The 144,179-nt window shown below is 35.5% G+C and overlaps 5 protein-coding genes across 6 annotated transcripts; 1 reads left to right on the top strand and 4 right to left on the bottom strand.

The window, feature by feature from the left end:
• The first annotated feature begins 24,681 nt into the window (after positions 1-24,681).
• On the top strand, positions 24,682-77,603 carry LOC105054953 (agamous-like MADS-box protein MADS3). Of its 2 annotated transcripts, XM_010936616.4 has the most exons (8): positions 24,687-24,967; positions 52,526-52,604; positions 56,781-56,842; positions 57,021-57,120; positions 58,817-58,858; positions 76,209-76,250; positions 76,343-76,476; positions 76,665-77,603. In XM_010936616.4, exons 1-8 carry the CDS (start codon positions 24,786-24,788, stop codon positions 76,768-76,770), a joined length of 747 nt encoding a protein of 248 aa, XP_010934918.1. In that variant the 5' UTR covers positions 24,687-24,785; the 3' UTR covers positions 76,771-77,603. The 2 variants fall into 2 exon arrangements, with proteins under 2 accessions (XP_010934919.1, XP_010934918.1); XM_010936617.4 differs by lacking the exon at positions 58,817-58,858 and having other exon boundaries at positions 24,682-24,967.
• A 567-nt stretch (positions 77,604-78,170) lies between these two features.
• On the bottom strand, positions 78,171-78,914 carry LOC105054952 (brassinosteroid-responsive RING protein 1). The gene has a single exon (XM_010936614.3). It carries the CDS (start codon positions 78,785-78,787, stop codon positions 78,320-78,322), a length of 468 nt encoding a protein of 155 aa, XP_010934916.1. The 5' UTR covers positions 78,788-78,914; the 3' UTR covers positions 78,171-78,319.
• A 25,172-nt stretch (positions 78,915-104,086) lies between these two features.
• On the bottom strand, positions 104,087-117,377 carry LOC105054994 (tricetin 3',4',5'-O-trimethyltransferase-like). The gene is made up of 5 exons (XM_010936679.3): positions 116,926-117,377; positions 108,383-108,442; positions 107,870-108,180; positions 107,704-107,768; positions 104,087-104,457 (listed from the first exon to the last, which is right to left on the bottom strand). The coding sequence occupies exons 1-5, from the start codon at positions 117,360-117,362 to the stop codon at positions 104,161-104,163; spliced, it is 1,170 nt and encodes a 389-aa protein (XP_010934981.2). The 5' UTR covers positions 117,363-117,377; the 3' UTR covers positions 104,087-104,160.
• A 1,334-nt stretch (positions 117,378-118,711) lies between these two features.
• On the bottom strand, positions 118,712-124,270 carry LOC105054950 (tricetin 3',4',5'-O-trimethyltransferase). Its single transcript, XM_010936611.4, has 4 exons — positions 123,730-124,270; positions 122,637-122,947; positions 122,471-122,535; positions 118,712-119,186 (listed from the first exon to the last, which is right to left on the bottom strand). The coding sequence occupies exons 1-4, from the start codon at positions 124,158-124,160 to the stop codon at positions 118,890-118,892; spliced, it is 1,104 nt and encodes a 367-aa protein (XP_010934913.1). The 5' UTR covers positions 124,161-124,270; the 3' UTR covers positions 118,712-118,889.
• Positions 124,271-126,411: 2,141 nt separating this feature from the next.
• Positions 126,412-131,611, bottom strand: LOC105054951 (caffeic acid 3-O-methyltransferase). Its single transcript, XM_010936612.3, has 4 exons — positions 131,093-131,611; positions 129,387-129,697; positions 129,217-129,281; positions 126,412-126,888 (listed from the first exon to the last, which is right to left on the bottom strand). The coding sequence occupies exons 1-4, from the start codon at positions 131,521-131,523 to the stop codon at positions 126,592-126,594; spliced, it is 1,104 nt and encodes a 367-aa protein (XP_010934914.1). The 5' UTR covers positions 131,524-131,611; the 3' UTR covers positions 126,412-126,591.
• Between the last annotated feature and the right edge of the window lie 12,568 nt (positions 131,612-144,179).

Genomic DNA, 144,179 nt, shown 5'->3' with positions numbered 1-144,179 from the left:
ATGGCTTATCGGAAGATAGTCTTTCTTAAAATTCTCCATATTGAACCGTTTCAACATGATATCGATGTACGTGGATTGGGACAATCCAAGCAACCTTCTAAATCATTTCTATAGATCTTCATCCCTAGGATGTAGGATGCTTCTCCTAAATCTTTCATGGAGAATTATCATGAGAGCCACAGCTTTACACTTTGCAGATCTGGGATGTCATTTTCTATTAACAATATGACATCTACATATAGTATAAAGAAGATGACTACAGAATCATTAGTCCATTTGTAAATGCAAGGCTCTTCTCTGTTCCTAACGAAGCCATATATTTTGATCACCTTATCAAAATGCATGTTCCAACTCCTAGATGCCTGCTTCAGTCCATAAATAGACCTATTTAGTTTGTATACCTTAGATTCATCTATTGATATAAATCTTTCAAGTTGTATCATATATATCTCTTCTTCTAGCTCTCCATTTAAGAAAATAATTTTAACATCTATTTGTCAGATCTCATAATCTAAGTATGTTGCTATCGCAAGCATAATCGAATGGACTTGAGCATTGCCACAGGTGAGAACATCTCGTCATAGTCAATACCATAATATTGACGGTAATCTTTGGCAACTAGACGGGCTTTATAAGCCTCCACCTTTTCGTCCACTTCTCTTTTTCTTTTGAAAATCCACTTGCATCATATGGGTTTCATTCCTTCAGATGGATCAACTAGTGTCCATACACTATTGATCTTCATGGACTCCATCTCGAATTTCATGACCTCAAGCCACTTCTAAGAGTCGGATCTTTGCATGGCTTCCATAGAAGTGATCGGATCCTCATTGTTCTCATCTAGTTCGATAGGATCACCATCTCGGATCAAGAAAGCATAGTGTCTGTTCGGTTGACATGGTACTCTATCGGATCTTCTTAATGGTGCCTTTACAGACTCTGGATTCAATTTTCTCTGATCAAATCTGATTCGGTGGATGTCGATTCTTCTACCTCATGAACTTCACTAAGTTCAATTTTACTGGCATTAGTTTGTTCTTTAAGAAACTCTTTTTTCAAAAAAGCTGCTCTATTACTGACGAACATCTTTATTCTTTAGTGAGGTAAAAATAGTATCCTTTAATTTTCTTTGAGTATCCTACAAATAAGTATTTATCAAACTTTAATCCAAATTTATCTGTCTTTAAATACTTGTCATAAGCTGGATACCCCCAAATCTGAAGGTGTGAGAGCTCCGACCTACGTCATGTCCATATCTCATATGGAGTTTTATCGACAGACTTACTCAAAATCTTGTTAAAAATATAGTAGGCAGTTTCAAGAGTGTATCCTCATAAAGAGATTAGCAGATCAGCAAACCTCATCATGGACCGAACCATGTCTAACAGGGTTTGATTCTTTCTTTCAGACACCTCATTATATTGTGGTGTTCCAAGAGGGGCCCAATGAGAGAAAATTTCATTCTCCTCTAGATATGTCAAAAAATCACTGGTGAGGTATTTACTTCAGCCTGATCAAAGAGTTTTAATATTCTTTTCAGTCTGTTTTTCTACTTCACTACGAAATCGTTTAAGCATTTCAAATGATTTGGATTTGTACTTCATAATATAGATGTATCTATACATTGATAGATCGTCTGTAAATGTAATGAAGTAATAGTATCCTTCTCTAATAGCTATATTCATAGGTCCACATACATCACTATGTATTAGACCTAAAATATTACTAGCTCGTTCATCTTTTTTCTTAAAAGATGACTCGATCATCTTACCAAGTAGACAGAATTCACAGGTCAATAATGATTCATAATTATTAATTTCAAGGATATCCTCCTTAATTAACATGTCTATCCTGCTCTTATTCATATAACCTAGCCAACAATGCCAAAGATAGGAGAATCACTGATATTATCTATCCTAGGATGTTTGTTTGAAGTGTACATTACACCAACAAACTGTGATAATATATATATGCCATGTCTTAATTATCTACACATAATTGTAGTATCATTTACAATAAAATCAAAAAAATCATATTTTATTAAAAACTTAAATTAAAGTTTAGCCAAAAGACCTACAGAGATGATATTCATAAAAAAGAAAGGACAATAATGATACTCATCTAACATGATACTATTAAACTCGAAAATAAGCTGCATAGTTCCTAAAGCTAGAACTGGAACCAGACTTCCATCTTTAACATTCAGGAATCACTCACCTTCACTAAATTTTTTACTGATTTGCAATTCCTGCAACGAATTGTAAATATTAATCGAACTTTCGGTATCCAATACCCAAGTAGTAGTATCACAAACAAAGAAATTATAAGGAGTTATCATATAAGTACCTTGTAAAGTTACTGATTACTTATTTCTCTTATTCTTTGGCCTGTTTGGATCAAGGAAAGCTATATAAGCTGGATAATTCTTTTTTTTATGATCCAGCTTCTTACAAAATAAGCATTCTGTCTAGCTCTTGTCGACTTTTGACTTTTTTCTCTACTTTGGCTTGAGATTGGTGGCATGATTTTTTTGCATCTTCTTCTTTTTTCTTCTCTTAGATCGATGACCTACAAATGAACCTCCCACTATATGCACCGACTCCTTCTAAAGTCGATGGTTTTTCTCGAAATATCTACAGTAATCCTAGCAAATTATGGTAGTTCACTGCAAGCTCGATCATTCTATAATGACTCAAGAAGGATAGGTAGGATTTCGATAGCAAATTGAGGATGCATCCTTTCCTAACTGTTCATGGAATGGAAAGTCAAGTATGCTTAAACATTCAATTTGCTCGATCATGTATAATATATGATCAGTGACTGACGCCTTCTCTCACATACTGGTATTGAACACAGCGTAAGATTTTATGTCTCTCCGCATCCTCAGGAGTATCGAAGGACTTATTCAATATTTGAATCATATCCTCTGGTTGTGCATCCTCGAACTTACAGCTAAGTTCATCATTCATTGCTGCCCTCATAATGTAACGCACCGTCATGCGGTCACTAAGTTACTTCAAATAAGTATCTCTCGCAGTGCGGGGTGCATTGACAGCAGATTTTTCAGATGGTGGATCCATAAGCACATATAGGATCCTCTCGTGCTCCCAAATGATTTTCAACTTTCGATACCAACTATCAAAATTGGGTCCAATAAGCTTGTCGCTGTCCAACAGCAAACGGAGTGATAGTATGTTGGCCATAGCTGAAAAAGAAGAAATATAAATCTATAGTATATAAATTATTTTAATCCTAAAGATATTGACTTTAGTCTAAAGGTTCTCCCACTATTTTATATACATTGATAGCCTCTACTTCTAATTTGAAGAATTATATTAATTTCTTAGTGGATATTAGAATCCACATAGACTGCATTCAAGTTCGAATATGGCTCAGCCAACCCTAGTGCATCCATGGATAGGTTCATAACTAATTATTTCTCTAAACAACTTCTAGCAATTAAGGTTTGTCCCAGGCATCTCTTTAATAGGCATATGGCATCTTCACTAAAAATTCTGATTATGTCCAACCATTAACATAACTACACCAAGTGCATCCAACAAATGAATATCCATGTCTGAATATGGCTCGATCAATCTGAATATTGATCTGAAGGATACAACAAGATGGTCATATGATGAATGATAATTTTAATATCCAATAGACACCATACGTGTAGCGCCTCCAATACCTAGTTGAAATATTAGACTCATTATCATACACCTTAATAGGAGGCTATGAACAAGTTATCTCTATAACTGTATCATTTTAAGGACTTAATAATTTAAAAAATTTAATTTTATTGATTTAAAAATAAGAAAAAAAATTGATCTGCAAGTCATAAATCATTCCACTGACTTCACCAAGTCATATAGAAGATTAGACATAAGCTCGTCTAAAGACATCTAAATCAGTCATACTGATTTACTTTAATGATATGGGTCAGCTTGAATCAACTAGTGACCTAATCAAAACATAATCTAACATATTTGCCAGATAAGTGAGATCAATGGGAGGGATATGCCATTAACTTACCGTGGATGCCATCTAGGTGAGTAGCTTCTAATTAATAACCACTCGATCAATACTGTCAAATCTATCTTAGACACCAACTAGTTAATTAGTTTCGATTTGATCCATCAGAAGATTCGGGCTCAACCACTAAGCCATGATCATGGTCTATTTGGTAAGATCAAAAATATGGACTTGATCAAGCTTCAACTATTAAGGTTGATCTACAGAAATTCTGACCTAATCTAATTTAACTCTTGATTAGATTTAACCAATTTCTTAATTTAGTCCATATTTGTTTCTAATCCTAGGTCTAACTCAATAGAAGGATCTGATTCATGCTAACCCATTGTCCATCGATTTATGTGGTATCTTAATAATCTTTAATTCTCAAATCTAGATCATTTAAACTTAATTCTAAATTAAGTGTGTGAAACGTATGTATCAGTTTGTAGAACTATTCTACTAGGATTTCAAGTAAAGCATACCATATGTTTCATATCACGAAAATAAATTTTCATACATTTGTTTAACAATTAAACATGTATAAGTGTGATCTAAACTTTATATATACATCACATGTATCATGACTACTTTTAGATCACTACCAATTACATCTAATGTAATATACTTTTTAGATTTTAAAATAAGTTTTATATCTGAATCTATCTTATCATAAATCATTTTAGATCTAATTTAAACTTATTTATGATCAAAATAATTTACAACAATCTATTCGTTCTTCTTCATGAAACTAGATCATAATGATACCCCTATACGTCATAAGAAAACCCATCAAATGAAAAGAGAAAAAAGATTAATCTCTTCTATCTCTTATGATCGGACGGTCAGGTGATCTCATCAATTTGAGTATTGAGTTACTAAGATCAGAAATTTTATTTCAAATAGGATTACATTAACATACCATTTGACAAAATATTTTATGTCATGAATATCACTTTGATTTCACAACCATATTCTTCATCTAATTTAATCAGATTTGATGCATCATATACATCATATCAGACTTCAAAAATATCTTATATTGATTATAAAATATCAAATTCAGATCTAAAATTTTATAAAAAATTAATTAGATGCATATATGAACACATAAAGAATAATTTTCTAGTTAGATCTTGTTTTGACATTGTACAGAATTTTGTTAGAAATAAATCTGAAAATCTATCAAAATAGATTCAATTCAGATCTGAAATAAGTTTAACTTCATAACTGAAATAGCAACATTAAAATTCTGTTAAAACTGATTTAAAATAGATTGTTATTCTAACAAAATTTAGCAACAAGAAAAATTTTGTTATAACAAATTATAATAAACCTTAACCAACTATTGATTAAGTTTTTATAATCTAATCAAAATTAAATCATAAATTTTATTTAAATAGATCTAAATCAGATTTAATATCTAACATAAAATTTTAATTACATACAATATGTAAATAAATAAAAAAAATTAATTATATATCTATATATCAAAGTCTGGCTCTGATACCAATTAAAGGGAAAGAAATCTGTTTCTTTGGGTGAATGTGGTGGATAGCCAGGATGAATCTAAAAATTTTCTATAGCAACTTAATAAGTTTAGATTTTTATCTGATACGTAGCAGAATAGAGATCAAATCTCTAAAAATTCTGAATCCAAAGCCTCGCATAGATCTGAATCCATAAATTCTCTACTTCGTGTGCACGTCAAACTTCGCAAGAAAGTAGGATGAAGCCTCAGATTGAAGCACCTTTATAAGACAACAAGGGAGGAGAGAGAACATCTGATGTGACTTCTCACACCAGCAAGAGGAGATGCCCAATATGCCTCCATACCTTGGAGAAGATGGGATGTCTAAAAAGGAACACGCTAAGGGTGACGCCCCACTCCTTCTTCATGCCTCTTCTCTCTATCTTTGTCAACTTTGCACATAATCTAATTATTATACTATGATAGTTAGAGGTTCTCTCTATTTATAGATGATTTTTTATGACCCATAATACTAAAATTTTTAATTTAAATAAATTTTAAATTAATCCATAACTTATCAAAGGAGTCCTAACGGAGAAAAAATTGGCACCTAACTAGGTGCCCTCATGCACCCACGCCTACACCCAAGTGTGGGACAGCACCATGCAGCACCCACCATCTCTTGGTCAGCCATGAGGAGAGAGAGTTCTAGTAAAAGTGAACTCTAAAGATCTAATCTAAATATGAATCAATTCGAATCTAATTCAAACCTGATTCGAATCAATTTCGAATAGACTGTCAACCTCAAATTATTTAAGATTTAGGATCAAATCTAACTTAAATTTATGAATCTAATTAAGTCTAATTAAATCAGATCTCATCTAAAATTAGTTAGCACTTAAATCCAATCTCTCATGACTCCTTGGATCAAAGATCAAATCTTGATCATCCTTGAAATTGAACCTGAAACCTCATGTCTAGTGCTAGCTTGACATAGTCAACTGTTTAATCCCATATGACTCATAACTTAATTCTCAATCAAGTTAATCTATTTGTTTAAGCAAGTCATGTACTTCTAAATTGAACACATAGACTTAAGTCAATTCTTTCCTACGTCGCTTGACTTTGTGTGTGACTTTATAGATTCGAACACTAAGTCGGTAGCACAGAAATCATTTTCTGTACTAATCGAAGTTACCATCTAGCAATAATTTTTGATGTTCAGATAGATCGAATAATTGTAAGGCAAAATTAAAAAATCTATGAATATGGTTACTACATAATTCATCCCTTTCGATCCTGAATACTTTAGGATGGTCTAAGGATAAACTGTCAACCTTGAAAGATCATCCACATTGTATTCCAACCGTTCAAATCCATCACATGAATTATCCTGATCAAGATTTACTAAATTAAAATACAGTAATACATCAACTCTTATAATCTGGAGGGATCAATTCCATCTTGATCCACATAGATTTTGTAAATACTTGACTGTACCCAATAGCCTTTCGTCACTGTATTAGAAATGTCGATAGTCCGACACCAAAGCACAATGAATTTCTTACAAGTCACTATAGTGATCTCTGGTCTGAGGAATACTTATGTCCATATGCTTCGCGAGCTGCTCTTGACAGTAGAGCGCTCAGCAGGTGAGTCACTTGTTCAATGATGATATACTCCTATATTTCATCTGTTTGCCATATCAGTATTTTTGCACTCCTGGATTAAAAGGACAACCAACTTATATGGTACACAATGACCTTCACTCGATAAACATCATCATCTTTTAATGACACATCATTTGATCGCAAACATATTTAAGAACTATACGATAAATCTTTCTTTATCTATTACTTTATAATTCTAAAGATTTCATCATAACACAAGAGTTCTAGCAAGAAAGATGTAATTTTATGATTAGTAATGTCAAAATAACTTTTATTCATTGATTAATAATTCGTATACTTATTAAAAAATGAGCACAATCATTTATACGATTGGCCTTAGGATACATTTTCTAACACTAATATATTACTGAACTGGATCGATGGATTACACGGAGTATGTCGTTGCACGGAATGATGATGACCCATCCACCCAGTCCCTCCTTGACCTTAAGGGATGGCTTAGGGTCACCGGAGGGGTGAGTAGGAGCCAAGTCATAAGATTCGACCACAACTTCAACCCTCCAGCAGTTCGATACTCTTTAGCATCCTCACAGGCCTCAACATCCCAGTCTTGGAGCGATGCGCATGTGGAGGAGGTCGTGCAGAGACTTCTGAGCCAGTGACCTCAAAGCTTCTGGAATGCCATTCGCGATACGGTCATGGAGATTCTCCAAGATCTGCAGCTATGCGATCAGCTGGGCTAGTTGTTTCAGCCATCACATTAGATAATTTTATTAGTAAATTATTTTATTTATTTTAAATTTTTATATTTAGAAGCTTCACATATATAGATTTGAATCGAAGAAGAGGATTTAGGGATTAAAAATTCAATTTAACCATCTAATTGATAGACCGAAAATGTCTATAGCTCCATATCATCGAATAAAATATGTAGAAATAATCTGTTCGAGAGTCAGAAGAGTATATCGAAAGATATGCCTCCATATCGTAAGATACATCTCCATGTTAAAATTTATTAATAATATTTTATTTTTCTTTATTTCAGGATGTTGGGACATCCGACTCTCATCCATCAACTACTGGAGAGGAATAGGAGGATGAGGAGGAGGACGAGGAGGAGGATCTGACCTGATTTTTTTTTTTATTTTGATGTATTATTTTTTTAATATAAAATTATATAATTTATATTTTTAATATAATATAATTAGTTTTTTATGATTATCATATTATCTTTGAATTTTAATTATAACAGATGTTAGGAACCATACTTGATTATGATTAATTAAAATAGATTTAAAAAATATTATTATAATTTTTTTTAAAAAAATAAAATTAACTATCACCGATGGCATTAGTGACGGCTTAAGTGGTCGCTAATACTTATTAGTGACGACATTAATGATAAAATAGCCATTGCCAATTTTTTATTTTTTTAAAAATTTGATTTAAAAATAAAAAATAAATAGCGATGGAATTTGATCTTACCGTCACTAATAGCAGTGATTAGCAACGGTTAAAAAATCTATCGTTAATAGCAGCAATTAGCGATAAAAATTTTTCCAACCACCAATTAGCGATGGAACACCACTATTATCGATGGCAAAATTACTATTAATTATGGCAATTAACCATCGCTAATAGTAAAATCTTTTGTGATGATCCGATTTTGATGATCTTTTTTTTTTAAAAAAAAGATAATTTTTCAAGATTTATGATATAGTGCCACCCCCTTATCGGGATGGTGCTCCTAGTGATCAGATCAAAATATCTTTATATGGACCTCGAAATAGATAGGTCAATCCAAAATTTTTTCTATTGGACACTACAAAAAAATAGATTATTAGCGATGGCTAATTACCATCGCTAATAGCCCTTTAGCCATCGTTAATGCCATTAGCAATGGCACCCCTTCGTTAATTAAAATTTGATAGAAATAATCTCATTGCTAATTATCATTATTAGCGAGGTAACTCAGCCGTCGCTAATAAGATTAATTAGCGACGGTATTAACGATAAAAGCTATCGCTAATAATTTTAATTTTTTTAATTAAACTGTTGAAAAACTATTAGCAACAGTATTACCATCGCTACTACCATTGCTAATAATTTTTTAATTAAAATTTAAAAAATTATTGGTGACAGCAAGTACCGTCGCTAATGCTATTGCTAATAGTTTATAATTTTTTTAAAAAATTTATAATTAAATATTTTAAAATATATTTTAATCATATTAACAAGCAATAATATTTTTTAAAACCTATTATAAATGAAATAATAATTATTTGACACAATCATAAATATAAAATTAATTATATTATATTAAAAATATAAATTTATAAATTTATCCTACTTTATAAGTATCAAATTTACATACATATCAAAAAAAAATAGTTATGTAAGATCCTACTCATCATCCTCCTCATCCTCCTCTTGCTCCTGTATGTCCTCTCTAACAGCTGGTGGATGAGAACTGGATGTTTCAGTATTTTATAATTAAAAAAATAAAATATTATTAATAAATTTTGATACGAAGGCATATATATCGATACGAAGACGTATATTTTGATATACTACTCTGATTCTCGAATAGATTATTTTTATATATTTTATTTGATGATATGAAACTATAGAAACCTCCGACCCATCATTTGGATGGTTAGATTGAATTTTTATCTCCTAGATCTTCTTTCCAAACTCAAGCATAAATATGTGAAGCTTCTAAATATAAAAATTTAAAATAAAAAAATTATTAATAGACTTATCTATTGTGATGGCTGTGACAACGAGTCCAGCTGATCGTGCAGATGCGAGTCTTGAAGAATCTCAACAACTGTATCACGGACGACATCTCGAAAGTTTTGAGGTCGCTGGCTCAAAAGTCTCTATATGATCTCCTCCACATGTTCATCAACCTGCATCTGGGTCATCGAGCCTTGAGAGGAGGATGTTGATGAAGAGTTTTAAGCTGCTAGAGGGTCGAAGCTGTGGCCGAATCCTATGATTCGGCTCCTAATCATCCCTTCGGTGGCCCTGAGCCTTCCCTCGAGATCAAAAAGGGGCTGAGAGGATGAGTTCTTGCTATGTCGTGATACGAGATACTCCGCTGGTTGCAGAAGGCCTCCCATATGTCCATCCACATCCAGTGATTTATGTAAGATTTTCAGTCTGATGGTAACTTAGAACTGCAGTACTCTATGACGGACTGCCGAAGGTTATATAGTCCATCCTGAAACCTCTATGTGGCCATCTCCTCGAAGGTCCAATGACCAGCCTCCTCATCCTGAGGAGCTCGAAGCGATAATAGTTCTACAAATAGAAGCAACCGTGTATTAATAAATAGAATACAAACTTATCATAAATTTAAAAATTAAACATCTTTGACTTACCAAGAACATCTTTCAAGCTGCATCACATGCCCCTAATGCCCAACTAGAGAACTTATTCACCGACCTCAGCATCAATCGTCAAATAATCTTAGTAACCACACGAGACACCTCAGGCTCTGTAAACGTATTGCAAAATTGATTTTGAACAATAAATATTAGTCTCTAAAATATCTAAATTTTAAATATATTCAGTGATGATATAGTACTTACGAGTGGCTCTGAATGTGAATGAGCTCTCTATCCTCCGACTGAGTTGGAGGTGTTGCGAGCCAAATCGGTCCTCTACCACGTCGCTGACTTTGAGAGCTGGACTTACTCCATGTGAGTGTGGGGTTACTGATGACCCAACATTATCCGAATTTGAGAGTATCAAGATATCATAAATAATATTATATTAGATAATAAAAGATATAATAATATTAAAAAAAATCTAAAGTATCAGAGTTTACTATGTGGTATGTGTGCCATAGAACTATGTGAGCTGGCTGCATGAGAGCTCTCTCTTCGGCTGTGATGGCTCCAGCCTCGAAAAAGATACGATCTATAATCTCTAAAAATAAAAGTAAACAGATTCACAGATTAATTATATAATTATGGGTGACAATGTAAGATTTAAAATAATATATTTTGTTGGTAATAACCCAATAATCTGTAACTAAGTTAATTGAAACTGAAAAACTATTGTAATTGATACACCTCAAGCTTAAATGGACATGGAGAGATATATTTTAATATATGGCTTCGATTCTCAAATGGATTATTCCTACACGTTTTATTTAATGATATGGAACTATAGATACTCTCGATCCATCCATCGGATGGTTTGAATTTTGACTCTCTTGTATCCATCACTTCCACCTCAAGTCTAAATCGACATGAAGGACACTATAAGAAAAATGACTTTTAGTGACGATAATTTTGCCATTACTAATAATAGTTTTTACCAACCACCAATCATGACTAAAAAATAAGCCATCATAAAATAAATTATTTATTAAACTTATTAGTGATGGTGAAAAGAGTATTAGCAACAGCAAGTGCTGTCACTGATAATCATTAGTGACGGCACTATTAGCGACAGAATGAGCTGTCGTAAAAAAAAATATTTATTTAACTTATTAGCTATGGCAAAAATAGTATTAGCGATGGTACTATTAGCAATGGAATGAGCCATCTCAAAAAATTAAAAAAAAATTATTTATTAAACTTATTAGCGATAGTAAATATAGTATTAGCGACAGCATAAATACTCATTTTTCATCCCCCACCTTCGATTTTGGCTTCCTCGTTAAAATCCTCATTTTCTCTTTTTAATTTCCCCCACCCTCAATTTTTACCTCCCCCATCGGTGACTGATCAAACCCCTCCAACCCTCTCCCCCTCTCCCAGTTCCCCTACTCACATCATGCCGTTGGAGCTCGCAACCTCTTCTGCCTGGCCTCCATCGTCGCTCCTCCTTTCTCCCCCCTCACCCCCACCGCCGCTCCTGCAGCTCTGCCGACCCTACCCCCACCCCCGCCCCCACAGCTCCCTATGCCCTCTTAGGGCTCTGCTGGCTGTTGATCGTTGCGGTGCGTGATTCGACCTTGGATTTGCACCAAGATAGGTGAATCTTTTTTCGAATCCCCCCAATACTATTTTTTTCTTCCTTTTTTATTCTGTGGATAGATGGCATGTTTTTTTTTTTTGTCTTCCATCTTGAGTCGTCTGGAAGGTTCCCGCCATACTTTTCTGGCGGCCACCTCTATTGTTGTTTGCCATCGCCTTCATCTCCATCGTCACTAACATCGGCCTTATCCTCATCTCCCTCAAGTGCTTTCCTTCCCACATTCCCCCCCCCCCCCAATTTTTTTTGGTTTCAGACCTCTCCCAAACCCTCTCAAAGCTCCTCACTTCGTGCTCCCCTCCTTTCTCCCCCGTCGCTTCCCACCCGGGCCCTTCCTGCTGCCCCAACTCGCAGATTCACCGCCCCTCGCCCCCCATCATTGCTGCTCCTTTTTCCCCCTTCGTCTCTCGCTCCACCCCTTCCCACTATCCCAACCTACAGATCGGCCATCCCTCGCCCCCCACCGTCGCTCCTTCTTTCTCCCCCCTCGCCCCCCACCGCCGCTCCCGCAGCTTTGCTGACCCCTTTCCCACCCCTGCAGTTCCCCATACCCCTCGGAGCTCTGCCAACCGTTGATCATTGCAGTGCATGATCCGACCTTGGATTTGCACCAAAATAGGTGAATTTTAAAAAATATATATTTAATTATAATTTTTTTTAAAAAAATAAAAACTATTAGCGAATTAAAACAAGTTTTAAAATAGATTTTAAAAAATTTAATTATAATTTTTTTTAAAAAAAATTATAAACTATTAGCGATGGTATTAGCTATGAAAAATACCGTTGCTAATAGTTTATTTAATAAAATATAAAATAAAAAATTATTAACGATGGTATTAGCGATGGGAAATGCCATCGCTAATAGTTTTGTACCAAAAAAAATTTTTTTTTTCCTTTCCCCGCGTGCTCTCGCACCCTCATTTTCCCCCACCCCCTCTTTCACCCACCTTCGGTCCCCCCGCCATCCTCCTCTTTCCCCCGCCTTCGATCCTTCGGTCCCTATTTTCTCCCATCGCACCATCGGATCCGACATCCACGAGCACCCGATCGCCTCCCCGAGTACTCGATCGTCTTCCCAAGCATCCAACCGTCTCCCGCCTCTCCAAGCCCCCAACCGTCTCCCCAAGCCCCCACCGTCTCCCACCTCCTCAAGCCCTCGATCGCGAGTCCCCAACAGCCTCCCATCACCCCGAGCCCTCGACCACCTCCTGCCTCCCCGAGGCCCTGGCCGTGAGCCCAGCCACCTCCCGCCTCCACAAGCCCTTGGCCGCGAGCACCCGGCCACCTCCCCGAGCCTTCGACCACCTCCCATCTCTTCAAGCCCCCAGCCGCCTTCCACATCCTCGAGCTCCCGACCGTGAGCACCTGAGCGCCTCCCCGAGCCCCCGGCCACCTCCCACCTCCCTAAGCCCCCAACTACGAGCCTCCGACCGCCTCTCGCCTCTCTGAGCCTCTTGTCGAATCGGCCTCTCCACCACCTCCTCGTTCTCCCCCCCACCCTTCTCTTGCCGGATCGGACCCCTTGCCGCCTCCTCCTCCCCCTACCCATCCCCTTATCAGACCGAACCCGTGGTGGCCACCCCCTTCTCCTCATGCCCCTCTCCTTATCGGATCATACCGCCCACTGTCTCCCCCTTCTCCTCCCGCCCCTCTCCTTGTCGGACCAGACCTGCGGTCCCACCTCCCTCCTTCGGAGTGCACAACTATCGGAGCACCACACCATTGGATCTGTGCCGTCGCACTATGAGGATTAGCGACGGCGATAGTGCTAGCGCTATCGCTGTCACTAAAAGCCCTTTTATTTTAACATATTAATTAATTTAATTACATATTTAATTAATTAATTAGGTATTAGCTTGTTTAATTAATTAAGTATTTTTTTCTTTTTTTTTTCCTGGGTGTTGCCTTCAGGCTCATTTTGTTTTTTGCGTTCCACATTGATTGAGAATTTTAGATCTAATTTCATATTTCTCTAGTTTTGTCTATTTGGTTGATTCAAGAACATATTTCTGCTTTATTTTGAACATTTTGATTCAGTTTTGGGTTTTAATCATAGAAATTATGGTTGGGTTTTGGAATTTTGGTTTCCTTTTGGATCTATCGAGTGCTATACTGATTTGCCTGGCTTTTTTTGGGGAATGATTTTACTACAACGGTTCTCTAATTTTCTTTTATGTGGTTTCTGGTTAAATTTTGAGGCTGCTGTTGTGTTGGTCCAGGTGGGAATTCAATAGAATGGAAGGATTCGTTGTGAGAAGAGTCATACCCTCCGACAATAGCTGCCTATTCAATGCTGTAGGGTGGGTTTCTTTTTAGGATTATGGTGTCGTATTTTGGCAAGTGTGGGTGTGGATTGTTCGAGTAATTTATCTGCTGCTCTTTTGTTGTTCTTGTTGTTTATCTTTGTGCAGGTGTGTAATGGATCACGACAGGCACCGAGCTCCAGAGCTAAGACAGGTTTCTCATCTGTTTTGACAGAACTTCTCATTACAACCCAATTTCCTGTATTTTTGAACATCTGATCCTATCATTGCTAATAATATCAGTGCTGTTATGTTGGAATCAAACTTTTCTCTGAACACACATCAAGAATATATTATGTACTATCTATGTTTCCATCCTATATTAAACTTTCGATTTGGATGTTAAATGAGATCTACGTATTTCAGGGCAACCTAGGATTGACCAATTAATGACCATTCAGCTATTGATTGCAATTAGAATAGATGGCCGTGCGAAAATATTCTTATTTACTTGGACAATTGGTCTAAAATTTTACTAGATCTGCAACTAAGACATTTTGGTTAGATAAAATGCCTCTACTAAACTGCCTACATTAGATTTTACAATTTTCCTTTCTCATTACCATCAATAGATTTATATAAATGACACCCAGATCTTGAATATACCAATGGACCTTTTATTACCTTTTCAACCGGTCGAACCAAGTGTTTTGCAGAACAGGTACATGCCAATAGATATGTTTGTAAATGGAAAAGATTAGCCTTGGCAACTGGCCACATTGAAGGCCTATTGCCTTTGGAACTCATTAACTTCTCTCTAGGTAGCTTATGCACTTGTCATTGTTTCTGTATGCGTGTGTTGAACATTGGAGGCACATATCCTTTGGATGTTGCTTCCTTTCACACTACCCACCAGATTAATTTTTCTGATAATATTTTAGCGTGCTTTATCTGATCAAATGCTCATGCTTACAGATGCAGGATACAGATATAGATAAAGTGCACATACATGCACGTGCCTGTGTATGTATATCTGTATGAATTTGGTTTTCATGCATTTATATGTGAATTATTATTAAAGGTGGTTCCTGATTTGAATGTCATGCATTTTAGGACTGGAGCATAGATAAAAGCAAACGCGAACACAAGATATGCATGCATGCATAAATATAAACACACACCCAGACACATGTATTAATGTATGCATTTGTTTTTACAAACACACATTTGGACATGTCTGTTCATACATATATAACTGAACAAACAATGCCATTATACTATATTTCAGTTCTCTGCCTCATCTGATAAAGGCATGGCCATTCTAGTAGCCTCCTTACAGTGCTGCATTATACGATCAATTTGTACTTTGTGTATCCACCTGCTTTTCACTTTGCATGTTTTAATACATGCAATAAAATTTTTGTTTGCTGAAGGTTATAGCTGCAACAGTGGCTAGTGATCCAAGAAAACATAACCAAGCATTTCTTGGAAAATCAAATGAAGAATATTGTGGCTGGATTTTGAATCCTGAGAAGTGGGGAGGTGAGATCATTAAATTTATGATGTTGCTAACTGATTGGTAGTATTTTTTATTGTGTTGTAGCTATGAATGCTTGTAATTTTTAGGACGACAGTGAAATTTTGCAAAATTGAAATCCTTTTACTGCACATACTTTTCACAACTTTCAATTTTTTGCTGATTTGTTGTGGCACGGGTATGACTTATTCTGCTACTTCTGTCACATCAAGGAGTTTTTTAAATGCATAGCCGACAAGTGCTAATCTTTTCTGATCTTAAATGTGTATTGTCAAGCAGCTTGCTTGTAGTATCGAACTCTAGGTTTTCTGTTATAGTTGATATATCCTTCTATGACGGCTTCCATTGTTATTTATGAATTCATACACAATATGAACTTATGTTGTCCCTTGTTTGCCAAAGGAATCTGGCATAGATTGGATAATACATCTTGACACTGACGAGTTAATGCATCCTGCTAGTGCTCGAGAGTACTCTTTAAGGCGGTTGATGTTGGATGTCTCTAGTGATGTTGATATGGTTATTTTTCCGAATTATGTAAGTTGGACTATTGCCTATTACATTTAACAATGATTTATATGTGGCGTATATGGTAACCCTTTTTCTTTTCAGGAAAGTTGCGAGATGATATAAAGGATCCCTTCAGAGAGGTAAACGGTGTGCCATTCTTTCTTTATACTCTAAACTTTAACAATGATGGTTGCTGATATGATTATTATTTACTATATTTATTGAAGTCAATTGTAGTATCCTCACCATTAATCTCGGTTTTAGTTTGCCATAAAAAGAACTGTTTACCTGGTATTCCCTGCATGCATGTGATGCAGATGGGCAATCAGTTCTATTCGAGAATTAATTTTTCCTTTTTTGTCCCTATTACATTGGCTTTTGTCTAAAATTGGTCCTGATTCTTGATTATTACATTGATGCAAACTCTCACATAGTCAATTTGACATTGGCTTATATTGTTCTAATTTTTTAATTTTTTTTTTTTCATATTGTAGGTTGTTGAGAAGGAAATTGACTTGCATGGGAACTTTGTGGAAGCTTTATGGCTTTTATGATTAAAAAGAAAATTGACTTACATGGGAGCTGTGGAAGCTTTATGGCTTTGTGGTTGTTACTTAAGACTTGAGCATTTCATAACTATGTGGATGTTGTTTGAGACTTTTCATTTTATTTGTAAACTTTTGTTGTGAAGATGGTGCATGAAAAAACATGCAAGAATCTTTATATGACTATATATTTAAAGGATATTTGAATTATTATGAATAAATTAATTAATTTGAATTTCAGTATATTTTGCTTGTTTATTTGAAAAAAAAAAAATAAGTTATTTTTTATGATAACAAATTTTGTCACCAATGGCAGGTTAACTTTTTATGACAATAAATTTTGTCACTAAAAATTATATTTTAATAATAAGTTAATTTTTTGTGACAATAAATATTGTCAGTAATGACAGGTTAACTTTTCTGTAATAATATATTTTGTCACTAAAAAAGCTTTTTACTGGTATATTAACTTTTTATGACAATAAATTTTGTCACTAAAATTTATTTTTAACTTACAGATTAACTTTTTGTGATAAAATATTTTATCATTAAAACTACTTTTTTTGTGATAAAAATATTTCATCGTTTAAAATATGTATCCTATTTGACTCAAAAATCTATTGTGACAAAATATTTTGTTGCAAAGCAGAATTTTTAGTGACAAAATATTTTGTCACAAAGCTAGATTTTTAGTGACAAAAAATTTTTGTCACTTAATAATACATATGGAATAAAATCTTGATCCTTTTAGTGACGAAAATATTTTTTGTGACAAAATTTTGTATCTTTCTGTGACAAAATATTTGTCGCTAGATAAGACTTTTTTTTGGGACAAAATACTATTTGTTGCTAAAAATATATTTTTTTATAATCAAACAAGTTTTGTTGTAAAAAGTCAATCATAACTTATTGCGACGAAGCTTTAGAGACAATTCTGCAATAATTTTTTTTTTGTCGCAAAAAGTTTTAGCGATAAAAAATAGACCTTTTGTGACAAGCAATTTTTTTTTTTTTTTGTAGTGCCTCCATTCCATCCATCGAATAGGAAAAGTAACTTTTGACTCCTAGATGTCCTTCTTCCGACTCAAGCTTAACTATGTGAAGCTTCTAAATATAAAAATTTAAAGTGAGTAAAAAAAATTATTAATACTGCTTGACTTACTTGCTGTGATGGCTGTGATAACGAGCTTGACTAAATTAGTGATAAGTAACTAAAATGTTGATCTTTATATGCGAACGCCCTCAAGATAGGGAGCACAATATCCTAGATATTTGAATCTCTCTTATTTCTTAACTTGATTCTACTTTTTAAGTGTGCATCTCGAGTCCAAATATTATAGATTTCCTCATGATAAGTATACAAAAGAGTTTGGAATCATGATTAAAAATCAGCTTGCTGCAGTTGATGCCCAGATCTTGCCACCTCCAAAGATATGTTACACTTATATTCATCATATTTATCTGAAAGTAGTTTACCTGCAGTAATTTAAAATCACATCTTTTAAATATTTCAGCTAAAGTATCATGACTCTGGGAGGCTCGAGCCTGGATCGAACCCATTAAAATTTTTTTAATAAATAAAATAAAAATTTAAAAATGATACTTAAATCAGAGACCAACAAAGTAAACAAGAGAAAGAGGAAAAGAAAAAGGCTCAGATCTGTCATTGAAAAATAAGATATTGCAAGTTCCTCTGCACCTTTAACTATGAAGTGACTGCAAGCGGTTGTCTGCAATGTAACAGACTATCTAAGCTTGCTCTGTAACTATAACAATAAGAGTAGAAATGCATCACCTCCATCGATTTCTATCTAGACTCTCTAGGCGCATCTCACATAGGCAGTCATCATAGCCTCTCCAAGCCTTGGCTGCCTCCCCGAGCCCCGAACTCCTATCCGAGCTCAATCCAAAAAATTTTTTCAAGCTTCGAATCGGACTTAGGCCCGATGATTTTATAAAAAATCAGGCCCAGGCCCAAGCCTAGTTCGAACCCATTTGGGTGGGCCCGAACCATTAGATGGCTGCAAAGTAAGAAGACTGCAAACTAAGAATAATTTTTAAAAAAAAATAAAATAAAAACTTAAAAACAGTACTTAAATTAGAGACCAACAAAGTAAACAAGGAAAAGAGAAAAAGAAGAAGGCTTAAACCTATCATTGAAAAATAATGCATTGCAAGTTCCTCTGCACCTTTAACCACGAGGTGGCTGCAAGCGGTTGCCTACGATCACTATAAAAAAAATGAGTATTAGTGACAGCAGATCAACCATTGCTAACAAATATTTTTACCAATGATAATTAGCAACGGTGATTTCATCATCCTAATAAAAAATTTTTTTATTTTTTTAAGATTATTAGCGATGGATTCTTAATTATTAGCGATGATATTTTCTCATCACTAATAAAAAATATTTTTTTAACATTATTAGCTATCAAAAAAAAAATTATTATTTATTAAAATTATTAACGACGGTGAAAAAAATATTAGCAATGGCAAGTATCATCGCTAATAACCATTAGCGATGGCACTATTAGTGACGGTGTGGCCATCGTAAAAAATAAAAAAAAATATTTATATAATTATTAGTAGTGGCACGAAAAGTATTAGAGATGGCAAATACCATCGCTAATAATTATTAGTGACGGAACTATTAGTGATGGAACGTCTATCGTAAAAAGAAAAAAAATTATTTTTTATTTTTTTCTAAATATGGTATAATTTTGGAATGTAAAGTCCATCTTCATCATTTATTATCTAAATAATTATTGTTAGAGTATCGTCACAAAAGATTACCTCGATCTGATGGCACTAGATTTGTCGATCATTAAAATTTGATTTCTATGGTCACGAATGATCACATGATGATCTGATAGATAGAGACCACTGAAGTATCCAAAAATTTACAACAATGATCTCGATGATATTTATAGCACACTATCAAAATTTTACTTCAATCGGACATCATTATCATGGTTAATTTAGTACGGGATGATTGGACCGTTAAATAAAAATCGAGTGATCAAAAGGTCAAACAACATCTGATTATAACATAATTTTTTATATGAATGATCTTTGCTACTACTTTGATCATTTGTATGGTAGTGATCATAAAATTCAAACTGTGCATATATGAATGATCTAAAACTATATCTCTTGATACTCATTCTAAAAGTCCTTAAGTAATTATACTTATGCTTTTGTAGGATCTGCTTAACATGAATGGTTTATATATGCATGATTTAGATTTTATAATCATCATAATAAAAATGATTAAAATAATAGTAAAAATAATTTATATAAAAAATCATCTTGATCGGATGTCGTTTGGCTTTTTGATTTATTTAACGATTGAAATCATCCTGTATAAATTGATTATAATAATGATATCCGATTCAAGTAAAATTTTGATAGTATACTATAAATATTATCAAAATTATCGTTGTAAATTTTCAAATCGATCGGTGGTCTCTATCTATCATATCATCATATGATCGTTCATGACCGTCGAAATTAAATTTTATTAATCGATATAGCTAGGGCGGTCGAATCGAGATGATTTTTTGTGATGATATTTTAATGATAATTATTTACATAATGAACATAAAGATGGACTTTAAATTTCAAAATTATACTATATTCAGATAATTTTTTAGGAATGGAGTCATAATTATTAGCGACGGATTTTAGCGATGGCAAATATACCGTCGCTAATATCTTTATCGATGGCATTAATGATGGCATGTTTGCCATCGCTAATAAACATGTCGTCGTTAATAGTCCGTCATATAAACCACCACGAGAAAAAAAAAATTTGCTTGTTCGCTCATTCTCCCCCATTCCCACCCCTCATCCTCCTCTCGCCAGTGCCCTCCTCCCCCCAAACCCCCTTTCCTTCTATCTCTCCAGCATCCCACGGCTGCTCCAACACCGCCGGCCCCATCCCCATGCTAGCCTGACCTCGAGCCTACCCCATGCCCCATGCCCCGATCGGCCCCACAGGCCCTACCCCGTCCCAACCTCGAGACGATCCCGCCAGCCTTGCGGCCCTTGCCCCAGCCCCTGCCTGCCGCCCCCAGCCCGCTGCCCTACCCTGTCATCCTTCGAGCCCCCACCTCAGACCCGATGTCTCTAGCATGACCCCGCGGTCGCTTCGAGGCTCCATCCATCGGATCTCGAGCCCCTCAGCCATCTCCCACCTCTCTGAGCCCCAGCCACCTCCTAGAGCCCCCAGCCCACCTCCCCCCAACTACCTCCAATTCACTCTTCCCCCACCATCGGATTTGGCTTCCTCGAGCCATCAGTCGCCTCCCCACACCCTAAGCTCCCGGCCCGCCTCTCCTCGACCGCCTCTCTAAGCCCCGAGCCTCCAGTAACCTCCTCGAACCCCCGTCCATCGAATTCCGAGCCCCTCGACCACCTCCCGTCTTTTCGAGGCCCCGACCCACCTCATTTCGATCGGATCGTCGATTATCAATATGTGATGGTTTAATCTTTTGGATCTTTGTTTATGGTGGTTTCTTGATATTTTGTTTGATGGCTTATTGTTGTCCAGGTGTTAACATACATAGTGGAGAATTATAGTGATAATATGGTTGGATTGCAGTCTAAGAAGTTATTAGGTAATTTCATATTGCCTATTTATGTATCATGATTCTGAACATTTGATGTAGTATTTTATTTTTAAACTTTCATTATTCACATGTGTATGCTTTAATATATTTTTTTTATCCATTAGCTAGTTTCACGTGCACACTATCTTCCTTACGTTATCAGACCTTGTTTTGTATTCAAGGGCTTAGATTAATGTTTGCTTGTCCATGATTTTGAAAATAGTTATCATACTTGTAGATTAACCAAGTTGAGTACATGCATTCAAGGGCCTGATCATAAAGCAAATCAGATATATTATTATATTATACTAGCTCTATTTTCTTAGTATTTAAGAATATGAATTACATTTGTTGGTCTGATGCTGCAGCAGAACTTATATCCTTTTATGAATAAGTTAGTATCAAGATTTTGATTCATCCTACTTGATCATAGATTAATATTGTTAAACAGTAAATTTTTACTTGTTATATATTGATGTCTTCTACTTTCCAAGTCTAAATGCCTTGATATTAGTTTTTGCATGTCTAGTTTGATTGATTCACTAATATCAATTAATGTCAGTTGCACCTTGGATTGCTTATCATATATGATAACCAGAATAAGAAACAATCTTGGATTGCTTGAAATAATTTGTGAATGCAAGGATGAATATTCTTGTATAATCAAAGTTTTGAAGGAGAATTTTTATATTTTCAAAGAAACTTTACTTTTATAGGGTTTATTTTTTGACAATGAGCCTACAATTTTATTTGATATTTTCTTGCTTTGACCTCAGATAACTTAAATGAAAAAAAAAATGAAGAAATATAGTAAGTCAAGAATATGTTGTATCTATCTTGCCAAATTAGATATATTTTAGAGCTTTTCTTAATAAAGAATGATAGTTTTGATCATTTGAAATAAGAAAAGATATTAAAGAATTTTCTCAGCCATTGCCACCATATGCATGCTTTCTTATTAACTTTAAGCAAGCAGTGCCCTCATTTAATGGCTGGCTTCTGCCTGTTCATTCTAATACTTAGGTAATTTTCACATCTTGATAATGATCTAAGTTTTTGTCCAGCATAATTTATGGAGCAAATCAACTCACTACAATTCAGTGAATAAAGTAATGGAATGCACTGTGAAATCAAAGTATAAAAGTACTATCGATCGTCTTAAAATATTTAAAAAATCCTATATGCTTCATTTTTTCTTTAACTCTTGCTTATTTACGCCCCTTCCTCTTGGCTATCCTTATGATCTTTCAGTTATTTCACTTCAATATAAATATGGAGAATAATTTATTTTGATCTATTTTACATTTCAATGACTTAACAAATATCCATCATTATAAATAAAATAATAGTTATTTAACATAATTATAAATAAAAATTAATTATATTAAGCTATACTCAAGTTGTGTTGGGCTAGCCAGGTCAGGTTAGGTTAGTAAGGTAGAGTTGGGTTATGGCATGTAAATTGAGTTTACTTAATTAAAAAGAACATTCAATGTGGGAGAAAGGTTTGGGTTATCCTTATTGGATTAATGTTTGTTAAACTGAGATCTTGATCATTCATGAATTTTGATGGTAGATTTTGTGCAAGTTGCACCCTAATTTTTTTAATTAACAATCACTATTTCCAAGAAAGGAAATGTTTCGCAACTCTTAAAACAATATTTTAGTTAAATCATTTAGATTTCATACCGATAAACCAAAATAATGATTCTCTACCAAACTTTCAATCGCTTTTGATGAGTCAATTAACAATCACTTTTTCCGCAAAGACCCGACAAACCAGAGAATATTGGGCCCATTTTTCCATGACCAGCACGTGATCAACCAGCTGTCACCATCCCCACTTTTTCCATAATTGTTGGATGAGGATCCAATAAAAACTGAGATGAATATCCAAAATTTTTGGTCCATCCAAATATTCCGCATCATTACTATTTCCGCCAATCAAATAAAATCTTTCAAACGTGTGAACCTTAGTGAAAGCCATAACTTACTTCAACCTTAGCTTTATTCAAAATTAAAATAAAACAAAAACCCTCCTCAACCACTCCAATTTTAAGTCCTGCTACCATATGCTTGCAAAAGATAACCAAACCTTGCACAGCCTGTAACTTGAAAAAGAAAGCTTAAATGTCCAAGCTAGCTAGCCATGATACTCAGATGTACCATCAAATATTCAAATTATTTTTTCGTATAAAAAAATGATTCATCTTTTTTCATGTCGACCGTTGGACCGTATATTATACAAATCTCAAAAGAATGATCCATCTTTTTTTCATGTCGACCGTTGGACAGTATATTATATAATTCGCAAAGCAATCTGAAGTAGGTACAGATCTCAAAGCGATGCTGCGTGATCCAACGGTGGATAAGGGCGAAGGAAGGAGAATCCTCCTCCGGGCGAAAGACAAAATCTGTCCTCGTACAGATGCCTCAAAGCTCTCGTCTGAGTTGCTCAGGGATTCGCGCCCCCGGTACGTCACTTCGTTCCACAAAGCAAGGAAAGTAGAAGAGAGAGAGAGAGAGAGCGATAAAAAAAAAAAAAAATCTCAGAGGCGACGGGCGGGAACTTGCAGGACACGCCGGTTATTTCTGCGAGTGGCGAGGACCGAGTCGGTCAATATCGATATCGCTGGTTAAGGTTTTTCCCGCGACAGCGAATAGACTTCTTGAGGTACGCAGCTGGATGGAAAGAGAAAACGCTCTATTAAATAGACGGACAAATCCTCGTGGGACCCACCGTTTTTAATGAGTTAAAAATGAACGCGTGGAGAGACGGCAGGGAATCCTGGATCTCGTGTAAGAAGAAGCGAGATATGGCACGGTTCAGAGGGCCAACCGTGGTACGTTGGTCGACACGTAGCGTGTCAGTCTGCAACTCCATTAGTTCTAAAGGTTCGTGGGGTCCCAGAAAAAAAAAAAAAAAAAAAAATAGAGGGAGAAAGTGCCGGAGTGTAGGATAGGGGGTGGGGAGAAGGAGGAAAGAGAGAGAGAGAGAGAGAGAGACGTGGTGGGGGACAAAGACCATTGGAATGACATAGACACTCACATGTTCCTATTTTATCGCTAGGTTTCATTGCATGGAGAGTAGAAAATTTTAATGAACGAAAAGGACTTACCCCATCCGTCATATGTATTCTGTCTCAGCTGGTCTCTTTGCTCTCCTTATTAATAGCATCCTATCCTCGAAGGTGAAGCAATAAAGAAAGAGAGGCAAAGAAGAAATAAAATAATGGGGAGGGGGAAAGTGGAGCTGAAGAGGATTGAGAACAAGATCAACCGCCAGGTGACCTTCTCCAAGAGAAGAAATGGGCTCCTAAAGAAGGCTTATGAGTTGTCGATTCTTTGCGATGCCGAGGTCGCCCTCATCATCTTCTCCGGTCGTGGAAAGCTCTATGAGTTCGGCAGCGTCGGGTAATACCTTTATAATTTTTACAGTCCTCTAATAACCTTAGATCGACAGTGTTTCGTACGAATTTATTGTTTAGGGTATGGAGATTAGTCTGCTTGCTTCCTTTTGGATAGGTTTTTTTGTGCAATATTTGGTATGGAAATCTATCGAAATTGAGGAAGTTGTAGGTAGGTCACACTGCTATTTTGATGCAAGAAATGATACCTTAATGGGTTATAAGTCTTTGCCCTTTGTCTTTTTTTTTTATCTCTTTTACTAGATTTATCATATACTATGGCTTAGAGAGTAGAACTGTTTATGGATTTTTCTCAAATTGTTCTCTCTTTTCCGCCTAAGAGAAGGAGGAGAGAGGATAGAAGAGATTAGAAGCGAAGAGGTCGCAGGCTAACCGAGCCAATATTTTGGCGACACACTATGGTTTAATCTTTGGTTTCCTTTTAAGATTTTTTCTCCTTGGGTTCTTCTCTCAACCATTAAATCCTAGGTGCCGTTCTTTTTGATTCTCTCGCTCCTTCATAGAGTGTAGGCATAGGGGTGGAGTACGTAGTTTGAGCTGAAAACGCGGAACAATCTCGGAAAAGATTGAAAGAAAGGTTAGTTATTTTTAACTCCATCTCTTCTTTTCTAAACATCTCCCTGGATGCACCAAGTTATTTATGTTGTGGTTATTTCCTTGGTATGCTCCTAAGTTTTGATAAGAAAGTACTTTTTTTCCTAGCTAGCTATACTGTCTTCAGTAAATGCTATCAAAAAAAAAAAAAAAAAGATTCTAAAAGAAAAGTGGATTTAATAGCAAAGAAGAAGGCCAAAGAAAACCAAAATTATTAACAAACAGAACTATAAGTCATGATACTAGGGTACCCAAGGAAAAAAAAACATTATTTTTGATGATGCCTATGTTTTCGTATAACATTAGTGATTATAAGATAGTAGTCTAATTTGGAAAAAGATAGAAGATAAGGGTTTCTCCATTGGTTTTACATTCTTAATTTCTATTGTAGGGAAAAAGATGTCTAAAAAGATATTGTTTGATCAATTTCAGCGGATATATTTTTGATGCAGATGAAACCTTAAGTAGAGGGGATGAACAACAATCGTTCTTTGTTGAAGGTGCTTATAATTCTGAAGAGCAAGATACCCCACCTGAAGTCAGGAAGAATATTTGTAACATCGTTGGAAAGTTCTTGATTTAGGCTAAGAATCTTTAGATTTCTATTTTTTAAGTACAATAAATTTGCAAAAAAAGTCTTCATCGTGTATAGCAGTCAATCCGAAGCGAGAACTTACTATCTACAATAGTTTTTGGGTTTTAGGGTCATTTAGGGTGCTGTAGTTGTCCAGGATGATTTCTTGAACTAGCATTAGTTTTGGAACTACACATTAGATACATTAGGACATTAAGTTTATGTAAATTGACCCAAATGATTATAATACATGTAATATGAATAACAAATAATTCTCTAGGTCACCTTTCTTGAAAACTAGAAAAAGATGGTGACATTTGCACAACCTTCTTTTTTAATGGATCAAGGAGTCTGTTTATGGGTTTTAAGCTACTTTCTATTGCAAAGAAGATGATGTGCCTTCTGCTTTTGCTACCTAGTCTTAGAGTAGATCTTAGAGCCACCTAGTCTGACCATTCAAGGGACATAACTTCAGCTGGTGAAATCATACTTTTACTAGACGTTTAATCCATTAAAAATGAAAAGTTTCCATCTTTATATATTTACCTTTTTTTGTTGATGATATATGATGTGATTATATGGGCAAGCGAATGGGGGAAATTAATTTCATTTTGCAAAAACCATAAATTGATTAGGTATAGTTAGGCCGCTTACACCTCTTAGTTCTTTAAATTCGTCCAATGAACTAGGATTTGTCTCAGTGGTTATGCCTCTTTGCCTAGCAACTAGAAGTCTTGGTTTGAATCTTGTGTGATGCATCCCCAAGTATTAGGACCTAGGTAATTATGCAAACGTGGATGAGACTCCCTCCCTCCCTCTCTCCCTCTCTCATGAAAAATTGTAAATGATTTTGTCAAGTTTTATTACTAGTCCAGTTAATTAACCAGAGGCGATGCCCAAAATTGGGAAAGTGCTCAAAAGTTATTACTTGGAAGAAGGAATCTAAGCATCCTTTCACTCCATAGCATGTAAAATAGGAAATTAAGGTTTTGTTGCTGGCTGTTTATAAAAAATTAATGAAGAATTAGCTATATATACGTGCTGCAACAGTAGATCATCAATTGACACTAGTTTGCTTCTAAAGAATGTATGCCTTTTTTTGTTATCCAATAAATAAATAAATAAATAAAGAATGTATGCTTTTAACATTGAAAAATCTAGGTTAAGCGAAAAAGCAAGGTAGATTTACATCTATTAAAGAAAAAATCAGCGGCATGTTTTGCTCACAATGCCCTTTATATTAAAAAAATATATTATTGAAGCCTTCCCAAGGGTCATACTGCTCCTTGTAGCAACCGGAGGTTCTTCATTGGAGTCTTCGATGTTGTACCTCCAAGAATCTGGGCTTGGGTAATTATAATAAGGGTGCTTCTGCCTCCCTTTCCATTAAAAAATACACACCAATACTAACTACAACTAGCAAAGAATATATATATATATATATATATATATATATATATATATATATATATATATATATTACTTTCAAAAAATAGCTTCCAGCTTAATTCGGATGCTTACAAAATAATGGTTTGTCTAAAAGATATCCGCAGACCCCATAGAGGGATACAATTTTAGGAAATGTTGGAAAAAACGTAATGCAAAAACAAAGAAGTTGCTCCTGGCAGAAGCTTAGGTTCCTAGAATGATTGTGCAATATGGTTTGATTGTTTCAGAATCTTATTGAGGGTGGCTCTATTGCTGTGCATCCCTTTGAGATACCATAGAGAAGGGAAGGTCAATGATCAACTTAAGACCATGGAAATAAGCTTGCTACATCTTCAGATATAAAATGCAAGTGCTTCCTTTATTACACATGAAAGAAAGATAATATAGAATATCATAATAACTTTAGTTATCTTCTAGAAAGATGTATGTTAAGGCACTGTCAGCGAACAGTCCAAGTCTCATAATGAGAAGCTTGGAAAGGCTTCACTGCAATAATTAGTTATATTTTTTATGAAAGATCATAACTTGGGGAACATAATCATATAACTTATAACCCAGATTGATGTTATTAAGAAAGCTGTGTTAAATTTGTAGCTTGGCTCTGAACTATAACATCAGTAGCAACTATCAGAAAGATATTTCTCATGGAGTGGGATAAATGCCTTCTCAATCTGCCATTTGAAGGGCGTTATGAAGGTCATAGTAGGACATCTTATCAAAATATTAAGATATGAGGAAATGGTTATCCAAGTGAATGTAATCCATTATCAAGTCTATACCAGAAATATAATTTCTGCACGTTTACTTTAGGAAGGCAGATCCATATGTATGTTATCAACCATCTTTTCTGGCCACTTTGATAAAATTAGTAGGACATCCTAATGTCAGTTATGGCATGAATCAATTCTTAAGCCAGTTTCACATGATATTCTATATTTTTTAGTCACTACAGTCAACAACTCTGGTGAAACCAATATAGCACAGAAAGCTCCAGCCTTGCCTTTGAGCTGAAGTCTTAAATAGGATTATGCAATACCGATTAAGATTGATAGTCATACAGTCAAATTTTTCATGCAGATATCTTCCTTTTAAATTAATTAACCTTTTTTTGTTGTGCTCATGAACAATTTTGTAGTAGAAAAAAAGAGAAGGCATATTTGTTCAATACATGGTAATTATCATATAAGATATAGAAGAAGAAATTTCACTACCAGAAATCAGTCTTTCAGCATGAGACAAAATCCCTTGGTGATAAGATCCACCGAGAGATTTTCAAGAGAAATCCATTCCTTGGAATATGTGATGTTGGTAAAAGTCTCCCTTAGAAATCCCTTGATAATTACCAAGGGATCAAAAAATTTCAGTGAGAAAATTTCTCTTGATGAAACTGAAGGCCATTTGTCAAGAACCGACCATTTTTCAAAGGATTCACTAACCAAAATATACTTAGAAATTCCTTGATAATTGTCAAGAGATTCATCGAGGAAATATCCCTCACTAAAAATTGACAAGTTAAATAATTTGTGAGGAAGTCACCCCTCACAAATCCCTCAGTAATAACCTTCAACAGTCTTTTGATGATGGTTTAAGGTTTATTAAAAAGTCCCTTGACGATCCTTTGGTAAAATTTCCATCTAGCATTCTATTTTCCTTGCAAATCCCTTAGCAAAGCTTCCACTTAGAAAACTACTTTTATAAATATAGTAACAGACCTGTATATATCCTAATTCTCAATATATCAGCCATAATCTAATATTTTATAGCACAAAACAACACAGCAACATATTTGAGCAAACACATTTCGATAAAACTTTCACAAAATATAAGTTGAGCATCCATCAGGATTTCAATCCATAAGCAAATGCAACACATCAAAACATTGAAGAATTCAACTTCAATTAGTATCCAGTATCAAATATAAGACTAGACCTAATAAATTTATAATCAAACATCAATCACGTGGAGGATTGATTGAAGGGATATCTAACTCGATTTCCTCTTGTGGAGGAGATAACTGCTCAGATGATATAAAATCATAACTAGAAATAGAAAATTACAATTTCTCTTTATGTTGAGGGTTCATTAAAATCGCTATAATATACTCCTACATCATCTCCATAGCCACTTGGGCAATAGAATAGGCGTTGGACGCACTCCATTCAGGCTGTCTGACTGAGAAGTAGAGCATGATGTAGGAGTCTCTGCGAGTACACTGTATGAATGTGCATGCAACCCAAATCCATATATCTTATTTTTAGAAATACCTCTTGCGGCTTCCACCCTCACCATAGCATCGAATGAAGATTGTGGATCAATCTTTGAGCCATACTTTTCTATAACAACAGCTTTATATGTATCCTACAACCATATATTAAAAAGGTTCCAGACTTTAAAAAAATTAAATATTTCATCTATTTCATGGACGATGCACAAAAATAAGACAAATTGAACAATAATAATTTATCTATTAATGTAATATCCAAATTTTACAAACCTGAATATCTAAAATCTATTAGATATTTCTCAAAAATTCGATAGAGTTTATCTTAAAACTATGACTTTCCAAAATAGCAAATACACAACCTGTTAATAAGTCGAACCAACAATTCAATTTAACACCCAACCATTCAATACTTATAAATATACTTATGGATATACATATGTTAATATATATCAATGTATAGATATACTTAGATATAAAATTGAGTACCTACGCTAATTTTCTTGAATTTGGCATCCACGAACTCCCCTGTCCCTTTTTTCTTATAGGTGCCATCAAAAAGCATTGCAATAGTAGGTTCCATACTATTCTCTTATGTCTACAATAAATTATTATATCATAAATATATGACTAAATATAAACATCAATAACAATAGAGAAATACTTAATGAGTACATGATATGTGGAGGAGCTAATGTAAACTTAGAACATACCTATAAGTAGTTTTGAATATCAAGAATCAGCTCTATCATCTCAAACCCCTATATCAATATGTCAGTATGCACCAGTTAACCCACGTTCAAAAATAATCATCTCGAAAGAGAAATAGCCAAACTCAAAGTTTTCAATTATGCTCATTTGATTGGAAAAAATGTAAAAGCATATTCCATAGACCGTGGTCATATCATTACAATTTGCACACGTCCAAATAAACAGGGCAGCTAGATCTAACATATATACCCGCAAGATGCACCAACTTGTGCAGATTAGAAATTCCTAGAAAAAAAAAAATTTAATGAACTTGAATAGGGGCAAAGTCATGGTCTATTCAAAACCAGTTCAGAAAAAATTTGGGCAAAATCAAAAATTATTTATTGACTAATAAACCCTTCATTCTAAGCATTGGAAAATAATATAACACGAGATTTACTGAATGTAATTTTTTACAGTATTATAGTTAAAAATCTTTTTAAAACAAAACTTACAGCAGAAGCATACTCCACAAGTATCTTGGCAAGACTATGATTATAAATGGCTGCAATCCTCATGCTTGATCCCATGTTCTGTCATCAAGAAAGTATGAAGGTCAAACAGGCCATATCGATTCAAAAAAATATAGCTAAAGAAATGAGACTACCCACATGCTAACTGCAAATACGATAATGTAAAAATGGATTTTACAACTATTATTGAGAAAGACATCCATTAATACAACAGTAAAAAGAAAAATAGAGCTTCATTGTTAATTAAGATTCACTAGTTCAGAATAATAAGGTTTCTTGTTATAGTTGCTTAAAATGAAAGCCCAATGCTATGTTATGCATAGAATAGCTGCAACAAGCCAAGATTATGCAATTTATGAAAACCAGTTTATAGTAAATTGAGAAATAGTTTTAGAAATTATTGAAAAACTTTCTTCAAACTAATCTAATAAGTAATTAAACATCAAAAGCGAATCCTAAAATTTTTGAGCATTTATAGTCACCTGCATGTAAGTATAATGATTTTTTTATGAAAATCATGAACTGGGGTTTTGAAGTGTTTCAGACAATATGATGTTAAACATAAGTAACACAATCTTAAAACAGCATTAAAAAAATGAAGGATGGATATTGTAGTGAATTTCTTTTCTTTGTTTCTCATCAACTTATAATAAAACCAAGATATCTATTTTCATTTTACATTTCTTCTATATTATTTTTGCATTCTTCACTTTCTTTTTTAGTCCATCATATCCAATCCAAATCAATACAAATACAAAAGGAGTACACATAACATATTGATATCCCTTCCTTTTTTTTAAAACATCTTATAATGAATAATAGACCAGAATCATTTAATTAGGATATAAAAACTAACAAGCAATTTAATTTGCCAATGCCAGACAAGATGATATTAAGCTATCAACATGGAGGGAGGCTAAAAACCATCATGAATGTATCTCCCAGGAGATACCTAAAACTTTTGGAACATTTTCACAATCAAAACCAAGCATCATAGTAAGTCGGTTCTCACGAATAATTACAAGAATCACTCCCAAAGGAGCATCTCACTACATGAGTCTTTCTTTTAGCTGAATTTTCTATTTTCAGATCTCCACCATTTCATTTGCATTCTCTTAGAATACTAGGGGGGAAATAAAAGAGTAGGAGTACCCTCACAGTAGCAAAACAAATTAACAATATGCTTTCAATGCTCATGATGTGTGTGGAAACCACTTCAAAGCAGCATAAAATGCAAAAATAACATATACTACCATCCTCAAAATCGAATCTTGATCAAGGAAAACATGTGAAAATGACCTCTCCCTTCCGAAACTAAAAGTAAGAAGATCAAAGCCACCACCTTTAGCCATCGCCAACATTTCATTACCTATAAAAATTCAATACCTATAAGAAATTAGAACATAGCTAAAAATTTGTATATATTGCAAGAACTACAGTTATAGAATCCACTAAATTTTTAGTAGTAGAATAGGACCAAAAATCTGGGTTAAATTAGTTGAAAGGTAGGGCAAATTTGATGGGGTTTCTTCAGAAGTACCTTCCAGAAGACAAAAACAGCTCCTTAGTCTCCTTAATTATTGAATTAATAGAAAGCAAGAAGGGGAGAGAGTAGGAGGCAAGAGAACGCCCAAGACTTAATGAGCCAACAAAGGAAGTAGAGGAGGGGCAGTGAGGGATCCGACCTTGGGGTCCACATGACATGTGGACAGACGAGGCACCGATGCCCTTGACCATAGTAAGCATGGCGAAGATGGAATGCCCATTGAAAATTTTGTAGCCACAGAAGAATCTTTTCGATCAAAAATCCTCAAACTCTACAAAATATCATGCTTCTACCAAGATTAAGCTCTCGAAACCTCAAGGAACCAACTCACACCGCCACAACTCCCACAAAATCCCATGTACTTGAGAAAAAAACTCAATCAGAACCTAAAAACCCCTTTAATCTCTCTCAAGTGCTCTCCTTTCCCACAAATCTCTGACAAAGACAATGAAATGAAAAGAAAAAGAAACAAAAAAGAAAAAAAAATGATCATTTATGTGGGGAAAGGTCTTATCCTAAATTTTTTTTTTGTCTTTCCTTCATTTTTGTTGACTTTTCCTATGTTTTCTCTCATTTTTCCTCCATGTTTTCCATCCTCAGGAGTCCCAACCAAGTGGAAGGCTTGGAGCGGCTGCATAGGGAAGCTTAGACGATGGCTGGGGTTTGGTGCTAGGATGAGGGGAGAAATTTCGTATTTCAGGATTTTTTTTTTTGATCGAGATGGTTCTTTTTTTGAGCGGATTGGCTAGGCGGCAAGCAAAATTTTAGATTTGAAATCTATGTCTAATCCATCTTGGCTACTGCTAAGATAAATTGACAATCAGATTGAGTCGGATTAGATATGGATTCAATCAAAAATTTATCAATCCTAACTCAATCTATTTAGATTAATAAAAATAAAAATTTTGACTTGAAACTAATTGGTTCATTAAACAGATAATCTAATCCGATCCATATAATCTATTTATTAAATAGATCAAATTAGGATACACATGTTAAACATGTTAAAAGATTTTAAACAGGTTTAATGGATTTAAACATGTTAAGCAGGTCGGCTTAAATATGATAGAAATAGATTAAGCATATTTCAAATAGATTTATGATCCAAAAGGATTATCATACTCAATATGGACCATTTTGGCCATTATAGATTAATGATATAGAAAGATCATTGAACTTAGTGAAGTTGTTGGCTTGAAAATTGGAGAAATAGTACAACTCAATCCATTGGATCGTTGATTCATCGATGTTATAAAGCATATTATTTCAAATCCGACAGATATTACAGGAGCTGAAGTGGCTGCTATCACTTACCAAGATCGATGGGGCTGCCAATTGACTCACCTCGAGAAGCACTTCAATGAGCTCGTTGTCGATGGTATCCCACCTTGCTCCTTATTTGGCCAATGCAAATTTCTCTCTCTCGATTTCTTGTTCCACATTCTTTTAAAGCTAGCCCAAACGGGTTTGGGCTAGGCCCAAGCCTGGATTTATAAATTGGCAATCTCATACTTCTTAATCAATTATTTCATATTCTAATATTGCAAGTAATGTTGGAGTTTATAAGTTTTAGGCTCAATGAGGTATCATACAAGCCATCGATCAAGATATAACTTCAGACTTTGCAGGTGCTATTCTCCCAAAGTGTGAGCATAGAAGGCTAACCATAGCATGACACCAAAAGTAGCAGAAAGCTTCAAGAACTCCCAGAGCCCAACAAATGCATCCATGGAGAATCTATGCCAAGAGTAATACATTTCTAATCTCTTGGAATAGATTGATTTCTTTTATGGGTAGAATATGCCAGCAGAAAGGTTCTCCCTTCCTCCTCCAAGGAGATAGAGAAGATCTTACGATGGAGACCGATGATGGTGATTATGAAGAGCCAAAGTGAGAGAGAGTGAACCAAAGGTGTCTCGAAGAGTGGCAATGGAGACCGCCCTTCGCCTTCGACAACACCGCCCTTCATCTTCGATGATGAACCCTAGGTCCCTAACCCTCCACTCGATGCGGCGACTGAACAAGAAAGCTTAGTCAATGGATAAGGATTTTGAGTTGGATTTATATGTAAGGATTTAAATGGTAATATTTTGTCAATCATGATATAAATAAAACTTGGCTAGGCTCTAGTGGCTAAGGTAGTAATGGACTATCCAAGGATTTGTAATTTAAATCTTCCCATCCACCTATTATAAATTATTTTTTTCAAACTTGTAATGCCAATTTTTGATGGATTATCTATCACAAAATCTATTTCTATTTGTTAAAATATTTTTGACCACTTTCTGTCAGAACAACTATTCCAATAATTTAAAAATTATTGAAGTTATGCCTTTTCAAACTTGTAATGCCAATTTTTGATAGATTATCTATCACAAAATCTATTTCTATTTATTAAAATATTTCTGACCACCTTTCCATCAGAACAACTATTCCAATAATTCAAAAATTATTGAAGTTATGCTTCTAATGAAAATTTCTGTCAAAAATATTACTGATAAATAATTTATCACTAAATTGATCATAAATATTTATAATATTTTTTCAAAATTCTTTTTTAAAAAAATATTTTTAATGGATTTTTTGATGAAATTATTTCTGACAAATAATCCATCAAAAATTTATCAAAGATTTTGAGACATGTTAATTTTATTTTGTTGTTCCTTTTTTGATGATGATCTATCAATGATCCATCAAAAATTTTTGATGGACCATGTTTATTAGAAAATTCTGTCAGTGAAGCCCATATTTCTAGTAGTGATTCTTATTCTTATTTGCTAATGCTGCATCAATATATCTCCTAATCTAAAAAGAATCAAATGGAGTGATGAAGGCAAATTTCATATAGAAGTTGAAATCTATTATTTATAAAATTTTAATTTTTATAAGTTTATTTCTACTAGTCATATCTATTTTAAAAAAATTAGCCATATTAAAATTGGGAAGATGAATCCGACCAAGCTTGAGTAAGGACATATCTTATCCTTATAAATATAATTATGTAACTCAATTTTAAATAAATAATGAAATTAAAGAGGATGTAAAAATTTTGCTTTTATCAATTTTTGTACCTTTTCCTCTCTTCCTAATCGGATCATTGGATTTCTTTAGCAAAGGGTTAAATGCCTCATTTAATCTATGTCTTATATGAATCCATATTATGATAGTGGATTAAATGCCTCAATTTTTTATGTCATCACTATTATATTGCCACTAATACTCTTAATTCTTATAGTATTGGTACTAGATTTCAATATCACTAAAAGATTTCTAAGAAAAAATCCCTCTCTAATATAATTTTTTTGTTTTCAAAAATATCTTATTAGCACCTAGGGATTCATCCCTTGATAAATCTCCGATGGACAAAACTTTCCTTACAAATCCCTCAGTAAAAATTAATGAAGTAATCACTCGCTGATCCCTTACAGATTATCGAGGGATTTTCAAGGAATTTATTGAGGGCAGTAAATTTCTCATAAATCACTTAATGATTACTCAGTGAAACTAAGTTTTGAATGCAACTTAACATCTCTTGAAAATCTCTTTCTAATCCCTTAGTAATTTTTTGAGGGATAGATCCCTTAGCGATATTCCTTAGTGAAAGGCTAATTTTTGGTAGAGTTCAAAAGAAGGCAAAAGATAAGAAAAAAAGAATGAGAGATTGAGATGTCGGAAATATGTCCATGAAATAATTACATGTCTGTGTCCAGCTAATATTAATATGGCCAGTCTGTTGTGGGTGCTTCACATTACACAAAAGGTCTAGTTCCTTAACGCTCTCAAGAACAATGAGGCATATACATTTCCTTGGTAGCTTCACAAAGCTGCATGATATAGAAAATTGAAGTCACAAAATTGCATGTGCCTATCTTTTGATGATTTGAAAGTAGTCGAAGATTTTAAAGGATAACCTTTACCTCAGCTGATTGGTACCTTCTTCTCCAACTAAGAGGTCTCAATTATCAACTTGAGTGGTGGTGAATAACCACCATGTTCTCAAAAAAGTAAAAAAGTCACCACATTATATATTTGATAGAAGTATCAAGCAAAAATTGAGAGGTAAGTGTAGTGGAAGGAAGTCTTGAGTTCATAAATGTTTCTATAAATAGAGGGGATTACAACCATGCATGGCATGCATTGCAATCAAGAAAAAGCCCAATGAACCTTATCTCTTGCATCTCCCTCATAAGTTCCTGTAAATATCCTTATAAATATACTTATAATAGAACATGTTAAACTTTCATCAAATGTACACTTCCATGCTAATAAAGTTTATCTATTTTGCATGTTGCCTCTTGTGTTTCTTTTGCAAACGAGATTAATGGTGGCATCAAAGATATTCCCCATCCCTATCACCTTTTACCCTAGGTCTCTCAGATTTTCTCTTTTTTTTTTTTGTGTCCACTTGTTTCTTAATCTCCCAACTAGTCCTAGATTTACATAAAATTGCTCTATGGACACAAAGACTAGCAACAATATCAATTATTTTCAAAATTTAACTCCTAGATTTGATTGGGAGAGCCATAATTTTTAGAACATTCAGATGAGGAAGAAATGAAGAATTATCAAATTAAGAAGTGCTAGCAACATGGACTCAAGCATTGCAAAGTAAAAGAAATAGAAAGAGAGAGGCACAACAACACTATTTCTCATGCAAGGGGCAATTAGAAGTGTTTTTTTCTAAATTACTAGATGTGACTAAATCAAAAGATGCAAGGAAAATTTTGCATAAGGGGTTTTAAGGCTTTTTTGATGAGGAAATTTCCAACGAGCTACAAATTTTAAGGAGTGCATTTGGTAATTTGGCAATGAAAGAGAGAGTCAATTTAGGATTTTTTTCCTCCATAGTCACTTTGTCAATCAAGGATGAAGATATAGAGATAATTTCCAATTTTAGAAAAGAAAATTCTACTTGCTATTTGATGCTGCAATTAAAGAGTTGACGATTTGTTTAGACTAGCATTGTTTGAGCAAATGGGGCTATTTAAAATTAATGAACAACACATATTCTAGTCCAAGATCAATATTGAGAAAACAATCAATAAAAATGGAAGGGACCCATCTCTAAGAAAGGAACAACAAAGAAGAGTAAGATGAGAGTAGGACATCTTGAAGCTTAGCATAAAAAAGGAAGAAGAGGACAATCCAACCAAAGAAGTGCTAATTTTAATTTTCAATACCTTATTTTGAAGAAAAAAACATACTAATCTACAAATTGTCATTATAAATGCATTGAATATAGATTTCTGTATTATCTTAGAAGAGATTGTTGGCATAAAGATGAAAAGAAAAAAATGATGCAAACTTTAGACAAAGAAGATGATGCCTATTAACAATTTTATTCCTAAATGAATATGAAACAAGAATCAAAAAACACTTGGCATTTGGACTATGGATGTTGCAACCTTGTATAGGAAATCGAAAACATTTTGTTTGGCTAAATGAAGTGTTTCTCTTCAAGTGAAGCTTGGAGAGATGGAAAGTTGTAGTAAGTTGCTCAAAAATGGGTCATAAGCATCCATAAAAGGTAGGATGAAAAAGATTTGTTTATGATGTTCTTTATCACCCTACATTATCTCAAATCTTTGTTTAAGTTTATAGGTACTAAAAAATGTATAATTGGTGAACTATGATGATAATGAATGCAAAATTTTTGACAAAAAAAAAAGAATCGAAAAGTTAAAAATCATACTGATTAAAAAAAAATCCTTCTTGATATGTCTTTAAATCAAATTCTTCCCTTCAAGAAGGAAGAAAAAAATTGATAAGTCATGCCAATTTCACTTAAGATATGACCACTTAAATACTAAAAATGTTAAAAAAGGATAATACACTTATTGAGTGATCAATAAAAAAAAAGCAAATATATGAGGGCTATATTAGAATGGTATGGACAACTTGATCTGCATAATTAGAATTTAATATATGTTGATACCAATCTCATTTTTTATTCAAAAAAAAAAATTTCTTCTCTTTATTAATGATTATATCAAAAATGTTGAGGGATTACTTAAGAAAATGATACAAACCTTTGCTATTGTCTTGCAATTCAAGGCATGTATATTGAAAGACAAAACAGACACTAAATGAAGATTCCAATAACTAGTTGAGGCATATTTGCCTCCGCATCATTTTTTGAATTATTGCAAAGAGAAGGATATCAAGAGATATCTGATGATTTGCCACAACCATTCTCAAAATAGTATAGTGAAATACAGAATGATACTATAGTAGAGATGGCTCAAACTATACTAACTTTCTAACAGATGTTCGACAATCTTTAAAGTTACAGTTTTCATCTTGAAGCAATCTCCTACAAAGATGGTACAATTCAACTTCATTTAAAAAATGATACAAAAATAAATCTTAAATAAATCTTTCAATGCATAGTTTATGTGCTATTCTATCACAAAATAGAGAGAAATTGATGAAAAAATAGAAAACACATCTTTATTAAATAGCTAATGAATCGGAAGATTATTGTCTTCTTAAACCAGAAGTAAATGAACTTTTGATTTCCAAAAAAGGTTATTATTGATGAATTGGTAATATAGAATTCGAAAGATAGTTTTTCAAATATGTCAAAAGTATATGATATCATTAAGCCATCCAAGAACACTGGGATTCTTCTTTAGTGAAATCTAAAAATCTTAGCTTGCATTGTTTACATATGAATATAGAAACTTCAAGAATCAATTAAGAAACGATATATGGCTAAAGGCACTAAATGAACAAATGATAACAATTGATAAGAATCAACTTGGAGCTCAAGGAGTTGCCAAAAGGAAAGGATGTGATCAAGATTTACAAAATTGAGTACACAGATAGCTCCATCAAAATGCACAAAGGCTTGCTTACTTGCAAAAGGCTTCTTAGCAATAGGATAAACTTCAATATAACATTTGAACTAGTTGTTGTCATGTAGATAAAAGATAGTAGTCTTGTTCTAGATACTAAATTGGAATTGCAAACCTTCAAATTAGATGTAAAAGTAGCATTCCTAATCGATGAAGTAGAAGAGAGAGTTTATGTTGAACAACCAAAAGTTCATGTCATAAACCAAAAAGAGGACAAAATATCAATGCGATAAGGCATTATTTGGCTTGAAGCAAGCTCCTCATGAATAGATTGGTGAGATTCTTAAATATTTCTACCAAAATTGTATAAAAGAAGCTTAAGCAAGTAATTATTGCATCCAATCATTTTCTCAAATGTTGATGATCTTCTCTTTAGTAATACTAATTTAGTTATGGCACAGAAATTCATGAAGATTATGATATAAGAACATTATATAATTGATCTTGGTCGCATGAGACACTTCTTATATATATATAGCTACGAAACTTTGTTATTAATGATATAGCTTCTGAAAGTGTTCTTTTAGCCATCTAACCTCATACACACTGAGCACTGATGTACCATACTCCACCTATAGGAGGCCATAATATCTTGCTGTTTGTGGTTCCAAATGAAAGCTATGGGTCCAATATCAAAAACATAGGCAATGATGGATGGAGAAAGATTGTAAGCATAGTGGAAAGATGCAATCCTAAAATCACAAATGATTTGAGCATATAAGAAAAGCTTATCATTTCAAAGATAACCATTTTTTGAAGAAAAATGACAACCACACTTGTAATGTCACGTCATATGGAAGGAAAGTTAACAATATGTGATATTGAAAGCAATCACAACATCACATGACTAGAGATGATAGAAAATATTGATATATCAATTAAATTAGATGTTAAAATAGAGAATGATGCATTACTAGAGACAAAAGGTAAAAGAATGATAAATCAAGAAAAAAATGATGTATCAATTATGTTCCTCTGATTTTCAAACTCAAGTAAAACTACTCTAACAGAGATTACAGGGCCTTGTGTAAGCTTTAAAGTTATCAGCAAAAGGCTAAGCAAGTCATACAAAAGAAATAAAACTTAAGACTATAATTTGAAAGTAATTGTTAGTTTGAAAACTAAAGATAGAGATTTTGGTGACAAACTAAATTAGAGAAAAGGGATCGCTAGTAACTTCTTGTTTTGCTAGCAAGAGGGTCTCATTATCACCAAGGGCTCTTCCAATTAATACCTTCAAGATTCACCATGATTAATGACTTCATCAACTACCACAATGCCATTCCTCAGAATCTATCAAGATCATATAGAATCTTCCATGCATAAAGAGAACAAAACTGCACCTACTAAAAGTGAAGCTTTATTATTTTTTCAATGATCAAAATTGAGTACATGATGAATATGTATAGGGATGATTTCTTAAGACTCATATATGTCTTGGAAGTGGTTTGACCTTCAAATTCGATTTATAATAATTATGATACTGCTATCTTTGTGACTAACATGCATTAGACTGCATCTTAACTTATTATTGACTCATTTGCAAAGCTTATGCTTATTGGACACTTGAGTCAAGCATCATCTTATGCTTTTCCCTTATTAAACCTTTGAGAGGTTTAGAGACTGCATGGATGACTTGTCGCAATAAAGAGTGCACTAGCCTTTGAACTTATTCTAATGTAATTTTCTATGCATCTATGATATTCTTTCTAATTTTTCATAATGTCTAGTCGTGTTAACTGATCCCTTAACACCTTTAATCATAATACTTATTGTGTAAGAGGGTCCAAGATCAAATAACTATAAAACTAAGCATTTTATCTTGCATCAACTTAATTGAGGGGTCTCATGATGATATAAAATAGATATTCTATTAGTATATACTTTTATGTCTTTCTCAAACTATATATGACCAAAATAGTTAGAGTCAATAAAACACCAGCCACAATGGGATACACACAAAAATAAAAAGAGATTTTAAAGAGAGAGAGAATACAAGAATACTATGATCAATGATAAAATAAGACTGCCAAACATATTTCCTCCAAAGATGAGTAGAACAAATCCTATTGATACTTAGAGCGGATGGAAGCCCTCAAAAAGCTTAAAGTCATGGGTTCTATACTCAATAAAAAAAAAGGCATAAGCTAATAGAGAAGATAGAGATGCATCTTCATGTGCTATAGCACATAGACTAAAAAATATATAATCTAAATCACTATGTCAATTAATTGTTGACTATGATCTGCATGTGGTACCTATAAATCAACCTAGTATTTTCCTTTTTGTAATTCTTTAGTAGCTCCAATTCTTAGTAGGCCAATTGCACGAACAATATGGTAGTAGGAATAAGGACTATAACCCTATGTTTATGCTCTAATTGATATGGCTTAGAGTGTGAATGTTTTGCAGTAATTTCAAATGGTATAATCAAGTAGGTACATATGTATGTATCTATTTACTTCAATATGCTATGATACTTTAGTTTCTAACCTAAAAAAGGTAAGCATATTTTGGTAAACTCATGCATACTCATGAGAGCAACTTGGTTGGGAAGGAAGACGAAATGATAAAATGCAAATACAAAAGTGAACTTAAAATTGCATGCATCCTATGTGTCGTCTCAATGATGAATGATATTGATCAAATGTAACATAAGCAAATATTGCATGACATGGTTGTGCTAAAGCTAATAGAGCTTTTACATTTCATGAAGTTTGAGAGAAAGGAGATGAAAATGATAAAGCATACCATGTGTTCTCTCCTTGATAAATGACATTAGTGGTGCACAGAAAGAGAGAGAGATAGAGAGTGCTCAAATTTTCTTCCATCCATATGGAAAGCTAAAATTTAGTTGACGATATCCATAAAAGAAAAAATTTTGTTACTCTTTCTCTTTAATTACAAAACTAATAGAACAGTTTCATGTAGTCATCTCATAGCTATCAAGGGTGCTGCTTAATTTGCTAGGATCATGGAATACTCAGTAATAGGATAGGCTAAAGAACTAGAAGACCTATGGGATATGGAAGAAAAAAATTATATGAGTGTATTCTATCTTATTACCAATCTTTTCATATTGACAAGTAGAGAGAGGACAAAAAGAAAAATAAAAGATGAGATAGAAAAGGATCATGTAAACCTAGACTGGAAGTACTACTACTAGGTTATAGAAAGTAATAGTAGTTTTTTACTGACCTTTGTAAATTGATAATTCAGAATTTATGTTCATGCATGATGATCTATATGCAGCATTTTTTTTTTAGTAGAAGTATATAGCAAGGCTTTAACAATCTCAAATTAACCAAATGACTTGATGCCACAAACTTGTCATTTATTGTTAGAAGTTCTTTAGAGCCCTATAGATGGAGCTGTGCTGAATTCCAAAAATGATGCAACTTGAATTGCTTGTAGCTCTATTTATAAAGATCTATCTTCTATTTGCATAGAGATGATAGGAAGTAGTAGAGGGAGGAAGAAGTGTAGGATGAGAAGGTGAAATGGAAGAGGGAAGGAGAGATGTAGAGGGAAGGATGGGGTGAGGAAGGAGAGGTTAAAGAGAACCATAGTATGGCAGACACTTGACATCTAGCATTAGTGTGGAGGGTGTATGGGTGTTGGGGGAGGTAGAAGAGATTTTGGGAAATAAAGAAATTGATAGATTTAAGTTTTCCATTTAAGCTCATCCTTATTGGATCAAACAATCGTTGTCATTCTGTTGTGGGACTGTGCTAGAACTTTAAGGATAGTGGGAGAAAGGATTAACATTGCATGACATTTTGAAATATAATATAAGCAAATATTACATTTTAGATAGAAGCAAATTGTCATGTCATACAATATTTACTTATATTATATCTTAAATTCTAAAAAATGGATACTTTGAGATTAATCTCATGGTCTAATTAGAATTTTTGTTGCTGTTCTCGTCGATAGCTACCTTTAATGATCATAAAATAACAAACAAAACAATCGAAGGTTTTGCAAAAATAGTCTTGCGTATGTGAAACTTACATAGATTCTTGCCAGTCCGATATAGAAAGCTTACTTCTCATAGTAACTTCTTTATCAGTTTTTACTATGGCTTCATTAGTATTAGAGGTTTAGTTTGTTTGTCTCATAAAGTCATCTGAAATTCACTAATATTGGAGAAAGTGAAAGATTTTCTTTGGTTAGCTCTATAGAACAAACTACATACATGTAAAATTCTTGCAAAGAAAGGATGGCAAGTGAGTTTTGGATGTGTACTTTATGGTGCATGGGTGGAGTCCATTAATCACATTCTTATTAGATGCCCTTACATGAGAAACATATGGTCTGATATTAAAAAGCAGCTTGGGATTAGATGTTGGCCTAATAATTTGCACAATCTATGGATAAATTGGAGGAAGTCAGGATTTTAACTTGCTGCTGGACACCAAACAGATCAGCTTATGATAGCCATATACTGAGAGGTATGGCAAGAAAGAAATGCTAGGATCTTTTCGAAAAGGAAGTGCCCCACCTCAATTATTTTGCAAATAATTTTTTAATGCTTTCAATTTTAGGAACATATTCACGTCGAAAAAAATTATTGATAATCATTCAAGTTTTTGGGACATGCTAGTGCCTTTGGCATGATGCTTATCCTATGTATCACATTGCTCAATTTACAAATCCTCTTGAAGCTGAAGGAATGCTACATTTTGAATATATCTATTGTATGAAGTCTCACGTTATTTATTTTTTTGATAAAAATTCTCTTCTTTCATTAATCTTAGCTGTTTTTGAATATCATTATTTAGAGATCCCCTTTTACCATTTTATAAAGATCCTACTTGGATCAGTGCTTAGTTGTTTCAGTCCTTTAAGTATAAGGATTAAACTATAGTTGTTTGTTTTTTACTTTGCTTTCCTTGTTGTACTTAATTAGCAACTTAAATTCTCAATTTCACTTGTAAATGTCTCTAGGTAAATATTCTACTCAATAAAATTATTCGATGCTTCCTTTTCTTCAAAAAATGATCATAAAAGAACAAAAATAAAAAAAAAATCATGGGGTTCTTTTATATTGCTAGCTTGTCCTTACAAGTATGGCGATATTTTTAGTAGTTGGCTAGATAGATAAATTTGTTGACTAATATTTTGATGCTCGGTATCCCGCTTCTCTTCTCCTTTACCAATCGATTTGGGAAAGGAGAATATAAGATGGGTATGGAAGGCTATGGGGAGATCTAGAGGCATGGATGAGGGAGATCTAGTCAAATAGAGAGAGATTGGGGAAGGTCCGATAGAGCATGGCTAGGAAAATCTAATAGGAGGTAAAGTTAACATGGGCATTAGAGAGGAGGGAGATGATTACATAAGGTATGGTGCTAAGGCTTTTATTGAGATGGATAGAAGAAAAATTATTTTTTTAAATTAAGATATTTCAGTTGTTGCAACTTGTTTTCTGATCATTTTGAACATCAAGTTGATTTACCATAAGATAACCCTAAGTTGCAGCCTAATAAAACTAAGGTTTGATATTTCTAAATGATAATATTTGAAATTTTTAAACTAATACTCTTGTTTATTTGGGACTAGCAGATAATATTTAAGTTTAATTATAGTTAGTAATATTATGTCCATGATTATGTTATTTGTGTTATACATAAACCAAATTAATATTAAATTAGGAAGATGTATGAAAAGGTGTACACTATTTGCAAATATTATATTAGTAGTTGATTTATCAAAGAAAGAATAGATATAGTATTGATTGATGAGGGAAATTTGATTTTGTGTAACAATTTTTTTTTAAAAAAAATGAGAGCTTGGAAATAAGCAAAATAAGAGCAACATATGAAATGTAATTTTAATGAATTACAAGAAAAAAAATCTAATCAGAATTGATGAGAAAAAGATACTTGAAATTGGATCAATTTCATTATTTAATAAAAATATATATTATATAATAATGAAAGAATGATCAAGACATATGCAATAGCCTTCAAGTCAAGGATGAACATCCATTATAGGGTCAAAGAGGTTGCTTTGTCCCTATATGTATGTAAGCATACATAAATATTTATATGCATTTTAGAGCTTTTAGGGCTTAGGGGATTATCTGCTTTGCTTTGTCCTTTTAGTAGTAGTAATATTAATTAAAGAATTGATATCCGTATTTCTTTTCACTTCTGTACTCTTTCACATTTAGTTCGACTTCTTTCGATCATCTTGGTATAAGTCCCAAGTCCAGAGGTACCAAAAGCAGAGAAAGCAGTTAGTCCAGAAGAGGAATTAATAAATCTAATTAGTTTAGAGCAGACAGAAGTGAAATCATTGGTTTGCTTGCTCCAGACGAGATTGGTCCAGGTAGAGATGCCGAGGGGCCCTATTGATGTTGGCTATAAGCAGGATCACTTGAATTACTATCCTTTTGTATTCTCTCTTTACTTTGCTCTCCTAGATCTAAATTCTTGTCACGACATCACATGTCTAGCCAACCAACTTATCTATTGGTAGACCTTGTTAATTAGCATTATTGCATTTCATGTACACCACCGCCACTATCATTTGCATTCATAGTTCATTGTACTATCATTAACTTAAAGGTTCTCATCCCCATTTGCATATTAATGCCAGTTTGTGCCCTAATATGCCTTGCCTACTTATCATGGATATTGTACTTTTTAGCTAATAAATTTGTCTTTACATCCTCAAGAATCTCCTTATCTCATTTTTAAAGCCTCCTTGATTGCACATGCAAACAATATTACCACCACTATATTTTTTTTAAAGAGATTTATTGTTTCTTCAAATGGTTACTCTATCAAAACCTTACTTTAAGTAGGGATGATAGCGGTAAACAAAATAATTGCTTATTATATATTGTGAAAAAATCATGTATGGTTAGTTAGCTATTTTAAAAAATTCTTTTGGTAATAGATTGTATCCTTAGAATTAATTCTATATAGCTAAGGTTCATATTCTGTTAGGGTGTCTCATAAATCATGGGATCTGATTTAATAATCCTATTTTGTTAGGATGTCCCATAAATCATGGGATCTGATTTAGTAATTTATATTTTTGGATGCTATGGTTGTTGTATATATTCTGCTATAATATTCCAATTGAAATACAATTTTTCTTTTCAAATTTCGACATGGTATCAGAGCTTTAGGCTCTTTTCTAAGATTCTTTGTTTTTTGGCCTTAATTATCAAGTATCTTGTGAAGCTTTGTGGCCTTCATTGCCAATCAATCGCTTCTGTTTTCTTTCTACCGCAGTCATCACCATCATTTCTATTTTCGATCGACATCATCATTGACTCACTATCGTTCAAGATGTCAGAAATCGGAGAGACTACTATTACAGCCCAATCCGAAGAGGTAATCTGACTTCAACAACCAGGAGAATTGCAAAGTATTCAAGCCTCCTACAGGTTAGATGGAAAGAACTACCTTAAGTGGTCTCAACTCATTCGTACAGTGTTGAAAGGAAAGAAAAAAATTAGTTATCTCACGGGTACAGGTTCTAAATCAGGAGATCCTAAGTTTGAAGCATGGGATGAAGAAGACTCTATGATCATGGCATGGTTGTGAAATTTCATGATTCCAGAAATAAGTAACACATGCATGTTTTTGGCTACTGCCAAGGACATATGAGATGCGATTCAGCAGACCTATTCCAAAGCTAGAGATACGACTCAAGTGTATAAGGTCAAGGTGAAAACTATGGCTGCAAAATAAAGGAATAAAATGGTCACTAAATATGCGAATCAACTGAAATCTTTGTGGCAGAAATTGGATCACTACCGGGTGATAAAAACAAAATGCCCCGATGATGCAGCAGTTCTAAAGGACTTCATTGAACAAGATAGAGTCTATGATTTTCTGGTTGGACTTAATCCAGAATTTGATCAAGTAAGGACATAGATTCTTGGGAAGCCAGAGGTTCCATGCTTTAACGAAGTAGTAGCTCTAATCCGAAGTGAAAAAAGTAAATAGTTCCACTATGGTGGCTAGTGGTAACAACAAATCAGCCACAAACATGGAGAGAGGAACAACATTTGAAGAAAAAAAAGGTGGCCAGCTAAAAACACAAAACCGTGATGGGTTATGATGCACTTACTACAAGAAATCTCGCCACACCCGTGAAAAATGCTGAAAACTTCATGGAAAGCCTCCAAGCCGAGAATGGAGCCAGAAAGGAGGTCAACTGCAGAACAATGGACAAGTCCACATTGCTGCAGGACCATAAGGTGGATCGGCACCATAGGAGTTGAGTAGTCTCAACCAAGAAGAGATCGAGAGGGTGAGATCATTGATCAACAGTCTTGGAAAACCTGAAGGATCTTTAGGTACTTGTTCTTTAGCATATTCAGGTGAACTTCCATCTTTCATTGGATTAAATATCTCAGGTACAACCTTCACCAACTCCTGGATCATGGACTCAAGAGCAACCAATCATATGACCCATTCATCTAATATTTTTTCAGCCTATACTCCATGTCCAAGCGGTAGGAAAATAGCCACAGCCGATGGATCTTTGACCACTGTAGCAGATTTTGGGAATGTCAAAATAAGCTCATCAGTAACTTTGAAAAATATCCTTCACGTTTATAAATTGTCCACAAACTTAGTCTCTATACAAAAACTCACTCTAGATTTATGTTGTAATGTGATGTTTCATAGTAGTTATTGTATATTTTAGGACAAGGACTCAAGGAAGATGATTGGACGTGCTATAGAAAGGAATGGCCTCTACTATCTTGAAGCACTAGGCCAGTTGAACATGACCAAGGGCAAATTACCCTCTTCCTTCATATCAGAGTTTGCCTTATCTAATAAAGAAAAAATTTTACTTCACCATTGCCGACCTGAACATCCATCGTTTAGGGTTATTAAAATTCTGTTTCCTTCTTTGTGTAAGGATTTAGATGTTAAAAAATTTTAGTATGAGGTGTGTGAACTTGCTAAACACAAGCGTGTCCCTTTTTTAATTAGTTATAAAAGAAGCTCTGTTCCTTTCTATCTTATTCACAGTGATATCTGGGGTCCATCTACTATTTCTAATGCTTCTGGAGCAAGATAGTTTATTTCGTTCATTGATGATTGCACTCATATTATCTAGATTTTTCTGCTTAAACATAAGTCTGATGTTAGTACTATGTTCTCGAATTTTTGTTCCATGATCAAAAATCAATTCGGGATCCATATCAAACAATTTAGGTCAGATAATGCTAGGGACTATTTTAATCAAATTCTTACCCTATATTTTTAAAAAGAAAAAATAGTACATGAGTCATCTTGTGTCAATACCCCATAGCAAAATAGGATAGCAGAGAGAAAAAATGGTGATCTCCTTGAAAAAATCAGAGCCTTGTTGTTTCAAAAAAATGTGTTTAAGATTTTTTGGGGGGAAGCAATTCTTACAGTCACTCATCTGATAAACCATTTGCCTTCAAGAGTTTTGGGTTTTAAGAGTCCTATGAACATACTTTCAATATTTTATCCAGACCTAAACACTACCAACAACCTTGTCCCTAGGATTTTTGGGTATGTGTCATTTGTCCATATTCACAGTCAAAATAGAAGGAAATTAGATCCAAGGGCTCTAAAATGTATCTTTGTAGGCTATTCTTCGACTCAAAAAGGGTATAAGTGTTACCACCTTCCGTCAAAAAAATTCTATGTTTCGGTGGATATTACATTCAATGAACAAGAGTCTTATTTCACTAATCTTTATCTTCAGGGGGAGAATTTAACTAGGAAAGATAAGAAAGATTTTTTGCTTGATTTATCATCAATTCTTATGTCTAAAATCTCGGATCATGTACCTCTACCTCCTTATTCATCCTGTTCCAACCATGTGCCTAGGAGTCCTTCTGAACCTGTGCCTGAACCCATGCCTGACCCACACAGAGACTTGGACCCGTGCTTCAAACACCAAATGAACCATAAGAAAAAATTGATTCTGCTCCTGAAAATGTGAGATTTGGCAAGGTGTTCATAAGAAGAAAGATGACTGCTCCTGAACCTGTGCAGGTCCAAGAATTCAACTCGAATTCTTCGAATGAGGTAATAATTTCTAACCATCTATTGCAAGATGAAACTGAGTCTCATATTGATAATGATGATTAGGACCTTCCAATTGCTATTAGAAAAGGAACTAGGAGATGCACAAAGCAATCATTATACCCTCTTGTATATTTTTTGTCATTTAAGAATTTTTCACTATCTCATAGGGCCTTTCTTGTAAGCCTAAATACCATCACCATTCCTACCACCTTATTTGAGGCTTTGTCCAATCAAAAATGGAAACAAGCTATGAATGTGGGATGGAGGTGTTAGAAAAGAACAAGACTTGAGAGTTGATGAAGTTACCGGTAGGAAAGAAACTGATAGGCTGTAAGTGGGTGTATATGGTGAAGTATAGGGCAGACGGATCGATTGAAAGATACAAGACACAATTAGTAGCCAAAGGGTATACTAAAACCTATGGAATTGATTATTTAGAGACCTTTGCTCCTGTTGCAATGATGAACACAGTCAGAGTATTGTTATCACTAACAGCTAATTATGATCCAGAGTTGTAGCAATTTGATATCAAGAATGCTTTTCTACATAGAGAACTAGAGGAAGAAATTTATATGGAGGTTCCACCAGGATATGGGAAGAATTTGACTGCTCATACTGTGTGTAAATTGAAAAAAGCATTGTATAGCCTTAAGCAATCACCACGGGCATGGTTTGGGAGATTTACAAGAGTTATGTTGGCTATGGGATACAAACAAAGTCAAGGGGATCACACATTGTTCATTAAACACTCTCCTTCATGGGGAGTTACAGCCCTACTTGTGCATGTAGATGATGTAATAGTGACAGGAGATGATGTTAAGGAGAAACAGGTCTTGAGTCAATATTTGGCTAAGGAGTTTGAGATTAAATCGTTAGGAAGACTGAAGTATTTTTTGGGGATTGAGGTCGCTCATTCTAGACAGAAAATTTTAATCTCTCAATAGAAGTATGTCATAGATCTTCTCAAGAAAACTGGCAAGACAGCATGCAAACCAGCAAGTACTCCCATGGATCCTAATCTTAAACTTGAAAAAGCAGAGGAAGATGTCGCAGTAGACAGAGAAATGTATCAATGCCTAGTAGGAAGACTTATTTATTTGTCTCACACACGGCTAGATATAGCATACGCAGTAAGTGTGATTAGTCGTTTATGCATAACCCAAAAGAAGTTCATCTACAAGTAGCTCATAGAGTACTACAGTATCTCAAGGGAACATCAGGAAAAGGTATCTTGTTCAGAAGAAATGGAGGATTGATACTTAAGGCATACACTGATGCCGATTATGCTGGATCAATTATTGATAAAAGAATAACCTCAGGATATTGCACCTTCCTCGGTGGGAATCTTGTGACGTGGAGAAGTAAAAAATAAAGTGTGGTAGCTCGGTCAAGTACAGAGGTTGAATTTCGGGCAATGGCTTAAGGTGTGTGTGAACTACTTTGGTTGAAGATCATCCTTGAAGACCTGAAGATTAAGTGGAATGGTCCTATGAGACTCTATTGTGACAACAAATCTGCAATCAGCATAACTCACAACCCAGTACAACATGATTGGACGTAGTACATTGAAGTCGACAAACACTTTATCAAAGAAAAATTGGAGGTGGGTTGATTTGTACATCTTATATGTCTACACATAGTCAACTTGCTAATGTTCTTACCAAAGGGTTGAGTAGCTCAATTTTTCAGACTATTGTATCCAAGCTGGAGATGGAGACTACCTATTCACCAGCTGGAGGGGGGGTGTGAAAAAATCGTGTATGGTTAGTTAGCTATTTTAGAAAATTCTTTTGGTAACAGATTGTATCCTTAGAAGTAATCCTATATAGCTAAGGTTCCTTTCTATTAGGATGTCCCGTAAATCATAGAATCTGATTTAATAATCTTATTTTGTTAGGGTATCCCATAAAACATGGGATCTGATTTAGTAATTTATGTTTATGGATACTATGGTTATTGTATATATTCTGCTGTAATATTCAGATTGAAATATAATTCCTCTTTTCAAATTTTGACATATATATATATCCTAAAATTTTCATATTTAACATGCTAGCCATGGTGAATTTCTTAATTTATTTTTTTCTGTCTATAACCATTTCTATATTTACATTATACAAAATCTAAATATGTGCCCTTTCAATGGTAGCTTAGGTTCCTTTGCTTTGTAGCTTTTATAACTCTCTCTCACTGTGGAAGAAAAGGAATATGCTATGAAGGGATGTAATTTGATTTAAAAAGTTTGCTTTCCTATTGCTATATAATTTTTTAGGTTATCTCATTAAGTTGCATCTTATACTATGTTCATTTACCTTGAGTGCTAGGTTTTCATACAACATGTATAAGCAAGGTCTTTGTTAAGTGATAAACTTGAATTATTTTCTTAGATATGATTTCATCATCATCGTCTAAGATCATATGTGATTCTAATTTTAGGCAAGTGTTATGACACCTCTTCTCACTTCTTTAGCAATTGTTATTTAGATAGGAAAAAGAAAACATCATTATTTATAATATTATCTACTTACATATGAAACTCTTTAAAGATACCCTTTACCAATTAAAATGTTTGAATATTTGTTCAAATTAGTGATTGTTACATGACCATATCATCTTATATATGAAATCAAAAGAAAGAGTAAAATATCATAATTTATTACATCTTGCAATTCTATCATAGTGCAAATTACTCTAATTCTCTAAGACTTCATCTTAGGTGCTTGCCCCTTTGTTTGTTCAAGAGTAGTGCCACCTAGCTATTTGATGCTTTATATATACCTTCTTCTTAAATTAACATGAACCCCAATTAGTTAAGTTCTTGTTTAGTGGAGAGAATAGTGAAAATGCATTTTCCTAGTGAGAGATCATGGCCACCACTACTTCTACTCCATGTCATAGCCACTATTCTTTTCATCATATATTGCATGTGCCTTATGCTAATAACTTAGAACAAACATGGAGGTTACATTTTGTTGATTTTAACATTCAACATTAGTATCATTTCATCTATTGAAACATATTAACTTTCTTTTATTAGGATAAGCAAAACTATCGAGCGATATCAAAGTTGCCATTATGCTTCTCAAGATGATACTATAGATGAACATGGGACACAGGTTTGCCTTTTTTCTTTTTTTGAACATAATATTTAGTCATGTAGTTATTTCTAAATGTCCTACATCTTTTCATTTATATATCAAAAGTATTTATGTCTAAAACTTTTTATGTACAAGAAATTACAATTGTCAATATTAATTTTAGAACAAACTCAAGTATAAAAAATAAAAAAATCTGTATTGACAAACATGATGTCAATCTGTTAATATTTACTTAAATTTAAGTCAGAATGCATAAGAGAAGAATTATCAAAATAGTCTTGTGCAGACTTTAAGGTTTATAACATTTGTAAACTATCATAAAATTTACTTTAACTATCAAAATTTGATAAATAAAAATTAGATAGGGTGTGTATTTATGCATGTGCAACTTGCAGAATTGTTCCTGTTCTTAAGGTTGAGCTAGAAGGATTTTGTCTTTATGTATAAACAAAAGAAAATAGGAAACTAATGATTTAATAAAAGCAAAGACCCAGTATCCATTGTCTATAAATCAATGCAAACTCTTCACCAAGAAAAATACCAATACTATCCCATTTCTAGTAATGTTGATGTTAGGATTGAGACAAATGAATATTTAAAGGATAAAAAGGAGTTTTGCAATTTCTCTCTTGTTTTTTTCTTTCTTCTAAGAATAAGGATAAGTCCATCCAAAATAAGGATGATGGTGAGATTCAAATCTAGATTTAGTATTGCATACATAATGAACACATTGAGCTGGCATCTTTAAATGTACACCATTTCTCCTACAAGATTCATTATAATAAATTGTCTAAATTGGATATGAATACTTCTTATCATTTGTTACATCCAAACCTACTACTTAGGTTGGCACATGACATGGCTACATATTTTATAGGATATAATTATAGAAAATATTCAACACCATCTTATAAATAAAATCTTAACAATACAATCATTATCCAAGAATATGATAAAATTGTTCTAATATTATTAGATAACAAAAATAGTCCAACTATAATTTCTGACATCGATATTAGAGGCATTCAAATTCCTTGCCATCTCTTAATAATCAACCTTAAACCTCTTTCTAATACTAAACATCATGCAGCCATGAAAAGAAGGACAAAAAGTGGCATGAGCTGACTGCTTATCAAGAATTCACCCCTACACACACCCCAACATAAATAAATAAGTAAATGATAGTTAACAACAAAATTTATTTAATAAATAAATCTATTGAAATAATATTAAAATAATTTTATCATGAAATGCACATGTTAATTAAGTAGAGTTTGAATTTCATTTCTACTATATAACATGCTAGAATATCTCAACACATCACTTATAATCAAATGATAATTCCTTCCAACAATGGTTCAATATGAATAACTTATAAACATTTTATAACCTTTGTTATGGCCTAAATTAGGCAAACATCGTAGGAGTTTCATAAGAAATTTAGGCTATTTTGTCTTTCAACTAGCCATGGTCATGTTTTCCACCCATAAAAGAGTAATCGATAGCATCATATTTCTTTCCAATAATATGACAATCGATGATATCATGATTCTTGCCCATGATAGGGCAATTGATAGTGTCAAGTTCCAATCTATGTTCAGCAAATGAAGAAATCTAAAGACTAGATTTATTTTTTTAGTATATTTTTTTTTTACTATACCCTACTCCATTAGCAATTGATCCAGAAATCTAAGAAATAGATCTCTACCACTAGTAGAACCACCAGACTTGCTGTAGATAAATCTCTAGAAGAAGAAAGAAAAATCCAATCTTTCTAAGTTTTTCCTCCCACCTCCATCTCCTTTGCCACTAGCACCATCAGTCATGGAGGACAAAATTGTTGGAGGAGGAAAGGAGGCATAAAGAGAAGGAAAGTAGCACCGATAATATTCTACCTTAACTTGACACCTCAATCTTGATAAGCTGAACTCCCTTATTAAGAGAAGCAATCAATAATAACAACAAGAGGAGAAAATCACTATGGCAGGAGGGATTTAGATGATTACATCATTGCAAGTTGGGCATCACCTAGCCACCTTAGTGAACTCAACCATTTTCGTGGCTTGGAGGTCATAATTTGCATAGAAGGCATCCTTATTTTTCAGGAATGATATTCTAAGAAAATTCATGAAAAAATCAATATGATGAATTTCAAGTCCATGGCTACCATATGGAGCAAAATTTGAATTGAAGCAAATGAACTCAAGGATGTTTATGCTTATCCAATGCTTCTTGGAAGTTTAATTTATTTGACTATTACTAGATTGAGTAACTCTCATATGATGGATATAGTTAGTCAATTTATGCAAAAGCCTTGAAAGCTTTATCTTGATGCAACAAAGAGGAATTTTCGATATCTAAATTATACCATCACACATGGCTTGTTGTATAAAAAGGATGAACATATCTTTTTAAATAGTTTTCACTAGCGCACATTGGGTGGAAGACCCTTCTACAAGACAATCAATACTAAGATATCTTTCGTATTAGATTAGCAGCAATATCTTGATGTCGCAAGAAGTAACCACCCATGGCATTGTTAAGCATTAAGGCCAAGTACAATGTTACAATACTTGCTCTATAAGTATGATCTTTTTAGTTAGGAAAGCTCATTGGAGATATTTTTCATCTTCTAGATGAACCAGTGAAGATTGGTCATGACAACCTTGGCACCATTTGATTAGCTTCCAATACTATGTTTCATGCTCTGATGAAATACATAGAAGTTCACTATCTCTTCATATAAGAAAGGTACTAAAAGAAGTTATTGATCCCATCAAGGTGGACACCAATGTCCAAGTGGTAGATGTTCCAAAAGGCTCTCTCTGAAAGAAAATTTGAACATTTTAGAAGAAGTTTTGTATAGATTCTTATTTTAGGCTTTTAGCACCAAGGAGAGTGTTGAAATTGTTGTGTTAACATGGTTCTTAGTCCTCTACATTATTACTATGTACATGAGCACATGTAGATATTTCATAGAAGAATATGTAGTATACCAGACTAGTGTCAAAAGGGAAGATGAGGAGTAGCATTAGAAGATGGAAAGTTGGATAGGAAGATGAAAGGTACAGAAAATCTTGAAAATTCAGTTGTCACTCCAAACAAACTACTCAAGTTGGTGCAACACGACTACACATTCCCCAAAATATAACCCTATAAAATATGCATGACCTACTAAATAAACAAAACATCAACAATGTAGTTCACTATTTTCAAGAATAAAATAAGATACTCTATAATTTTTAGAAAGTAGAAATAGTGCAACCACAATGTCCAATTAGTAGTATCAGAAATGTTTGTATTTCTCTCCACCTCCATTTCCGCTGAATGCTAAGCATCATGTGGCTCTGAAAAGAAAGTAAGTGGCATGAACTAACAGCTCCATAAGAATAGCTATACAAATGCCCACACCAGAAATATTGTTATTCCACCACAAGTGGGAAAGGTGTTTGCGTTTAATCCAAAGCTGGAAAAACATTACTTATGGAGTACTTCTATGAGTATTTGTCGAATTTAATCCCTTCCATATATTATGAAACAATCATAAATTTTTGATAATGAACCACCATCGGTGGGGATTATCATTTGGATCATACGTGATGCATTGAGATATATGCTATGGTCTGTTGACTAGTGGATATGCACATTTTTTGATAGTTGGTAATATATCACTCACACAAGCTTCTAAATTGCTTCTCCTTGAAGTCTAGACATGGCTGATAGTTTTCCCATTCACTTGGACATGGAGCATGCCCATTGTACTTGTTGAGTTCTAGGTGTTTTACCATTTCTTATGCTGCTCTTCTGTTCCATGAGCCATCATCTTCCTAATACGAAAATAATTCACATTGGATTGATAATGGGTCACTTTCAAAAGTCCAGGCCATAGTCATGCCAACTGACCTGATTGATAAACAAGTCAAGCATCTAAACCCAAACCTGACAATTTTAACAAAGGAGAGTGTTAGGGCAACCCATCTAGGAATAAAACCTGATGATATCCACTTGAAACCTACTAGCTTCTTTTTAGTTGGGTGGGTCAGGTAAGGAATTGCCTCCGTCACCTTCAATTTTCTAACAAAACATTATTGGTTGCAGCTGAAGTTTTAACTTTTCTTTGCATCAAATATCGAAGCCCATAATTCTGAGTGGAAAGTCTAACCAAATCATTTGGATTTTTGTATCAAAATACAGAACTGGTACCATGAATTCTCAAAGCTGAAGGCAAAATATGAGTCCCTGCAGCGCAGACAAAGGTTAATTTTCTCCTGAAGACAATTATCTAATTCTTATATAGCAGCTTAGCTTTCTAAACATATTTCTGAAGCTACCTATTTGTAACATGCTATAATGGAATTAGTCTGACTGCACATAAATGAAGACAACATATTCTGGTCGTGGTGTGGAAGAATCTAATTGCTAGTTGTTGTTTAGGCATCTGCTAGGAGAAGATCTTGGGACCTTGAGTGTGAAAGAATTGCAGCAACTAGAACGGCAACTTGAATCAGCTCTGTCACGAACTCGGCAAAGGAGGGTAGTGGCTGATGTACCTTCTCTCTTGTTTTTCTTGATTAGTCTTGTTTATAGTCAAGCAGGTTACTGAAAATCCTGAAATTAGCTTAAGTTTTTATTTTGTTATGACTCTTTTATGTTGCTATTTATGATCATGTTACTTGACCGATCCATTTGTCATTCGTATTAGAAAAATTCTTGACAATAGAAAGGATGAAACTCATAAATTGCAATCAAATCAACTGAGAAAGGACCTCAGACTTTATGGGAAGGTCTGGTAAAATGAAAAGGAATCAGGTGGCATGTTCTCCTAGAGAAGGAAAGAAGTTTTGTTTTGTTTTTCATGGGAAAGGTTTTGGTGCATTATATTAGAAAAGATTCTGCTTCTCTTTCTAAAAGGTAGAGTTGTCTCTTCTTGGTTTAAAAAAAAAAAAAAAAAGGAGGTAAAGAATTTTTCTAACACGAAGAACGGATATGAAAGTTACAAAAAAAAGGAAATTTATGTCTTCTTCCAAAAAGAAGGGCTTCCTTGTTGGTCGAGATGCATAACTATTTTTTTGTCGAGGGGCAGGGCTTTCTTTGATGAACATGGCAAGGGATTTCTCCTTCATTAAATGAAAAAAAATAAAATAAAATATATATATATATATATATATTAAAATGGCAGGTGGAAAAGTAGAAAAATAGAGGAAGAGTGAAAGGTTAACTTCTTCACCTCTGCTTCCAACAACTTTTCTCACCAAGTGGAAGATGGTATAATTTAGGAAAGGTTAACTTCTTTCATTATTTTAAGAAGGGAGACCTCAAGTTTGTGCATGGGCAGTTACTTACCAATCTCGCAATAAACATGGGAAGAGATCAAGAGATATACCTGCTTTCCCGTTTCTGCTTTATATTTTAATTTTTTGAAACAACTGCTTTATATTTTATGTTATGTTCAGCAAATCAAGCTGACTAGAAAAGGGATCAGAACTACACATTTAACTTATGAAAACCAGTGATCTTAATGGTGTACATGAGCAACCAGTCTTTCTACGGCCTGCCTCTTTTCTTTTTATTTTTTCTCCTTTCACGCACTGTTTCCTTAATTTTCTTTCCTTCTCTCTTCTTCTCTTGTTCTCTCTCGCTTGTGTTTCTTTCCTTCTTCTAAGGTCTAGTTGTACCTTTGAAGTAGCCCTTTCCTCAAAGTTCAATTATTTCATTGGCGATTACTGTTAAAAATTAGCGGTATCAAGTTATTCATTTCTAACAACCATTTTTCTGGCCATCCGGCAACCTACCGGCCTCATTAAAACTGGTCTATGCTGTCAAAATTATTGAAAAGAAACAATCCCTGATTTAATGATTAAATTCACCACAGCTACATGGACTACAAAGCATCTTTGAGCTTGTTCTTTCATTGTCACTTAGGCATTTGGGACTTGTTCCAAAGTATGAAGATATCCAAAGTGTTTGATACTTCAGAATCTTTTTTGATTACTTTATCTTGGTAGACAGACTAATTGTCTCAGATGGATAGATTATCTTTTATACAGTTATCTATGATTGTTATTTTGGCTAATCTTATGTTTATTAGCTTTGGTGACAAGCTATGGTATGTCAACTTCTAATAAAGGTTATTCTGTATATGCTATCTTGTCTTCTTATTCTTAAACTCTCTAGTATTGGAGGAGAGGTTGTTACTAGATGACAAGTACTTATTTACTCCTTTAGTGCAGACACAGATAATGCTGGACCAGATGGAAGAACTTCGGAAAAAAGTAAGGAAATTAATATAAACCTATATTTAGAACATAAGGTTAAAAAATGAGATCTATTGGAATATCTTATTCTTTTTCAGCATATATCAAATATTGCGTGTTAGAATTTTTTCTTTCTTTGATATTTTTTTTCCTTTTTAGAAAGCCTTCTTTTTATATATTGATTGCTACATATCTTTGGGCAGTCTTGACCTCCCCTTCAATCCAAAAAAAAAAAGGAAAAGAAAAGAAAAGATTACCATATTTTTCTGAACTTTTGTGTAGTATCTAGTGGACATGAATTTCTAAACCTCGTGATCTTTGTCCTTGGCATATCTTGATCAACTTTTTTCAGAAACAGTCGATTAACTTGGGAAACTAGGTGTCCTATAGAATATTTTCTTGTAATCACTTTGTTATGGCATTTTTATACTTGAAAGATCTGAAAGGAAAAAGTTTGGGGAAAGCCAGTTCCTCTTCCTCTCTGTCACCGTTAACTAGCATTCCAAATTATGAATTCATACTGGTTCGTCAAAACATTTGAAAGTTTTGATAAGGGTGACTATTTTCCTTCTTGATAAAGGTATGTTCCTTAATCATCGTTTTCCTCTCTTAATCAATGGGAAAATTCCTGGGAACATCCATGATGAGCACGGACTTCAACTGGGACATCTGATATTTCCCTGTGATTTCATTGTGGTGAAGGGGTGGTTCTCACAAGTGCTCCATAAAACTAGAAACAGGAAGCTGAAAGAAGCAAGGTGTTTGTAATGGTAGTAGAAGCCAGCGAAGTCGCCTGTTTATTTATTTCGAGGACCATCTAGTGGTTTTTAATGCTTAACTGGAACAACATCAAAAAATCAAAGCTATAATTGATTTTAATATGTTTGATTTGTGACTGAAATTAGAATCAGAATGGATTGGAATGGGGATCGGAATGGTCATTATCCCCTAATGCATTTGGTTTGTGCCAGAATTAGAATGGGATTTGAATATTGGAGGAGAGTTGAGATTGAATTTTAGAGTATTGAGCTATTCCCATTCTAATTTAATTAGGATGGGAATATGACTCCCCCAACCAAACAGCTGGTATATGCATTACTCTTTCTCGTTTCAATAGGAGTCCAACTCCTCCCAATCAAATACTCCCTGAGTGTCTGAATCAAACGAGTTGATGTGAATTCTCTCCAACACTTCAACCATTGACTCTTGAAGATAATTAAAGATTTATTAATGTCATATATGGAATTGCGCTGAAGTCCCAGAGCAAGTGAGAGGCTAAGAGCCGGTGGCTTCTATGCCCCTTGGAAGCAGAGTTCTGAAGAATAACAGTATAATGGAAAGCATGGGGATCTTTTAGAGGACGCTAGGATAAGCATCTCTTCCTCAGACCTTTTAATATATGCAATGGAAGCAACCCAGGTTGCAAGGAAAGTCAGAAATGAGGTAGAGAAATTGCTGAAAGATTTTTTTTTTTTCCTTTTCCTTTTCTTTTTTAGTGGAATAGAGGTGGGTGCAACGGCCAAACTTAGCTGGGATAATCTAAGTGATCCTTGAGATATGAATAATTTAGGAATTATTTACCTCTCTAAATTTTAAGTGGCATTTTGCTAAAGAGGTAGCATATGTTCTAAATTATAAGGAAATTTTCTAGACTTGTATAAATTGAACTAAATGTAAACCGAATGATGTAATTCTGGTAGGAAATACAAAGAGTCTCGTTTCTGTTTTTTGGAAGAGCTCATGCAAAGCTTCTGGTGTGGAAAATCTACCTTTAACATGGTGTCCATGCTTGGGGGAAAGGATTAACACTGAAAAAAATACATGGATTTTGGATTAATGCTACAAGCAGGTAAACTTGAGATTGTGTTTGGAGAATGTCCTTCTTTAGGTCCCTAGGTAGAGGAATTTGGAGTCGATGGCTGATAAAAGCAAAACTTGGAGAGAGGTGACTCGGAAAATGTCTGAACTGAACTGGCTGAAGTTAAAACTGTTGGTTGTATATGTTTCAGATGAAGGAGCTGGTTCTGTGTCTGTGTTGAGAGATGATATGGCAAGATCTTTATGGTCTTTAGCTGAATAGTGCCAAGCCATAGGTAGTGGAGTTGTCAAGCCCGTTGCTATGACAGATGAATATTTATTCATCATCACAGGTGTGGATTTGGATAATTTAGATGAAACATGATCAACATGCATTGTTTACTACTTGGATTCTTGTCTAAAAGCTTTCTCAGTCAAGTTTGGGATAATGAAGGCAACTGCGGACTTCACAGCAGGATGGGCTATTATAAGCAGCAGTTTCTTTTCCTTTTCTTTGTCTACTCTAAATGGATATTAGACAAGTTAATTTGATATATAAATAGGTTGGATCAGCTGCGAAGTTGAACATTTCTTTTCTATTTTTTTTCCTTTTTTAGAGTGAGTTGTGCAGTGGACCTACCTTTTTTTCCCGGGCCCCTGAATCATTTTAGACTATCCTCAATGAGTAGTTATCTTGCTTCCACATGGAGTTGCCAGGCTCCAAGCAGATTGCGATCAAATTGCAATTGACCTCTAAAAGACCATAAAGCAAAATTCGTTGTGTTGCAATTTCCATAATTGAGGCATAATCTCCGCAATTGTATATCATGATATCTTGCAATATCTGAGTAGAATTCGCACATGGTTACCTTGACATCATTTGCAAGCTTTCACATGACTTGGGATCAAACTTATGGCCTACACTTTCTCGCATATACTTCTACTAATATTAATTTCTATTGTCTGCTATGCAATATTTTGCAATGCCTAAGTACAATCTTCTTGTGGAAATTCTCAGCAGGCCAACCTGTTGCATATTTAGACTTTTGTTATAACAACCAAGGAATTTACCCAAAAAGGCTGTTCAGAATATATTTTTTAGGTTTCTTGCATCTGTACAAGTATTCAGGATATTTCCAGTATATAATCGATATGAGACTAACATATGCTGGTAGGTGTCCTCACACATTACTTTGATTTAAGCATTAGCATTATTACTAGACTAAAGATCCAAATCCAATAAAACTCAATTACAATTATCATAATCAACCTATGGGTTACAATAACCTTTAGTCTATATGGGTTATGCGTTGGGTTTACTCTATTATTAATTATAACAATATAAAATCTCATCCAAAAAAAACTAGCTGGAAAGGTTTATTTGGATTCTTTGGCTCTATACAAATATTCAAGATCATTCTAGTGCACAACAATGTGTGACTAAATGCATGCCCATGCAAATCCATGTGTTTAGTATAATCTGTAATTTCTTTCTTTTAGTGAAGCACTTCACAAGAAAATAATATATTAATAGCACCTAGTAAATTGACACTTCATCAAAGTTTATCTTAGCTTAGGGTAAGATGTGCATCCACAAACGTGGTTCAAGAGAGTAAAAACGATCTGCTTGTACTTTTTCAGTTTTAACGTTTTACACATGTAATCCCTCCTATTATAGACTAACTGCATATAAGATCCTTTTTGCCAGATATTGTGGATTATGACCTTCCTTATCTCAGAAATTGTGCAGTGGGGACCAACTTGGCTTTCTTTTAGCCATATGAAATATCTCCTGTGTTTCTTCCCACCTCTCCTCCCACCTGGCCCCTTGAAGCTTCCAAGTACAGGAAATACGGTGCTTCTTGAGACCATCATTTCCGAGTTCAAGTTAGCAGTCAGCCCATGTACAATGTTGACCATGCTGAGGAGCACAAGTGGCTCATTAACAAAAAGCTTGAAATGGAAAAATGAAAGAAAAATGGGAAAAAGATGCAGTCGTCTGTAAACGTATAAAGGAAAGATCTTTATATCCAATTAATCTATAATGCAAGGATTATATGCAAAGCAAGGAAAGACCCTTAAAGGCCTATTTGGATATTTCTATAGGATTTGATTGAAAATCCTATAAGATCGTAGATTGAGCCATCTATTTAAGCATAGCCCTATATATGATGACCAATCAACACAAATGAAAAGAAAGAAAGAAAGAAATCAAGTGTGATTTCTTTCACTCCTCGGCTATTTTGGCCGGTAGAATCATGATAAGGAAGTGAAGAAAAATTGTGATGGCCTGGATGATTTGGTCAGATCACAATAAAGAAAAAATAAATAAATAAAAAAAAAAATAAGTGCAATTTTTTTCTCTTCTCGATTGTTTTGGCTTGCAGAATCATGATAAGGAAAGAAAGAAAAACTACAATAGATTAGGTGATTCGGCCGAATCGCAATAAATATGGAAAAAAATAAAAATAAAAAAGGAAGAAAGAAAGAAAAAAGAAAATGATTCCTTGGCCATGTGATTTGGCTGGTGGGATCGCGATCAAGAAAGAAAGGAAAAAATTGGGGAAAGAGAGACCATGAACATCGTGAGCCTTGTCTCCCCATTTCTTTTTCGGTGATTCTCTACTTGCTAGCACCAATTTTCTGTCACCCATTTTTGAAAGATGGATGTGAGAAGATCGACAAAAATTGTCAATCTCCTCCTATTTATTCTCCTTCCGCCAGTTTCTTTGGATATAAATCTTCTTCTCCTCTTCCCTTCTCTATATCTCCCTCCTTATCTCCACTTCTTTGTTAGGTTTGTTGTGCCCTGTTTTGACCACTAGATCCATGATTGAAGTTCTCGTCGGAGCCTAGGTAAGACCTCAATCTCTTCCCTTGTGCTTTCCTTCACTTGATCCTCCTTTTTGTAGTTGAAATCCAATAAAGGATTGTTGAAAAATAACCTTGAAACCACTTCCTTATTCTTCTCTTTTTTGGCCTTGTTTCCCTCCATAGTACCTATGTTCATGTCACCATGCTCTTGTGGTTGACACGCTCATCGGACATGACCATAGTCAAGCCACTGCCCATCCCCCTTTCTCCTGTTCTAGTAAAGGGTGGGCTCATGCCCCTCCATTTTGCTAGAAAGAAGAGAGAGAGAGAGAGAACAAAAAGAAATTGATCTCATCTATCAATTGATCTTCCCCTCCACCTGATCTACAGATCTCACTTGAAGATCTTATTCTTCTCAATGTACCCTCGAGTGAACCTTAATTGAGGATGCTAGATTGGTATTATGGAGACTGCTTGGATTGATCTTTTCTTTCTCCTTCTTCGATTTCTATTTAAAACCAAATCAAGTCTATTATGGGTCCCTTAGAACTTCTTATTTCATAATTAGATTTCTAGATAGTGCATATGGATTAATCTATCTTTTAAAATAATCTTTGATAGATGAAGCTAATTTGCCCATTTGACCTAGCCATATCTGGGCAAATCGAGGTAAGAGAGCTTGATACGAATCTTACTGATTTTGAATTGTTAGTCAATTTTAATAAAGTATGGAAATATAAAATTAAATTAGAGTAAATTACCCTAACCCCTCTGAAGGTTTAAGGTAATTACATGATCCACCCAACGCTTTAGAAATACACACACAACCTCCTAATCAAATATAAAGATTTAAAATTTAAAGAATAAAAAAATTATAAGATATTTTAAGACTCAAATAAATTAGATAGTGATGATATTAGTAAAAATTATCAAATAGATTGGTAGTTTATTTAACAAAAAAATATTCGTAGAGAATTATGTGTCATGTACATAGCAAAAGTTAGGCAATAAAATATATATTTCCAAAACATTGGGCGAAAAATTGTAATTATCTTAAACCTTGAGGGAGGTCATTGTAATTTACTCTTTGAATTGTATTGATATTATTAGCTCTATATTTTTCTAGAAAATTTATAATCAAGCATTATTATTGTCAAATGATCCATGTTTTTATAGTTTTGTCTTATAATACTCATGTGTGAATAATTTCTCAATCATAAAAAGTGTATTTTGGTACTAAAATGATATATATGATCCAACTATGAATTATAAGTTTTATAAAAATAGTTGAATTGCTCTAAATTCATATATTATTTAAGAAATTATGTTTTAAAAAATTATGACTTAAGAAAATATGATTGAAAAAATAAGATTATAAGATCTCAAATAGCTATGACAACCTCTATTAGGATAAATCGACATCTCGGAGCTAGCATCCAATAAAAATGACCCTCTACCAATAGATTAAAGTTGGTAAAGAAGATGAATAATGAAATCTTGTTGATTATGAAAGTGACCATGTACAAGTTATAGTGACCATAACACGAGAAATCTGTGAGGATCATTATTACTTAAAAAAATAATATGACTAAATGATAAGTACTTGATGACAATGATTTTTTTTTATATTATACTTGAATACATTTTTTTGTAGACCTGCATGATTGATGTGTACATGATTAGATTATTACATGTAGTTTGTTATATTACTATGTCTATGAAATGCTTCATTTTATAGTAAAATTTGTTTTCAAATGATGAAGTTGTGCTTGATCCAGTAAGATCATGCATGGTTACTCACTAAGCTTTGTAGCTTATCCTCTTCTTTTTCTTTTTCTCATGAATAAGGCTATTAGGAGTGGGAAAGGATATATTAAGTAACTTCAAGATAATAAAAGTAAATAACTGGCTAATAAATAGTTTATGACTATGAAATAATGAACCTGTAGCTTTAAAGATTTATGTTAGATGCTCTGTACCCGAACTTATTTTCTTAATAAATAGAAATAAATTTTGCATCACATTTATTATTGTATAATCATTCATAAAGATTATCTTTTTGGGCTTCGCACCCATGATAGAATAGCCACATCATGTTCCGAATTTAGGGCATGACACGATGGTATTAGAGCCATCCCAATCCATAGCTTGTGGATTAGAGAATACTGTAATATGAATTCATTGGGACTGATCATGAGTCAATCATGATATTTATGAATGGATATATGGATTTGGATCTATAGCTTGGTTAGGACATTAGGGCTTAAATGAGGAGAGTATATGAAGATTCATGCAGGTATATATTTAGTCCCATATCGGTTATTCACTGGAAAGATCTTGAATACTTATACAGAGTTAAAGAATCCAAATAATATCTTCCGACTAACCTTTTTGGATGAGATCCTAGATTATTATAAATGATATCAGAGCATGAGTTTAATCATGGGTAGAAGTTAAAGCTTAGTAATGGGAAGATAGATCTCACCTAAATAGATCTTTTTTAATTTTTTGTTAAATAAGAAATAGATGAATTTTTTTAAATCTATTTTTGTTCTTGATTATTATTTGTACTTATGATAAGCAAAAAAAAAAATGAGCTTCGGAGAGGAGGAAGTCTTAGCCAATGATGCAATCAGGAAAAAAGGAGTAAAAGTAGCTACAAGGGGAGATGCTGACCAACTGATTGAGCAGGCTTTTAGCACTCAGCTACTTAAGTTGACATTATTGGAGTATGCCAGGTAGTAGTTTGACTGCTCCAGTAGCAATAGTAGGTTCAGATGGCTCCCAGACTCCTCATCCTCCTGAATCCTACTATGAAAGATTTTGGAAGCTCAATTCATCTTTTTTCGAGGGTGGAGCTGGACCATTGGCAATTGAGGCATGGATTTGAAAGATAGAGACGATGTTTTATGCACTTCAATTTTTTGAAGATATTAAAGTAGGAGTTTGTGATAACCTGGTCTGTTGGGCCTAAAGCCCATTAAGCCCACCCAGAAAAAAAAAACAGGGGAAGAAGACTCCCGATCGGAGTCTTCTCCTTCCTCGATTTCGATTGAAAATCAGAGTCCTAGGGCCATTAAAGGACCCTAGGATGAGCCCTATAAGAACCCCCCTCCTCTTCTTTGTAAGAGGACATAGCAATCACCGATGATCATCGGTGTTTCCTCTCCGATTTCTCCGATTGAAGTTGCAGCCCCTCGATTTGTACTCGCCGCGATTTCTTGTCAGTGGGGTCACCGGAGGCTGAGGTAAGCCCTTCTTCCTCTTTCTCTCTCCTCTCTCTCTTTTCTCGTGCCTCTGTGCACAACTATCGATGACGGATGTCATCGAAGAAGGGACCTCCTATTTGGTCACTTCTTCTCTTTGATTTTTCGACACTGACGATCACTGCCGACCGCCGGTCTTGGTCTCTCTGAACTCGAGAAGGTTGCCCCCTGCCATCGGCCTTCGTCGTGCCGGCTGCGGCCTGGACGGTCGGTCAAAGGGAGGGGATGTGTCGATCCCCTGTTTCGGCCAGGGAAGACCACGGGAAGAAAAGAAAAGAAAAAAGAAGGAAAAAGAAAAAGAAAAGAAAAAAAGAAAAGAAAAAGAAAAAAATAGAAAGAAAAATAGAAAAAAAGAGAGAATTTTTTTTCTCTTTTCTCTCTCCTCTCTTTGCTTTCTCTCTCCAATTTCTCTCTCTAAATTTTCTCTTTATTTTCTCTCTAGACCTTTTATCTCTTTTTATGGATTTTGTCTCTCTAGGGTCATTCTCTCTCTAATTGCATCACAGACCCTAAGATAAACTTGAGATGAAAATATGATAACTTGAGATTGTTTCGAAATTCATGCAGTAGATTGGATCTCGGTCTGATTCTTATTCGAAATTGATAACATCGATCATGATTAATCTATATTAAGTCATCCTAATATGACCTCTGATGATCTCAATCATGCTTGCTACTTTTGAAGGATATGAAGATTCTCTCTCCATTTTCTCTCTCTACTTTCTCTCTCATGATCAATTTTTTCTCTTTAAGAAGGTCTATAAATCCTATATCGAGATATGCCTTCATCTTTTAGGAGCTTATATTGGCTCTAATAAGATGATCCGAAGCCACTTTGATATCCGTGCTGTATGTCAACCTCATTTGGCCATATCAGGTATTTTTCAAACCTATTATTAAAAAATTCTATTGATAAATCTTGACCTTAATTTAATCTGTGCTTCACGATTTTTTGATCAAGTCATTTAAATCTGACCCCCAGCTTAGAGACTCTGAATTGTTCTGGTGTCTGTATGGTCTGACACATCCGATCAATAGTCCTCTTTTCTTATGATTTAATCTTATTATATTCATGAAATCAAAATTGATGATGATTTGATATTTTAAATAGGATTAGCTAATTCTTCTAATAAAGACTGAAGATCTAATAAGATGAATGAGGTAAGTGGATCTTATGCTCCTTATTTATTTTTAAATAATTATATTTTTTATGTAAAAATTATTGTTGATGAAATCATATTTTTCATAAAATAAGGATCAGCATGTGTGATATGAAAAAGTATGTTTTATTATGAGCATTGATTTCATGAATATGTCTTATGAAAATAGCATGATTATGAAGCATGAATTTTATTATTTTTTCATCTATGTATATGTATATTTTAAGAAAAAAAAAATAAGGATTTCAAAGACTCTCAGATGACTATGAATGAATTCCTTCGAGAAGGTCGACATCCGGAGCTAGCATCCACACGAAACATGACTCTGCCAGCGGGTATAAAGTTGGCACATAAATTAAGAACTCTGTCGATTAAGAAATATGACCTTATCACGGATATAATAGTGACCTTAGCATGAATATCTGAGAGCAATATTTTGAAACATAACACGAATACATGACAAGAATGATTTATTATTTATGTTTATGAAATATTCATAATTTATGCATTCATGATTGATTTATGACTTATTTTATTATATATTCTATGAAATACTTTATTTTATATTATCTGTTATTTTTTAAATATTGCATTATCATGAAAAAATTTATGCTTGATCCAATAAGGAAATGCAAGTACTACTTACTGGGCTAGTGCAGCTCATATTTTTTTTATTTTTCTTTTCTTATATAGAGATATAAGGCTAGGACCGATGAAGAAAATCCAGGCTTTGAAGATCTATGTAGCAAGCTTGAAAATTTGGTAGCAGAAGTTAGTTTATTTTATGATCACGGATTTGTAGTTAATTATGAATGTTGGGATTCGGGTTGGTACTTATTTTTGAATTTAGATGCTCTGAACCAATATTGATTTAATTATTTGATGAATAAAAAAATTGAATCTTTTATTTGATGGATTTTAGATGATTATGATGGATTGACTTCGTGTTATTGTGGGCTCCATCTCTCAATAGCATGACCGTGTTATGTCCCGGATTTGGGGTGTGATATTTTATAGTATCAGAACTTAGGTTATGATCAAATGGGATTATGATATAAGTGATTAGGATATGATAGGATAATAACAGAGCTTAGGTTTAAGATCACTGAGATTATGAAGTGATATCAAAACTTTATATATCATCAATAGGATGTGACAGAGTAAAGTATAATGGATAATATCAAAGCTTAAGATTATGATCATTAAAGACGTGATAGAATGATATAAAGTTTAGGTTATGATCACTAGAGAATATGACTTAAGTGGTATTTGAGCTTAAGGTTATCATTATTCGAGATTGTGACTTTAGTGATATTTGAATTTGAGGCTAAGATCATGAGGAACATGATAGATATAAAAGAAAGGATTCAATAATTTGATTTCGAATCAATAGGTATTATAATAAAATTTATGCATAAGTAGCATATGATGTCTATAATAGAATTGATGAGTTATATCTTGGATTTCAATTAGTAGGATTGACCTAAGTACGAGAAGTGTTGACCCTAAAACAAAGTGGGAGGTATTAATATGTTATGTTAGATATATTTAATGACATTAGAATGCTAAACTTATATGGATAAAGGACATGATAACTTTACTGATTTTGATGTTAATTTTTTTTACAAAGAAAGGTTGGTTTGGAAGTTATCTAAATGATTGTAAGATAAATCGAAGGTTAACTCAAATTAATTCCAGACATATTGGATTCTTGAGGAGTGGTGAAGCTTATGTAATAAGTTTAAATATAGAAGGTGGATGAAGATTTAATTTTGATGTGCTATGCCTAAGAGATAGTAATGACAAGGAAATCTTAAATTTTATCCTAAATTTTATATGAAATCTGAAAGTTAGATCTATCTTTGATTGATTTAACATACAAAGATATTTTTATTTTTGATAGACTTAGATAATTTGGTAAGTTGAGATCAAAGTACGCAGCAAAAGCGTGGTGGTCTGAATTGATTAGAAATATTAATCTTTTAAATTAAAAGATATTATGAAATACGTTAGTTGTAAATAAGGAAAAATTTTACTGATAATAAAAGGATGCTAGAGAGAAAATCTATCTGATCAAGAAAAAACTCAAGGCAGCACAGGATAAACAGAAGAGTTGGGTAGATAAAAAAAGAAGAGAATTAAAATTTCAGATCGGTGATCATATTTTTCTAAAAGTATCGCCTACAAAAAGTGTCATGAGGTTTGAGAGATATGGCAAGCTGAGTCCGCGATATATTGGATCTTTTGAAATATTGAGCCGAGTAGGAGATGTTGCTTACGAACTTTTCTTACCATCAGATTTATCTAAAGTGAACAATGTCTTTCATGTTTCACTATTGAGAAAATTTATCTCTGATCCAAATAATGTGGTAAAGTATGAGCCATTGCAAGTTCATGAAGATTTAACTTATGAAGAGTTTTCCCTCTGAATTGTTGATCGAAAAGAGCAAGTGCTAAGATGACGCATCATTCCATATGTGAAGATTCATTGGAGTAATCATGAGGAGAGAGAGGCCACTTGAGAGCTTGAAGATGATATGAAGACGAGATATTCACACTTATTTAAAAATGAAGGTATATTAAATTTTGAGGACGAAATTTTTTTAAGGGGGGTAGAATGTGATAACCTGGCCCGTTGGGCCTAAAGCCCATTAAGCCCACCTAGAAAAAAAAAAATAGAGAAAGAAGACTCCCGATCGGAGTCTTCTCCTTTTTCGGTTCCGATTGAAAATCAGAGTCCTAGGGCCATTGAAGGACACTAGGATGAGCCCTATAAGAACCCCCCTCCTCTCCTTTGTGAGAGGACATAGCAATCACCGATGATCATCAATTTTTCCTCTCCGATTTCTTCGATTGAAGCCGTGGCCCCTTGATTCGTGCTCGCTGCAAATTCTCGCCGGCGAGGTCACCGGAGGCTGAGATAAGCCCTTCTTCCTCTTCCTCTTTCCTCTCCTTTTTTTTCGTACGTCTGTGCATAACTGTCAGCGACGGGTGTCATCGAATTTCATCGGAGAAGGGACCCCCTGTTTGGTCTCTTCTTCTCTTTGATTTTTCAGCACCGACGATCACTGCCGATCGACTTTGGCCTCTCTAAACTCGAGAGGGTTGCCCCCCTATCGTCGGCCTTCATCGTACCGATTGCAGCCTAGACGGTCAATCAAAGAGAGGGGATGTGTCGGTCCCCTATTTTGGCCAGGGAAGACCACGGGAAGAAAAGAAAAGAAAAAGAAAGGAAAAAGAAAAAGAAAAAGAAAAAAAGAAAGAAAAATAGAAAAAAAAAAGAATTTTCTCTCTCTTTCCTCTCTCCTCTCTTTACCTTCTCTCTAGTTTCTCTCTCTAAATTTTCTCTATTTTCTCTCTTTAGATCTTTTATCTCTTTTTATGGATTTTGTCTCTCTAGGGTCATTCTCTCTCTGATTGCATCACAGATCCTAAGATAAATTTGAGATGAAAATATGATGATCTGAGATTGCTCTGAAATTCGTGCAGTAGATTGGATCCCTATCCGATCTTTATTCAAAATTGATAACATCGATCATGGTTAATCCATATTAAGTCATCCTGATATTACCTCCGATGATCTCAATCATGATTGCTACTTTTGAAGGATACGAAGATTCTCTCTCCACTTTTTTTCTCTACTTTCTCTCTCATGATCGACTTTCTCTCTCTAAAAAGGTCTATAAATCCTATACCGAGTCATGCCTTCATCTTTTAGGGACTTATATTGGCTCTAATAAGATGATCCGAAGCCGCTTTGATATTCGTGCTATATGTCAACCTCATTTGGCCATATCAAGTATTTTTTAAATCCATTATTAAAAAATTCTATTGATAGATCTTGACCTTAATTTAATCTGTGCTTCATGATTCCTTGATCAAGTCATTTAAATCTGACCCCAGCTTGGAGACTCTGAATTATTCTGGTGTCTGGATGGTCTGACACATCCGGTCAACCATCCTGTTTCCTTATGATTTAATTTTATTATATTCATGGAATAGAAATTTATGATGATTTGATATTTTCAATAGGATTAGCTGATTCTTCTAACGAAGACTGAAGATCTAAGATGAATGAGGTAAGTGGATCTTATGCTCCTTATTTATTTTTAGATAATCATATTTTTTATGCAAAAAACTATTGTTGATGAAATCATATTTTTCATAAAGTAAGGATCAGCATGTGTGATGTGAAAAAGTATATTTTATTATGAGCATTGATTTCATGAATATGTCTTATGAAAATAGCATGATTATGAAGCATGAATTTTATTATTTTTTTTATCTATGTATATGTATGTTTTAAAAAAATATATATATAAGGATTTCAAAGACTCTCAGATGGCTATGGATGAATCCCTTAAGAAAGGTCGACATCCGGAGCTAGCATCCACACGAAACATGGCCCTGCCAGCGTGTATAAAGTTGGCACATGAATTAAGAACTCTGTCGATTAAGAAATATGATCCTATCACGGATATAATAGTGATCTTAGCACGAATATCTGAGAGCAATATTTTGAAACATGATACGAATATATGACAAGAATGATTTATGATTTATGTTTATGAAATATTCATGATTTATGCATGCATGATTAGTTTATGACTTATTTTATTATATATTCTATGAAATATTTTATTTTGTATTATCTGTTATTTTTTAAATATTATATTATCATGAAAAAATTTATGCTTGATCCAATAAGGAAGCGCAAGTTCTACTTACTGGGCTAGTGCAGCTCATATTCTTTTTATTTTTCTTTTCTTATACAGAGATATAAGGCTAGGATCGATGAAGAAGATCCAAGCTTTGAAGATCTGCGTGCAAGCTTAAAAATTTGGTAGCGAAAGTTAGTTTATTTTATGATCACGGATTTGTAGTTAATTATGAATGTTGAGATTCGAGTTGGTACTTGCTTTTGGATTTAGATGCTCTGAATCAATATTGGTTTAATTATCTGATGAATAAAGAAATTGAATCTTTTATTTGATGAATTTTAGATGATTATGATAGATTGGCTTCATGTTATCGTGGGCTCCATCCCTCGATAGCATGGCCGTGTTATGTTCAAGATTTGGAGCGTGACAGAGTTGCTATTCTAATGTTCAAAAAAAATGCTGAATTTTAGTGGACTAGTACCAAGACTACTTATGGAGATGCTTCAAGTCAGCTTTCTTGAAAATAATTTAAAAAAATATTTTATGATTAATATTTTTTTATTTTAGTTAGAAAAAGAGAATGAGTTTCTAACTCTAAGACAGATAGAGAATATATCAGTTGTAGAATATACCAATAAGTTTAATGAGCTGGGATGATTTTGCCCTTAGATTATTAAGTTTGAGAGAGAAAAAGTGAACAGATTTGAGCATAATCTAAGATATGCAGTTTGGCCATGTTTATCCTCCCATATTTTCCTCAACTACAAAGATGTGCAGGAATGAGTCTTGAAGATTGAATCAGACTTAAAGAGATCATAGAAGGAGAGGGGTGACAAGAAGAGGCCCAAACTGACAGGAAATTAGAATGGCCAATCAAAGAATTTAGGGAGCAATCCAAACAAGAAGGAAAAATTTAAGGCTTGTGCTTGTTGTGGCAAGTTTCACAGTGGGTCTCGTTTGAAGATGGGAGCTTGCTTTGCTTATGGTCAATTGGGACATTTGGCATAGGACTACCCCAACAAAAATAATAACTTTAAATCTATAAATCACACAATAGGAGTGCACGAGTATTCGCTCTAATACAGTAGGATGCTGGTACTAATAAAATAGTGGCAAGTATAATTTCTATCAACTTAATAGATACTTTTGTATTGTTTGATTCAGACTCCATTCTCTTTTGTATCATCTAAGTTCTCTGCATCTTTGAACTTCATATCTAAAAAACTAGATGAGCCATTACATGTTGCTACTTCACTTAAGAAAATAGTTGTTGTTGATACTATATTTAAGAATTGCATTACCTGGATAGGAGAAAGAGAATTAATAATAGATTGGTATAGTTAGATATGCATGGCTTTGATATCATTCTTGGGATGGATTGGTTGTCTAAACACCATGTCTATGAACTGCTTTGGAAAAAGGGTATTGTTCCAGGTTCCGAATGAGTTAGAATTCTCTTATTTGGACAGTGCACCCATATGAAGCCCATACAATGTAAACCCTCTCTACACATCATTTCTGCTATAAGTGCAAGAAAGGTGCTAAGAAAGAGATAGCAGGCCTACGCAGCCTATATAGTGGACACTCAAAAAGAAATGAAGATCCATGATATCTCCATTGTTAGAGCATTTTCTGATATTTTTTCTAATGAGCAACCTGGCTACCTTCTGATTGAGTGATTGATTTTGAAATTTATATCATGCTGCAAACTGGACCAATCTCTAAGCCACATTATAGGATGGCTCCTGCAGAATTGCGAGAATTGAAGGTCCAACTTTAAAAATTTTTGGAGAAGAAATTCATTCACCCAAGCATATCTCCAATGGGAGCTAGAGGATAAAATACAAATGATGCACCCTCAGTTCTTTGAAGGTTCAAATATGCAAATTTCAAGAATGAATTTTTTTTAGAAAGAAAGAATATGATGACCAGTCAACACAAATGAAAAAGAAAGAAAGAAATCATGTGTGATTTCTTCTCTTTTCCAACCTTGCTGCCCTCCATGATAGCTATCTTCACGTCACCATGCTCTTGTGACCAGCATGCTCACCAGACATGACCATAGTCGGGCCATTGTGCCTTTCTATCTCTTCCCTTATTCTAGTAAAGGATGGGTTCATGCCCCCCTATTTTGCTAGAAAGAAGAACAAAAAAGATAGAGGGAGAAGAAAAAAAAAATAGAAATTGATCCCATCTACCGATTGATCTTCCCCCTCCATCTAACCTATAAATCTCACTTGAAGACCTTATTCTTCTCAGTGTACCCTCAAATAGACCCTAATTGAAAATCCTAGACCGGCATTATGGATACTGCTTGGATTGATCTTTTCCTTCTCCTTCCCCGATTTACATCTAAAACCAAGTCGAGTCTATTATGGATCTCCTAAAACTTATTTCATAATTAAATTTCTAAATAGTGCATATAGATTAATCTGTTTTTTAAAATAACATTCGATTGGTGAAGCTGATTTGCCCATTTGATCTAGCAATACCTGGATAGTCTTTTCGGATAAGATCCTAGATTGTTATGCTATATCAACCAATCACCACTCAGCCTAAATCCTTTTTTTTCAAGTCCTATAACCCATAGGCTAGGATCTCTGCTGAGTTTGTTCAGGTCATAGAAAATGAAAGCTAGATGGGTCAGTAAACTTGATTCCATGTTCTAATTCTCAAATATTGGACTAGAATAATAAGCTAAGCCTAGTAGATATATAGTGGATGCTTGAGAGAGAGGTCAAGCAAAACTATCCAATCTTGCTAATAACTTAGTAATCTATGACTTATACAGTCACATCATCTGAATCTAGACAAATAATCAAGTTTACAACTAGTGTTTCACTATCTAGTCGTATTCAGCATGGTTATCTTATCTAGTCGTAATCTATGACCTATACAGTCACCTCGTATGAATGTAGACAAACAATCAAGTTTAAAGAGTCTTTCACATCTAGTCGTATTCAGCATTGTTGTCTTATCTAAACTATAATTAGATCTGGTTTGAGGTCAGGGTTTTCTAACGTACCTTGAATTTGAGCCAACTACATCCTGTTTGAATTTAAACCATTCTAACCTCTATTTACCGACCTGCTTAAAATCATTGGGTTTGAGTAAAGGTTTTCCATAATTGGTTGGGTTCTGGTTACAATTCCATTGTAGTTGGCTTAGGATTGAGTTTTCCTTACCAAGCCATTGCTGAAGAACTCTTAGAGCTCTAACGAGGATGGAGACTTCATATTTGGGTTTCAAAATCCATCTGAGGTAGAACTTCAAATAGGGGCGAGGGAAGCGTTTATTTTTGGAACCAAGACTTTGAATTGTGTTGATCGTTGACTGGTCCGGTTCGATATACCCAGAACTAGTCGGATTAGCACAGTACGGCTAATATTGATCTAAAACTATAATGGACTATAACCTAGTGTCCGCCCAAATAACCATGGGGAAGCAAATATGGTCATTCTGATCAACTTATAGAATAATCAAAGAATTGATGTTCCTTGAGCTTTCTTTTGCTTAATTAAGGTTATTGATTGTAATTAAATTACTCATCATTATAATGATAATTAACATGTAGATATTTAAAATGGTCATGTTATTTTCATGCGTTATTTTGATCATTTTGACCTTGCTATGCTATGAATACCTTTTAAATTATTTGTTGAACTGCCAGGAGCGTCATTTGGAAGACATCAACAGGCAGCTCAAAAATAAGGTTTTGTTTTAATCAGACAGAGCACTTGCAATATAGTTCCTGCACTGCCATTTGTATACCATGTAAATATATTTTTATTCTTATTTTCTCAGCTTGAGGTTGGAGGATACTCCTTCAGAGCCATTCAAGGATCTTTGGAATCTAATGCCATGATTGCAGGCAATCCATTCCCTTTGCATCATTCTCAGTCCAACACGATGGTCTGCGAACCTGCTCTACAAACAGGGTATAATTCCTTTTTCTGTCACATTTTGTTGGTGGTGAGATCAGGAATTCATTTGCTATAAATGATGGAGCCTCCCACGAGCTGAATCACTTAATCATTTGGGTCAATCTTCGATGTTTGAAATTACTTTCTAGTATACTTTATTTTCCACACATATCTCTGTTCTTACCAGAGTAATTGTTCTACAGGTATCACCACTTTTTCCCTCCTGAAACAGCTATCTCAAGTAACAGTGCTGCGGAGAATAATTTCATGCAGGGATGGCTCTTTGAACTGAATGGACATGATCCCTGATGTTAGACATAAGGTATCAAGACCAGTATTTAAAGACTGAGATGCTTTCCTGATGAAAATAATGATTTAAATTTTTAATCAGTTGTTTGTTTGCTAAAGCTAGACTTCAGTATTGTGTTGTGTCCGTCATAAATCTTTAAGCAATTGTTTATTTGCTTAATCTGAACTTCAGTATTGTGTTGTATCTTCATAAGTATATCAAATTTGTGTAGTTATATGCACATGCTCACTGTATAAATGTTGGCTTTGTAATAATTTTCTTGCGAAGAGGTGATGTAGTAATTAAACCATAAAAGCATGATTGAAGGATTGTTGATGCATCGGTGCAAAAGTTCATGCCGAAAATCGTGTAAACCAAAATTTAACCAATTAATATGCACTATGAAAATCTAGTTCCTTTATTTCTTGTTTTATTAACTCATAATATTTTGATGGCATTGAAGCAGAATCTTCCTGTAATAAATATATGGATGGTCTTACTGCGAATGTTTGAGATAAATAGTTATCATCTCCAAGTTAAGAGTGAACTTCTCATCTGACTACGTTCTCTGAGGCTGGGTGGTTGCTTTCACAAAGGCTGTAATAGAGGAGGCACTAGAAGTAGAAAGACCAGGAGAGTGACAATCCTGCAGGCGTATGATATCAATTCTTCAGCGTTCGAACTTAATGAGAATTGATCCATCATCCACCTAGCCTGAGCTCTCTTCTTGAGTGAGTCTCAAGAGCCAGGATTTTAATAGGCTTACCAACTTTCTGGAATATTTATTGCAAAGATCCTGCTTACCAACTTTCTGGAATATTTATTGCAAAGCTCCTGCTTTCTGATGCATGTATGTATCATTTGCAAGTCATTCAGATCTATCAGCTCCCTTTCAAAAGCGGTGCAGCACGAGGATTTTTGGTAGGTTACATGGCCTGATACTACTTTTACCTAAGGCAAATTTTACTCTGAATTTCCCATGGTTTACCCATCGTGGTGCTAAAGCATGCTTGAATTTGGATTGTGATTAGAACCAATGCTTTAATATCTGGATGGTAATCTGGTCATCTACTTCATTTGCTAACAAAGAACAAAGGGCACAGAATCTTGATCATAGGTTTGCTCTGTACGGTAATCCGGACATATTGCTTGAGCCCATGAATTAGGTTGGCTTTTTGAAAGTGCTGCAGAGCAATTTGTTTATTGCCATCAAGCTGTGTGCATTGGGAACCGGCAATGCAATCCATTATTACATCTCTCAAATGGGAGCACATCTACCCATCATCTTTTTTTTTCTGTTTCTGAAACCAATGGCACCAGCATTTATTTATTTTACTTTGGAAGTGGAACTCATCATACAATACTACTTAACCTTCTGTAGGAATGAATAAAGAAACACTTGGTCTCCCTAGCATCAGTGTAGAAGGAAATGCACCATCAATTAGAACTGTGCACATGATTCAGCTTTCCAGAGGAAAAAAAAGAAGGGTACAAGATCACTCTTACCCCTTTCACCTCCCATCTAACAATTTCCTGACAAACATAATCATCATGATCATCTCAAAAGCTTTACATCAAGCGAATGGCTATCTCTTTGTCATCCCTTCCCCAGGGCAACAACTGGGCTCTACACAGTGGACAAGTGACCTGACCCATGTCCACCCACTTATCTATGCACCCCTTGTGGAACACATGACAGCAGTTGCCCAGCTCCCTAACCTCATGCCTTGCCTCCAGTTCTCCCAAGCAAACAGCACAGATGGACTCCTCTCCTTGAGCTGAAGCACTCGTGCCAAAGCTCGAGAATTTCACCACCGGAATCCTACTTTTGATCGCCGAAGGGGTGTTCGGAAGAGACGATAGGACCGAGAAGTCGGTCCCCGAGAGAGGATAGCCGGCATAATCTTCAGGCAATGAGGTAAAGCCAAGATAGTAGAGGGTCATTGCAAAGGCGAGCTTTAGGAGGTCCAGGAGGTGGACTAGAAGGATTAGAGGCTTTGGAAGGATAACACAATAGCAAACAGAAGGGAAGCCCATGATGGAGTTGGAGTAGAGTAGTTTTCTTTCTTTTAGTTGGAAGGAATAGGAGAAGGAAAGAATAGGTGGTGGTGGGGCTGGTGACAAGGGAACAAAGGTTGCGGGTGGTGATAAGGAGAGAATGGAGAAGGGGGTGAATGGTGGGGTCTATAAATAAGAAGGTGGTAGTGAGGTTGTAAGGTAGAACAGGTGGTTGACAAGCCACGTGCTATATCTGTTACTATGGCGTACGAAAAAACCAGAGGGCTCCACAAATGCTGCCATCAACCTTTGGCTCTTCTAACACAGATTTTTCGGGCTATTGATTGATGGGACCTCATGTGGGTTAAAGAAATAATAATGATATGATAGCATATAATTTGCCAAATATCATCATCAAATCCAACACCCGCATGCATGCGATTTATGTGCCTAATATTTTTTTTTTTTTTGAGAAGGAATATTGCAGGATTTCTTTTTTGTTAAATTAGTAGATGGGAAAGGCCCAGATGTTCTATAACATAAAATCTTTTTGTGAGGATGGCAATAGATCCTAGTGTTCTAGCAATGCTCGAATGTTATAGGGTTATATTGAACTTTTTTTTTCCTTTTGTTTGTGATAAAAGAGATAGGGACGTTTAACCTCCATATTAATTAAAGAGATATAGGAGTACATGGAGTAGCGAAGAAGAATGAAGTTAGGAGGAGGAAAGGCATTGGAAAGAACAAACCTAACTTCTTGAATATTTTTACTGATTTACCATGGCCTTCTTCAATTATTTAACCGATGTACGATAGCAGCTATGATGGTCCACTACGGCAGCATATGATAGCTGGATCTACATCCTTCTCCATAAGGTCTCCATAAATAATATGATTTCACCTTAACATAAAATATATAAATAAATAGTAATCCATAAATAACTAATATATTTCTTATATGTATAACATTAATTCTTGCAGACTGTTATATTTTTTTTTTCAAGCTGTCATAATCTTAAAATTTACTAAGGTCACAAGGTAATAGTAATATTCAAATTTAATGATGACCTAGAGTAATATTCCTACCATTTTTCCTTTGGGGTTAGGGGGATGGGTCTCAAATTTATTAACTTCTTATATAAAGACAATCAATAGTATTAGCATTTACAAGATAAGATAGGAGCAACTAAAGTCTCCTATAGTAACGGTGACATTTCATGAGCAATTAAATAGCGAGCTTTTAATCTAGATGATAATAGTAGCAGTCTCATCCTCAAGGATGACAATAGTAAATCCTATCAAAAAAACAATCAACAGTTAGAAACGTATAGTACTGAATCTTAATTATGCTTCAATGGTTGGTCCATTGTTGGTTCTTTCGAGTTTAAAAAGTTAATTTCCTCTAGATTCTTTGGGAAGCACAACAGCAAAGCTTTGATTATAATTTTAGTAGCAGGAAGGGGCAGCTGTCTCTATTTATAAATTGAAAATAATACTGTATTAGAAAAGACAGACGGTGCACACATTGTTTACTTCATTAACCTTGGATTCATTAACTTAAAGACAATACATTATTTTTTTACCAAAAAAAAAAAGACAGTACATTATTTATATAATTAAACAGTCGAAAGCTCACCGACTGTGTCCGACAATGGATCATGGACGGACCTGCCAAACCATGTAAAATTCCTCTAGGTTCAAGTGTTCAAAGGTCGACTAATTAGCAAATCTTAGCATCATTTTAACCTTGAAAACATTATTTAAGAAATGGGAGCATTTGTTAGGTCTTCTTATGTTTAATTAAATAGAGGATGTGACTATGGACATTGTTGATGATGTAAGCCTTGTGGTTGGTGCACATAAGGAGGGTCATGGTGTAATGATGGCTTTTAATCTTTTGGACGAAAAGGAGATGCGGCTGTCGGTAGAGGAGTTGTAGCTACAGCTTTTAGTACAATTTAGTGCTACCAAGTTAAGAAATATATATATATATATATATAGCGGGTTATTTATTGTGTGCATCCTTTAGCTAGTTGACGTCTAATAATTAGAGTGAAAAGAACAAACGTGAGAAGTGGGGGACACCTACTCGTGGACAAGACTCGGGAAGGCCCAGACTGGGCCTGCGTGGGTGGGACCCACATGGGCAGGCGTGGGAACGGTGACCCAGCAAGGAGAGGGTCCTAACTTGTTAAAAAATATTGGATGTTCTAGTAACCTTTTTATTATTATTATTATTATTATTACTATTTCAAAATAATTTTTTTTTATAATAATTATTTTTTACAAAATCCTAAAATATACGCAACAACTAACATCAGCCATCATAATATCTTGGAAGCATCAGCGCAATGCAAAAGAAATCTTTCGTGGTACACTGCCGCTAGAGTTGGCTACATAAGCAGCAACACAATCAACAGTGCTATCTGTGTCTATAGATTACTAGCCTCCGAATATTTTTTTTTCACCTTTATACTGATCCATAAGCCAACCATTCTAGAGTCCTTTTTCAAGATTATGTTGTTAGCTCATAAGATAGATAAATGACTGCACCATAAGTCTCAAATGCAACTCTTTTAGTCTTTCGGTACGTTGTTAGTTAACATGTTAGAACTCTACATAACGCCCTCTGAACTACCATGCATTGAATAGATGTAAATAGTTTTTCCCTTCCCTGCCTCTTTTCCCTTGACGATACAGATCTTTTTTACTTCCTTTGTTAACTCTATATGGGCCATCCTTCCATTGTCTTGGAGGGCAACTAGGATTCTCTATAATATGCAGGCTGCATGGTAGAATATTGTACAATAATCAACGGCTATCATTAAAAAGAGATGAATACCCATCAAATAATACATATCATGTATAATATAATATATACTTGTCAACTATTTTGTTTGATGGCCGTCTATCTCTTAATGATCTATATGCTCTTTATAGTGAGGTAGAAGGAGTGAGGCTTTGTATAGCAGTGATTAGGATAATGAAAAGTTAGGAATCAATCACCTTTTTAGATGCTAGACGATGACAATTGCAAGCCTTGAACTTTCAAGTTTGAGAAATCATATTTCCTTGCTCTAACATTACCACCTGAATAAGTTTATCCATCTATGCACCTCTCATTTGGCAAATCACATACATGCTCTAACTGAAAACACTGCTTTCCAATGGTTCCAATTCTAATTGCTAACTCCGAGTAGCCCCGGGATAAGGCTTATCACTCCAAAAGGCTTAATTAAATAGTTTTTATATATTAGAGATGAGTATCCCTACCATAAAATGATTGCTCATAATCCCCTACGATTTCTTAATTTGCTTGTTTTGGTTTAGGATTGTGGTGAAATTGTGATGGTTTGAAAATATTGGCGTGAATTCTCTTCGTAGAATCTTATTTAGAAATTATGAATTTAGTACTTAAAAAAAAAAAATCTAAAAAAATTGAGGTATCCCAGCTATTTCGAGAGAATTTTGACTAAAAAATTTGAGTGCTGAATTCCTTTATGGAACTTAAATCCGAAAAACTTTAAGAATACATGGTCTTAAATTTATCATGCAATGATTAAATATTTTTTTCCTTAATTGCTATTCATCACCCATTTTTGAACCACAAGACCTTTGCTTATTTGGAGAGGAATGCCCATCAATTATGTCCAATTCGCAATATCACTGTCTACTGAAATCATAAAATCATTCGTGTTCAACAATGTAATTGTTCACGAAACATACTAATCTTTAATTTATTTGGGTAGAAATAACAACATATTGACAAGAATAAGGCATGACATCTTTATGTAATATCACAATCACAATCATCTAGTCTTCTATATCCCTGGTCACCTTTTATATCGGATCATCTTTGATAACACGGACGCCCTATCATTCAACATTGTGCTAAATTGGGACACATTCATAGTCATAAGCATATTTCTACGACTGGTTGTCAATCCAACATCAACCCTCCACACTTTGCTCGTTCGAGTTTGGAGCCCGGATGATGTTCTTCCATCTTTGAATGTTATATAAATAAATCTGGTGTCTTGGCAATCTAGAAAAAACTATAAACGTCCTCGGCATCTCTTCATATATAATATTAATGTTTCTAGATCACACCTAGATAAACACAATTATGAAACCGACATTTAAAACTCTCTTGTTTTGTTGTATTATCTTTTTCATGCATAGTGTCTGATAATGGCGACAGGTGCTTGGAAAATGTGGGGGTCCAGTCACAAGAACACAGCCTGCGAGTTGGCCTACACTTTAGGACTGGGCTTCCCTACTTACCCAAAATAACTGTGATAATTTCTCCTCTCTTTTTTTTTTTTTTTTTCTATCTTTCAATATTTCTTTCTTTTCCTTTTTTTTTTTTTTTTTTGGATAACAAGTTTCTCTTCCATTTACTTTCTCGACTTGTATGTTCTAATGCAGGGTTGCTACTTGTTGATAGTTCTGAAATTAATAGCAAAATTTTATTTTGTTTGCTTCCCATGATAATGTACCTTCAAATTCCAATTTAAACTGATGATGTCTTTTACCATGTCATGCAAGACAAGCTATAGATAACTCCTTGGCTAAAAAATAACAATTAGAGATTTTTTTTTTTGGGGGGTACATGATTAGAGGTGTCTATTTATTAGCATGGTGGAGACATGTGATGCGGTACTGAATTGCATTTGCTTGAAGCCGCTAATAGTAGGTGAACTGAAAATTAGTTCACTGAGGTCACACCCCTCATCCAAATGAAGGAAGAGCTGGGACAAAAATTTAAAACTCTTTTGAAAATTTGTTTTTAATAGTGGGAAGGATTAATCTTCACCAGCCACCATATGTCTATCCCACCGTAATTATATTGCAACCCGAGCTGCATAGACCGCATCTCGGGCCTGAACTATATTCATTTATATTCGGGCTTCTGGCCAGTTCTATTTAAATTTTCTTATTTTTTATGCCCAAACATGATCCATGATCAGCTCTAATTGGAGCCTGGCCCCTAAGCAAATCGCACCAAAAATGAGGCTTTTGGATCCAAAGAAGGGTCGATACCATTTAAATAGAACTAGAAGGGAGGAGTCCATCTCCTCCCAGGCTTCAATTTCTACAGGAAATCAGGAGGATGACGACAGCCCGCTGCTTTAAAAATCGTGCAGAGATCGTTTTGGGGCTTGATCCAAGTCTCTGGGCCTGTCATATGGATCAGACCCAGTGCTCAATAGGCTGGGATATTACAATATAAGTAAAATCTGATGTCTTGGCAATCAAGACAAAACTATAAACCTCGTCAGCATCTCTTCATATATCATATTAATGTTTTTAAATCACACCTAGAAAAACACAATTATGAAATAGACATTTAAAACTTCCTTGCTTTGTTGTGTTCGTACGCTGGTATCTTTTTCATGTACAGTATCTGAGAACATGGGTCCAGTCACGAGCACACAGCCTGCGAGTTGGCCTGCGGAGCCCGGCCAGCAACATCTGGCCTACCCCATCGCACTGCAGCTTCCCTACATTCTATAAAATTGAAGCTCTTGTTGGCCGAGTAGCAAGTGGTGATATCATCCAAACAAAAGTTTGGTAATACTGGTTCAAAAATTGGGAGGTGTTCTTTTAGCTTCTTGGACCCAGCAATAGTGGCTGAGGCAGTATGAGTTATTATATCAAAAGTTATGGTAAAATAGAGTTTTTAACATGTTTAAGGTGCAAAAGGACCTTAATTACTTTTTTTTTTTTTTAAGGATGTTATTTGTAAAATAATGCTAAGAAAGTGAGTGCTTCTTATCTGAAACTAAGGTCTCACGTTAAAATTAATCAAAATGAGTGCTTCTCCATTGCTCATCATGCTTTCCTTTCTTTGCGAGCTACAAAGCATCAAAGTCGTACATGTATAAAATGAATTAAAAGAAAAAAAAATCACCTGAACACTAACAAGATTAATGTAATCAACCATAAAATGCAATGATGTGTTCATGCTACCAGCTTTGTTATTGTCACGTCCCGTACCCAACACTCGGATCGGATATGTGATGGCAGCACACTCCTTAGAGCAAGCCCTAAAGAATATACAAGGCCAAAAAATATTTCATTACAACCTCAACATCCATAATATCTAATTTCAACAATAACTAGTAAAATTTGCATAATTACAAATTAAATTCCTTCAATCTTCTGATCAGGTATCATGACACTCTATCTATACATCTGCTCACCCGCAAATCCATACCACAGCCAATCATGAACATCCTGTAACTTTGAGAAGAAAAAGAAAGATGAAGGGGTGTGAGCTTTACAGCCCGATAAGAATTTTCATATCACACCGATATAATAATATAATCTAAAAATAAGAGTAAGCAATAAAACATAAAATTTCATGTTCCATATCCGGAATAATACAAATATCTATAAATTATTTGTCTTGTCAAAAGAAATGCATCATCATATGTTAACAGATGAAATACTTTTGTTCAACAATTATTTCATATCTTATTTTTTATTTCTTTTTTTATAATCACATAATTTTTAATATTTTTTTTCTGGCTCTGGACTAACCAAGTCTATACCTCAGTCATCATCCGAATCAATTTCTACTTAAAAGCCTTTCAAGACTGTCCCAAGATGAGCTCCTGGCCGTCTGTCACACGTACAAAAATTCGTGAGAGGTTGTTTCAAACATAAGCTCCTGACGGACTGTCCCAGACATGAGCTCCTGACCGGCTGATCCACCTATAAGTCAATGGGGGCTGTCCCAGGCATAAGCTCCTGGCGGACTGTCCCAGACATAAGCTCCTGGCCGGCTGATCCATATGACAAGGCTAGTCCATACCATATCTCTCTTTTTCATTGAATCATTATATATTGATTTCATCAAATTAATTCCAACTTACATTATGTTCAATTTAGATATGTCATACTCATATAATCATGCCATCAATCTCTGATACATATATATTGACATAACATACTCATGCTCAAAATCATATAAGCAAATAATGATGTCTCGGATATAGTAAATTCATCAATCTCAAATCCAACGATGCAAAACCAATGATGCAAGATCAACGGTAAAATAGCATATATAATAGTGATCATGTACAGAAATTCTTACCTTTACTGGTGACTGATCCAAGCATAAAAATCAATGTTCTTCTTTGACTTATAAATTTTGAAAATAAGATATTTCACTCGACATCTTATGCAGATAATCATATCTCTTTATGATCCTGATCAAATATAAAAATCATATATGAAAAAATTATCGATAATCGATCCTAATAACATAAATCCAAGACCTCTCCTAAGATTAACCAAAATTGGAATTTGTCTAAGTATCTAGACCCTCTATTAGTCCACAAGACTTCTAGAGAGAGAAAATTCATAAAAAAAGAGAAAATCTTAGAGAGAGAAAGTAAAGAAAAAAAGTGAAGAGAAAATCTTTATATCTTTCAGATGAGGCAATCATGATCGAGATTATCAGAGGTCATATCAGGATGACTCAATATGGATTAACTATAATCAGATGTTATAAATTTCGAATAAGAATCGGACTATGATCTAATCTACTATACGAATTTCAGAGCAATCTCAGATCATTATATTTTTATTTCAAATTTATCCTAGGGTCCATGATACAGTTAGAGAGAGAAAGAGAGAGTCAAAAGACCCTAGAGAGAGAAATTCTAGAGAAAAAATAGATAGAGAATCTAGAGAGAGAAATTAGAGAGAGAAAGATAGAGAGAAGAGAGAGGAAAGAGAGAGAAAGGAGAGAGAGGAAAAAGAAAAAAATTTTTCTTTTTGTTTTTCATTTTCTTCTTTCTTTTCTTTTCTTCTTTTTCTTCTTTCCTTTCTGTTTTCTTCTTTCTTTCCTCTTCCTTGGCCGAATAGGGGAGGACCAGAGGGAGGCTCGATGGCTTGGCTCCGATAAAGGCGGCAGCACGGTCGGAGGTCTGATAGTCGCAGCTGATAGTAGAGAGCAAGAGAGTGGCCGACGGCAAGGTTCGGCTGACGAAGGAAAAATTTGAAAAATAGGGACCCGCCCTTTTTCCTCTTATTTTTTAATCATTGGCCAGTCACCGGAGCCAAAGCTTTTCGAGGACGACAGGTAGAGAGATGAGGGTCCTATCCTAGGGGTGAGACACTGCAAACGATGGCACCAGTGATCGAAAAAGTGAGGAAAATAGCTCGTCTGAATAGAGCAAAACAGGGTCATGTTGTTTTATGGATTTTCCAACGATCCCGACAGCCGACGAGGGTGCACCGTACCGTGGAAAGGAGGAGAAGGAAGAGGGGAAAGAGGAAAAGGGATTACCTCAAGCTTCAGCAGCGTCGTCAGCTCCAATTTCTGATGAGCATGAGTATGAGAGGTCATGGCTTCAACGGAAGAAATCAAGAGGAAAGGAGAGGGAGGAAAGCCGGTGGAGGGTCATGAGGGAGAGGGAAGTTTTATTTATAGAGGGCCCTAGAGCTCTAAGGGTCCTAGAATTCTTCTCCATCCGAGATTCATCGGAGAAGAAGACTCCCATCGGGAGTCTTCTTCCCATTCCCTTTTTTTTTGTATGGGCTTGCTTTTATATGGGTCTGATCCAAGGCCCAAATGGGCCGGGTGTTACATTCTCTTCCCCTTCAAATAATTTCATCCTCAAAATTAAGTTATGTCGTTTAAGATACATATTTCAAAGTATATATTCTTCATGTCATTCTTAAGCTTTTAATAGTCTACCTTACATAATACTTGTTTCACAAGATTTTAATATAATAAAATTATGTGAGGTCTCAAATTCATTCTCTTCATACTGATTTTTTTTTTTGAAGAACAGTAATATTTTAGACTTGTATTAACATACCACAGTTATTTGTTCTAATACATTCCACTCGAAATTCATAATTATCTCAAACTACCTATGATAGAAAAATAAAGGAAGGTCTTCACAATCATCGATTTCTTTCTTCTCTTGACCTTCTAATTAATTTAATAGATAGATTTTTATCTTAAGAAAACCTCAATCTTCTATATCAGTTCGAGTAATAATATTAAATTTGAAAAAATATGAGATCTATGTCAAGACATTCTAGATTTGAACTAATAACAGAACTATCAAGCTGTTAATAATAAACTTGAGATATTTAGGATTTCTTGATATCATCTACAATGAAGCAACCTACTGACAAAAATTATTCGGCTATGATCAGATTTGGTCAAAATCTATAGCATCCTTTCATTATCAACAAAATCATTCCTTATTTGCAACTAATGTATTCCATTATAATATCTTTTAAATCAAAAAATTAATATTTCTAATTAATTTAAACCATCATGCTTTTGCTACGCACTTTGATCTTAACTTATCAAATTATATATAGATTTATCAAAAGATAAGAATATCTTTGTATGTTAGATCAATCAAAGATCCAAACTTCAAATTTTATATAAAATTTAGGATAAAATTTTAAGTTTCTTTGTCTTTATTGCTCCTTGGGCATTGCACATCAAAATTAAATATTGATCCACTTCTTATATTTGAAATCATTACATAAGCTTCATCATTCCTCAAGAATCCAAGATGTCTAGAATTAATTTGAGTTAACCTTTGATTTATCTTTCAATCATTTAGATAATTTTCAAATCAATCTTTCTTTTTAAAAGAATTAATTCCAACTCGAACAAACTAAAAGAACTCAAGCCAACATCCTTGTAAGTAGAATCAACTTGATTATTTCTTGTAGAGCTTTCTTTATCACAACCCTTCATATTAATCGATAAATCTATACAAAATCTTATTCCTCGTATAAGTCATTCAAAATTTAACACTAGCAAGATATCTTAGTTCAATTCAGAAATCCAAACTTTGATTTGAATAATTAATATACTTCACCATCTTCAACAATCACAAAAAAAATTAAAAAAATTTAATCCAAAGATGATAATTTGAATTATTAAAGATTTTATCATAACGTATATATCATATTCTAATAAAACTAATTCTTCATATTTAATTTAACAATAATATCAAAATATCCTAGATCCACTTAGAAAAGTAACCTTTGACTTTGCAAATTAAATCTAAATATGATATTTTTGAATAATCCAAAATTTTATCAGGATGTGTATCTCATTTTCTTTATAATAAAATCCAAGCATTTTTTTTAATCTAAATTTGAGTTTCATATATGATCTTCTTACAGATTTAATACTCAAAAATATTTCTCTCTCATATGATATAATTTCTTCTTACACCATACCCTAATTAATTTTATTTTGATAAGTCCAAAATTTATAATGCTCAGATAATTATCATCAAAATTAAGAAAGTTGTCATGATCTTCACCCATATAAGTTTCGCGTTCAAAAATCATCGAGTGTACTCAATACAATACATCAATATCTCTCTCTTCATTCTAAGGTCAACACTTCTCATACTTAGATCAATCCTACTAATTGGAATCTAAGATATAACTCGTCAATTCTATTATAGACATCATATGTCACTTATACATAAATTTCATCATCGTATCTATTGATTCAAAATCTAAATACTGATTCCTTTCTTTTATGTCCATCATGTTAAGTTCAGATATCACTAAAGTTATAATTTTGAATAATTATAATCTTAAACTCAAATACCACTTAAATCATATTTTTTAGTAATCATAACCTAAACTCTAATATCATTCTATCATACTCTTAACAATCATAATCCTAGACTCTGATATTATCTATCATACTCTATTGATTATAATCCTAGAAATGTCACAGTCCCTCATAATCTTAAAGTTTTAATACTACTTCAGTCATATTTTCTGATATCACTCTGTCACATCCTATTGATTATACATAAAATTTTGATATCACTTCATAATCTCTAGTGATCTTAAACCTAAGCTCTGATATTATTCTATCATATCCTAATCACTTATATCATAATCATCAATGATCATAACCTAAGCTCTGATACCATTCTGTCACATCCTAATCACTTATATCATAATCTCCAATGATCATAACCTAAGCTCTGATACCATTCTATTACGCCTCGAACCCAACACCCAGATCGGATACGTAATGGCCGCACACTCCTTAGAGCAAGCTCTAAAGAATATGCAAGGCCAAAAAAATATTCTATTACAACCTTAACATTCATAATATCTAATTTCAATAATAACTAGTAAAATTTGTATAATTATAAATTAAATTCTTTCAATCCTCTGATCATGCATCATGACACTCTATCTATACATCTGCTCACCCGCAAATCCATACCACAACCAATCATGTGCATCCTGTAACTCTGAGAAGAAAAGGAAAGATGAAGGGGTGTGAGCTTTACAGTCCAATAAGAATTTTAATATCACACCGATATAATAATATAATCTGAAAATAAGAGTAAGCAATAAAACATAAAATCTCATATTTAATTTTTGAAATAATATAAATATCTATAAATTATTTATCTTGTCAAAAGAAATACATCATCATATGTTAACAGGTGAAACACTTTTGTTCAACAATTGTTTCATGTCTTATCTTTCATTTCTCTTTATATAATCACATGATTTTTAATCTTTTCTTTCAGGCTCTGGACTAACCAAGTCTATACCTCAGTCATCATCTGAATCGATTTTCATTTAAAAACTTTTCAAGACTGTCCCAGGATGAGCTCCTGGCCGGCTGTCCCACATACAAAAGTCCGTGAAAGGCTGTCCCAGGCATGAGCTCCTGACCGATTGATCCACCTATAAGTCAGTGGGGGCTGTCTCAGGCATAAGCTCCTGACCGATTGATCCAAATGATAAGGCTAGTCCATACCATACCTCTCTTTTTTATTTAATCATTATGTGTTGATTTCATCAAATCAATTTCGACTTACATTATGATCAATTTAGATACGTCATACCCATATAATCATGCCATCAATCTCTGATATATATATATATTGACATAACATACTTATGCTCAAAATCATATAAGCAAATAATAGTATCTCGGATATAGCAAATTCATCGATTTCAAATCCAACGATGCAAAATCAATGATATAAGATCAACGGTAAAATAGCATATATAATAGTGATCATGTATAGGGATTCTTACTTTTACCAGTGACTGATCCAAGCATAAAAATCAATGTTCTTCTTCGATTTATGAATTTTGAAAATAAGATATTCCACTCGACATCTTATGCAGATAATCATATCTCTTTATGATCTTGATCAAATATAAAAATCATATATGAAAAAATTATCGATAATTGATCCTAATAACATAAATCTAGGACCTCTTCTAGGATTAATCAAAATTGAGATTTATCTAAGTATCTGGACCCTCTATTGGTCCACAAGACTTTTAGGGAGAGAAAATTCATGAAGAGAGAGAAAATATTAGAGAGAGAAAGTAGAGAAAGAAAGTGGAGAGAGAATCTTCGTATCTTTCAGATGAGGCAATCATGATCGAGATTATCAGAGGTCATATCAGGGTGACTCAATATGGATTAACTATAATCAGATGCTATAAATTTTGAATAAGAACCGGATCAAGATCCAATCTACAACATGAATTTCGGAGCAATCTCATCTCATCATATTTTTATTTCAAGTTTATCCTAGGGTCCATGATGTAGTTAGAGAGAGAAAAAGGGAGAGTAAAAAGATCTTAGAGAGAGAAATTCTAGAGAGAAAGTAGAGAGAGAATCTAAAGAGAGAAATTGGAGAGAGAAAGGTAGAGAGAGGAGAGAGGAAAGAGAAAAGAGAGAGAAAGGAGAGAGAGGAAAGAGAGAAAATTCTCTCTCTCTTTTTCCTTTTCTTTTTCTTTTTTTTCTTTCTCTTCTTCCCTTCCCATTTTTTTCTTTCTTTCCTCTTCCTTGGCCGAACAGGGAGGACCAGAGGGAGGCTCGATGGCTCGGTTCCGGCGAAGGCAGCAGCATGGTCGAAGGTCCAATAGTGGCGGCTGACAGCAGAGAGCAAGAGAGTGGCTGACAGCAAGGTTCGACCGACGAAGAAAAAATTCAAAAAATAGAGACCCACCTTTTTTCCTTTTGTTTTCCAATCATTAGCCAATCGCCGGCGGCCAAGGCTTCCCGAGGACGACAGGTAGAGAGGTGAGGGTCCTATCCTAAAGGTGAGACACCGCAAACGGTGGCGCCGGTGGCCGAAAAAGTGAGGAAGATGGCTCATCCGAACAGAGCAAAACAGGGTCATGATGTTTTGTGGATTTTCCGACGATCCCGACGGCCGGTGAGAGTGCACCGTGCCGTGGAAAGGAGAGGAAGGAAGAGGGGAAAGAGGAGAAGGGCTTACCTCAAGCTTCAGCAGCATCGTCGGCTTCAATTTTCGGCGAGCACAAGTACGAGAGGTTACGGCTTCAACGGAAGAAATCAAGAGGAAAGGAGAGGGAGGAAGGCCGGTGGAGGGTCATGAGGGAGAGAGGGAGTCTTATTTATAGAGGATCCTAGAGCTCTAAGGGTCCTAAAATTCTTCTCCGTTCGGGATTCATCAAAGAAGAAGACTTCCATTGGGAGTCTTCTTTTCGTTCTTTTTTTTTGGTATGAGCTTGCTTTTATATGGGTCTGGTCCAAGGGTCAAATGGGCCGGGTGTTACAGTTATAAGTCAATATATGATTCTAACCAGTGAGGCTTAGCAGGATCGAAGTACAGACATGAAGCATTACTTCAAAACATGTATGAGCGCAACCAATGATGCTTTCATACCTTGCCTTTCATAGTTGTCAGGATTGGTGTGATAACAGGGATAGATGGGCGACGAATGAGATTAAGAATTAGATTTCGATGGCGGCCTAGATAACCATGTATTTTGTCCATTCAGATTCTGACGCCACCATCATCCATCATTTTAATGACTCAATATAAAATTTACAAAACAAATTGATGATGCATTTTATATTTTAATAATATTAGGAGGGGTTAATCAGTGCAGTTAGGAAAGTTGTTGTGTTTGGTATGAATAACCAGGGTTTGAGTCATGCTATTCTTTAAACTTTAAACCAAAATTTCACCCATTCTAGTGCTCAAAGAAAAAAATATTCAGATAATGCTTCACATCCAATTGTTTATATTATGCACACATCAGCTGCTGAGCAAGAAAACAAAGTGGTTGGACATTACTCACCTAAGAAAAGTGTTTATTCTTTGATTTTTTTGCAAGGATTGATGGTGCTAAGTCACCACAAGCACGACGATTCATGGTGCCCTGCATGTAATTATTCTTCTCTTCTTTTATATGTGTATGATTACAACCTCAAGTCTTTTTGAACATGTCCATGTCAAGATGTACGTAAAATTTTGAGCTACCCATGTTAGGTAGTCTGCTGAGACTAGTTCAAACTAAACGAATGAGATATATTTATTTATATTAAGAGGGCTATGTGTAAAATGCTTACGCTAAGATTCAAACTAGTCTTGCCGACACTAGTTCAAGCTTCATTTATTGACATTTTGCTTATAACTCATTGTTAAGAACAAGAGTTGCCATACTAGTCAATATCAGTATATACCAACTGTGCCATATCACATCGACACCAAACAGATATACAATATAAAAATCTATCGATTGTTAGTACACCAAATTGATTACCATATCAAACATGCCAACATAATAATAGAATGATACTTATTTGGAGTCTCGGCGAATATTGGTTGAGAAAAAGATTTTCTATCTCAAGTCTCTTGACAATGCCAACCCGGTAAATTGAATCCAACCAAAACAAATCACTCTCCAACTCAGTTCCCATGGGTCGACTGACTTAATCACCAATGTATGAACCATGCCTTCTCTCACATGACATGCAGACCAAGGATGCAGTCTATAATGCATTTGACCATGGCCATGAAATCATCAAATTCTAGCATTTGGCAGCTGATGTTAAGCATTTTGGTTCTTTAGTTCTTTCAACATAATTAATTAAAAGACTGGGGCAGGATCTTTGAAAGCTGCACCTATACATATATTCTAGAGAGATGACTTGTTAGATAAGGCAGTGCTGTCATGGAGCCATCCTGTAATATACGTTTGTACTCAGGCCACTCACAAAGGAACAAAACCAATATGAACCGAAGTGCAAATGTTGAGAAAAATATTAGATCAATAGATTAATTAAACAAAAAGTAGGAAAACAGCGTTACAACCCTTTAGCAATATTTATTATGATCACTATTACAGTCAATCTCCTATTACCTATCACCGATGAAGAGTACCTGCAAAATAAAATCCTCTCAGATCAGAATTATGTCCGACGGAGATCCTCCGATGTTTAAGTCAGCGGAGAGTTGGTGAACAGCAAATAATTAAGTAATCAAAATGGCAGAGTGTTAGTCCAAAATTATCTTTTTCGTGCTGTTCATTTACCTCCCTTTTATAGATGATTCTGATATAACCGTTGAGCACGTGATTTCATTTTTTATGGCGTTAAATTATCGGACCATAATCATGGAGTTAATGGGTTGTTTATGCCCACTAATGACCATGACACATAATCAATAACTGTTTATAACGGTTAGGTGTATTGAGAAGATAGACCGACTATATATCGGTAATAGTGATAAGTCGGTAGTCCTGAAGATCTGAATGAGCATCAGTCGGTAACTCTGATATCTCGATGGTTTTCGGTTAGAGGTTAATCGAGTTATCCGTTGTTGGTTGATAATAGCCGACTGTCGGTCGGTAAACTGATTGTTAGTCGAAGTAATGTGTTCATAAGGCCGATGTAGAGTTGGAGTCAGGGGTCGATTGAATGGTCCCAATAGTTGCCCCTTACTCCCAAGTCCAAGGTCGTCCGATGTATATATTATCACGTGGTCTGTCACATTGAATGAAAGGAGTCGTCACGTGTTTTCTCGAGCCCCAATTCAACTGCTGGCCTTTATGAATTTTTGGAATATGAGAGATCTCCGACTCTTTTGCTGTTTCGATAGCTGTGAAATCATTATTGGATTATCATTTCGATAAGATAATTCAGCGTCTAGGACATCCGGATGATTTGATTCTGACTAGTAGATCTTGGCCGCATGTCCAAATATCATTGGGTTGAAGCTATTCACGAGGATAACAGTGAGGTGGCACAATCAAAAGCAGATGCATTGAACCGTCAGATCAATGATCAGTCCAGATGTTGCCACATGTCGATATCTGAGAAGATTCAGATTTGATCGATTTCATTCGGATCATTGAGAGGTCCTATATATATGAAGTCGCTTTAAACCAAATTTTTACTTTATAATTTGTCACCATCCTCTGCAGCGGAAGGTTCTGCCGGAAGATCGCCCCAGTATTAGCTCCAGGGTTTCTTCTTCGTTTCTCTTTAGCTTCAGGTTGAGTTCTGTTGTTTTTTTTCTTGGATTTTCTTCCCCTTAGAATTTTTCTTTTCTCTTTTTAATTTTCTGTTCTTCTTGGCTAGTAGAAAATCTTCTCGGACTAGTCGTTCGAGGAATCCGACTGATGATTCTTTTTCGGATCCGAAAGTGGAGGCTTCTTCCTTATCCGAACCTAATGTTGAACGGCTCTGAGAGCAGTATCGTATCCTGAAGCAGTATCAGTTCTTTGCTCTAGATGCGGACAGTTGGGTTAACTCTCCTCCTCTGGGCCAGGTCACATTTTATGTCGAAAACTCTTGGGCCGGTCTTCGATTTTTGATTCCAGAGTTCATCCGAAATCTTTTTGATTATTACGGTCTCTGTCCTGCTCAGCTGGCTCCGAACTCCGTCCGACTGATCATCAATTTTGCTTTGTTATGTCGGCTCATACCAACTGAGCCTCGTCCTTCTCTCTTTCGAACTTTCTTTATCCTTCGTCCTCATCCTAAGGCTAAAGGTTGGTGGTTCTTCAACCGAGAAAAGGCCTTTCTTTCATCACCGATCTTTCATCGTCCATTCATGGATGGAAGAACCAATTTTTTTTTATTTCTTCTCCTTTTCTCTGGAGCTTTTCTTCGTGCTGGGGTGATCCAAGGACCGGTCCTAACGAGAATAGTCGGGTGGAGATCGATGATCGAAAAGATTTTCACCGACTAAAAGACATGGCAGTTCCACCGCAGCGAGAGCTGATGATCGAAAAAGCTCTCTATGATGCCGGACTTAGTTCGGTCACTTCTTTAGGTATAACATAGTCGACTATTTATTTTTTGCTTTTGTTTGTTTTTGAACTGTACTGATTTTTTGTTCTGACTGCAGCTATACAGCCGAGGGCACAAGTATCATCTGCCGACATTCATCTGCATGCTGTCAGAAGAAGGCAGCATCTGAAGCTGGCCCTTCTCGATCGTCGAAGAAGAGTAGGATCACCACTCCATCTGCACCAGCAAGGGAATCCGACATCCCATCGAAAATGACTCCCGAGCCAGTCCTGGTGTTGTCAGCCCCGACAATGCTTCCTGAGGCACCATCCATTGAAGATAGGATGGCCAGAGAGGATGTAGCTATAGCAGTACCATCGATGGCTCCATCAATAGAGGTTCAAACCAGGATGGGAGTTGCGGCTAAATCTGAACAATCCACAGCTGCACCAGCCGTTCCTCCAATGGAATGCCCTCAGGCGCAGTCGAGCTTTGACTTCCCTGCATTCTCGAGCGCAAGGCTGCCAACCGAAGATCGAGGGAAGGTGCCGGCGACCTCAGCAGATGATGGGTCATCGGGGCTTCCCATCCTTTTTGATATTAGGATCCCCAAGGGTGAGTCGGCCTTGGCCAATCTAGCATTGGCCAAGCGGCTCATCCAAGCTGCCCTTCTCCCGACTGATCGGGAGAACAGAAAGAATCAGATCGTCGTTGAGATGTTTTCTTCTTTTTACCTGATGATGCTCGGGGTAAGTTTTTCGACATCCCTCTTTTTTTTTATTTGGTCTAATTTGATTATCTTCTACTTTTAGTGGGCGCACGATATGCACGATCTGAAGGTTGGCTATCGGAAGATTACCGACTTTTGATGGTCCTGGATGGACAAAGTGGCGGCCGTCACCGTCGAGAAGACCGCTGTTGTAGAACAACTTCAGGCGGTGACTGAATGGAAGAAGGAGCTTTTGAAGCAAATCTCTCAATTGACGGCCGACCTACAATTTTTTGGAGCCGAACTCAAGTCGGCTCGTCAAAATATCTCATCTCTTGAGTCACAGATCAAGAGCAAGAAGTACTCCATCCATCAATTTCGATGAAAGAGGGATGGATGCATCGATGAACTTGAAGCAGAGCGTGAAAGGCATCGGGCCACCCTGAAAAGGTTGGTATTGGTTGATGCTGAGTCGGCCTCCACGAGAGCTGAAGTAGAGTCGGTGAGAGAAGCCCTGAATCAAGCCATCAAGAATTTCAAAAACTCAGAAGAATTTAAAGAAGAAATCCTCGAAGGCAGGTTTGCTTCATATTACGTCAGGTACGAAGACGGTCGGGATGCAGTCAGAAAGTTATATCCAGATCTGGATTTGAGCAATATCATTTCTCCTAGCTCGAGAGATGATGCTGCTAAAGAAGGGGCTGCACCGACTGAAGACGACGCACCGACTGCACCAGAAGCTATTCCAGTCATCGATGCTGCACCAGAGCACGGAGATGAAGACCACGGCTGGTGATTAGTGTAATGTTTTTACTTTTCTTTTTATAATCAAAAATTTTGCAATCGAACTTTAATCTAATTTTGTAACTTTCCTTTCAATGAATGAAAAAAAAAAATTTTAAGTACCAATTCTTTCTTTTCTGTGTGTCGCAATGTCGTAGTTTCATAACCTAAGATCGATCGGCAAATTGAACATTTGGTAGTTATTGTAGAATCATCTGTTAGTTGAATATTAATTGACATACTTTATCTTTTTAGGTATTAGGACAAATAGTAATAAGCCGAACATCCCTCGACTGACAATAGTCAAGTCAGTATGTCTAATTATTTGATAAACGGTGGCAAGCCGAATATTCTTCGACTGACCATAGTCAAGTTGGTATAGTTCTAATTCGATTTGGATCATATTGGCATTGTATTTCGTTTAGTTAAAACTAAGTTGGCATAAATAGTTGTTCAATCGATTTTTACAGTAGAAAGTCAAGATATAGTCGGTACCGAGATACAATCGGTATATTAGCTTTTACAGTAAAAGTCGAGATATAGTAGATGTGTCGGTTTTTATAGTGAAAAATTGAAATATAGCTGATAGGAATTGATCGTCCATTCATCGGTCTAACATCATTTTGTAGTCAGCTGAAACTTTTGTGATTCTAAAATTCAATATTTTATTCTAAGTACTATACATATGAACAACTTTACTGATAATACATTTTTAAGTTATCAGTATTTCACGTTCGAGGAATAGCTATTCCCTCAAGAGTTTTCAGTCGATATACGTCCGATCTAAATATCTCGGTTATTCTGTAGGGTCCTTCCCAATTTGAAGATAATTTTTTCTGATCTAAAGGCTTTAAAACTTTTGCCTTTCTTAAGATCAGATCTCTTAGACGGAAGATCTTCGGCTTAACTTTTGCACTATAGTACTGGACAACTCTTTGCCGATATGCTGCCATTCGAACTTGAGCTTGTTGTCGGATTTCTAGAAGTAAGTCTAGATTGACTCTCCGATATTTTGAATTGCTCGGCTCACTGCATTGTTCCACCCTTGCTGATGGTAATTCGATCTCAAGTGAGATCATCGCTTCTGTTTCATAGGTCAGATTGAATGGCGATTCTTTTGTTGGTATACGAGGAGTCGTTCGGTATGCCCATAAGATCGGATATAATTCTTCCATCCAAAGGCTTTTAGCTTCATTCAGTCTGGTTTTGACTCCATGCAAGATTGTTCAGTTTGTCATTTTGATTTCATCATTGGATTGTGGATGACCGACTAATGTGAGTTTGTACATAATATAAAATTTCGCACAGAACTCTTTAAAGTTCTGATTGTCGAATTATCGATCATTATCGGTGATGATGGTATGTGGTAGATCGAATCTTCATATGATTGATTTTTGAATGAAGTCTTTCATTTTACTCTCAGTGATTTGTGCCAGAGGTTCAGCTTCCATCTATTTAGTGAAGTAATCAATGGCGACCACTATGAACTTTCTCTGATCAGATGCCGGAGGGAAATGATCAAGTATGTCAATTCTTCATTATGCGAAAGATCATAGTGCAACAACTGATATCAACTGACTAGCCGGTTGATGTTGTATATTTGTATATTTCTGACATAATTCATACCTTCGGACAAGTTCAGCTGCATCTTTCTTCATAGTGAGCTAATAATATTCTTATCATAAATCTTTATAAGCCAAAGATTTACCTCTCAAATGATTTTCATAAATTTCTTCGTGAACTTCTCTGAGTGCATAGTTGGCATCTATCGGTCCCAAATATTTTAGTAAGGGAAGAGAGAACGATCTCTTATATAGTTGATCACTCATCAAAATATATTGTGAGACCGTCCATCTGAGTCGTTTGGCTTCTGAGAGATCTGTAGGTAAAGTTTCATCAGTCAAGTACTGGATGATTGGATCCATCCAGCTTGGCTTATCGTTAAGTTGTAGTACTTCTTTGACTTTATCAATACTCAACTGTTCAAGACATTCGATGAATGTCCGACCCAGTGAGTTGAAAGAAGTAGTTACGAGTCGCAAAAGTGCATCGGCTCGAGCATTTTCTGCTCTTAAGATGTGAAAGATCTCAAAATATTTTAAAGTCGACGTAAGATCTTTCACCTTCTGAAGATACTTCATCATAACAGGGTCTCGAGCTTCAAACTCACCCTTAACCTGTCTAGCAATCAACTGTGAGTCGATGAAGATCTTCAGGCAGTCAATATCAAGTTTCTTGATAATTTTTAAGCTGGCTAAGAGTGTTTCATATTCGGCTTGATTATTCGAAGCTTTAAAATTAAATCGAAGGATATATTCAGTTATAACCCCTTCCAAATTAGTAAGGATGAGATCCGTTCCACTGCCTTATACATTAGATGCTTCATCAATATGTAGTATACATGCCGATGTTAAGTCAGGCTCGGGAGTTGTAGCTTGCTTTATTTTATCATTAGATTCATCCTCAGGATTATTATCAGATATCGTACACTCGACGACAATGTCGATCAAAACTTGTGCCTTCATCGATGGACGTGGACGATATTGGATATCAAACTCGCCAAGCTTTATTGCCCACTTTGCCATTCGATCTGATGTATCAGGTCAGTGTAAGATTGCCTTCAACGGTTGATCTGTCAAGACGATGATAGAATGTGCTTGAACGTATGGGTGAAGTCGCTGTGATGATATGATTAGAGCGTAGATCATCTTCTCCACTCTTGAATATCTTGCTTCGATATTGTGAAATACCTTGCTAGTGTAGTAAATCGATCGTTGAATTTGATTTTCATCCTCTTGGATAAGTACCGAACTAACTGCCTCCGTCGAAGTCACCAAGTAGAGATACAAAGTTTCTTCAACCTTTGATTTTGTGAGTAGCGGTGGAGATGCCAAATATCTTTTTAGATTTTCAAAAGATTATCGACACTCATCTGACCATATAAAGTCATTTGATTGTCTCAAGATCTTGAAGAAGGGCAAGCATCTTTCTACCGACCTTGATATGAATCGGCAGAGTGCGGCGATCCTTCCATTAAGCTGTTGTATCTCTTTCTTGGAGCTTGGATGCTTTATGTTGATGATAGCCTTTATTTTTTTGGGATTGATTTTGATTCCTCGTTGTGACACAAAAAATCTGAAAAATTTTTCAAAAGTTACCCCGAATGTACACTTAGTCAAATTTAACTTCATCTAATGTCGTCGAAGTATGCTGAAGGCTTCTTCTAGATCCCGAATATGATCAATAGCTTGAGGACTTTTCACCAGCATATCATCTACATAGACTTTCATATTTCACTCAATTTGCACCTTCAATATCTTGTTAACTAGCCATTGGTAAGTTGCTCTGATATTTTTTAAACCGAACGGCATCACTTTATAACAGTAGATACCTTTGTCGATCATGAAGGCTGTGTGATCCCCATCTTCAGGTGCCATCTGAATCTGATTATAGCCGGCAAAGGTGTCCATGAAGCTCAAAAATCAGTGTCTAGAAGTTGCATCAACCAGTTGATCAATTTTTAGCAGAGAAAAACTATCCTTCAGACAAGCTTTATTCAGATTCATATAGTCGATGTAGATTCTCTACTTCCCATTGACCTTTCTCACCATTACTACATTGGCGAGCCAATTGGGATAAGTAGCTTTCCTGATAAAGCCAGCTACGAGGAGCTTGTTGACTTCTTCATCAATGACCTTCTGTCTTTTGGGAGCAAAAGGCCTTTTCTTTTGTCTCACCGGCTTAACCTTGGATCAATATTTAGCCGATGGGTTATTACCTCTAGAGGAATGCCTGATATGTCAGTAGCCGACCAAGCAAAAATATCGGCATTTACTCTGAGTAGATTTATTAGCTGCTACCGCTTCGAATCAGGTAGCTGCGATCCAATTTGGACCGTCTTCTCAGGATCTTCTTCTTTTAGTGAGATGAAAATAGTTGCTTGGCTGGTTTACCCTTTCTTCATTTTTTTTTTGATCCAATTTATCAATGGACAAAGAGTCTTCAGGTTGATTATTTTATATAAAAATCAGGAAGCAGCGTCGGACAAGTTGTTGATCTCCATGCATCTTTTCGACTCTATTTCTTATCGAAAATCAGACTAGTAGATGATATGTCGAGACTATTGCTCTCAGAGCATTAAGTCCAGATCGTCCGAGTATGGCATTATAAGCCAAAGAAACTCGGATAATCATGAATATTAAGAGAACAGTACTCTATCATGGATTTGTTTCGACAGTTGGTGGGAGAGTAATTTCTCCTTTCACGGTAACTGCATCTCTAGTGAAATCGACTAATGACGTCGAGACTCTCCTGAGTCGATTAGTCAGTAGTCGCATTCGAAAGAAAGTCGAGTAAAATAAAATATCCGTCGAGCTTCCATTATTCACTAAATTTTTTTTTACATCATAGTTTACTATCGTTGCCGAGATAATGACAGCATCATCATGAAAAGTTTGTATTCTTCGAATATCATCTTCTGAAAAAATAATTATATTGTCGAGTTGTCGTTTCTTCATTGACTCTTCTTCGGAAGTTGCCCTCCAGTTCTTCTATCGCTCGGAGATCATGTTGATTTCTTCCGTCGTTGGTCGATTATTGAGTATCTCCTCAGCTTGCAGCTGAGATTATTGGTCGGTGAAAAATTGAGTCAGGCGATCACGTTAGAATTTTTTGAAGTAACCTCATCGAATAAGGGCCTCTATCTCATCTCTGAGCTGGATACACTGTTCGGTATCGTGACCGTGATCATGATGGAACTGATAGTACTTTTTTCTGTCTCGACTCCTTGATGGTACTTTTATTGGTGGGAGGTGTCGTAAGTACTCCTCTTATTTGATCTCCATCAAGATCTATGCACGGAGAGTAGAAAGAGAAGTATAGGAGTCATACCTGCTGTAGCTACTTGGCTTTGGACTCCATCGTCGAGGTGAAGCTCCCTTATTAATAGTCGACCTACTTGATTTGATTGGAGCTTCACTTTTCTTTTGTTTCTTCTTCTGATCTTTTTCGTCTGTCTGACGTCAGTCAGAAGCAGCTTCATCTGCACGAATGTACTTGTACGCACGCTCCAGAAGTTCAATATAGGTCCGAGGGAGAGTTTTGTCTATAGAGTATGTGAATCTCAATCCCCTCAGAACCCTCTTCATGGCCGATATGATCATATCTTCATTGAGATCCCTGACCTCAATTGTGGCTACATTGAAACGAGCCACAAAGTCCCTTAACATCTCTGTCTCACCTTACTTGATGGAGAAGAGACTGTCTGATGTTCGTGACGGCCTTCGGCTAGTGCTAAAGTAGGTCACAAAAGAATGCTCAAGCTGCTCGAAGAAGTGAATGCTCTCTGACTGAAGTCTAAAATACCAGACTCGAGCAGCCTTTCGAATAGTTGCCAGAAAGTCGATGCATAAGAGGACGTCGGTTGCCTCCTAAATCATCATGAGAACCTTAAAGCTCTTCAGATGATCGATCGGGTTAGTGGAGCTGTCGTATGGCTCTAGCTGTGGCATCTTGAATCGAGAGAGAATCAGTTCATCCAGGATGTGCTGAGAGAGATACTGGGCAGTATGGAAGTGGTAGTCATTGGAAGACTTCCGATCTTCCACCTGAAGTCAGGCAAGTTGACGATCAATCTTTTTGAACTTGCATTCGTAGTCGTCAAGCTATCGTTGCTAGAAAACTCCAGAGATAGAACCCCCTGAAGAGCTTGAAGAGAGAAAAGCAGAAGGAGTCCGCGACCGTTTTTCTTTTCTGATACTATGTGCACGAGAAGGAGAGAAAAAATGCTGCGAATGATGGGTGGTACGATGGGAGTGCCGAAAATATTACTGTCCGTCTCGGTGAGAGTGTCAAGACGATCATCACTCTGGAGAAGAGGAAGGTGAGCACCGTGGAGGACGGCGGCCGTGCCTAGATGGCACAGAATGAGCTACTGACTCCTCCACTGGTGGCTGCTGCTGCTGGAGGCTTTAAACCACCTCCGTTAATACTTTCAGTTACTGCATAAGCACAGTAATTTACGGTCCATTATTATTACAGGATGTAAAGAACTGTGCTCTGCCACTGAAGGTGGGGGAGGATCATTTTTCCGACGGGAAGACTGCCTCGCCGATCCAGTCGAGTGTTGAGCTCTGATTTTCGGCATGGTTGATTGTAGTTTTTTCCTACCTAGCACGTCAATCTGTTGCGGTCAATCCTCTATCACCTATTGCTGGTGAAGAGCATCTGCAAAACAAAGTCCTCTCAGATCGGAATTGTGTCCGACGGAGACCCTCCGATGCTTAAGTCAGCTAAGAGTTGGTGAATAGCAGATAATTGAGTAATCAAAATGACAGAGTGTTAGTCCATAATTGTCTTCCACGTGCTATTTATTTATCTTCTTTTTATAGATGATTCTAATGTAACCGTCGAGCACGTGGTTCTATTTTTTATGGTGCTAAATTATCGGACCATGATCATAGAGTTAATGGATTGTTTATGCCTACTAATGACCGTGACACGTAATCGATGACCGTTTATAATGGTTAGATGTATTGAGAATATAGGCCGACTATATATCGGTAAGTAGTGGTAAGTCGGTAGTCCTGAAGATCCGAATGAGCATCGGTCGGTAACTCTGATATGCCGATGGTCTTCGATCGGAGGTTAATCGAGTTGTCCATTATTGGTTGATAATAACTGACTGTCGATCGGTAAACTGATTGTTAGACAGAGTAATATATTTATAAGATCGATATAGAATCGGAGTCAGAGGTCGATTGAATGGTCCCAACAGTCACAATACTAAAGATTTGACTGAGCAACTTTCAACCAAAACCAACATCCAAATATTGATCACACAAGCAAAGATCAAGCAGAGTATATTCCAATCTACTTGGTGAATACGAGAACCCAAGCAGTGGAGAAACAATACTGAGCTTTAAACCCTGTGAAGCCTGCTCGCTTGGTCAAGTCCTGGTACTGTTTCTCGGTCCTCTCTTTCCCACCAGGGTTGTGAGCCAACATGATCATGTCCAGATGGAAGACACTCTGTGCTGAAGGAACTGGTTCTGGAGCTACTGGAAGGATGCACTCGCAAAGGATCACCTTCCCGTTGTTTGGCAGAGCTTTGTAGCAGTTCTCCAAGATCTTCGCACAGTGCTCGTCGCTCCAGTCATGCATGATCCACTGCAAATCACATTATTCAATCTTAGTCGCTAAATCTAGGATACTCCTAGTTCTTGGTTTGGTTTGAAGGTTACAAGCTAAAAAAAAAAAAAAAAAAAGAAAAGAAAAGAAACGTTTTGGGGGTAGTGATCAAGTCAAAAGAGAAACCATTGGGCCAAGATGTTCACCCATTTTTGGGCCTCCACCTACCCAATTGCATCCATCTGAAGTGGGGTTGAGTGGTGGACACGAGATATCGTAGGGTGCAGAATGATGGAAGCATCTCAATCCAATACCTAAAGTTGATGTCGACCGATTTGACCCACAATTTATTTTGTTGAGTTTTAATCATGTTAGTTTAATGTCTATATAATGGCAGGTGTGATTAGTTCCAATACAAATAGCAGTTTAAAAAAAAAAAAAGGTATAGGATATAAACTAATCTTCCTTCTGAAGGAATTATTTGGCAAGAACTGCATCTCTAGCGGCCCCTCTCTCTCTCTCTCTCTCAAGGAAAAAAAAAAATCTGCCTATTAGCTACTCTTAGGTTGGATAAAAGACCTAGATTATGTATTCAAGTCTTTAGAACAAAACTCCAACAACAATTTTATAAGTTGGTATCTGGGTTAAAGTGGACCCACATTGATAGTTGATGGTTTTATATATATATATATATATATATATATATATATATATATATATATATATATATATATATATATATATATATATTTTTTTTTTTTTTTTTTTTTTTTTTTTTTTTTTTTTTTTTGTGAAGAGGTATTAGAGTATTGCCAATTCAGTTTCTCAAATGAATGTTGTTGTGCCATCTGAAAAGAATATCTCTTCATATTTAATTATATTATTAATAGTTAAAAATATGAAGTGATCTTAAGAATTTGAATGAATATTATTTTATTATTTATATTTTTTTTTTAATCTGATCAAATTTAGAAGAAAAATTATTTTCATACATCCGACTTCATGCAACGTACAGGTCTTCGACTTGTTTATTATTTAAAATGGAGATTGCCATAATAGTCACGCGTCTTATATAGCTATCACAGATTCTCAATTTAAGTACTTGATTTTATATTTGTAAGTATTTTTATATTGGGTCCAGATCCTCTGCGGTACTCAAAAAATACTGCATGATACTGTGCATGATTGGATGTCGTCCATCTTAAGATGGACGGCCATACGTGCATTAAAAAAATTAAAAAGAAAGGAATGTATAAACCTTCGATGGATAGCATCTAATCATATACAGTATTCTGCAGTATTGTTTGAGTACCACGGAGAATTCCGATCCTTAGATATTACCATTACGGTGCAAGTGGATCTTTTTTCTTTATCTTATACATTTATTATAAATAAATTCCATTCTCTATGCCTAGGGGAATATAAATTGTGCCTTCACGGCTCCTATAGTAAGATAAAAGAATTAACTTCATCATAAATCAAAAATAATTTTCACTTCAAATGAATTGGAGCACAAGTAAAACTTTAAGATTTATGAACAAAATAAACTATTTTCACCACACTCATTGGCAAGAATAAGATAGCTTTAATTTTATTCGGCGATTATTTATCTAGGATTGTGTAGCAAAATATATAGGTTGTTTTCTCCTATGCATATATTTCATACTCTTCTAGACTAAATATGCAGCCCATGCTACATTGACCAACGGTTTTCTTCATTAATACCTGATTTGTTCCATTATCGTTGCATGGGTGGTTCATCATTTTCTCCTGCTGATATTTTATTCTAAGTGTAGATCAGACCCTGTGTTTGCGGCTGTGAGATGTGAACACATTGCTCCACTTGCTTGGCCAAAATAAAGAAGGGAAAGCAAGCAAGATTGGACGTCTTATGCTGACAAGTTCCAAACGCGTGAATGCGACTTCTATGGAACATAGAGGATAGAGCCGAAGACGGTTACCATCGATGCAGTGACTTTGGAAAAGAAAATTTAAAAAAAAAAAAAGAAACAATTTGAAGCCAAGTTTTTACCAAACCTAATTTTAAAGGCTTGGAGGCCTTTCTATCGGGTGATTCCAAAATTGCGGAGGGATGGCTTAGACGTTTTGGACGGTCAATACGAACAACAATTAAAAAAATGATAATTTTTGGGGAGACTTTTGTAACATCAAAGGCTAGTATATCTAATCCTATTAGACTAAGGACATTGCAATGGAAGCAAATCCGGTTGTAATCCAAGTGGAATAGGCTTTTGTTTTCATGCGATGGACTCGAGTTTAAAACGTACGTGCGTCGATTAAATCAGAGAGCGGATGCGCTATATGTTGGTCGATCGCACAGGAACGCTATCTGATTCACTTGGTGGCCCGATTGGCATCGGAGTGATATACTCACACGAAAAAGAGAAATTCTCTCAATCCAGATAGAGAAAACCGACTACTTTGTATGTCTTGTTGTAGAATTTTGTGATTCGAATGAGTCAGCCATAAGGCAAAAGCCATTCAAATTGAATATTCCTCGATGGAAGGAGATCCTTATAGTTATGCCCAAAGAGGATTGCTACGCGAGTCGCCCCTCTTCCTTTTGTAATAATAATAATAATAAAGACTGCAATGGACATGTGCCTATGCATTTGATTTGAACGCTAATGTTAGATATTCAACCTTTAAAAAAAAAAAGTTTCTATTGGATAAATGAAATCCTTTTGTTTTATTTGTGCGTTGAGTGCTATATTGCAAAGAGGATTTTATCAAGCCTGGTTTAGCCTAACCTAAATTTAACCATTGAATTACTGGTTTCAAATTGCTTATAGGCCGAAATCACTAAATTGCTTTTGCAATTTTCTAATTGTTTTAGGTTGGACAGGCCTATATGGTCCTCTTTGGACAACTAGACTCGAACACGAAGAAAGGCTCAAGATAATTGGTCCAAAATGGATCTAGTGGTCCAAATACTTAATTTGCTTCCTTATTTTTCAAGGAATGCTCAAAAGCAACGACGTAGATCGACAGCCACAACTAAGATGCTGTATAATGTTGCATACCATATGCCTTTGTGATCATCATTTCTGTGACTTATTGAGAAATTTCTAACTTATTTGCAAGTCATGCTAGACCTAACTTGACTTGCTTGAACTTTAGCTCTTGCTTTATATTTACTCTATATTTGATTGTCTAGGCTTCACTTATTCCATTCACCTAACCAAAACTACTCCAACCCAAGCATATACTAATTTAAATATATATTGATTTAACTTCTGTAATGAAGTAGTTGGCAAAACTCACCTTCATGAGAATAGCATCCCCACTAGGAACACTAGTAAACATATCTCCACCAACATGCTCGACACCTGCACCAAAATTGCACTAGACCAGACCGAATTATTAATCTAAGAGAATTTCTCATGGCAAAGCAATCAGAAAGCACACAAGTCTGGCAAGGATAACAAACCTGGGAATGGTGGTGCTTCAGAGATGACATGAGGAAGATCAAAGTTGATGCCCTTGATGTGAGGATACTTGGAGGTGATCATGTGGAGGGTGGCACCAATGCCACCACCGACATCGACGAGCACATTAACATCTTCGAAGCCCTTGTAGAACTCCAAAAGCTTCTTGGTGATGATGATAGAGTGGTTCTTCATGCCCTCACTGAACACCTTATTGAACCTGGGGTCGGTGCCATGATACTCAAATGCTGTCATGCCATAAGCCTTGTTGAAGGGAATTCCCCCATCCAATACCGCATCCTTCGAGTAGTACCTATTTTTGTTGTTGAAGATAATTTTAAAAAATCAATCATGATTTTTTTTTTAATTTATTCTTTATATGGGATCACCAAGTGTCAACCATTAATATTGTTGTGCTGAAATTAATTTAGATGTGAATCTAAAACAGCCTTCCCATTAATTAGAGTGAAACGCGTTCTGCACTTTTAAAGGAATGATTGTGCCTTAGCTCTTACCAGCTCTCCATGAGGACCTTATCCTGGTCCACGAGGGCGAGCGCGATCATTGTCACGCTTCTGATCCGACATTGTGAATCAAGGGTCATAGCAACCGTCGCATACTTATAGAAAATTCTTTTCATAAATATGCAAGGCATCTTATCATGCTATCCTAAAACAACAGCAGAATAATTAATCAATAATTTAAATCTAAAACATAACGATCTAAATTTTTTCTTTAATATCTCAATAAATTCAACAATGATTCATAAGCTTTATATCAAATTCAATAAGACTTTCAACCTAAAATAAAAGTATAAGAATTCTGCTTCTGATCACTCTTCCATTCATATCTTGTATCATCTTAATTCCTCAACATCTGTAAAAAATAATAAAATAAGAGGTAATGAGCTACATAGCCCAGTAAGCAATGATCACTTTTCAACAGATTTCATCAGGCATTTAAGTAAATAATCATTTATAGAAAATAAGCATATAGAGTTCATCAATTCGAAATCAATTTCAATTATGCAACATAATTCATGCCAAATTCATTTCTTTTTCGAAAATTTAAGTTTCTTTCGAGATTTCAATTTCTTTCGTTCTTCAATTCTTTTCGTCAACCATGAGCTATGACCATATTTTTTCTGTGGCAGGGTCATAACACCGCGTATCTTCTTGCGGTGAGCTCTGAATCATCTAGCAGCAAAGTCCTTCGGAACTGCTGGTCTCTCTGGCGGTTTGTCGTTGGTTTCTCTGGTGACATGAACCCTCAGGATAAATCAATTGCTAACGTATATGCCTCCATTGGCGGGGTCCTTTACATAGTCAGGTTATCAATTCATATTGTTCTTATATCAGAATTCTTCATAAATCATATTTCATATTCTAATTTCGATAATAAAACATATAATCATGTAGTATCGAAATCAATCAATATAATGCATCATGGAATCAATATGTTCAATCATGCTTCATCATAACATTTCAAATAAGATATTTTCATAACAAAATACCATTCATCTAATTCATGCATCGTTTCACAAATCATGTCAGAAAAATATATTATAATTTATCGATAAATCTAGAAAAAGTGAAACATTACTTACCTCGAACGCATTCCAATAAATCCACATAATTCTATAAAATTTTTTTCAAAAATTCTGTTCGTAGATCATATCGCGATATCCCATAATCAAACATCTACAATCCTATACAGAATCAATTTCAATAATTAGAAAGAATACGAATACCATATTTCAATGGTTTAGATTGGGTCCGATCATCTAATTTTATCTAATCAAAATCTAATTAAGACCTAAACGATTCAAAGTTTGACTATCAGATCAAATCGGATTCGAAGTGATAGGACCGAAGTTTCTTCATCGATTTCATAAAATCAAGTAGAGAGAGACAATTAGAGGAAAGAGAATTCATGAGGTACAATTTGAATTGATCAGGTGACACAATCCAACATTACGATTGGTCCAATATCTCGATTGATGAAATCAACATGATCAAATCAAGTCATGGCTAGATCGAAATTATGGATGATCAAATCTAAAGATTCATGGTCTGATTAAGGTGGGTGCCAGTACGCTGTCTGACAACCATGGATCAGAGTTCGTCATTAGAATCAGATCAGGACTATTAAAAGAATTTTTTTCATTCACTAATCTTTTTAGAGAGAGAATCAATCAAGAGAGAGAATATTTTAGAGAGAAAAAATTTTAGAGAGAGAAAACTCATCTTGAATTTTCAGACAATATGATTCAACAAATCCGATCGATCAGATCAAATCATGCTAAGATTATCATGTGGATAATTCAATAAAATCATGAAAAATAGAATCTTAAAATACTTAATCTGATCAAAGTGGATGTCGGTGTACCGTCCGACGATCACAGATCAAAAATCCATCACGAAGATCATTTAAATTCATCATCATTCTTCTCAAAATTTTAAAAATCTTAGAAGAGAGAAATAATCTAGAGAGAGAAAGTAGAGAGAGAAAATTCAATTCTATAGAGAGAAAATACTAGTTCAGGCTGAAGGGAGAGAGGGAAGAGAAAGAAACTCTCTTTTTCATATTTTATTATTTATATCATTATTTATTAATTAATTAATTTTACTTTTTCTTTCTTCTTTTCTTTCTTTTTTTTCTTTTTCTTCACGGAAGAGAGAGGAGAGAAAATTCTATTTATTATTATTATATTATTATTATTTTATTTTTTTGCTTTTTTTTCTTTTTTCTTTTTTTTTCTTTTTTTTCTTTTCCTTCTTCTTTTCTTTTTCTTTTCTTTTTCTTTTTCTTTTCTTTTCCTTCTTCTTCTTTTTCTTTTCTTCTTCCCGGACTTGCTTTGACCGAAACAGAGGACCATGAGGTCCCCTCATTTGGTTGGCCGATCGACAACACAGTCGGCACGGGGACTGCTGGCAGGAGAAGGACGGGGACCCGCAGTCGTAGGAACTTAAATCGATGGCCGACGGTGACCACCTGCATCCGAAAACCAAGAAAAAAAATGAAACCTCTTCCACAACAAAATTTAGCGACTCCGGTTGCCGGCGAACGTGCACACCGGCACGGGAAGGAGGGGGAGAAGAGAGGAAGAGAACCCAGTGCTTATCTCGAGCTCCGACGACATCTCTGGCGTGAATTTGGAATAAGCATAGAGACGGACTTCCGTGAGGATTTTTCGGTGATCTCTACCGTTTTGCCCCGGGATTTCTCGATGAGAGGGAGAAATGAGGATTCTCCTCCTTAAATAGAGCCAGAGGGGGGGTTCTTTTCCGACTCCGATTGGGAGCCGATGAACGGAGGAAGAAGACTCCCTTCGGGAGTCTTCTCCTCTGTTTTTTTTTTTTTTGGGCTTTGGTGGGCTGGGATTCTTTACTCGGGCTGGGCCATCACATTCTTCCCCTCTAAAAGAAATTTCATCCTCAAAATTTTTCTTGCTTGAGTCTTCATAGTTTCTTACTTGAATCTCATCCACAAATATTTCAATATTCTAATTCTTGATATAAAATTCATTCTTAAATCATTTCATAAGAAAAAAGGTCGGTACATCAATATCGATCTGAAACGGAACCATTCATCATTTTTTTTATCTATCAAGACCAACATCTCAAAGATTTTTTTAATATTTCAAGATTTCAAAATCATGATCTCATTTCCTGTAAAAATTAATGTTCAATATCTCATGACTCAAATTAAAATCAAATCTATTTCTTGTGAATAGAAGAAGGTCAATGTCTCTATTCTTGCATAAAAACTTCATTCATCATCATCATTCATTTTTTTTTAAATATTATCCACTCTTAATTTCAACCCATCATAAGATAGGAAAAACATACTTATGTGAATCATATGATGACATCCCAATCAATCAAAATTTAAAAATATTTTTTCTTATTCGTACTTTCAAAGGTTGAAGATTTATCATTTCAATCTCATTCTCGAACTTTTGATATTTTAATTTTCGATACAACTTCATCATTAAGTCATTTCATAAAGATCAATATCACCATTGTTGATTGAATCAATATCACTATTTTTAGTCATCGAAATTTTCTTACTCAAACCCTCAAACTCTTAAATATTCTAATTTTTGTAGCAAATTTTATCATTAAGTCATTTCATAATAAAAATCAATAACTCAAAAATTGATCTAAATCAAAACTATATATATATATTTTTATAATCAAAATCAATGTTTTTATTCAAGTAAGTATATCAATTTGCTTTATCTAAATATTAACTATTCTTAATTAATCGATTCATTATCAAATTAAATTATAAATAACTTTAATTTATCTTTTGTAGAACAATCGTCAATATTAATAGATAATCTCAATCTTTTTCATTCAGTCAGAGAAATAATAATGATCAAAAGAGTTCTAACTTCAAATTTTATTATACCCTGGAGATAAATATTTGAGTATAATAATCTAAGATCAAAATTATTATTCAATAAACAATCTCAAATTCTTCCTAATAAATAGAGAATTATAAAATTTAATTTTAGGATAGAAAAAATTTATCTCTAAATATTCTAAATCTAAAATCGAAAATCGAAAGTCCACTCATCCTAGAATTAGGATGCTAATTATTTTTGTAGCATAGTAGATGGAAGAACTACTTTTAAAAATCACATTAGGATATCTAAATAATTCAAAATTTTTAAAATATTATTCTTTCTAATATCAATAAATTTTTTGTATCAAACTGTATCATCTATCATAATTCTTTGACTCAAAGAATCAACATTGCTGACTTACTCAAAGTAATCCAGATTACCATGCTTCCGCTGTGCACTCTGATCTAACAATCAAAATTTTTTAGGTTCACCAAAAAAAGTTTGATCAAATTATTTCTTTATCTTATCAATAGAAAAGATCTAAAATTTTAAATTTCAATTGAAGTCAAAGATTAACTTTCGATTCTCATTCATACTTTTACTGGTGTACAATAATCTTGATTAACCCTTGAGTCCAATATCATATTTAAACCATCATATAAATTTATTATAATTAATATGAATCAAATCTTAATTCTCATATCAATTCAATTCGATAATTTTCAAACAAAAAATCCTTATAAGTCAAATTAATAAAGAAAAAAAATTCTTCGATGCTCCACCAAATTTGGACATAATCAAAATATATAAAAATTTCAAATCATTATTTTTTTTTCTAAAATTTCTATCATCAGGATCTTCAATATCTATCAAATATCCTTTCATAACAATCATACAAGCTTCAAAAAAATCAAATCTCTATTTAATAGTAGATTCAATTAGGGACCTCGTTAACAAAAGCAAAGAAACTCTGTATCAATTCCTAAATCCAAAATTTTTAAATTATAAATTCACATGGATCTCTTAATCTGAAATAAATATAAATCAGATCTTTTATCTTAATCTAAAGATATCAATTTTTTATTAACAACCACAACAATTATATCAGAAAATCTCTTGATCAACTTAGATACGAAATCTTTAAATTAAAATTTCATACACATCATGTAGTCTCCAAGAGACATAATAAGATCTATTATCTAGATCTAAGGATGATGATTAAAGATTCTAATACGATGAATATTTTACAACCTCATAATCGATTTCATCAATAAGAAATAGGTTTCTTTGCAATATCCTTAAATATGCATTCATCCTAATATGCCACTTTATATATAATCTACATACCAAATTCAATTTTGATAAATATTTCAATCAAACATCATAAAAGATTTTTCTTAGTCCATCCTGGAATAATATTTTATCGTCAAATCTTTATCTTGCCAATAATAGTCAACTTCTCAACTAGAAGTAATATCATAGTATTATTCTCACATCGAATTTGAACTTACGATTCACTTGAATAACCAATGATCAAATTAATAACCATAATGCACAATAAAATTTTATGTCAATTCTTTTGTGATTACTTTTGATCAAGATCTAACTAATTATATCATGATCTATAGATTATCCATCATATTTCAAACTCCATATGTCATAATCTCTTGCGATCCTTTTATACATAATCTTAATGTTAAATCAAAAATTATAAAGATTTCTCCCACTACAATCATCAAAGATCTACACCATAATGTCTTTAGTGTCTATCCACTAACACTCCTTCTATACACATCTTAGTTCATCTACTAATGCTCTGATACCATATTAATTGCCACGTCCTCGATTTGAGATTGTGAATCGAGGGTCATGGCAACCGTCGCATACTCATAGAAAACTCTTTCCATAAGTATGCAAAGCATCTTATCATGCTATCCTAAAACAACAGCGGAATAATTAGTCAATAATTTAAATCTAAAACATAACGACCTAAATTTTTTCTTTAATATCTCAATAAATTCAACAATGATTCATAGGCCTTACATCAAATTCAATAAGACTTTCAACCTAAAATAAAAGTATAGGGATTCTGCTTCTGATCACTCTTCCATTCATATCTTGTATCATCTTAATTCCTCAATATCTGTAAAAAATAATAAAATAGGAGGTAATGAGCTAGACAGCCCAGTAAGCAATGATCACTTTTCAACAGATTTCATCAGGCATTTAAGTAAATAATCATTTATAGAAAATAAGCATATAGAATTCATCAATTCGAAATCAATTTTAATTATGCAACATAATTCATGCCAAATTCATTTCTTTTTCGAAAATTCAAGTTTCTTTCGAGATTTCAATTTCTTTCGTTTTTCAATTCTTTTCGTCAACCATGAGCTATGACCATATTTTTTCTATGACAGTGTCATAACACCGCGTATCTTCTTGCGGTGAGCTGCGAATCATCTGGCAGCAAAGTCCTTCGAAATCGCTGGTCTCTCTGACGGTTTGTCACTGGTCTCTCTGACGACATGAACCCTCAGGATAAATCAATTGCCAATGTATATGTCCCAATTGACGGGATCTTTTACATAGTCAGGTTATCAATTCATATTGTTCTTATATCAGAATTCTTCATAAATCATATTTCATATTTTAATTTCGATAATAAAACATATAATCATGTAGTATCGAAATCAATCAATATAATGCATCATGGAATCAATATGTTCAATCATGCTTCATCATAATATTTCAAATAAGATATTTTCATAACAAAATATCATTCATCCAATTCATGCATCATTTCACAAATCATGTCAGAAAAATATATTATAATTTATCGATAAATCTAGAAAAAATGAAACATTACTTACCTCGAACGCATTCCAATAAATTCATATAATTTTATAAATTTTCTTCCAAAAATTTTATTCGTAGATCATATCGCGATATCCCATGATCAAACATCCACAATCCAATACAGAATCAATTTCAATAATTAAAAAGAAAACGAATACCATATTTTAACGGTTTAGATTGGGTCCGATCATCTAATTTTATCTAATCAAAATCTAATTAGGACCTAAACGATCCAAATTTTGACTATCAGATCAAATTGGATTCGAAGTGATAGAACCAAAGTTTCTTCATCAATTTCATAAAATCAAGTAGAGAAAGACAATTAGAGGAGAGAGAATTCATGAGGTACAATTCGAATTGATCAGGTGACACAATCTAATATTACGATTGGTCCAATATCTCAATTGATGAAATCAACATGATCAAATCAAGGCATGGCTAGATCGAAATCATGGATGATCAAATCTAAAGATTCATAGTCTGATTAAGGTGGATGCCAGTACGCTGTCTGACAACCATGGATCAGGGTTCTTCATTAAAATCAGATCAGAACTATTAAAAGAAATTTCTTCATTCACTAACCTTTTTAGAGAGAGAATCAATCAAGAGAGAGAATATTTTAGAGAGAGAAAATTCTAGAGAGAGAAAACTTATCTTGAATTCTTCAGACAATATGATTCAACAAATCCGATCGATCAGATCAAATCATGCTAAGATTATCATGTGAATAATTTAATAAAATCATGAAAAATAGAATCTTAAAAATACCTAATCTGATCAAGATGGATGTCGGTGTACCGTCCGACGATCACAGATCAAAAATCCATCACGAGGATCATTTAAATTCATCATCATTCTTCTCAAAATTTTAAAAATCTTAGGAGAGAGAAATAATCTAGAGAGAGAATTTTAGAGAGAGAAAGTTCAATTCTAGAGAGAGAAAATACTAGTTCAGGCTGAAGGGAGAGAGAGAAAAGAAAGAAACTCTCTTTCTCATATTTTATTATTTATATTATTATTTATTAATTAATTTATTTTATTTTTTCTTTCTTCTTTTCTTTTTTTTTTCTTTTTCTTCACGGAAGAGAGAGGAGAGAAAATCCTATTTATTATTATTATATTATTATTATTTTATTTTTCTTCTTCTTTTTCTTTTTTTTTTTCTTTTTCTTTTTTTTTCTTTTTCTTTTTTTCTTTTCCTTCTTCTTTTCTTTTTCTTTTCTTTTTCTTTTTCTTTTCTTTTCCTTCTCCTTCTTCTTTTTCTTTTCTTCTTCCTGGACTTGCTTTGACCGAAACAGGGGACCATGAGGTCCCCTCGTTTGGTTGGCCGATCGACAACGCAATCGGCACGAGGACCGCTGGCGACAGGAGGACGGCGACCCGCAGTCGTAGGAACTTAAACCGATGGCCGGCGGCGACCACCGGCACCCGAAAATCAAGAAAAAAAATGAAACCTCTTCCACAATAAAATTCAGCGATTTCGGTTGCCGGCGAACGTGCACACCGGCACAGGAAGGAGGGAGAGAAGAGAGGAAGAGAACCCAGTGCTTACCTCGAGCTCCGGCGACATCTCTGGCGCGAATTTGGAATAAGCATAGAGACGGGCTTCCGTGAGGATTTTCCAGCGATCCATGCCGTTTTGCCCCGGAATTTCTCGATGAGAGGGAGAGAGGAGGGTTCTCCTCTTTAAATAGAGCCAGAGGGGGGCTCTTTTCCGACTCCGATTGGGAGCCGGTGAATGGAGGAAGAAGACTCCCTTTGGGAGTCTTCTCCTCTATTTTTTTTTTGTTTGGGTTTTGGTGGGCTGGGATTCTTTAGTCGGACCGGGCCATCACAGCCATGGACACCCCATCCTCGTTCTTGGTCAGCCACTTGCACACCGGCGTTGGGCCATATCGCCACAGTGGCTTCCCATCGGTGTCGACCTCCACGGAGCAAGTGAGGATGTTGTAGGAGGCGAGGAGGCGGAGCATGCGGTCCAGCGTGGTGGCGGCCATCGGATTCTCGGTGGGTAGTTGGGCCGCCACCTGGGCAGGGCTGAGCTTCCCCTCTGGGCCGGCTTCTGCGATGATCTCGAGGACGTCGAGCTCGATGGCGGCCTTGAGGGTCATGGGCAGGATGGAGGACCTCACCAGCTGCAGTGCGTATAAGCACGCTGCCTTGTCGCCGGCCTGGTTCTCCACCGACGGCACCGGCATCCCCTGCTTCTCGATAGACCTCATGCTCTTCTTGTCGATGGTGGCAGTGGTGGCGGTAGTGTCTTTGAGAGTAGTTGTGGGCATTGGCGAGATGGAGAGAAGCCTATTGGAGGGGGTTTATATGGGACTTGGGCCTACCGTCTTGGCCTTGTATTTTTTATGTTTATTTCTTGATTTTGGCACTTGAATTTTTTATTTTTTATATTTATTTTCTTTATTCTTTACGAATCCGTAACCCCCCAAAATAGATGGTCTGAACCCCAAAACTATATATGAAAGGCTCACAAGATTAATTTAAAAGAGCAGATATATACAACTGGATCCATTGACTCGTTTATTGGAAGGTTTGACGGCACCCAAGCTAGTTTTGTGTTAAAAGACAAGGCTCCATGATGGTCTGGATTATACATTGCTTATGGGGCTGCAAAGGTTACGCTTTAATACAAAAGGTTTGGGCCTAATCATATTAAAAACAAAACATCAGGCTTCCACTTGGTCCATGCCCTATTTTGGCCGCTGATGGACATTTATATGCATATTTTGTATATGACAGCCCCATTTTATATCTTAACTTCAGTCCGCAAGAGATATTGAAATGAATTTATAAAAAAAAAATCACCTGAACACCAACAAGATTAATGTATTCAACTATAAAATGCATCGATGTGTTCATGCTGCCAGCTTTGTTATGAGTCAATGTATGATTCTAACTAGGTAGAGAAGCTAAGCAGGATGGAAGTACTGATATGAAGCTTTACCTCAAAAAATGTATGAGCGCAACCATGATGCTTTTATAACTTGCCTTTCATGGTTGCTAGGATTGGTGTGATAGCAGGGATAGATGGGTGACAAATGAGATTAAGAATTAGATTTCGATGGCGGCCTACATAACCATGTATTTTGTCCATTGAGATTTTGACGTCATTATCATCCATCATTTTAATGACTCAATATAAAATTTACAAAACAAATTGATGATGCATTTTGTATTTTAATAATATTAGAGGGGTTAATCAGTGCAATTAGTAAAGTTGTTGTGTTTGTTATGAATAACCTGGGCTTGAGTCATGCTATTCTTTAATTTTTAAACCAAAATTTCACCCATTCTAGTGCTCAAAGAAAAAGATATTCAAATAATGCTTCACATCCGATTGTTTATATTATGCACGCATCAGCTACTGAGCAAGAAAACAAATTCTAGCATTAAGATTAGCCTTTGGCAGCTGATGTTAAGCATTTTGCTTCTTTAGTTCTTTCAACATAATTAATTAAAAGACTGGGGCAGGATCTCTGAAAGCTGCACCTATATATATATATTCTAGACAGATAACTTGTTAGATAAGGCAGTGCTGTCATGGAGCCATCCTGTAATATATGTTTGTACCCAGGCCACTCACAAAGGAACAAAACCAATATGAACCGAAGTGCAAATGTTGAGAAAAATATTAGATCAATAGATTAATTAAACAAAAAGTAGGAAAACAGCATTACAACTCTTTAGCAATATTTATTATGATCACAATACCAAGGATTTGACTGAGCAACTGTCAACCAAAACCAACATCCAAATATTGATCACACAAGCAAAGATCAAGCAGAGTATATTCCAACCTACTTGGTGAATTCGAGAACCCAAGCAGTGGAGAAACAATACTGAGCTTTAAACCCTGTGAAGCCTGCTCCCTTGGCCAAGTCCTGGTACTCTTTTTCGGTCCTCTCTTTCCCACCAGGGTTGTGAGCCAACATGATCATGTCCAGATGGAAGACACCCTGTGCTGAAGGAACTGGTTCTGGAGCTACTGGAAGGATGCACTCGCAAAGGATCACCCTCCCGTTGTTTGGCAGAGCTTTGTAGCAGTTCTCCAAGATCTTCGCACAGTGCTCGTCGCTCCAGTCATGCATGATCCACTGTGAATCACATTATTCAACCTTAGTCGCTAAATCTAGGATACTCCTAGTTCTTGGTTTGGTTTGAAGGTTACAAGCTAAAAAAAAAAAAAAAAAAGAAACGTTTTGGAGGTAGTGATCAAGTCACAAGTGAAACCATTGGACCAAGATGTTCACCCATTTTTGGGCCTCCACCTACCCAATCGCATCCATCTGAAGTGGAGTTTAGTGGTTGAGACAAGATATCGTAGGGTGCAGAATGATGGAAGCATCTCAATCCAATACCTAAAGTTGATGTCGACCGATTTGACTCACAATTTATTTTGTTGCGTTTTAATCATGTTAGTTTAATGTCCATATAATGGCAGGTGTGATTAGTTCCAATACAAATGGCAGTTTGGAAAAAAAAAGTATAGGATATAAACTAATCTTCGTTCTGAAGGAATTATTTGGCAAGAGTAGCATCTCTAGCTGCCCCTCTCTCTCTCTCTCAAAGAAAAAAAAAAAATCTGCCTATTAGCTACTCTAAGGTCGGAATTCTGGCACTCCGGTATAGATTTCTTTCTTTTCTTCTTTTTTTTTTACTTCTTATTTTTTTTTGGATAAGAGACCTAGATTATGTATTTGAGTCTTTAGGACAAAACTCCAACAATAATTTTATAAGTTGGTATCTGGGTTAAAGTGGACCGGCATTGGATTGCCAGCATCAACTAACCATTTATACCATATATATATATATATATATATATATAAAATAATATTTTGTGAAGGAGTATTAGAGCGTTGCCAACTCAGCTTCTCAAATAAATTTTATTGTACCACTTGAAAAGAATACATCTTTACATTAAATTATATTATTAATATATGATATTATTATATTATTATAATTAAAATTTATTTATATAGGTAGTTGAGAATATGAAGTGATCCTAAGAATTTGAATGAATATTATTTTATTATTTATATAAATTTTTTTTCAATCTGTTCAGATCTAGAAGAAAAATTATTTTCATACATCCGGCTCCACGCAATGTGCGGGTCTTCGACTAGTTTATTATTTAAAATGAAGATTGCCATGATAGTCACGCCTCTTATGTAGCTATCACAGATTCTCAATTTGAATTTTAGATTTTGTATTTGCAAGTATTTTCATATTAGGTCTAAATTCTCTGTGATATAAAAAATACCGCATGATGCTGTGCATGATTGAATATCGTCCATCTTAAGATGAACAGCCACACGTGCTTTAAAAAAACTAAAAAGAAAAAAATATATAAATCCTTGATGGACTGCATCTAACTATGTACAATACTCTATGATACTTTTTGAGTATCAAGTAGAATCCCGATCCTTAGACATTACCATTACAGTGCAAGTGGATCTTTTTTCTTTATCTTATACATTTATTATAGATAAATTCCATTCTCTATGCCTAGGGGAATATAAATTGTGCCTTCAGTACTCCTATAGTAAGATAAAAGAATTAACTTCATCATAAATCAAAAATTAATGTTCACTTCAAATGAATGGGAGCACAAGTAAAACTTTAAGATTTATGAACAAAATAAACTATTTTCACCACACTCATTGGCAAGAATAAGATAATTTTAATTTTATTCGGAGATTATTTATCTAGGATTGTGTAGCAAAATATATAGGTTGTTTTCTCCTATGCATAAATTTCATACTCTTCTAGACTAAATATGCAGCCCATGCTACATTGACCACCGGTTTTCTTCATTAATACCTAATTTGTCCCATTATCGTTGCATGGGTGGTTCATCATTTTCTCCTGCTGATAGTTTATTCTAAGTATAGATCAGACCCTGTGGCTGTGAGATGTGAACACATTGCTCCACTCGCTTGGCCAAAATAAAGAAGGGAAAGCAAGCAAGATTGGGCGTCTTATGTTGACAAGTTCCAAACGCGTGAATGCGACTTCTATGGAACATAGAAGATAGAGCCGAGGGGAGTTACCATCGATGCAGTGACTTTGGAAAAGAAAAATTAAAAAAAAAGGAACAATTTGAAGCCAAGTTTTTACCAAACCTAATTTTAAAGACTTGAAGGCCATTCTATTGGGTGATTCCAAAATTGCGGAGAGATGGCTCGAACGGTTTGGACGGCCAATGCGAACAACAATTAAAAAAGTGACAATTTTTGGGGAGACTTTTGTAACATCAAAGACTAGTGTGTCTAATCCTATTAGATTAAAGAGACTGTAATGGAAGCCGATCGGGTTGTAGCTCAAGTAGAATGGGACTTTATTTCCATACGATAGACTAAGGTTCGAAATATGCATGTATTGATTAAATCATGGAGCAGATGACTTATATCCTGATCGATCATACGGAAATACTATTTGATCCACTTAGTGGTTCGATTGGCATCAGAATGATGTACTCATACGAGGAAGAAAAATCCTCTCGATCCGCGTGGGGAGAATTGGCAACTTTGAGTGTCCTATGGTGGGATCTTGTGACTTGGATGAGTCGGCCATAAGGCAAAAGTCATTCGAATCGAACATTCTTCGATGGAAGGGAGTCCTTATGGTTATGCCTAGGGAGGATTGATATGCGGGTTGCCTCCCCTTCCTTTTGTAATAATAATAATAAAAAAAAAGAGACTGTAATGAAAATGTGCCTATATACTTGATTTGAATGCTAATGTTAGATATTCAGCCTAAAAAAAAAAAAAAAGTTTCCATTGGATAAATGAAATCCTTTTGTTTCATTTGTGAGTTAGGTGCTATACTGCGAAGAGGATTTTATCGAGTCAGGTTTAATCTAACCTAAATTTAACCATTGAATTAGTAGTTTCAAATTGCTTATAGGCCAAAATCATTAGATTGCTTCTGCAATTTTCTCGCTGTTTTAGGTTGGACAGGCCTATATGGTCCTCTTTGGACAACTAGACTCGAACATGAAGAAAGGCTCAAGATAATTGGTCCAAAATGGATCTCATGGTCCAAATACTTAATTTGCTTGCTTATTTTTTAAGGAATGCTCAAAGGCAACGATGTAGATCGACAGCCATAACTGAGATGCTGTATAATGTTGCATGCCATGTGCCTTTGTGATCATTATTTTTGTGACTTATTGAGAAATTTCTAACTTATTTACAAGTCATGCTAGACCTAACTTGACTTGCTTGTAGTTTAGCTCTTGCTTTATATTTACTCTATATTTGATTGTCTCGGCCTCTTTTGTTTAGTTCACCTAACCAAAACTACTCCAACCCAAGCATACACTAATTTAAATATATATTGATTTGACTTCTGTAACGAAGTAGTTGGCAAAACTTACCTTCATGAGAATAGCATCCCCACTAGGAATACTAGCAAACATATCTCCACCAACATGCTCTACACCTGCACAAGAATTACGCCAGACCAGACCGAATTATTAATCTAAAAGAATTTCTCATGGCAAAGCAATCAGAAAGCACACAAGTCTGGCAAGGATAACAAACCTGGCAATGGTGGTGCTTCAGAGATGACATGAGGAAGATCAAAGTTGATGCCCTTGATGTGAGGATACTTGGAGGTGATCATGTGGAGGGTGGCACCGATGCCACCACCGACATCGACGAGCACGTTAATATCTTCGAAGCCCTTGTACGACTCTAAAAGCTTCTTAGTGATGACGATAGAGTGGTTCTTCATGCCTTCATTGAACACGTTATTGAACCTAGGATCGGTGCCATGATACTCAAATGCTGTCATGCCATAAGCCTTGTTGAAGGGAATTCCCCCATCCAATACCGCATCCTTCAAGTAGTACCTATTTTTGTTGTGGAAGGTAATTTTAAAAAATCAATCATGGTTTTTTTTTTTTGTAAATTTATTCTTTATATGGGATTACCAAGTGTCAACTACCAATATTGTTGTGCTGAACTTAATTTACATGTGAATCTAAAACAGCCTTCCCATTAATTAGAAGGCCTTATTAAGGGAAACGGGATACTAGTGGTTCATGTATATATATAGAAGATTTGGAAAGCCAAAAGCCGTAGAAACACTTGACAGCATATTATATTGCCACCATGCTAACGAGTCACGCAACAAAATAGATGTGGACGGGTCCTGGTCCTCTTCTTGAAACGGCACCTCATGAGAAACCCGTTTCCCAGGACAGAGAAACTGAAGGAATGATGAGGTGCTTCTCAAAGGAATTTGATTATTTCTGGATCCATATCATGTCTGCTTGTCCAAAATCTAATCACCCATCATTTGAATATACCCAACCTTTCATGCATATGAAAGAAGGATTATTCATCTTCTTTCACCCACTAGACACTTTGAGACCCGTGGAGATCGATAAACACAGAGTTTTAGATCATTTTGAGGTCTTCTTTCGCGGTGGGTGATCCAATGATGGATTCGCATGAAGGAAGGCGAATCCTTCTTTAAAGATACAAACCCATGCCAAGGCTGGGGATAACCAGAGAGCTAGGGTCCTACTACCAATTCTGAATCTAAGATGTTTGCCCCTATGGGAATCGTATTCCCACACGTGAAACGCGTTCTGCACTTTTAAAGGAATGGTTGTGCCTTAGCTCTTACCAGCTCTCCATGAGGACCTTATCCTGGTTCATGAGGGTGAGCGGGGCCATGGACACCCCATCCTCGTTCTTGGTCAGCCACTTGCACACCGGCGCCGGGCCATATCGCCGCAATGGCTTCCCATCGGCGTCGACCTCCACGGAGCAAGTGAGGATGTTGTAGGAGGCGAGGAGGCGGAGCATGCGGTCCAGCATGGTGGCGGCCATCGAATTCTCGGTGGGTAGTTGGGCAGCCACCTGGGCCGGGCTGAGCTTGCCCTCTGGGCCGGCTTTTGCAATGATCTCGAGGACGTCGAGCTCGATGGCGGCCTTGAGGGTCATGGGCAGGATGGAGGAGCTCACCAGCTGCAGTGCGTACAAGCACGCCGCCTCGTCGCCGGCCTGATTCTCCACCGACGGCGCCGGCATCCCCTGCTTCTCGATAGACCCCATTCTCTTCTTGTCGATGGTGGTTGTGGTGGCAGTGGTGGCGGTGGTGTCTTTGAGAGGAGTTTGGGGCGTTGGCGAGATGGAGAGAAGCCTAATGGAGGGGGTTTATATGGGACTTGTGTCCAACAACCGCGCCACCTACCGTCTTGGACTTGTATTTTTTATGTTTATTTTCTTGATTTTTGGCACTTGAATTTTTTATTTTTTTATGTTTATTTTCTTGATTCTTTACGCATATGTAACCCCCCAAAATAGACGGTCTGAACCCCAAAACTATATATGAAAGGCTCACAAGATTAATTTAAAAGAGTAGATATATACAACTGGATCCATTGACTTGTTTATTAGAAGGTTTGACGGCACCCAAGCTAGTTTTGAGTTAAAAGACAAGGCTCCATGATGGTCTGGATTATACATTTCTTATGGGGCTGCAAAGGTTACGCTTTAATACAAAAGGTTTGGGCCTAATCATATTAAAAACAAAACATCAGGCTTCCACTTGGTCCAAGCCCTAATTTGGCTGCTGATGAACATTTATATGCATACTTTCTATATGACAGCCCCATTTTATACCTTAACTTCGGTCCTTAAGAGATATTGAAATGAATTAAAAGAAAAAAAAAAAAAATCACCTAAACACTAACAGGATAAATGTAATCAACTATAAAATGCATTGATGTGCTCATGCTGCCAGCTTTGTTATGAGTCAATATATGATTCTAACGAGAGAGGCTAAGCAGGATCGAAGTACAGACATGAAGCATTACCTCAAAACATGTATGAGCGCTACCGTGATGCTTTTATACCTTGCCTTCCATGGTTGTCAGGATTGGTGTGATAACAGGGATAGATGGGTGACAAATGAGATTAAGAATTAGATTTCAATGGCGGCCTACATAACCATGTATTTTGTCCATTGAGATTTTGACGTCATTATCATCCATCATTTTAATGACTCAATACAAAATTTGCAAAACAAATTGATGATACATTTTGTATTTTAATAATATTAGAGGGGTTAATCAGTGCAGTTAGTAAAGTTGTTGTGTTTGTTACGAATAACCTGGGCTTGAGTCATGCTATTCGTTAATTTTTAAACCAAAATTTCACCCATTCTAGTGCTCAAAGAAAAAGATGTTCAAATAATGCTTCACATCCAATTGTTTATGTTATGCACACATCAGCTGCTGAGCAAGAAAACAAAGTGGTTGGACATTACTCGCCTAAGAAAAAAGTGTTTATTCTTTGATTTTTTTTGCAACGATTGATGGTGCCAAGTCACCACAAGCACGACGATTCATGGTGACCTGCATGTAATTTATTTTTCTCTTCTTTTATATATATATATATATATATATATATATATATATATATATATATATATATATATATATATATATACATATATAGTTACAACCTTATGTCTTTTTGAACGTGTCCATGTCAAGATGTAAATAAATTTTGAGCTACTCATGTTGGGCAGTCTGCTGAGACTGGTTCAGACTAAACGAATGAGATATATTTTTATTAAGAGGGCTATGTGTAAAATGCTTCACGCTAAGATTCAAACTAGCCTCGCTGTCACTAGTTCAAACTTCATTTATTGATATTTTGCTTGTAAGTCATTGTTAAGAGCAAAACTTGCCATATTGGTCAATACCAGTGCATACCAACTGTAACATATTATATCAACATCGAGTAGATATGCAATATAAAAATCTATTGATTGTTGGTACACCAAATTGATTACCATATCAAACATACCAACATAATAATGGAATAATACTAGTTTGGAGTCTTGTAATTAAACAGTGAATATTGGTTGAGAAAAAAATATTTCTATCTCAAGTCTCTTGACCATGCCAACCAGATAAATCGGATCCATCCTCGATTCTCATGGGTCAGCTGACCTATCACCAATGAATGAGCCATGCCTTCTCTCACATGACATGCGGACCAAGGATGCGGTCTATAGTGCATTTGACCATGGCCATGAAATCATCAAATTCTAGCATGAAGATTAGCACATTTACTTCCTTTGGCAGCTGATATTAAGCATTTTGCTTCTTTAGTCCTTTCAACATAATTAATTAAAAGACTGGGGCAGGATGCTTGATAGCTGCATCTACATATATTCTAGACAGGTACTTGTTAGATAAAGCAGTACTGGTGTCATGGAGCCAATCCTGTAATATATGTTTGTACTCAGGCCACTCACAAAAGCAACAAAACCAATATGAACCAAAAGTGCAAATGCTGAGAAAAATATTAGATCAATAGATTAATTAAACAAAAAGTAGGAAAACAGCAGTACAACTCTTTACCAATATTTATTATGATCACAATACTAAGGATTTGACTGATCAACTTTCAACCAAAACCAACAACCAAATATTGATCACAGAAGCAAAGATCAAGCAGAGTATATTCCAATCTACTTAGTGAATTCGAGAACCCAAGCAGTGGAGAAACAATACTGAGCTTTAAACCCTGTGAAGCCTGCTCCCTTGGCCAAGTCCTGGTACTCTTTCTCGGTCCTCTCTTTCCCACCAGGGTTGTGAGCCAACATGATCATGTCCACATGGAAGACACCCTGTGCTGAAGGAATCGGTTCTGGAGCTACTGGAAGGATGCACTCGCAAAGGATCACCTTCCCGTTGTTTGGCAGAGCTTTGTGGCAGTTCTCCAAGATCTTCGCACAGTGCTCGTCGCTCCAGTCATGCATGATCCACTGCAAATCACATTATTCAACCTTAGCCGCGAAATCTATGATACTCCTAGTTCTTGGTTTGAAGGTTAAGCTAAATTAGAAAAAAAAAAAAAAAAGAAAAAAAAAAAAGAAAAAAAAGAGATTTTGGAGGTAGTGATCAAGTCAAAAGTGAAACCATTGGGCCAAGATGTTTACCCATTTTTGGGCCTCCACCTACCCAATCGCATCCATCTGAAGTGGAGTTTAGTGGTTGAGACAAGATATCGTAGGGTGCAGAATGATGGAAGCATCTCAATCCAATACCTAAAGTTGATGTCGACCGATTTGACCCACAATTTATTTTGTTGCGTTTTAATCATGCTAGTTTAATGTCTATATAATGGCAGGTGTGACTAGTTCCAATACAAATGGCAGTTTAAAAAAAAACTATAGGAGATCAACTAATCTTCCTTCTGAAGTAGTTATTTGGCAAGAATAACATCTCTAGCTGCTCCTCTCTCTCTCTCAAAGAAAAAAGAAAAAAAAATCTGTCTATTAGGTATTCCAAGGTTGGATATTCTGGCACTTCCATACAGCATAGATTTCTTCCTTCTTCTTTTTTTTTTTTTTTTTTCTTTTTTACTTTTTTTTTTTTTTTTGGATAAGAGACCTAGATTATGTGTTCAAGTCTTTAGGACAAGACTCCAACAACAGCTTTATAGGTTGGTATCAGGGTTAAAGTGGACCGGAATTGGATTGTCAGCATCAACTAATTTATTATTTAAAATGGGGATTGCCGTGATAGTCACGCCTCTTGTATAGTTATCACAGATCCTCAATTCGAATATTGGATTTTGTATTTGTAAGTATTTGGACATTATCATTACAGAACAAGTGGATCTTCTTTCCTTATCTTATAAATTTATTATAGATAAATTCCATTCTCCATGCCCAGGGGAATATAAATTGTGCCTTTACTACTCCTATGGTAAGATAAAAGAATTAACTTCATCATAAATCAAAAATAATTTTCACTTCAAATGAATTGGAGCACAAGTAAAACTTTAAGATTTATGAACAAAATAAACTATTTTCATCACATTTATTGGCAAGAATAAGATAATTTGAATTTTATTCGAAGATTATTTATCTAGGATTGTGTAGCTCAATATATAGGTTGTTTTCGCCTATGCATACATTTCATACTCTTCTAGACTAAATATGCAGCCCATGCTACATTGACCAACGGTTTTCTTCATTAATACCTGATTTGTTCCATTATCGTTGCATGGGTGGTTCATCATTTTCTCCTGCTGATATTTTATTCTAAGTGTAGATCAGACCCTGTGTTGCTGGCTGTGAGATGTGAACACATTGCTCCACTCGCTCGGCCAAAATAAAGAAGGGAAAGCAAGCATGATTGGACGTCTTTTGTTGACAAGTTCCAAACGCGTGAATGCGACTTCTATGGGAAGTAGAGGATAGAGCCGAGGAGAGTTACCAGAATTTGGAAAAGAAAAATAAAAAAGAAAAAACTTAAGCCTAGTTTTTACCAAACCTCACTTTAAATTCTACAGGGTGACACCGAAATTATGAGGGGATGGCTTGGAGGTTTTGGACGGCCAACGCGAGCAATAATTAAAAAAGTGACAATTTTTTGAGAGATTTTTGTAACATCAAAGACTAGTATGTCTGATCCTATATGGACTAAAGAGACTGCAATAAAAATGTGCCGATGCACTTGCTTTGCTTTGAACGTTAATGTTAGATATTCAATCTTAAAAAAAAAAAAAAAGGTTTTGATTGGATAAATGAAATCTTTTTGTTTCATTTGTGAGTCGAGTGCTATATCACAAAGAGGATTTTATCAAGTCTGGTTTAGTCTAACCTAAATTTAACCATTGAATTAGTGGTTTCAGGTTACTTATAGGCCGGAATCACTAGATTGCTTCTGCAATTTTCTAGCTGTTTTAGGTTGGACAGGCCTATATAGTCCTCTTTGGACAACTAGACTTGAACATGAAGAAGGGCCAAAATGGATCTAGTGGTCCAAATACTTAATTTGCTTTGCTTATTTTTCAAGAAATGCTCAAAGAGCCACAACTGATATGCTGTATAACGTGGCATGCCATGTGCCTTTGTGATCATCATTTCTGTAACTCATTGAGAAATTTCTAACTTATTTGCAAGTCATACTAGACCTAACTTGACCTGCTTGTAGTTTAGCTCTTGCTTTATTTATACTCTACATTTGATTGTCTAGGCCTCTTTTGTTCCATTCACCTAACCAAAACTACTCTAATCCAAACATACACTAATTTAAATATATATTGATTCGACTTCTATAACGAAGTAATCGGCAAAACTCACCTTCATGAGAATAGCATCCCCACTAGGAACACTAGCAAACATATCTCCACCAATATGCTCCACACCTGCACCAAAATTGCATCAGATCAGACCGAATTATTAATCTAAGGGAATTTCTCATGGCAAAGCAATCAGAAAGCACACAAACAAGTCTGGCAAGGATAACAAACCTGGGAATGGTGGTGCTTCAGAGATGACATGAGGAAGATCAAAGTTGATGCCCTTGATGTGAGGATACTTGGAGGTGATCATGTGGAGGGTGGCACCAATGCCACCACCGACATCGACGAGCACATTAACATCTTCGAAGCCCTTGTAGAACTCCAAAAGCTTCTTGGTGATGATGATAGAGTGGTTCTTCATGCCCTCATTGAACACCTTATTGAACCTGGGGTCGGTGCCATGATACTCAAATGCTGTCATGCCATAAGCCTTGTTGAAGGGAATTCCTCCATCCAATACCGCATCCTTCAGGTAGTACCTATTTTCGTGGTTGAAGACAATTTAAAAAAATCGATCATATTTTTTTTCTTTTATTTATTCATTATATAAGATTACTTATAAGTGTCAACTATTAATATTGCTGTTATGAAATTAATTTCGATGTGAATCCAAAACAGACTTTCCATTAATTAGAAGGCCGAACCGGAAGCCGAGTTAGGGATGACAAAATTAATCCGACTCGATGGGTATACATCCTATCCGAACCCAGTCAAATCCGAAAAATAGGGTTTGACTGGGTTTGGGTTCGGATTTGGGTAAAACCCGAAAACTATAGTACGGATATGGGTAGGATATGGGTAGTGCTATTTTCTACCCGAATCCGACCCGAACTTATGAGTATGGATAATACCCGAACCCATATCCGAATATGTATATATATACATACATATATATATATATATACATATCCGAATATATATATACATATACATACATATATATATATATATATATATATATATATATACATATACATACATATATATATATATATATATATATATACATATACATACATACATATATATATATATATATATATATATATATATATATATATATATATATATATATATATATATATATACATATACATATGTGTGTGGTGTGTATATATATACACACATATACACACACATATATATGATCTCTCTCTCTATATATATATATATATATATAATTATATATATGTATGTATGTATATGTATGCATGCATATATGTGTGTGTTAGAAGTGTGTATGTGCGTATGTATGTATAATTGGTAATTCTATTTTTGATTGATAATATGCATAAAATTATTTTATTTTTTTTTTTTAGTATAGAATGGATGGGTATGGATTGGGTATGGGGTGGGTATGGATTGGATATGGAGAAATGGATTACCCACGGGTATCTCCGAACCCGTTGGGTACGAAGATGGGTATTTCTTTTCTTATCCGATTGGGTATCGGGTAGAATTTGGATATAGGATATTAAGTTCGGATTTGAAGATGAATAATATATTATCCGATCCAAATCCTACCTATTGTCATCCTTAAATCGAGTGTTCGTTGATGTAGAAGATTAGGAGAGGCAGAAGCCGAAGAAACACTTCTTTGCATATTATATTGCCATTGTGCTAACGAATCACGCAACAAAATAGATGTGGACGGATCCTGGTCCTCATCTTGAACGCCGCACCTCATAGAAACGCGTTTCCCAACCCAGGGAACCTAAGGAAGGATACAAATCCATCCAAAGGCTGGAGCCGACCAGAGGCAGAGGGCGTCCCACCAATGCTGAATCTAAGCATCTTGCCCCTATGGGAATCGCATTCCTGCGTGCGAAACGCGTTCTCTACTTTTAAAGGAATGGTGGTGTCTTAGCTCTTACCAGCTCTCCATGAGGACCTTATCCTGGTTCATGAGGGTGAGCGCGGCCATGGACACCCCATCCTCGTTCTTGGTCAGCCACTTGCACACCGGCGCCGGGCCATATCGCCGCAATGGCTTCCCATCGGCGTCGACCTCCACGGAGCAAGTGAGGATGTTGTAGGAGGCGAGGAGGCGGAGCATGCGGTCCAGCATTGTGGCGGCCATCGGATTCTCGGTGGGTAACTGGGCCGCCACCTGGGCCGGGCTGAGCTTCCCCACCGAGCCGGCTTTTGCGATGATCTCGAGGACGCCGAGCTCGATGGCGGCTTTAAGGGTCATGGGCAGAATGGAGGAGCTCGCCAGCTGCAGTGCGTACATGCACGACGCCTCGTCGCCGGCCTGGTTCTCCACCGACGGCGCCGGCATTCCCTGCTTCTCGATAGACCCCATGCTCTTCTTGTCGGTGGTGGTTGTGGTGGTGGTGGTGTGTGTCTTCGAGAGGAGTTGGGGGCGTCGGTGAGGTGGAGAGAAGCCTACGGGAGGGGGCTTTATATGGTTCTTCGGTCCAACAACCCCGCCACCCACCGTCCTGGACTTGTATTTTTTATGTTTATTTTCTTTATTTTGGCACTTGATTTTTTTTTTTTTACCTTTTTTTATTTCGTACATGTTACGCAACTTAAAGGGCAAGGCTTGGAAGCTTTCATGATTGGGTGGCACACGCGTTTCCCGAGGATTAGAATAGAGTTTAGTTGGTGATATCAGTGTTTTTGTTTGACTTGGATCTTTCGTTCTTCTATTGGTTCTTTCTTTTTTTTTATTTTGACATGCTCTCTTTTTTTTTTGTGCTGTGGGTTCATTCCGTTGTTGGCACAGCATTGGGGAATGAGAATCGCGTTTCCCAAATTAGGTTCCCGCTGTTTTGGCGGAGATGTTTCCTCCCTTGTGGGGATACCATTAGCGGGGGGCCAGAGGGTGAGGCAGGGGCTCCCACGAAGGGCAGGTGGATAAATAGTCAGCCAATGGGAATGTTCCACCTGTCAAAGAAGACTGCCAGGGTCATTCTCTAGCTACCAGGCAATTATGGTGCACCGAATCATGGGACCCAGCGTCGGGTGTCCTGTCCCAACATAATAATTCCACTACCTTGGCACGATTGTATTGCATGATGCTGTGTGGGGTCCCGCACTGTCATGCTGATGAGAAAAAGCATGAGCAACGTAGGTTGGCCTTCCATGGGTACCTCCCTCTGGATGATCATGGCAAGGTGTGACTTGGTCGAGCTAAATGGACCAGCAGTTCTATGGTTACAATTCCGTTCTACTTGTTTGGAGTTACTTTGTGACGGATGGACTGGCTCTCATTATGTTATTAATTTTGACATAAGCATTGGAATTTTAGTTTGGAGAGCACCATCTCTTATCATTTAATTAGGATAAGGGTAAGTGTTTAATCTCGAAAGGGATTGATATAACCCTCATTTCAGCCCCCATTAGTCAAGGTCTTCGGACCGTGAATTCTAATTAACCTCGTGGAATTTGGGCTTCCAGCTGGATGAATGGAGGATGGGTATAGGATAGAAGGTGGGTTTAGAAATATTCCATAGTTTTTAATATTAAAAAAAAAGTGAAAAGATAAATTTGATATGTTGATGACTATGCTTTATATAGGCTTGTGATCTTATCAATTAGTATCGAGAAGAGTTTTTTTTTTTTTTGGATAAAGGGATGGGAAGACCTTGTCTAAATTTTATTAAAGATAAAGAGAAAAGTACAAGATTAAAAGAGGTAAGATAGGCAAGAAAAAGCAAAAAAAAATTAAAAAAAAATCAAATCCGCACTTCATCGTTCAATAAAATGTCCAAATTCAAATTTCTCATTATATTAAAATTTAAATTCCAGACTGCAAATTAATCAGCTCATTGCTGGAAGACTCGTCATCGAAAAGCATATCAAAATTATGCTACCAAAAAATGCTAAGAAAAAGTATGCCCAGACCACAGCTATTGGTAAAGCAATTCATCAATAGTGATCATACACAGAGGAAGGGAAGCAATCATGCTAGACGAAGAGAGAGACAAGTGAGATAAAAAGAGGAGAGAGAGTTTGCCAGATGTGGGGGCCATCACATAAAAGGAGAGAGAGAAGAATAGAAAGTGAGATTTAGTTAATAATGTCCATGTTGAAAGATATTCAATGTCAATATCCATCACCAGAAATTGGCATCAGCTTCCTCATTAAAGCATCTTCACCAAATATGGTGATGCTGTAACTAACCACAGCATGTAATCATGAGAAAAAGGAGGTAAAGAGGTGCTGGTGGCTTAAGGAGTGGCTGGGAGGGTATGGTGACCTTAGTCAAAGAGGAGAGAAAAGAGGAGAGAGAAGGGAGGGGGAGGAGAGAGGAGCCATGTAGGAATTAAGAATTTAAGAAGGCTAGGGAGGAGAAAAGAGAGAGAAGGGCAAAGAGAGGAGAGAGAGAGAGAGAGAGAGAGAGGTGATCTGATAGGAAAAAACGAAGTGTTTTTTCAACTCATTCAATTTGAATTTTTGAAAAAAATTCAAAAAAAATAAAAAAATTATTGAAAATAAGATTTAAATCTTTTTTTCTTTTATTGATGAATAATAAATCAAGATATATAGCTTTTATTTATGTTAGTAAGGTCCACTCTTATATAATTTGTATCAGATATCTCTTCTAGTTTTGACAAGATTCAGTATGTCCAAAATAGACGTGATCAGTAAAAATAAATATGATAAAATTAAAATCTTATAGGGGATAGATCTTGATTTCTATCTCATTCGCTCTATCTAATTTTTTTCTAATTAGAATATATATCTGATCAAATTCTTTCTCAAAAAATTTTTGATTTGATAGGCCGATTTTATAGCCCAAACAATGAAATTGGAGCCTAATTACTCAATGCACCGCTCTCTTTAGGATGGTATTATATTATAAAGCTTGAATATATATAAAAAAAAATTATTTCAATCAGACATCATACAGTAAAGTTATAGTATCCAAAAGTTTGACTTAAAATTCAGTTTTCTAATATGATCAATCTCATTTCTAAATGCTATTCAGCTTTTACCATAATATCCAAAATGATCCATATGGAGTCTAATGATTTTTTTGAATCAAAAAGAGAGAAAAAAAAGAGTCACGTAGCAATATATAATAGAACTTGGAGAAAAAAGCAAAATGAGGTGATAAGGGAGGAACCACTTATGAAGGGAGATATACAGAGACCTTGCAAGGAGGAAGGAGGCCCAAGAGGGGGATGGGGTGTAAGAGGAGAGAAACAGGAGGAAGGGAAAATATAGATGGGGTATAGGCTTTTCTGTATCCTTTTTTTTTGTTGTTTTAGGAGAGGTGGGGTATGGGAATCAATGAGGTCTTAAAAGAAATCAGCAACTCAAAACTTTTATTCTTAAACATTACTAACTTTTTTTGCCGACTAGTTTTGGCACATTTCCCTTTATGAAGATGGTTAACAGATACCATTTCAAAAGAAAGGCAAGGATGAATCCAATACCCAGTGTGCAAATATAGTTTCTAAAAATTTATGCTTAAAGAATTCTGATCAAACATTTTAGCAAATAAACAAGTCTATAACATAAAACTATAAAGAAATCTATGTATAGATCTTGTATAATAAAAATGTATATGCATTTAAGATATACAGATAGATCTATAAAACAAAAAAATGATTTCTATATAGATATCAATATTTAGAAAAATAAGAGGGACTCAATCAAACATAAAAAATCAAAAATCAAAATATCAAGAAATCAAAAAATAAAGAAATCAATATCTTATTAAATCAAGAAATCTCTACAGCCAAGATAAGGGTAAAGAAAAGAAACAAGATACGAATCTAAATCTTTTGTGGAAGGCACTTCCTCGTGGATATTTTTTCTTGGCTGGCTCTTTTTCGAAGAGCATTTTCCCCAAACCTCTTATGAGTAAAATGCAGAGATTTGACCAATACTCAACCACTGGATTGAGGGATATAATTGTCCAAAATTTTGTTCTAAAATCATCATGTTGAGGTGATCTTGGATACCGACTCTCAAAAATAGATTTTTCATTCCGAGTTGAGTGATGATTTGAGAAGTGAAGATAATCTGAGATCATTGTTACGTACAGTCATTGAGATGCAATCAAAATCATTATTTTCACCAAATCATCTTTTATCCTAAATGGATCACTCCATACCAAACATCCTCTCAAAGAATGAAAAATATTATATATGTGGACCATTTCTTAATAAGGTGCAAGATTAATGAGTGTCATCGAAACGTATTTGTGGAGCATGCGTTGGCCAAGATAGCAGATAATTACCTTTTCGCAAGAGTGGGTCTGCAAACCCACCATTAGTGGCACAGGTGAGACTGCAACTATCTTCATGCTTAATATTTAAGAATGATTTTGTGGGCACCCATTGATTAGACTGCAGATCAGCAATAAACTCGTGCATTATATCATCCTTGATTTCCGTATACCTTGCTAAGATGGATTTTTTCACAGTCCGATAGACCAAACTTTCGCTTCTCGTACGATTCATCTTCTGCAACACTAAACATTTTAATACTTTATGCATAAAAGATGTCTTCATCTTCATAGAAATGCTTTTGCTCTAATTAGTCCCATTAGAAAATATCTATCTAATTCATTTGACCTTATAGTTACACATCATTATCAAATTACGCTACAAGTATAGATAATTTTATAACCTAAAATATCATAGTTGCCTGCATACACTATTTACGCAAACATATGTTTAAAAATCCTATAAGAACTAGAAGCATGTTTGGCAGAGTCCAGACATTTGGTTGAAAAAAATTTTATTTCAATTTTAATTATATTAAAAAATAAAAATATTTTTAATATTTAAATTTTATTATAATTTTAATTTTAATTTCGATCATAAATTAAATATAATGAAAGATATAATTTTTTTAATTTTTATTTTTATCTATTTCGATTCTGATTTCTATTTTGACCGTGAATCACATGTGTCATAGGTGTCTCCTCTGTTTTATCACTTATATATGATCGAAACTATTTTACAGTCTCTCTCTCTCTTTGTCGCTCTCTCTCACTCACTCATAACATCTCATCCTCGTGAAATGCCCGTGGGGATCCAATAAGCCTTACTTAAAAGCTGGGATAAGTAGGATCTCCAGCTTGACGGTTGAAAGTTATTGTGAATTTACTATATTCCTCCTTGAGTGCCCAACATAAGACGTGTAACAGTCATTTTGAAGGCCTGGAACGGTGGAAGTCTAATTAAAATTGAGTTGGACACATGATGAAACCTTTCTTTCTCGTAATTGCCAATGGCTTTACCAGTTGACACTCCCAAAATAAGTTTTTATTGAAATAAGATTACCAAACATATTACCAAGATGATGGTTGACCATGCAGCAAATCAAGAGATGGTCCTAGTCGTATATATGTTTTGGTGTTTACCTTTTCCCTTCGGTCTTTAGCATCAAATATTGGTTAAGTTTTAACTCAATAACATCGACCGGGGGATGGGGACATTAATCAATTAATCACAAGAATTCTGACAAGATTGGAGATGGGAATCTTTGAAACGTGAATAAAAACGCAATATCGTATTCTTCAAATGATAAAAAGTAATATTACATTCTTCAACAACCCCCACGTCTCTTATCATGACCCAGGGTGTGGGTGTTATCTTCTCACCTAATCCAAGGATAGGGACATTAATGATGTCAAATGAGAAGTGCACAACAGTAAAATTATCTAACATTTTTGAAGTCCACCTTCATATCTTATTAATTAGATAAACCATTGTTTTTTTTTTTTTTTTGGGTCAATGGAGAGAAACCATTGTTTTTTTTTTTGGTAAAGAGAGCAACCATTGTTTAATATGTGCACATGCACGTACTTTTGGGTTGTATGCTAAAATAGTAAGGTTAATTTTTAGATGATCAAATTGAACGAAAAGTATTTTTACATAAAAATCCTATTCATTCTGCGATATTAACATTTCAGCTCGGAAGTGTCGGCTGGAACTAGTTGAAATTACCACAAATACTTTCATTTCTAATACCCATAGAGTGTTGATATTATGAATAAGTTTCTAGCACAGTGGTATACAAAAACTTTATGATGTTGTACTCATTATGCTAAAAAAGAAAACACCATAGACTTTTCAAAGTTTGAGCCATGCATTAAAGGGAAAGAGTCACTAGAGGTAGAAAATTAACAAAAAAAAAAAAAAAGTGGTCGTTATAGGATCATTGAGATGTTTCTATCATTGTGGTCCAAAAATCCCCTCCTAAATCTTTTCCTTGATATTTAATTTGGACCCTAGAGCATTTTCCCCACATATAGAATTCTATCCCTTCTGTCGTTTGGAGTGGAGAATTTTATGTAGAAGGACCTCATGCATGTTTGGTGTTGCTTGTCTTTTAGTTAGCTTCTTCTGAAAATAATTTTTTTATTTTTTCAAAGAAACACTTTTTAGATGATATTCTCTAACAATTACTTTTAGAACTTTTTTTTTTTTTAAGTCCAAAAAGCACCTATCTAGCAGTATGACACATTCTCCAGAGCCTTTTGCATTAATTGGAGAAATAGATATTTAGCAGATCATTAGCATATATAATCCTCAAATTAATATTTGAACTACAAATTAAAGAACTTGTTTCAATCTCATTGCTTTATTAATAGATAATTAGTTATTCACCAACCACCAGCTTCTTTTCTCCTTTCTAAGAACAATGATGGAAGAAAGTCCAATCGAGTTGAAACCAAGGTGAAAGCAAGAGAGATCTAGGGCATTTATCCAGCCTATAATTGTTGTATCAACTGCATTAAACAACTGACATATCTAAAACAATTAATCACCACACTGTAATTACTAAACATCTTTTCATAAAAGATTGGTCTCTCAGCTCCCCCTTATACTTTGTATTAAAAAAAAAAAAAAAGGACACATCTAAAACAATTGGTTAGAACGTACCAATCTAAAATAGCCTGTTGGTATGACATATGGTGGGTTGTTGACTGGTTGTTTTAGATTGATCCATAAATATTGGTAGATTGCAATTGGCTTTCATGAAAATTGACTAGATGGAACTACTCAACTCCCAAATATATCCATCCCCTCTCTCCGTATAAGATTCTTTTTGACTGATGGCACAACTAACCCTACCATTTGCTATATGTAGTGGAGTAAGGTCACTTCAACCAATCCTTCTCAAATTACGACCATTTTAACCTATTTAATCCACTTCAACCTCTCAAATGCTGCATACTGAGAGTTTCACATCAATGTATTTTTGAAAAGTTTTAATTGGTCAAATGATACATCAATATTTATCACCAATAATCTCTATCTAATCTTAGAGGCAAAATATCACCAATTGGCCTACTAATTCTTGGTGAGTTAGAATGTAGAGAGGAAGTGGAATTAGTTCAAGGGAGTTGTTGTAGGGGAGATGTAGGCCATGGTTGAAGATTTCAAATGAAGATTATTCAGGGGTTGGATGTATCAGTATATGATTGAATTATGTAGAAGAATATCTTTTGACTCCTCTAAATTATACCAAATCTGACTTAGATAAGCTTAGATGGCATCCAAAGAAAGAGACATGGGATAGCAGTGGCGAACAAGTCAGGAGTTGGTGAGGGGTGAGAAGCTTGTATGCCCTGGGTCTGGGAGTTGGTGGCCAAAGCTTACTATAAAAGGTCAGGAGTTTCACTGTCAATATCAACTCACAACCAATTCCATCCAGTGCTACTGTTGTGCGAGCAAACTATACATTTTGTGGTTTGTAATGGATTAATTATGAGACTAAGGTAATACTTTGGGGCTAGATGGTGGTTGATCTTATCTGATTTGAGCTATTTCTAATTGGACTTGATTAAGTCAAACCATTCATTAACCTAAAAAACATCACTTAAAATCAATGGAAGCAAATGTGAAACATCGCCTAAGTTATATGTTCCTAAAACTTGACTTGGTCCAGTTGGTTTACATCAGCATCAAGCACCTATCGGTACTATTATCTTGATTGATATAGGCTGGCATTTTTCAAAATACCAGCCAATAAGATGTTAATATGTAGTCAAGACTTTTCCAATCTTACTACTTTAAATGAAGTTTGTTAGTTGATAGAGCATAGAACCAATTTTTAATATGGTTGTTAATCTAAGTTTTATCATACTTTTTAATATTTTGATACCTAATTAATCAGATGTATCAGGCAACATATCTCAATTCAAAATATTTCCACCTTCCATTTTTTATTGGTGTAAAGCGAAATGCTGATTCGTCTTGATCTCGGTCACTCACCAAGATGATTAACATCTTAACTTTTTTTTAATCCTTGGTAGATCACTAATACAAGCATCTTGCAAGGTGGACACCAACGCTGATTCAGTCAGTTGAGCTAACACTATAAAAAAAAAATGCTTTACTTGCTCACTGGTGTCATTGTGTGGCTCAATTCTTACCTTTTCTTGTTTCTACTTCCCATCCCAAGGATAAATCTGCTAAGCAAATCCCTCTTTTCTATTTTTATTGTCTTACTGAAGCTCTTACCTGGGACTTGCTCAAATTTTATTATTGAATTCGGAAAAATATAAGGGGGAAGACTTTTCATTCTAACTTCTAGTCTTCTTTTAGTCAGACTTCACTCAAATTTGCGTTTAACTTATAAAAATAATAGTGGGGAACACTATTTTCACATCCAATCTCCTTGGTCTCATTTGAATATACCTGTTAACTTTAATGCCATTATTTATGTAAAACTCATTCACATATGTTAAATAATTATGAGTCAAGTTCCCCAAATGTAACAAAAGATGGTAAACAATATGACTTCTCCCTATATTTCATTATCCAAAATTGATAATGATAGGAGTTTGCGAACAAATTGAATAAATAAAATGAAATTAATAATTGTAGCTCTTGTTTTGGTTTCCATAGATATATAACCAGCACCCTGACATGTGCGGTTCTCTTGTAGGCTATCTACTTTCCTTCCAAGCAGATAAACACGTAAAGATTAATAAACTATGAACTAATATTGAAAATTTAATCTTATTTTTCCCAAGAAACTCTACTCTTAGAGCTTCTAAAACTATAAATTAAAAAAAAGAAAAAAAAAGAAAAAGAAAGAAAGACAAGGCAATCAAATGCCCTCAATTATCTTAATACAACGACAGCATGCTATCACGCTTATATCATCTTCATCAACATGTGGAGTAGTATTGACTAACCAGTCCTCATCAACCAACCAACCATCCTTACCAATTACCTTAACACAACCACTTGCATGCTATCACACTTAAATCATCCTCATCAACATGTGTAGTATTGACTAAACATCAATACTTATCAACCAACCATCTGTCCTAACTACTATGGGGGCATTTTCGATTAAAAAGTGATACAAAGACTTTGGATGCTTGCTACAATTGCCTCTTTTTGTTGTCACCTCACACGTGTTATGATTTTTTGTTATGGGAGGATGGCATATTTAGTCCCATATTGATTATAAGTCAGGAGGAGTATGACATATGGAGTGGGACTTTCTCTATCTAGTGAAGCATCTTGTAAAAGACAGAACCATGAGACTCATGTTATGGGCTAGAGGATGAAGCGGACAATATCTCATACATGCTGAAGCGGAGACCAATCCATCTAGCCACGAGCCCTTTGTTGGGTGGATGTCTGGCCAGGACACCACCTCCCAAGACTTTTTCGGTACTGCGCGATGCAGCAGAAAGAAAGAAGAAACAAAATAGAAAATAATCAAAATATGTGGATCAGTCAGAAAAAGCTCGCCTCCACGGGGCATGCAAACTTCACTATAAGAAAAGAAATATGACAAGAAGAGATCTCACCCTCAATCCTCGTATACCCAATTTCTCCCTTATAGGAAGTTCTCCTACACAAAAGCTCTCTCTAGGAAGACCTCCCTGAATCCTTGAAGCGACCGCTGTCCGCTGTCCAGGAGCCTCTTACTTCTTCTCAGCATCACGGGTTCTCTCTCTTCATGAGTCTCTGGTCTTTGTACGAAACCCATCCGCGTCCCGCATCAAACATGGGTCCTCTCCCGTGAAAAAACAAAGCCACAGCACCACACCAAAAGTCGGGCCACATCATGACCCTTCTATTCACGTTCACAGCCTTTTATAGGCTTAAAATCCATATTTGAACATGATTAGGAGTCCTAGGATCAACCAAAAACCTTCCCAGACCATTGGATCTCGATCGAAAGCTCCCTGGGCCGTCGGATCGCGCACAAAGACCCCTGAACCATGCGTGGACCGCGACTTCGATCCATGCGGCTCCCGTAGACCGCCAGCGTTGCACGGTCCATGGTGGACCACGCGAGCGCTGGGCTAGGCACCCACGCATGCTGGGCTAGCCCGTTCGCGTGCACTGGGCCGGCCCATGCGCTTGCCTGCACTAGGCACGCCTGCGCCTAGGCCCGACCGCGCCTGGGCCGCGCGCGCCCGCACTGGGCCCGTCTGTGTGCTGGGGCATCTCCATCGGGCCGGGCAGTGCTCCACCGATCGTCGCCTACCGTCGTCGTCTCGTGCATCGTGCCACCACTTCGATCGCTCGTATCTCCTCCGTCCAAGCTTCGTTTGGGATAATCTTGATCTCGTTGGACTTTATTTTTTATCGCGAATCTCGCTGTGGGCTCAATATGGATCGAATCTCGAGATATCAAATCCTAACAATTTTCATCTCGACTCGATATTCGACCTCCTCTTAACTCCGAGAGTTTCTGGATCTCCTCATCTCCATGCCTTGGGGCAATCACCTGCTGATCATGAATGGGCAAATATGGGAGTCGAGCCAGATCGCTCGATCTCATCTCCATCGTATGCTGTGCTTCTCCTGACTTGAGACCTACTCGGGGCATCATCCTGCGGCAATAAGAATCTCACCTTGCCACGTCGCCTCTCATCCTCCCGAATCTCCTATCTCGTGCCCGATCCACCTCCACCTAGAGCTCCACCTTGCTCTAAACTTCAACTGACTTTTAAAGCTCCACCTCGCACTGGGCTCCTTGTCAGATAATAATGTTCTCTGCTTCCCTTCTTCCTCTCCAGCACAATCCTATCACCGCATAGCACCCTCAGGATTCCTCCACCAGCTACCATCCTGTAACCTCTCGAATCCAGTCTGCTCAGTGAGATAAGATTTCGTCTGAAATTAGATATGTATCGGACCTCTCCCAATCTCCTCACTGCACTATCATGTATCCTCCAGCTGACCGTCTCGATATCTCTGATCGCACAGCTCGATCCATCCGACAGATATACGTGCCTTCACTGTTCTCCAGGGAGTCAAACTGCTCCTCTCTGTAACATACATGATGGGTGCATGCAGAATCTAATATCCACTGCGGGAAGAAGTAGATACCTCGTCAGATATCTCTAGGACATCTCCATCTGAATCGCTGTCGGCCGTCGCCACAACAGCCATCGTCTGATTTTTGAGTTGAGGATAATCTCTGGCTAGATGCTCCAACTCCTCACATCGGTAACACCTGATTTTACTCAAGCCCCTCCCGAACTTGGACCGTCCTCATCATGATCTCCTGTCGCTCCGTCTACCGCCTCCTGCTCCTCCAGAAGCCATCAAAGCTGAGCTACTATCACCTGAGCTCGAAGCTGGATTTTTTCTCCTGAGAACCTCATTCTGGAGTATCATCGCAGTGACCTCGTCCATCTTGATGGTGCTCTTCCCCACTAGAAGAGCAGTCACCAAGAACTCGTACGAAGGGAGAAGTGGCGCCAGCAAAACCAGTGCCCTGATCTTCTCCTCAACATTCTCACCAACGCTGAAGAGATTGGTGAGGATCTTCTGAAAGTGACTTAGATGCTCCTGCACACTCTGTCCCTTAGTCATCCGCAGCTGGTAGAACTGCCTCCAGAGAAAAAAAGTATTGGTGAGAGATTTCGTCATGTACAACTCCTCGATCTTCAACCACAGTACTGTTGGAGAAGTCTCGCTAAGCGTATGGATCATCACCTCATCTGCTAGCTACATATGGATGGTACTCACTGCCTGCATCTGTAGCCGTCTTCAATCCTGCACCTCCATGGTGGTCTGCTTTTCCTCGTACAAGAGAGCATCAATCAACCCTTGTTGGATGAGCACGTCCTTCATCCTTGCTTGCCACAAGAAAAAATTATTCTTTCCATCAAACTTGTTGATCTCCATCTTGATTGATCCTATCTTTTCCATCTTCAGTCTTGCTCACCACCGCTGCAATCTACATCTTTGTACCACCTCACTCTGATACCATTTGTTGGGTGGATGTCTGGTCAGGACACCACCTCTCAAGACCTTTTCGGTACTGCGTGATGCAGAAGAAAGAAAGAAGAAACAAAACAGAAAATAATCAAAATATATGGATCAACCAAAAAGGCTTGCCTCCACAGGGCATATAAATTTCACTATGAGAAAAAAAATATTACAAGAGGAGATCTCACCCTCAACCCTCGTACATCCAATTTCTCCCTCACAGGAAGTTTTCCCTCACAAAAGCTCTCTTTAGGAAGACCTCCCTGAACCCCTGAAGCGATCGCTGTCTGCTATCCAGGAGTCTCCTGCTCTTTCTCAACGTCGTGGGTTCTCTCTCTTCATGGGTCTCTGGTCTTCGTGCGAAGCTCGTCCGCATCCCGCATCCAAGCATGGGTCCTCTCCTGTGAAAAAACAAAGCCATTGCACCACACCAAAAGCCGAGCCACACCATGACCCTTCTGTTCACCAGCCTTTTAAAGGCTTAAAATCCGTATTAGAATATGATTAGGAGTCCTCAAATCAACCAAAAATCTTTTCGGACCATTGGATCTCGATCGAAAGCTCCCTGAGCCGTCGGATCGCGCACAAAGACCCCTGAACCACATGTGGACCGCGACTTCGATCCACGCGACTCCCGTAAACCGCCAGCACCGTGCGGTCCATGGTGGACCGAGCGAGTGCTGGGCTGGGCGCCCACGCGTGCTGGGCTGGCCCTCCCGCGTGCACTAGGCCGGCCCGTGCGCTCGCTCGCACTGGGCCAGCCTGTGCGCTCGTGCCTAGCCCGTGCGCGTGC

The sequence above is a fragment of the Elaeis guineensis genome, chromosome 12 (genome assembly GCF_000442705.2).
Source record: "Elaeis guineensis isolate ETL-2024a chromosome 12, EG11, whole genome shotgun sequence".
Taxonomy (NCBI): domain Eukaryota; kingdom Viridiplantae; phylum Streptophyta; class Magnoliopsida; order Arecales; family Arecaceae; genus Elaeis; species Elaeis guineensis.
The sequence above is the reverse complement of the archived record's forward strand: the minus strand, read 5'-3'. Positions and strand labels throughout refer to the sequence as shown.

What these genes read in the sequence shown, in the direction of transcription:
- LOC105054953 (XM_010936616.4), top strand. Translation starts at nt 24,786, where the DNA reads ATGGGGAGGGGGAAAGTGGAGCTGAAGAGGATTGAGAACAAGATCAAC. An exon ending in CACGAACTCGGCAAAGGAGG is followed by an intron (nt 57,121 to 58,816) that starts GTAGTGGCTGAT and finishes CCTTTAGTGCAG; the next exon opens with ACACAGATAATGCTGGACCA. An exon ending in GAACCTGCTCTACAAACAGG is followed by an intron (nt 76,477 to 76,664) that starts GTATAATTCCTT and finishes ATTGTTCTACAG; the next exon opens with GTATCACCACTTTTTCCCTC.
- LOC105054951 (XM_010936612.3), bottom strand. Translation starts at nt 131,523, where the DNA reads ATGGGGTCTATCGAGAAGCAGGGAATGCCGGCGCCGTCGGTGGAGAAC. An exon ending in AAGGTCCTCATGGAGAGCTG is followed by an intron (nt 129,698 to 131,092) that starts GTAAGAGCTAAG and finishes CCACGAAAATAG; the next exon opens with GTACTACCTGAAGGATGCGG. An exon ending in GGGATGCTATTCTCATGAAG is followed by an intron (nt 126,889 to 129,216) that starts GTGAGTTTTGCC and finishes TGTGATTTGCAG; the next exon opens with TGGATCATGCATGACTGGAG.
- LOC105054950 (XM_010936611.4), bottom strand. Translation starts at nt 124,160, where the DNA reads ATGGGGTCTATCGAGAAGCAGGGGATGCCGGCGCCGTCGGTGGAGAAT. An exon ending in TGAAGCACCACCATTGCCAG is followed by an intron (nt 122,536 to 122,636) that starts GTTTGTTATCCT and finishes ATTCTTGTGCAG; the next exon opens with GTGTAGAGCATGTTGGTGGA. An exon ending in GGGATGCTATTCTCATGAAG is followed by an intron (nt 119,187 to 122,470) that starts GTAAGTTTTGCC and finishes TGTGATTCACAG; the next exon opens with TGGATCATGCATGACTGGAG.
- LOC105054994 (XM_010936679.3), bottom strand. Translation starts at nt 117,362, where the DNA reads ATGCCCACAACTACTCTCAAAGACACTACCGCCACCACTGCCACCATC. An exon ending in ACCAAGAACGAGGATGGGGT is followed by an intron (nt 108,443 to 116,925) that starts GTCCATGGCTGT and finishes ATGTCGGATCAG; the next exon opens with AAGCGTGACAATGATCGCGC. An exon ending in TGAAGCACCACCATTCCCAG is followed by an intron (nt 107,769 to 107,869) that starts GTTTGTTATCCT and finishes ATTTTGGTGCAG; the next exon opens with GTGTCGAGCATGTTGGTGGA.
- LOC105054952 (XM_010936614.3), bottom strand. Translation starts at nt 78,787, where the DNA reads ATGGGCTTCCCTTCTGTTTGCTATTGTGTTATCCTTCCAAAGCCTCTA.